The sequence below is a fragment of the Jaculus jaculus genome, chromosome 1, assembly GCF_020740685.1.
Source record: "Jaculus jaculus isolate mJacJac1 chromosome 1, mJacJac1.mat.Y.cur, whole genome shotgun sequence".
Classification (NCBI taxonomy): domain Eukaryota; kingdom Metazoa; phylum Chordata; class Mammalia; order Rodentia; family Dipodidae; genus Jaculus; species Jaculus jaculus.
The window spans coordinates 169,225,728-169,366,146 of record NC_059102.1 but is presented as its reverse complement, the minus strand read 5'-3'; the positions used below and the strand labels follow the sequence as shown (position 1 = coordinate 169,366,146).

The 140,419-nt window shown below is 42.6% G+C and overlaps 1 protein-coding gene, 9 non-coding genes and 2 pseudogenes across 10 annotated transcripts; 3 read left to right on the top strand and 9 right to left on the bottom strand.

Moving 5' to 3' along the window:
• Positions 1 to 42,972: 42,972 nt before the first annotated feature.
• On the bottom strand, positions 42,973 to 43,045 carry Trnav-uac. The gene has a single exon. It is a non-coding gene; the product is annotated as a tRNA-Val (tRNA).
• A 376-nt stretch (positions 43,046 to 43,421) lies between these two features.
• Positions 43,422 to 43,494, bottom strand: Trnav-uac. Its single transcript has one exon. It is a non-coding gene; the product is annotated as a tRNA-Val (tRNA).
• A 247-nt stretch (positions 43,495 to 43,741) lies between these two features.
• Trnar-ucu lies at positions 43,742 to 43,827 on the top strand. Its single transcript is given in 2 exon segments — positions 43,742 to 43,778; positions 43,792 to 43,827. It is a non-coding gene; the product is annotated as a tRNA-Arg (tRNA).
• A 363-nt stretch (positions 43,828 to 44,190) lies between these two features.
• Trnal-uaa lies at positions 44,191 to 44,273 on the top strand. Its single transcript has one exon. It is a non-coding gene; the product is annotated as a tRNA-Leu (tRNA).
• A 1,296-nt stretch (positions 44,274 to 45,569) lies between these two features.
• On the top strand, positions 45,570 to 45,642 carry Trnak-uuu. The gene has a single exon. It is a non-coding gene; the product is annotated as a tRNA-Lys (tRNA).
• A 725-nt stretch (positions 45,643 to 46,367) lies between these two features.
• On the bottom strand, positions 46,368 to 46,440 carry Trnaf-gaa. Its single transcript has one exon. It is a non-coding gene; the product is annotated as a tRNA-Phe (tRNA).
• Positions 46,441 to 48,979: 2,539 nt separating this feature from the next.
• Positions 48,980 to 49,052, bottom strand: Trnak-uuu. The gene has a single exon. It is a non-coding gene; the product is annotated as a tRNA-Lys (tRNA).
• A 3,733-nt stretch (positions 49,053 to 52,785) lies between these two features.
• Positions 52,786 to 52,858, bottom strand: Trnaf-gaa. The gene has a single exon. It is a non-coding gene; the product is annotated as a tRNA-Phe (tRNA).
• Positions 52,859 to 56,177: 3,319 nt separating this feature from the next.
• Positions 56,178 to 56,250, bottom strand: Trnaf-gaa. The gene has a single exon. It is a non-coding gene; the product is annotated as a tRNA-Phe (tRNA).
• Positions 56,251 to 68,551: 12,301 nt separating this feature from the next.
• LOC101616664 lies at positions 68,552 to 70,027 on the bottom strand (annotated as a pseudogene).
• A 3,464-nt stretch (positions 70,028 to 73,491) lies between these two features.
• Positions 73,492 to 117,886, bottom strand: LOC101615005 (oxysterol binding protein). Its single transcript, XM_004667697.2, has 14 exons — positions 117,515 to 117,886; positions 113,262 to 113,470; positions 109,209 to 109,459; positions 97,155 to 97,353; positions 96,816 to 96,918; positions 96,505 to 96,559; positions 96,019 to 96,150; positions 88,612 to 88,857; positions 88,058 to 88,178; positions 81,243 to 81,346; positions 80,042 to 80,137; positions 79,010 to 79,191; positions 75,983 to 76,203; positions 73,492 to 75,888 (listed from the first exon to the last, which is right to left on the bottom strand). Exons 1-14 carry the CDS (start codon positions 117,877 to 117,879, stop codon positions 75,746 to 75,748), a joined length of 2,427 nt encoding a protein of 808 aa, XP_004667754.2. The 5' UTR covers positions 117,880 to 117,886; the 3' UTR covers positions 73,492 to 75,745.
• Positions 117,887 to 137,522: 19,636 nt separating this feature from the next.
• LOC123457698 lies at positions 137,523 to 137,954 on the bottom strand (annotated as a pseudogene).
• Between the last annotated feature and the right edge of the window lie 2,465 nt (positions 137,955 to 140,419).

Below are 140,419 nucleotides of genomic sequence, written 5' to 3'. Positions count from 1 at the left end.
GTTAATGCTTGGATTTTCTAGCTAGCTGGGTGTTCTTAGCTGTATCAATTGATTTGATGTTATATATTTTCAGGGTAGGAGCTTAAGGTGTTAGGTGTGGCTCTTACCACTCTCAGAGTATCTACAAAGGTGTTCCTAGGGGTTGAGTTTCCCTGCTACGGGAGTATTCAAGCAGGCTGAGTGGAATAAAATACAGGTAGATTCTAAAAGTTAACTAAACATTGTACATATTCAATCAAAAACAGCCCCAAGTATGTATGCAAGAGTAGTTATTATAACAACCAGATCCTCTATCAACAAAGAGGTTAAGATTTCTGGTCTTTGAGGGATCCAAGTCAGCTTGTGACCAAGTGAGACCCTTCCCTTGTGCAATCCCAGTTACCTTGGGTGATTTTGGTCTCAGTCAAGTTGTTGCCTGGGTTGTTGGGCTGCTGTTCTGATTTCTGGAGTTGGGCACTGGCTTTTCCTGTGGGGCAAACCAAGCCCGGCAACTGTGGCCCTGCAGATCAGCACTTCTGCTGCTGGAACTGTTGTGCTAAAGCTGCCTCTGCTGGGTCTGTCACCGCTGCTGCTGAAGCTGCTGCTGCTGGGTCCACTGCTGCTGCTGCCTCTGCTGCTGCTGCTGAAGCTGCTGCTGGTGGGTCCACTGCTGCTGCTGCCTCTGCTGCTGCTGCTGAAGCTGCCACTGCTGGAGCCACCACTGCTGCTGCTGGGTCTACCACTGCTGCTGCCACTGAAGCTGCTTATGCTGGGTCTGCTGCTGCTGGGGCCGCTGTTACAGGTGCCGGAGCTGGTGATGTTGCTGCCAGACTCTGCTCCTGCTTGGGTCCTGCTGTCAGCTCAAGTTGGCGTGGCTGGATCCCAGGACCGCTGCTCTGTTCGCTGGAGCTGGATCCAGGTGGTGGGGGAGGGGAGGGAGCCGCTGCTGCTCTGGCTCTCTTGCTGTTCCACATGTTCTCCTACCTCGTGGTCTGCTCCTCCGCTGCTCACTGCTGCTCTCCTTTCACGTTTCCTGAGTTGCGGAGAGCACGATGTGAGGGGAAAATCCCTGCGCCTGGTTTTTCCTGTGGCTGGAGCCGAGTCTGGCGGCTTTCTGGTGCGCCGCCGCCACTGCGGTTGGCGGAGCTGCGGGGACCACTTTTGCCAGCTTGTGCAGGCCCTGGATGCTCTGGATCTCTTCTACTTCCCCGCTGCCGCTTCAATTTCCTATACACCTCACTTTTTAGTAAAAGTGTGTATTTTGCTGAGGTTTTTTGGTCTTTTCCCCCCCCAGGCTGCTTTGGTGTGGTACCTACACCTCCATGTTAACTGGAAGTCCTTTTTGTTGTTTTTTTTGAGGTGGGGTTTCACTATAGCTCAGGCTGACCTGGAATTTACTCTACAGTCTCAGTCTGGCCTCAAACTCATGACAATCTTCCTACCTCTACCTCCTGAGTGCTGGAATTAAATGTGTGTTTCACCACACCTGGCTAGGCTTTTTTAAAATAAAAATTATTTTATAATTATTATCAACAACATATTTTGTATGGATACATCATGTGTTGTTTCCCTCTTTTCCCTTGTTCCTGCCTCCATTCTTTTGGGAACCCTCCTCAGTGGGATTGCTTGTATTCCCTATGGTGTTGTGGGTTATGCGTTGCAGGAGCAGCAGTCAGTTATTTTTTTGTGGGTAGGAAATGCCTCTGGGTATGATATCTCAACCTGTGGCTCTTACAATCTTTCTGCCCCTCTTCCACAAAATTCCCTGTGCCATGGTGGGTGAGTTTTAAGTAAGTTTCAGTGTTGAGCTCTCAGGAGCCTCTGGATTCTGCTTTGGTAGGTGTTGACTATGCTCAGGGTCTGTCTCCTACACCTTGGCACTGATTATCAGGAACAGCATGGAAGCAGCGCTCTTGCTCATCTCCCCAGTTCCTTTGTAGATTCAGCTTGGCTTAGCTCTTTTTTTTTTTTTTTTTTTGGTATAAATAACTTATTTGATAATATGGCATGAAAGACCCAAACAGTAACATGAATTGCTTTTTTTAGAAAACATTTCTAATATTGCTCAGAAGTAGGCTCATTAATACACAAGTTAAGAAGCATGCTAACATCATTACCATGGGCTTTTGATTAGGTTTTCAGTGCCAGGCATGAAGTCCTGTCAGTGGAATGAGCCTCAAATCAAACCGGAGAGCAGTTTGTTTCCCCCTAATACACATGGCACTATTGTACCATTGACCTGGCTAGCCAGCTACAAACCTTGCAACGGACATTGCTGGTTAAGATTGTTGATGAGGGGCTGGAAAGATTCCCTAGTACTCATGTAAGCCAGAAGCACAAGGTGGTGTATGCATCTGGACTTCCTTTGCAGTGGCTAGAGGCCCATATTCTCTTTCTCTCTCTTTTTTTTTTTTTTTTTTTTTTTTTGAGGTAGGGTCTCACTTTAGTCCAGGCTGACCTGGAATTCACTATGTATTCTCAGGCTGGCCTTGAACTCACAGGGATCCTCCTACCTCTGCCTCCCGAGTGCTGGGATTAAAGGCGTGCGCCACCACACCTGCTGGCTTCATATTCTCTTTCTCTATTTGCCTCTTTCTCTCTTTCTCTTAAATAAAAAGATTGTTGATGACTTTTCTCCCGATATAGAAGTGAGCATACATGTGGAAGAGATTACTGGAGTTCTATCATTTTCCTTATCTTCTTCCTGGGAATCAGAGCTTGATTACATTCTCTAGGCTCCTTGAAGGTAGGTGAAGGTGTGCAATCAGTGACTGGCCAGTAGAATGTGGTCAAAAGTGGTCCAGAGCTGGGGCTGCAGCTGGTGGTGGTGTGCTTGTCTAGTGTGCCCCAGGCCTTGAGTGAACAACACTGTGCATTCTATAATGCTGAATCCTCTCTCTCTTTCTCTGAATGGACAAGATGTAGAAAAGATGGAATCATAGACATATTGTGGAAATATTGATTGCTACTAGTGTTCCTAGCCTGCATTAGTCTTAATGGAAAGTAATCAATATATCTGTATGAAATATACAATTGTGTTTAAGCCCTTCACTAAAGCAGCCTGAATATTGTACTTCTCTCTTCCGAAATTGTAGGAAAGGATCTTTTAAACAATTTTTTTCTTTTGGTCATGTCAATATGCTATCAGATAACAGAAACTCTGTGACAATATGGTTAAAGTTAAAAAGACAGGAACTGACTCACATACCTGACCCCTGCAATATATAACTACCTTATCTTTGGAAAACAGCAACTTGCAATCAGTCTTATTTGTCAGAAAGGAATGTCTTAACGGTACACTCCCAGATCGTAAATCTTTCCCCTCTGCAGCATGAGAAACCTTAATCAAAGAAGTTATAAAGGTATAAGACCTCAAGACAGATGCACATGGTGGCACATGTGTCTGGAGTTCATTTGCAGTGGCTAGAGGCCCTGACATGCCCATTCTTTCTCTATCTCTTAAATAAATAAATAAAATACTAAACAACAATAACAACAAACCTCAACACAGCCAGTGTTGGGGCCTCTGTCTGTTCTGGCACTAGCCAGCAGACGTCCAGGTGTTAAGAGCTTCGATAAAACTTTCTCCTTTCTGGAATGGATTTGCCTGATTATTCTCATTGACTACCTGATTTCTTATTTAGGTGAGAGTGAGAGCAAGTGAGAAAGAAAGAGGTTGAAGATGTTCTAGGGCCTTCGACCCTGCAAATGCCTCTAGACACATGCACCACTTTGTGCACCTGGCTTTACCTGGGTACTAGGGTATTGAACCAAGGCCTTCAATCTTTGTAAGCAAGTGCTTTTAACTGGTGAGCCATCTCTCCCACCCAGATTTACCTAATTTCCCATGATAGAAACCTGCATCCTATAGCATTACCGTCCAGTGCCCACTGTTTCAGTAGAACCCGGTTGGCCTATGATGCGGGCAGGCAGTAGGCTTTCTTTGTTGCCAACTGCTCAGATTTTGGCTGTTCTGATTAACATATTGTAAGGTTCAAGGACCATGGAGACCACTCTGAGGCAAAGATAAAAGTTGTTTTTTTTTTAAATTTTTTATTTATTTATTTATTTGAGAGCGACAGACACAGAGAGAAAGACAGATAGAGGGAGAGAGAGAGAAAGGCGCGCCAGGGCTTCCAGCCTCTGCAAACGAACTCCAGACGCGTGCGCCCCCTTATGCATCTGGCTAACGTGGGACCTGGGGAACCGAGCCTCAAACCGGGGTCCTTAGGTTTCATAGGCAAGCACTTAACTGCTAAGCCATCTCTCCAGCCCAATATAAAACTTTTTATGCAGGGGAAAAACAGGAGTTGCCAGGACTGACTCTCAAGAGCGGAGCAGTCAGGTTGGGGTTACAGATAGTGGGCTTACAGGCTCTTCAGTTGGGGAAAGGTGAGACAGGGAAGGAACTTTCTTGCCAGGGCAGTAAATCTCTGTTCTTTGCATTAGCCATATGGTGAGACCAGGAGGGACCCAGTGAGAGACAAGGGGACAGAAAATCTAGACCTGAGCCTCTGTAGGCAGGGGAGGGATAATGGCTGGACAACTTCTTGAGGAGTGTGGATGATTCACTTCGCCCTCCTGCTGTAACTCCATTTTGTCCTGACCTAACACACATGAATATCTGCCATTTTGACCTGGCTTTACCACAATGGCGAGGGGGAGTGAGGTAGCCAGTTTAACGTGGTTCCTGCCTGCTTCAGCAGAACCAGAGTTCAGTGTCTGATCCAGCCTATCCAAGCAGCTCTCTCGCCTCCTGCTCGGGAACCAGCCCCTAGCCCAGACCAATCAGCCCTCGCTCAGGCTCACCTGAGCTTGGAGGTACCCCTCCCGCCATAATAAGATTATAAGTAGGTCCTCACCAGGTGGGCAAGCTCTCTTGCTGGCTTTTTAGCTCTCCTAAATTCCAGATCCCTGCTCTGGTAATCTCCCTCATCTCAGCCTGGTTGAGATGCTGGGGGGGTCCCCCACCCGCACCCCTGCTCTCACATGGACTCCCTGTCCCCTTCTGCCTTCCACTTCCACATGGCAGGAGCTCTCTATATTTCTCCTCTTTCCTTCTCTTTTTAAAAATTTTATATTTATTTATTTGAGAGGAGGAGAGGGGAGGACAAAGAGCACACCAGGGCCTCTTGTCGCTGTAAATGAACTCCAGATATGTGGTCCATCTTGTGCATCTGACTTATGTGGGTACTAGGGAATCGAATCTGTGTCCTTGGGCATCACAGGCTAGTGTCTTAACCACTAAGCCACCTCTTTCCTTCTTTTAGTCATAAAGTCTGAGTCTTATCCTTTGGTCTATAGATGTAATTCATTCCTTCCTTCCTTCCTTCCTTCCTTCCTTCCTTCCTTCCTTCTTTCTTTCTTTCTTTCTTTCTTTCTTTCTTTCTTTCTTTCTTTCTTTCTTTCTTTTCGAGGTAGGGTCTCACTCTAGCCCAGGCTGATCTGGAATTCACTGTGTAGTCTCAGGGTGGCCTTGAACTCATGGCGATCCTCCTACCTCTGTCTTCCGGGTGCTGGGATTAAAGGTGTGCGCCACCACGCCCAGCCTTTTTCTTTTCTTTTCTGTTTGTTTTGTTGTTTTTTTTTTTAACTGTGGAGACAGGCTTTATTAGAGAAAGTCTGAGAAGGGCTCTGGCCAGGCAGGTCAGGAGCAACTTCCCTTACAGACTAGGGGATGCTTAGGGGAAGTGGGGTCGTTGGAATTCTTTGGTTGCAGGACATTCTGTCTTGCTTGGGTTGGGTTGGTGGTGCTGGGCTATTTCATGGACATAATTAAACAGGTGATTTGGGCCATTTCAGAGAAATGACAATTCATACACTGTTTTGCCCAGGCCGCTTCTGGGAACCAGAAACTCACACATTGTAAAATGGTGATCAGAGTTCAAACACAGAGACATTCTGGCTCTAACATTTTCAGCTCTGTCACTATGTAGAAAGTTGGGGTAGGTGAGAATTTCAGTGGCCTGGTTCCAGTAGTGAGGGTCCAGGTGGCTGTCCAAGAAAGAGAAAGACAAACTTATAGAAAAGTATGAGTGGGAATTTCAAGATATTCGGGACACTATGAAAAGATCAAATATAAGAATTCAGGGCATAGTAGAAGGAGAAGAATTCCACTCCAAAGGCATAGTAGGCATCTTCAACAAAATCATAGAAGAAAATTTCCCCCACATTGGGAAAGAGGTGCCAATTCATATACAGGAAGCCTTTAGAACCCCCACCAGACAAAACCTGGAAAGAACCTCTCCTTGCCATATTATAATCAAACTTCGAAACACACAAACCAACGAAAACATATTGAAAGCAGCTAGAGAGAAAAATCAAGTTACCTACAAAAGCAAGCCCATCAGGATACCAGGAGATTATTTAACACAAACTTTAAAAGCCAGAAGGACTTAGAGTGATATATTCCAAGTTCTGAAACATAACAACTGTCAACCAAGGTTACTTTATCCTGCAAAGCTATCCATTCAAATAGATGGATAAATAAGGACATTCCATGACAAAAGCAGGTTAAAGGAGTATTTGAAGACAAAACCAGCTCTACAGAAAATACTTGATAGAATCCTCCATGCTGAAGGAAAGGAAAAGCACACATATAAGGAACCTAGAAAAAACAAGCAATACTCAAATACTAGTTAACACAAGAGAGCACAGGTAGAACCAGAACCACAAAAAAAAAAAAAAATAGCAAACATAAATACACACCTTTCAATAATATCTCTTAATATCAACGGCCTCAATGCCCCAACGAAACGACATAGGTTTGCAGACTGGATTAAAAAGCAAGATAATACAATTTGTTGTCTACAAGAAACTCACCTTTCTACAAAGGATAGACATTATCTTGGGGTGAAAGGTTGGAAGATGGTGTTTCAAGCAAATGGGCCTAGAAAACAAGCAGGGGTTGCTATCCTAATATCTGACAAGGTAGACTTTAGTCCGACGTTAGTCAAGAAAGATAAGGAAGGTCACTTTATATTGATTAAGGGCACACTCCAACAGGAGGACATTACAATCCTAAACATATATGCACCTAACATGGGAGCTCCCAAATTCATCAAACAAACACTATTAGAACTAAGGTCACAGATAACACCAAACACAGTGGTGGTGGGTGACTTTAAAACCCCACTCTCATTAATTGACAGGTCATCCCGGGAAAAAATAAACAGAGAGGCATCTGGACTAAATGAGGTCATAGAAGGAATGGACCTAACAGATATATACAGGACATTTCATCCAAAGGCTGCAGAATATACATTCCTTTCAGCAGCACATGGAACATTCTCTAAAATAGACCATATATTAGGACACAAAACAAATCTTAACAAATTCAGGAAAACTGAAATAATTCCTTGTATTCATTCTGACCCCGATGGAATTAAACTACAAATCAGTAGCAAGAAAGGCTATAGAGCATACACAAAATCATGGAAACTAAATAATACACTACTAAATGATGAATGGATCAAGGAAGAAATCAAGAAGGAAATCAAAAAATTTATAGAGTCAAACGATAATGAGAACACAACATATCACAATCTCCTGGACACAATGAAGGCAGTTCTAAGAGGTAAATTTATAGCCTTACATGCCTATATTAAGAAATTAGGCCGGGCATGGTGGCACACGCCTTTAGTCCCAGCACTCGGGAGGCAGAGGTAGGAGGATCACCGAGAGTTCAAGGCCACCTGAGACTACATAGTAAATTCCAGGTCAGCCTGGGCCAGAGTGAGACCCTACCTCAAAAAACCAAAAAAAGAAAAAAGAAAAGAAATCAGAAAGGTTGCAAGTAAACAACCTAATGCTTCACCTTAAAGCCTTGGAAAAAGAAGAACAAGGCAAACCAAAAATCAGTAGATGGGAAGAAATAATAAAGATTAGGGCAGAAATTAATGAAATAGAAACAAAAAAAAAAAAAAACCAATCCAAAGAATTAATGAAACAAAGAGTTGGTTCTTTGAAAGGATAAACGCTTAGCAAATCTGACCAAAAGAAAGAGAGAAGAGACACAAATTAATAAAATCAGAGATGAAAAAGATAACATCACAACAGATTCCAGAGAAATTCAAAAAATCATAGGGACATACTATAAAAGCATATACTCCACAAAGTGTGAAAATCTAAAAGAAATGGATGATTTCCTTGATTCATATGACCTACCTAAATTAAGTCAAAATGAGATTAATCATTTAAATAGACCTATAACAAACATGGAGATCCGAACAGTTATCAATAATCTCCCAACTAAAAAAAGCCCAGGCCCAGAAGACTCACTGCTGAATTTTACCAGACCTTTATGGAAGAGCTTACACCATTGCTTCTTAAGCTTTTCCAGGAAAAGAAAAAGAAGGAATTCTACCAAACTCTTTCTATGAGGCCAGCATCACCCTGATACCAAAACCAGGCAAAGATAGGACAAAAAAAGAAAATTACAGACCAATCTCCCTCATGAACATAGTTGCAAAAATTCTCAACAACAATTTAGCAAACAGAATACAAGAGTACATCAAAAAGTTCATTCACCATGATCAAGTAGGCTTTATCCCAGAGATGCAGGGATGGTTCAATATACGCAAATCTATAAATGTAGTACATTATATAAACAGGTTGAAGGACAAAAATCACATGATCATCTCATTGGTCACAGAGAAAGCATTTGACAAAATCCAACATCCCTTCATGATAAAAGTCCTACAGAGACTGGGAATAGAAGGAACATAACTCAATATAATAATAGCTATTTATGGGCTGGAGAGATGGCTTAGTGGTTAAGCGCTTGCCTGTGAAGTCTAAGGACCCCGGTTCAAGGCTCGGTTCCCCAGGTCCCACGTTAGCCAGATGCACAAGGGGGCGCACGCGTCTGGAGTTCGTTTGCAGAGGCTGGAAGCCCTGGCACGCCCATTCTCTCTCTCCCTCTATCTGTCTTTCTCTCTGTGTCGCTCTCAAATAAATAAATAAATAAAAATTAAAAAAAAATAATAGCTATTTATGACAAGCCTACAGCCAACATATTACTAAATGAGGGAAACCTGGAAGCTTCTCCACTAAGATCAGGAACAGGACAAGGGTGGCCACTGTCCCCACTTTTATTTAATATAGTTTTGGAAGTCTTAGCCATAGCAATAAGGCAAGAGACACACATAAAAGGGATACAAATTGGAAAGGAAGAGACCAAGTTATCATTATTTGCAGATGACATGATTCTATATATAAAGGACCCTAAAGACTCTACTAGCAAACTGTTAGAGCTGATCAAAACTCACAGCCATGTAGCAGGATACAAAATAAATACACAGAAATCAGTAGCCTTCATATATGCTAACAACAAACACACAGAGGATGAAATCAGAGAATCACTCCCATTCACAATTGCATCAAAAAAATAATAAAGTACCTTGGAATAAATCTAACGAAGAAAGTAAAGAATCTCTACAATGAGAACTTTAAAACACTCAAGCGAGAAGTTGCAGAAGTCACTAGAAAGTGGAGAAACATCCCTTGTTCCTGGATTGGAAGAATCAATATTGTGAAAATGGCACTCTTACCAAAAGCAATCTACACATTTAATGGAATCCCTACAAAAATTCCAAAAGCATTCTTCACAGAAATAGAAAAAACAATCCAAACATTCATTTGGAATCACAAAAAAACTCGAATATCTAAAATTATACTGAGCAACAAAAATAAGGCTGGTGGTATCACCATACCTGATTTTAACCTATACTTCAGAGCCATAGTAATAAAAACAGTGTGGTGCTGGCACAAAAACAGACATGTAGATCAGTGGAACAGAATAGAGGACCCAGATGTAAGCCCAAGTAGCTATAGCCACCTTATATTTGATAAAAATGCCAAAAATACTCATTGGAGAAAAGACAGCCTCTCTCTCACTATGCACAAGAATTAAGTCCAAATGGATTAAAGACCTTAACATCAGATCTGAAACTCTGAAACTGCTAGAGGAAAAAGTAGGGGAAACCCTTCAACACATTGGTTTTGGCAAAGACTTTCTGAATACAACCCCAATTGCTCAGGCAATAAAACCACAGGTTAATCACTGGGACCTCATGAAATTACAAAGATTTTGCACTGCAAAGGACACAGTGAAAAAAGCTTAGAGGCAACCTACAGAATGGGAAAAAATCTTCGCCAGCTATATATCTGATAGAGGATTAATAACTAGGATATACAAAGAACTCAAAAAGTTAAATAATAAGGAATCAAACAAGCCAATCAAAAAATGGGCTATGAAGCTAAATAGAGCATTCTCAAAGGAAGAAATACGAATGGCATATAAGCATCTAAAAAAATGTTCTACATCACAAGTCATCAGGGAAATGCAGATTAAAACTACATTGAGATTCCATCTCACTCCTGTCAGATTGGCCACCATCATGAAAACAAATGATCATAAATGTTGGCAGGGATGTGGAAAAAGAGGAACCCTTCTACACTGCTGGTGGGAATGCAATCTGGTCCAGCCATTGTGGAAATCAGTGTGGAGGTTCCTAAAATAGCTAAAGATTGATCTACCATCTATATGACCCTGCTATAGCACTCCTAGGCATATATCAGAAGGAATCACCCCATTTCCTTAGAAGTACGTGCTCAACCATGTTTATTGCTGCTCAATTTATAATAGCTGGGAAATGGAACCAGACTAAATGTCCCTCAATTGATGAGTGGATAATGAAGATGTGGCACATTTATACAATGGAGTTCTACTCAGTGGTAAAGAAAAATGAAGTTATGAAATTTGCAGAAAAATGGATGGACCTGGAAAGGATTATACTAAGTGCAGTAACCCAGGCCCAGAAAGCCAAGCACCACATGTTCTCCCTCATATGCAGATCCTAGCAACAAATGATTGTGCTTCTGCGTGAGAAGGAAAATACTTAGTAGCAGAGGCCAGTAAGTTAAAAAGGAGACATAAAGGGAAGAGAAAGGAAGGGAGGAGGGTACTTAATAGGTTGATATTGTACATATGTAAGTACAATGATTGAGATGGGGATGTAATATGATGGAGAATGGAATTTTAAAGGGGAAAGTGTGGGGGGGGAAGGGAGGGAATTACCATGGGATTTTTTTTATAATTATGGAAAATGCTAATAAAAATTTAAAAAAATAAAATAAAATAAAAATGAAAAGAAATCAAAAAATTTTAAAAAACAACAAAAGAAGGGGAGGACTAGAGAGATGAGTTAGCAATTAAGGCACTTGCCTACAAAGCCAGAGGACCCAGGTTTAATTCCCCAGGACCCACAAAAGCCAGATGCACAAGGTGGTGCATGTGTCTGGAGTTCATTTGCAGCAGCTGGGGGCCCTAAGTGCATCCATTTTCTCTATCTTCCCAACCCCCTTTCTGTCTCCCAAATAAATAACAAAAGTTTTTTTTTAAGCCTATGGCTGAGCAAATAAAAATAAAATATTTTTTAAAGGGGGGAGCTGGAGAGATGGTTTAGCAGCTAAGGTGTTTGTCTGCAAAGCCAAAGGACCCAGGTTCGATTCCCCAGGACCCACGTTAGTCACATGCAGAAAGGGACGCATGGTCTGGAGTTCGTCTGCAGTGGCTGGAGGCCCTGGTGCACTTTCTCTCTCTCTCTCTCTCTCTTTCTCTCTCCCTGTTTCTCCTTCAAATAAATAATAATAAATTTTTTTTTAAACCCTATGGCTGGGGAGGTCATAAGCCCTAGGAAATTACTACTGTGGTTTGACTAAATGGATATATTATATACACCAAACTGTTCTGTAAATAGCTATGTTCATGCCCATATATTAATGCTACTCTCACTTTTTTTTTTTATTTAATTGAGAGCGACAGACACAGAGAGAAAGACAGATAGAGGAAGAGAGAATGGGCGCGCCAGGGCTTCCAGCCACTGCAAACGAAGTCCAGACGCGTGCGCCCCCTTGTGCATCTGGCTAACGTGGGACCTGGGGAACCGAACCTCAAACCGGGGTCCTTAGGCTTCACAGGCAAGCGCTTAACCGCTAAGCCATCTCTCCAGCCCTACTCTCACTTTTAATTAGAAAAATTTCTCTTTTCTCATTTGGGACGCAGAGGTAGGAGAATCGCCGTGAGTTCAAGGCCGCCCTGAGACTACAGAGTTAATTCCAGGTCAGCCTGGACCAGAGTGAGACCCTACCTCGAAAAACCAAAAAAAAAAAAAAGAAGAAAAATTTCTCTTTTCAGATGACGACAATCACTGGAGATACTCAAAACTAATCCAAGGAGCTAATGCAATTACTCAGTGGTTAAAGGTACTTGCTTGGAAGGCCAAATGGCCAGGGTTTGATTCCTTAGTGCCCATGTAAAGCCAGGCACAAAACATGGTGCATGCATCTGGAGTTCGGTGGAGGTGGAAAGAGGCCTTGGCATGCTCATACTCTCTTCTCTCATTCCCTCTCTCTCTCTCTCTCTCTCTCTCTCTCTCTCTCTCTCTCTCTCTCACACACACACGCACACACACACACACACACGCACACACACACACATTTGCTTACTCAGTCTCTCTCTCTCACAGGAAGGAATATCTGTTATGAAAACCTACACAACAGAGTAGTCATGAGCCCTAGGGGTGTAACATCTGCTGGTGTCTGGATAAATGTATATAGTATGCTCACAAAAGTACCTGGTAAGCACTTCTCTTAATGTTCACAATCAGATATTAATACTACTCTCACTTTTGGCTGGAGAAGCTTCCCTTTTCAGATGGTGGTGATCTTGGGATGACTCAGAAGGCAACTTGATGCTGAGAAGTGACAGAGGAGTGCTCATCACTGAACTATCTCTGTCACACCTTCTAAGGCTCAGGGTCCATTGCAGAAGAGGTAGTGGAAAGAATGTAAGAGCCAAAGGAAGGGTAGGACTCCTTACAATGTGCTTCTCCAGACACAAAATGGCCATGGATATCCATGACCTTACAGTGCCTGACACTACCTACACAAGACCATCATAATAGGAGGAAAAGATCATGACATCGAAATAAAAAAGAGACTTGTTGAGAGGGGGAAGGGTCATAATGGAGATTGGAGTTTCAAAGGGGAATGTCGGAGGGAGGAGGGAATTACCTTGGGTTATTGTCTATAATTATGTAAGTTGTCAATAAAAAAGTAAATTTAATTTTTAAAAAAAGGAATAATAGATTTCCAGGTAAGATGGCTGCATAGGAGCCGTGTCAAATCAGCCTAGGGAGGAATTTAAGCAAAACCCCAGCAAAATACACTCTTCTTCTGTAAAGTGAAGAAGTATAGGTTATTCTTGCACACTGCAGAGAAGCCAGAGAAACCAAGATCCACCAGAAAGAAAGAAAATGTCCCAATTTGTGCACTCGCACAACACTGGCCCACCAGGCATGCCAAGCAATGGCAGCAGCAAAGATAAACAAGGGGCTTTTTCAATTTCATCAGCACCCTAGCAAAGTTAAAAAAAAAAAAAAAAAAAAAAAAAACAGAAGTAGGGCTGGAGGGATGGATTAGTGTTTAACATGTTTGCCTGCAAAGCCAAAGGACCCAGGTTCAATTCCCCAGGACCCATGTTAGCCAGATGCACAAGGGGATTTGCATTTGGGAGTTTATCTGCAGGAGCTGGAGGCCCTGTCATGTCCACACTCTCTCTCTCCCTCTTTCTATGTTAAATAAATAAATTGATTGATTAAATATCATTAAAAAATAAAACAGAAGGAAAGACAGTTGAGATAAACCAAAAAGCTGCTGAAAGGGATACAAGTAGAACTGTGTGAGCAACAGCAGAAGTCTGAATTCTCCCATCCCCCACCAACAGAACAGGGAACCTCTGCATTCAGCCCCCAGTGGCAGCGCAGCCAGCAGAGCGGATCAGAGGTCCAGCTCCACAGCACAACACGTAGGGATTGAGGGGGGCACTCAGTATTGGCAAGATTGATTGGAAGCCACCCCGAAAGTCAATGAGGCTGACAAAATAAAATAAAATAAAAAAACACGTACATAGGCCTGCATTGGAAGAGCTAATCTCTCTTTCCTTGTCAGGGCAGGTTATGGATTTTATATTCTTTGTTGGCTTTACCATTTTCAAATAACCTGTATGGGGGGGTTGAATATTGTTGCCTTTGATGCTTTTATATTTATAAAGCCTTTGCCTTTTGCTTCTGTCATTAGTGGGGGCAGGGTTTGATCCAGGTCCTGAAACCCAATTCAGAACAGAAATCTCTACCTCCCAGCTGACAAGATTAAGGGTGTAGAACAATACACACCCTTAGGGAATTTGGCTTTATAAGGCTGTTTGTTTTAATCCCCACAATTGCATACTTTGTACTGGTTTTTAGTAATTGTGCATGTTGCTCAGTTGAAGTTTAGAATTTGCCAGTAAATTGTTCCACCCAGTCCATTGGAATACTTGCTTAGCAAGCAAACTCAACACCTAGGATTACTTCTGCAGCTGGATTGGGGTACAAGAACTACACCTGGCACCTTGAACTCATACCCTGAGGGTATATAGAGGTGGATTGCCACATCTGGGAACACTGCAGATGAGTAGAAAAACCAAGCATCAAATCAATTCAGGATGCAAAAGTTGCTACATTATAATACAAGAAACTCAAAGAATCAAGACAATACAGTCCCATCAAAAATTATGAATCCACCAGGCATTATGGTGCACACCTTTAATCCCAGCGCTGGGAGGCAGAAGTAAGAGGATCACTGTGAGTTCGAGGCCACCCTGACACTCATAGTGAATTCCAGGTCAGCCTGGGCTAGAGAGACACCCTACCTCGAAAAAAAAAAAATTGTAAATCACCAATGAGACTACTTTAGATTAGATGCCTAACAAAGATTTCAAGAAAATGATAGTGTCTGCACTCAAAGAAATCAGAAAAGAAATGAGGGGAATCAAAGAGAATACAAAGGAATTAAAGAAGAAAACAAACTTCTGAAAGAGAACACAGGAAACCAGCTTACTGAAATAAGGAGTTAATTACTAGACATGAGCAAGGAAATAGAAATACTGAAGAAAAACCATCAAATACTGAAGAAAATCCTGGCTCTGAAGAATACAGTCAGAAATAAAAAAACTGTGGAAAGTCTCACCAGTAGGATGGATGAAGGAGAGAACAGAATATCTAAACTAGAAGACCAGGTGGCAGAACTAATACAGTCCAACAAAGAGAAAGACAAGCTAATAGCAGACCTTCGTGGAGGAATTAACACCACTGCTTCTCAAACTTTTTCATAAAATAGAAAAGGAAGGAATTAGAAGCCGGGTGTGGTGGTGCACACCTTTAATCACAGCACTCGGGAGGCAGAGGTAGGAAGATCACCATGAGTTCGAGGCCACCCTGAGACTACATAGTGAATTCCAGGTCAGCCTAGACCAAAGTGAAACCCTACCTCGGAAAAAAAAAAAGAAAGAAAAGGAAGAAATTCTACCAAACTCCTTCTATGAAGCCAGCATCACCCTCATACCAACACCAGACAAAGACAGAACAAAATAAGAAAATTACAGACCAATCTCCCTCATGAACATAGATGCAAAAATTCTGAACAAAATATTGACAAACAGAATACAAGAATATATCAAAAACATTATTCACCCTGACCAAGTTGGCTTTATTCCAAGGATGCAGGTATAGTTCAACCTTCATAAATCAATAAATGTAATGCATAATATAAATGGTCTGGAGAACAATGATCACAGGATCATCTCAATAGATGCAGAAAAGGCATTCAACAGAATCCAACATCCTTTCATGGTAAAACTGTTACAGACACTGGGAACACAAGGAATATATTTATCTCAAAATAATAAGTTATTTATGGGTTGGAGGGATGACTTAGTGGTTAAGGAGTTTTCCTGCAAAGCTAAAGGACCCAGGTTTGATTCCCCAGGACCCACATTAGCCAGATACACAAGGAGGCACACACATATGGAGTTCCTTTGCAATGGCTGGAGGCCCTGGCATGTCCATTCTCTCTCTCTCCCTCTCTTTCTCTGTCTCCCTCTCTCTCTCTTACTTCCCTCCCTCTTCTCTATCAAATAAATAAATAAAAATAAAATACTTTTTAAAAAACTATTTATGACAAGCCTACAGCCAACATAAGACTAAATGGAGAAAAACTTGAAGCTTTTCCACTAAATTCAGGAACAAAACAAGGGTATCCACTGTCCCCACTTTTATTTAATATACTACTGGAAGTCTTAGCTATACCAATAAGGCAAAAGACACTTATAAAAGGGATACAAATTGGAAAGGAAAGATCAAACTATCATTATTTGCAGATGATATGATTCTATACATAAAAGACCCTAAAAACTCTACCAGCAAACTATTAGAGTTGATAACCACTTTTAGCAACATAGCAAGATGCAAAATAAATACACAGAAACTAGTAGCTTTCCTATATACTAACAACAAACATGCAGAAGATGAAATCAGTGAATCTCTCACATTAACAATTGCCTCAAAAAAAAAATAAATAAAGTACCTTGGAATAAACTTAAACAAGGAAGTGAAGGATCTTTACAATGAAAACTTCAAAACACTCAAGCAAGACATTGCAGAAGACATAAGGAAATGGAAATCCCATGTTCGTGGACTGGAAGAATCAATATTGTGAAAATGTCAATCTTCCCAAAAGCAATCTACACATTTAATGCAATCCCAATTTAATTTCCAATGGCATTCTTCACTGGAATATAAACAACAATCCTAAAATTCATTTGGAAGCACAAAAAGCCTAGAATAGCCAAAACAATTTTGGGCAACAAAAATAAGGCCGCTGGTATCACCATACCTGATTTTAAGCTATATTACAAAGCCATAGTAACAAAAGCAGCATATTATTGGCACAAAGATAGACATGTAGATCAATGGAACAGAATAAAGGACCCAGTTTTTAATCCAGTCAGTGACAGCCATCTGATTTTTGACAAAAAGTATTCATTGGAGAAAAGACAGTCTCTTCAACAAGTGGTGCTGGGAAAACTGGATATCTATATGTAGAAAGATGAAAATAGATCCTTCTCTTTCTCCATGAACAATAAGCAAATCCAAGTGGATCAGGGACCTTAAAATCAGACCTGAAACTCTGAAATTGTTCGAGGAAAAGGGAGGGGTAACCATTCAACATATTGGCATAGGTAATGACTTTCTGAATCTAACCCCAATTGCTCAGAAAATAAAACCACTAATCAACCACTGGGATCTCGTGAAATTACAAAGCTTTTGTACAGCAAAGGACACTGTGAATAGAGCAGAGACAACCTACAGAATGGGAGAAAGTCTGTGCCAGCTACACATCTGAAGGGGATTAATATCCAGGACATACAAAGCAGTCAAAAAAAAAAAAAAAAAAACCAGAACAATAAGAAATCAAAATCAAACAACCCAGCTGGGCATGGTGGTGCATGCCTTTAATCCCAACACTTGGGAGGCAGAGGTAGGAGGATCACCATTCAAGGCCAGCCTGAGACTACATAGTGAATTCCAGGTCAGCCTGGGCTAGAGTGAGTACCTACCTCAAAAAAAAGGGGGAGGCTATGGAACTAAATACAGTGTTATCATCAGAAGAAATACAGATGGCATATAAACATCTAAAAAAGTGCTCTACATCCTTAGCCATCAGAGAAATGCAAATTAAAAATACCTTGAAATTCCATCTCTCTCCTGTCAGAATGGCTAATATGAAGAAAACAAATGACAATAAATGTTGGCAAGGATGCAGTAAAAGGAGAAGCCTTCTTATGGGTGTTATAGCCAGCTTCCTCTTGCCAGTGTTTGGCACACTCTCCTGTTGCTGTTGTCTACCTAATGTTGTCCAAGAGGTGATATCTACCCTCTGCTCATGCCACTGATGGCCCCTGACATTGTGGAGCTTCTCCTCAAGTCTTTAAGCCAAAATAAACATCCCTCCTGCCCCCCCCCAAAAAAAGGAGAAGCCTTCTACACCGTTGTGGGAATGTAATCTGGTACAATCATTGTGGAAATCAGTGAGGAGATTCTTATGACAGCTAAAAATAGATTTACCATATGATCTAGCTATAGCACTCCTAGGCATATATCCTAATGACTCTTCTCACTACCTTAGAGATACTTGAAGAAACATGTTTATTGCTGCTCTATTCCAAATAGCTAGGAAATGGAACCAGCCTAGATGTCCATCCACAGGTGAATGAATAATAAAGATATGCGGTACATTTACACAATGGAGTTCTATTCAGCAGTAAAGAAAAATAAAATTATGAAATTCACAGGGAAATTGATGGATTTGGAAAGGATTATACTAAGTGAGGTAACCCAGGCCCAGAAAGCCAAATGTCACATGTTCTCTCTCATGCATGGATCCTAGCTACAAATGTATAGAATTGTGTGTGAGCTGGAACCAAAAATCAGTAGCAGAGGCCCATAAGCTAGAAAAAGGCAATAGGGGAGGGAAGAGAGGGAAGGAGTTTGGGGGATGATATTGTATATATGTAAGTAGAAGAACAGATTACAGGGAAGGGAAAGGTCTGAACTAGGTCAGAGGAAGAAATTGTATAAAAGAAGGGTGGGGGAGAGGGTCAATCAAACTTTAAGGTATTCTAAATAAGACAAAAGAAAATCTACTTTCTTGAATAACAGCACACTCAGAAGCCATAGGTTGTTACTAGAAATTTTTCAGTGCCAGGGATGGGATACCTTCCAGCAAGTTGTTGGCCAGGGAGTTCCCTGTTGCCTCCAAAACATTATAGGCTACTGTCAAGGCGCTGGGTTTCCCATGAGAAAGAGATGGTAAGACCCTATTGCTGAAGACTTCACATGCCTGAGTGGCAAAGTCACTGAGAAATCCAGTTAGTGCTGAGCAGAAAACCTTCTTCCTGTAGCCCAGCCAACTGAAAGCTGGAAAAAGCTGCACTGAATGCAGCCTTAAGGGAGACAGAAGTCATTAGCAGTGAAAACAGTGGACACTGGAAGCCTCAAGTTTGGCCAGACAGGCCAAATGACTGAACGAGTGCAACAGTGGCATGTCTGCTCTGGGGAAAACCAACTGCTCTCTAATTGGACAAAAGGCCTGCTCTAGGGGAGGGGATACATGCCTGGTACTGAAAACCTAATCACAAAGCCTATGGAAGGGGAGGTCGTGAGCCTTAGGGGTATAAAGCCTACTCTTGTCTGGATAAATGCATATATTACTCTCACCAAATTTCCCTGAAAGCACTACACTTAAAGTTTATTCTCATATATTAATGCTACTTTCACTTCTGGTTAGAGAAGCTTCTGTTTTCAGATGGTGATGACCACTGGGATGACCCAAAAGGCAAGATAGTGCTGAGAAGAAGGGACGGAGGAGTGTCTAGCACTGAAACATCTCACACCCTCCAGGCACAGGGTCCACTCCTTACATACAACTGTCCAGACAGAAATTGGCCTCGATATCCAAGACCTCACAGTACCTAGCAATACCTACATAAAATCCTCATAATAGGAGAAAAAGATGATGACATCAAATTAAAAGACACACTAATGGAGAGAGGGAGGGGATATGACTTTGAGCACAGTTATGAAGGGGAAAGTGGGGGAGGGGAGGGAAATGCCATGATTTGTTTTCTGTACATATAGAAGTTATCAATTAAAATATATATACATAAGCCGGGCATGGTGGCGCACGCCTTTAATCCCAGCACTTGGGAGGCAGAGGTAGGAGGATCACCATGAGTTCAAAGCCACCCTGAGACTCCATAGTGAATTCCAGGTCAGCCAGGGCTAGAGTGAGACCCAACCTCGAAAAACAAAAATAAATAAATAAATAAAATATATATGTGTGTGTATATATATAATATATAATATATAATATTATATATATATATATATATATATATATATATATATATATAAAATAATTTCTTTGCCAGGCATGGTGGCACATGCCTTTAATCTTAGCCCTCAGAATGAAGAGGTAGGAGGATCACTGTGAGTTGGAGGCCACCGGAGACTACACAGTTAACTCCAGGCCAGCCTGGACCAGAGTGAGACCCCACCTTGAATTAAAAAAAAAGGAATCTCTTAAAATAAAACAAAAAAAGAAGAGTTTCTTTACAGAGCCTCATTTTTAAAGATAAAAAGCAAAGACAAGATTATATTTAAATTGACTTCATAGTGCCCTCTCCTTTAGTTATCATTTAGCTACATACATTGACTTCATAGTGCTCTCTCCTTTAGTTATCATTTAGCTACACACATCCCACCATGCAAGTTTTATCTGCTTCCCAATTTACTGATCTTCCACAAGTAGAGCCCAAGTCACATCAAATGCTTCTTATATGCAATTTTTCCTAATCCAAAATAGAGGCCCTGGACTACTCCAACACTGAGCACAGAGACTGTAGAAAATCTGGAAGCCTTCATTGAGTTCTGCAGACCTCCCATTAGATTTAAATTGATGTCTCAGTCCACATAGCTGTTACTAGCTATATATCCTTGACCAAAAAAATCTCTCTTTTAAGCATTAATTTTCTCATCTGTAAAACAAAGGACTAACATTTGTTGTTCATATTAAATAAACTGAAAATAAATAATATGTCCAGCAAAGCTTTAATTCAGGTTATCTCCTCTTCCTTATTTGCATCTGGATGATCCTAAATGTGATCACATATGTATTCCTTGGCACTTCAATGTACCCTCGATGAGAATTTAGTGCTGGTCTTAGTACCACCTTTGTTCTACGACATTATATGACCATTTTTCCTCTGTATTGATCTCTTCAGTAACAGCTTATAAACCTGACCAGACCATGTGACGTATGAGAGACATAATAGGAAGAATAAAAGCAACCTGAGCTGTTTTTATCTCTTTTTTTCAAGAGTAAGTCTGTGCTGACTTGGATTCTGCATAATGAATATATTCCAGACAGAGGCTGGGAGCTGAACACAAAGGCAGAGCACATGCTTCCCATGCTGAGGACCTGTAATCACTCCCTGCAGGGTCTCCTGATTAATACATTCTAGTGTCAGGCTTAGTCCTGCATTAACACTTTCCAGTTGAAAGGATAAAAACAATGAAATTCACGCTTTTAATTTTTTTTTTACTATTTCTTTCTTTGATCACACATAATTATATGTATATATGTATATTATATGTATATCTTTTAAAGTTTTTTATCATTTCTTTCTTTGATCACACATAATTATATGTATATCATATTACTGTGTATAATTTTTAGACACTCCAACAATATTATGGTAATTCAATACTAATTTTACTTTTAAGAAACCTTTGATCACTAGCTTTGAGTTCTATTGTTTTTGTTTTTGTTTTTGTTTTTTTGGTCTTTTAAGGCAGGATCTCACTCTAGCCCAGAATGTCCTGGAATTCTCTATACAGTCTCAGGATGACCTCAAACTCATGGTGATCCTCCTACCTCTGCCTCCTGAGTGCTGAGATTAAAGGGAGAATTTTTATAATTAACCTTTTTCCCATAAATTCTATTATGCACAATTTTATGAGCCCTGTTTCTCCCATGAATAATCTCTCTACCATCAAACATAAAACAACCTGAATTTTTTTCAATAGTTTCATGATATGTTTGAATAGATCTACCAAAATGTATTCAACTAATACTCTATAACTGGGCATTTCCCATTGTGGTTATTATATACAATTAAATATCTTCGTAAATATAGTTTTGAAAACTTCACACTGATTTTTTTAATTTATTTTTTTATTGGCAACTTCCATAATTACAGAAAATAACCCATGGTAATTTCCTCCCTCCCCCCACTTTCCCTTTTGAAACTCCACTCTCCATCATATCTCCTCCCCCTCTCAATCAACCTCTCTTTTTATTTTGATGTCATCATCTTTTCCTCTGATTATGATGGCCTTGTGTAGGTAGTGTCAGGCACTATGAGGTCATGGTTATCCAGCCACTTTATGTCTGGAGGAGCACGTTGTAAGGAGTCCTACCCTTCCTTTGGCTCTTACATTCTTTCTGCCACCTCTTCTGCAATGGACCCTGAGCCTTGGAAGGTGTGATAGAGATATTTCAGTGCTGAGCACTCCTCTGTCACTTCTTTTTTTTTTTCTTTTTCCTCTGTCACTTCTCAGCACCATGGTGTCTCCTGAGTCATCCCAAGGTCACCACCATCTGAAAAGAGAAATTTCTCTAACCAAAAGTGAAAGTAGCATTAATATATGGGCATAAACATTAAGAGAAGTGCTTACTGGGCAGTTTGGTGAGCATAGCATATACATTTAGTCAGACAGCAGCAGACATTATACCCCTAGGGCTCATGATTACCCCTGTTGTATGTTTTCAGTATCAGAGATGTATTCCTTCCTGTGGAGCAGGCCTGCAGGCATTACAAGTGTCCCTTTAACTGCTAGGCCAACTCTCCAGCCCTACTCTTTCAATTCTTGTTCAATATAATGTTTGAAGTTGTAGCTATAGCAATAAGACAAGGGGGGGGGGGGAAGAGACACCAACATTTCCTTATGTGAAAATGATATGATTCTATATATAAAAGACCCTAAGAACTCTACCAGAAGACTCTTTGATATGATAAATACTTTCAGGAATGGGGCAGAATACAAAATGAAGATACATCAGCTGTCATACATACCAGTGACAAACATACTGAGAAAGAAAGAAAAGTAGTAAATAAGTCATTGAAAGAAACCAGAGAAATGAAAGACCTCTACAATGAAAACTTTAAATACTTCAAAGAAGATGCTAGAAGGTAACAAGACCTCCTATATTCACGAATTGGATAAATTAATATAAAAATGGATAGTCTACCAAAAACAGTCTACAGACTCAATGCAATCCCCATCAAAAGTCTAATGGGCCAGGCAGAGTGGTACATGTCTTTTATCCCTGCACTGGGGAGGCAGAGGTAGGAGGATCATGATGAGTTCAAGGCTGACCTGGAACTACATAGTGAATTCCAGGTCAGCCTGGGCTACAGCAAGATAACAACAAAAAATCAAAAAAAAAAAAAAAAAGCTAATGTCATTATTCACAGAAACAGAAATAAAAAGCAATCTTAACATTTATATGGAAGTGCAGAAGATTTTGGATAGTCAAAACAATCTGAAGGTATGGGGGGGCATGGAGTTGTGTTCACTGAGGAGAATTTCTGAGACTTGGAAACATTTCCCAGGCTAGATGGTTTGGACCCATTGATATCCTCCCATAGGAACTAATTTTCCAAAATCTGGGCGTGGTGGCACACGCCTTTAATCCCAGCACTTGGGAGGCAGAGGTAGGTGGATCACCGTGAGTTCGAGGTCACCCTGAGACTACATAGTGGGTTCCAGGTCAGCCTGGACTAGAGTGAAACCCTACCTCGGGGAAAAAAAAAGGGGGGAGCTGGAGAGATGGCTTAGCAGTTAAGCGCTTGCCTGTGAAGCCTAAGGAACCCAGTTCGAGGCTCGGTTCCCCAGGTCCCACGTTAGCCAGATGCACAAGGGGGCGCACGCGTCTGGAGTTCGTTTGCAGAGGCCGGAAGCCCTGGCACGCCCATTCTCATTCTCATTCTCTCTCTCTCTCTCTCTCTCTCTCTCTCTCTCTCTCTCTCTCTCTCAAATAAATAAATAAAAATGAACCAAAAAATATTTTAAAAATTGTTAAGGCTATTCTATAAAAAAAAAAGAACTAATTTTCCTATCAGTTACTAGGCTTCTGACTTTATATTTTCTGTTTTATGCCCTTGTTCTTTCTCCTCCCTCCCTCCCTCCCTCTTTCTCTCTCTCTCTCTCTCTCTCTCTCTCTTTCTCTTCCTGTCTTTCAAATAAATAAATAATACTTCTAAAAAAGAAAAAGCCTTTTCTACATCTATTGATATAATCATGTGACTTCGTTCCTGAGTCCATTTTTATGATGTATTGCATTTATTGATGGGCATATTGAGTCATCCCTACATCTCTGGAATAAAGCAAACTTGAACATGGTGAATGATCTTTTTTTTTTTTTTTTTTTTGGTTTTTTGAGGTAGGGTCTCACTGTAGCTCAGGCTGACCTGGAATCCACCAAGGAGTCTCAGGGTGGCCTTGAACTCATGGCAATCTTCCTACCTTTGCCTCCTGAGTGCTGGGATTAAAGGCATACGCCACCACGCCTGGCTTGTAAATGACTTTTTTGATGTGTTCTTGAATTATGTTTGCAAGTATTTATTGAATATTTTTGTATCTATGTTCTTCAGAGAGTTGGACCTATAGTTTTCTTTATTGATGTGTCTTCATCTGGTTTTAATATCTGAGTTAGATTGGCTTCATCAAAAGAGTATGGTAGTATCACTTCTCATTTTATTTTATGGAATACTTCGAAAAGCATTAGTATTTAAACATCTTGTAAATTCACCAGTGAATCCAAGTAGACCCAGATTTTTTTTTTAGTTGATAATTTTTTATTTTTTGCTGCTTTAATTTCATTGCTTGTATAGATCTATTTAAGTTGTTTATCTCATCTTGGATTAATCTAGGTAGGTCATCCAGTCTAAAAATTAATCCATTTATTTTGACTTTTCCAATTTGGTGGACTGTAAGTCTTTAAGCTATGCCCTACTGTAGTAGGAATCCTTTTTCCATGATGAGAGAAGCGAGAACTGAGACCATCATACCTTCCCATTTTCTAAGCCACCCTTCTAGCCAATCTGCAAATGGATCAATAATTCCTGAGCTTTCTGCTATTTCATTAGCCAGAGTACTCAATCCCTGATGGGCTGCGGTTATATGACTCCATCTGGTAGCTATCATTGGAAATGAAGTTACACACAGCCCGCTGTTGCTGTCTCTCAACACAGCTGGGACGAACATCCAACCACACACAGTTGATGGGAAGTAATGATTTATTTCAGACCTTCAGATCCAGGGGAGGCTCCATCAATGGCGGAAGAAGCTGGTTCCCTTTCATAGACCCAAGCAGAGAGAAACCACCCAACAGCCAGCACCACAGGCAAGCTTTTCTCTCCACACCTTTGGGCTGAAATTCTGATCAGCCCTCAAACACACCTTAGGGCTGGTCCCCAGAATTCAGCCCCCAGTGACAGTTACAAGTTTAATTTTAGTAAAACACCTGACTCTATATGGTGCCATACATTTACCCTGTCACATTCAAACTACCACACCAGCCCATCTCTTGATTCTTAAATTGTGGCTATACTACATCTTGCACAAGTAATAATAAAATGACCTCTAGGAACCAGGCGTAAAGCTTAAGAAAACCCAACCACTTGTCATGTGGAAATTAATTTACTATTGCTAATTTTGGGAGGTTTGGGCTCTGCTGTACTAAAAAAAAAAAGAGAGAGAAAAAATTAAATTTCCCCCGTCATCAAAGATTTCCTAGCGAATAAATTTAGAGTATGGGTACAGTCAAACCAGAAATAGCTGACCTTCACCTAAGTGTACATTTTACTACCCCTGCTGTCTCAGGCAGGAGGTGATGGAACAAGCTCTTCTAAAATCATTTCTGCTCTGGTGTAGTGTCATGAAAAGCAAGTCGCCCTCATCTAACCAAAGAGAACCAACCGCAAGGCTTCCAGTCCTTGTAAGAATTTTAACATCACTTTACAGCCATTCTTTTCTGTGCAACGCCTCAGGAAAAAAGGAATTCTATATTATCCACATCTCTACTGCATGCCTGATGTGCTTGGACACACAGCACAGCAAAAGCTTAAGAAAAGTCTTACCTTCCGCCAGGTGTGGTGGTGAATGCCTTTAATCCCAGCACTCAGGAGGCAGAGGTAGGAGGATTCTATCACTATGAGTTCAAGAACTACCCTGAGACTACATAGTGAATTCCAAATTAGTCTGTGCTAGACTAAGACCCTACCTCAAAAAAATAAAATAGAGCTGGGCATGCTGGCACATGCTTTTAATCCCAGCACTTGGGAGGCAGAGGTAGGAGGATTACCGTAAATTCGAGGCCACTCTGAGAATACAGAGTGAATTCCAGGTCAGCCTGGGCTAGAGTGAGACCCTACCTTGAAAAACCAAAAATAAATAAATAAGAAAACCTTACCTTCCAGGGACTGATTAGCTGGGAGATCCTAATCCAGCCTGTTCCGATGTAACCCTCACTTTTCTTTCTAGCATGCTTGGGGTGGTTTGATTCAGGTGTCCCCCATAAACTTACATGTTCTGAATGCTTGATCTCCAGCTGGTGGCAATTTGTGAACTGGAGCCTCAAGGAGGTCGGGGTGGGATGTTAAAGCCAACTTCCCCTTGCCAGTGTTTGGTACCGTCCTGCTGCTGTTGTCCACCTAATGTGGGCCAGGAGGTGATGCCCAACATCTGCTTGTGCCATGTTTTCCCCTGTCATCTCAGAGCTCCCCGTCGAGTCTGTAAGCCAAGATAAAACCTCTCCTCCAATAAACCACTTTTGGCCGGGTGCTTTCTACCAGCAACTCGAAGCTAACTGCAGCACTGCTGCTCTTCAACAGCTGCTCTTTAATGTAAGGAAATCATAAACAAGATTGAATTCTAGTTGGTCTCCTGGCAATCTACCGATTTGTCAAGCAGATAGCTGAATTTGGCAAAAATTTAAATTTGGACTGGATATGTTGATGATTGACTCATAGCAACCTGGTCTTGTTTTCTGTGCAGTCTGTGACACATAGATTGCTGGATGATAGACGGGGAACAAAGAGCCATTGGCATGGTGTGACTAGGATATAACAAGCAAGAGAACCCTGCTCCAAAACAAAACCATCCTAACTAGGATATCACTGCCTGTTGTTTCCCCCTTGGTGCTGGACTGAAATTTCTGGTCTAATTAGACACAGTTCATGGAGAATGTATGAGATACAGTCCCAGAAGGTCACAACAACCTGAGCCTAGATGATTATGGTGGTGGTCACAGAAAGGCTCCTTAACACCATTCTCAGTGGTACTTCGAAAGGAGTGGTTTCCAACAATCTGGGGGACTTGTAGAAGGCCTCCATTACCACTCTGGAGTGGAGTAGAACAGGAAAGCTTTGATGGATGGACCCCACAGGAATAAATCTAAGCCCACAGTATCAAAGGTAGCCTGAGGGATCCAAACACAGGTGAATGGAATGTTCAGCATGGTGGGAAAGGCAGAACAAGGGGGAGGGACACCACTTAAAATAATCACATTTGCTTGCACGTCATCCTGGACATCTAGGTGCCTTACTACAGTCAGAAGATTTCTTTGTCTGCACTTACTTCTTTTGAATGATGACTTCCTACCTAGAATTAAAATAATTCAACACACATCTGGCTACACTCTTAAGTTTATGTCTAATCACTTATGTAATAAAAACCTCAAGAAAGAGTAAAATTAATCTTTGTCAATGATAGTGGACATTTTGTTTCTTACAATTTTTTTTGAGATAGTGTTTCATGAAGCCCAGACTTTCCTCAAACTTGCTATGTAGCTGAGACTAACCTCAAACTACTGATCCTCTTGCCTCAGTTTTCCAAGTGCTAGCATTACAGATATGTACCACCAAGCCCGACCTTGCAAGTCATTTTTAAATGCATGCTTTTCATAGAAATTAAACTTCCAGCCAGGCGTGGTGGCACATGCCTTTAATCCCAGCACTCAGGAGGCAGAGGTAGGAGGATCACCATGAGTTCGAGGCCACCCTGAGACTCCATAGTGAATTCCAGGTCAGCCTGGGCTAAAGTGAGACTCTACCTCGAAAAACCAAAAAAAAGAAAAAAGAAATTAAACTTCCTTTCCTCCTACATTTTTTAAGTTTTTGTTGTGTATTTTTATTCATTTATTTATTTGAGAGTGACATAGAGAGAGAGAAAGAGAGAGAATGGACACACTGCAAATGAATTCCAGATACATGTGCCACCTTGTGCATCTGACTTACATGGCTCCTGGGGAAATTGAGCCTCAAACGTGGGTCCTTTGGCTTCATAGGCAAGCACTTAACCATTAAGCCATCTCTCCAGTCTTCCTCCTACATTTTTCTTACTGTATTCCAATACTTAGTCTTCACTGTCAAGAGGAAAATAGTGGATTGAGAATTCATGAAAGACCAATTTTATATGTAAAATTAATTTATATAGAGTCTGTGTTCTGCAAGTTCAATTCCCAGTACCCACTTACAGCCAGATGCACAAGGTGGTGCATGCATCTGGAGTTTGTTTTTAGTGGCTGGAGGCCATGGGGTGCCCATTCTTTATAGCTATCTGCCTCTCTCTCTCAATCTCTCTCACTCTCTCTCTCTCTCTCTCAAAGAAATAAGGAAACAAAGAGCCTTCAGAGGCCCGGACGCGAGGCCTAGTGGAATTTCCTGAACCTAGCTAAAGTCTGGCGACCTGTCTCTGGCCAGCTAGGACTCAGCAGAGCGCTAAATTGCCTCTGGCCTGCTACTTCTGCAAAAAGGTTAGAGTTCCCGCACGTGCTTAGAACCAATCATTTCAAAAGTCGCAATCTGCTATTGGCCCTTACACCTCATCCTTTCCTGAGGTCCTTGCCTTCGTTCTCAACATTATATAGGCAACTGCCTGTAACAATAAAGCAAGTTCCCGCTTCAACAAGACTCCCAACTCAGTGTGGTTTTTTTCTGGTGACTAGGAGAGGTTCTGAGCTGTCAACACTCATCCTCCTCCTCAACCCCTTGGGAGGAATGAGCAGGCCTGGTCCTTCCTCAGCACTACTTGCCAGGGGAGCCTGGCATCTGGTGCCTAACGTGGGGCTACAGGAACCCAGCAGACTAGTGCCCCGTGAGAGGCATTCGTTGAGGAGGTCAATCAGTGTGCGGGTGAGTGTACCCTCATAAGTTATGAGGCGGTCTTCATATTTAATGTGCTAAACTTTGCTTCTATAACAATATCTCTTTGTTCTCTTTCTCTTTCCTTTCACTTTTGGTTCACCGCACGCTGCATCTGCAGCCTTTGTACAGCATGTTTACCGATCTTTTGGATCCTTGTGTTTGTGTTGTACTCCTGTGTCTGTGGGTTGCTATTGCCCTAATTTTATGGAAATTTATCTCTCAACTTTATAATATGGGACAGTCTACCTCTAAATCCAATCCTGCCGTAGAGTCTCTCAGGGCACTCCTAAGGAGTAGAGGGCTTGACTTGATGGATAATCAGGCTCGACAGACCTGGGATTGCTTCCTAAGCTGGTGCCATGGCTGCCAGAAGGAAATCTCTTTGATTGGGACACATGGGATAGGGTAGAGGCCCTTGTTTGTCGGGCACATGTGGGTCAAATACTCCCCTCAGGGGTCCTCCCTATGATCTCGGCCCTCAAGGACTACTTCCCTCCAAGACTAACCAAACATAAACGAAAGACAGAAGGAAAAGATAACATACAGCCTGATCTGGCTACTCCTCCTGGAGATACAGCTTTAAAAACCCCAGAAAAGGTTACATCTTTATACTCCTTTCTCGATCCCTTTGAGAGTGCTCCCTGGCCTTCCGGGGGACCTCCCCCACCTCCTCCATCACTAACCCTTTCTGGACCCCCTCGGCCCCTCCTTCATATTCGGCCACCAAGCCGCCAGAAAATAGTTACTTTTTTATTCCCCATCAATCTAAATCCTGGGGGCAATCACCCTGCTGCCTGGTATCTGTGGGAAGCTCAGGACCTTAAGGAGCTTAAAAAGGCAGTCTCGGAGGATGGACCCAACTCTCCTTGGACTGAGACCCTGTTACAGGGACTTGCCCATCAACCTTGTACAACCCAACATTGGAAAAATCTAGTCAGGGCTGTCTTGTCGGGTCTCCCATACATTAAGTGGTGTGCCTTTTTTAAAGATGAGTGCCATACACAGGCAGAATGAAACCAAAGTCAACAGCCCCCTGTGCTGATAACTTTTGGGATGCTCTCTGGTACCTCTGACCAATATGCTACAGACGCTCAACAGGTGGCTATACCTGACCCATATAGGAACCAGGTCAGGACACTGGGCTTGGCGGCATGGAAAAGGCTTAATGAGGGACCCTCTGAACACCCCCCCCCCATGGGTATTACTCAAAAACCATCTGAGGACTTGGCTACATTTGTAGATAGGGTGGGAAAAGGTCTCCAAAGAAAATTCCCCCCAGGGGCATTATGGGATCAGTTTACTAAAATGTTGGTCTGGGAAGGGATGACGGCCGATCACCACCTAGTCTGTGTGGGTCTCAAGGACAACTCCATGAGTAGATGGATTGTAGCCACCAAGGACGCTGGCACTCTCCCATCAGGCAAGGGCCATGGCTGTCACCCTTCAGGAAAATAAACAGAGATTTGGCCACTACAATCTGCGCATTACAGTTAAATCCTAAAAAAATCAACATGTTCTGGGTGCAGGGACAAAGGCCACTTTAAAAAGGAGAGCCCCAACAAGACAAAGCCTCCCCCACCCTCTGGGGGGATGACAAATGCTCCTCACACCCGCTGCCCTAAATGCAATAAGGGGTTTCATTGGGCTAGGGAGTGTCAGTCAAAGTTTGACATACAGGGAAAGCCTTTAAACTCCTCCCTGGGGCTTCCCCCAGCCCCATTAAATAAGGGGAAAGAGACCATCAAAGCCCATTGGGCTGTCCCTCTGGTCCCCGGCCTTAGACCCAAAATTATTTTAAAGATTGGCAATAAAAGATTCAAACTTCTCGTCAACACTGGAGCAGACCGAATGGTCCTGAGAAAGGAGAAAGTGCCTCCCTCCTGGCAGCTTGTGCTCGGCCCTCCCCTACTGGGAGTTGGTGGGCAGTCCACCTCCTGGGAGACTGCCACATAGCTCCCTTGGACTGACCCAGGTGGGAACAGGGGGGAAGTCCACCCTCTCATGGTGACTGGGCTCACTGCTAACTTACTGGAGCAAGACATCCTTGGAGATGCCAAGGCTTTCATCACTACTGACCATAGAGCAGTGGCCTCTCCCTTCTTCTAAGTTACGCCAAATCCACATAGTTATTGATCAACATTTGGAGGCCATACATATCTGCCCCTCCACTAGTCCCTGGAACTCTCCTGTCTTTGTCATAAAAAGGCCTAATGGGTCCTAGAGATTTTTACATGATTTAAGGAAGATAAATGAATGCATGATCCCCTTCAGAACCCCTGAGAGGGGACTCCCATGGATCCCAGCTATTCCCAATATATACCATTTTACTATCATTGACATTAAAGTTTGCTTCTTCTCTATCCCTCTCCATCCTGGAGACATGGAAAAATTTGCATTTTCTGTACCCACTGCTAATTTTTGTGGCCCAGATAGGAGATTTGAGTGGACTGTCTTACCTCAGGGCATGGCTAATAGCCCACACATTTGTCACTATTACCTGTCATCCATTTTCTCTTCTCTTATCAATCTCCCCAATGCCCTGTTTTATATTTACATGGATGATATTATTCTTTGGTGCCACACTCCAGGACCTTACCCACCAATGTCTAACTGCTCCTGAGAAAGTTCAAACTGTACCTCCCTTTAAGATCTTGGGCTCAATCATTACCCTAGATACAGTTTCACCTGTTAAACCACAACTTTATATTCAGGATTCTTACACCTTGCCTCAACTCCAGAAGCTCTTGGGAGAAATTAATTGGATGAGGCCTTGGGTACCCATAGCTACTGAAGAGATATCCCTTTTGTTTGACCTCCTAAAGGATCTTAACTTCTCCTCTCAGGTAATTTTGTCCCCTTGTCATCAACAAATTTTTCATAAGGTACAACAGGCTATAAACGCTGTGGCCCTAAAGAGATTCAATCCTGATTTACCCATCTCTCTCTACATTTTTTCTGGGGAAACAGAGACCAGCTGACAGAAAGCTAGAAAAAGCCACACTACGTGCAGTTCAATGGGAGAGAGAGAAATCACTAGTAAAGATACTCAATAGTGGACACTGCAAGCCTTATATTTGGCCAGCCAGGTCAAATGAGGCAATGGGTGCAATAGTGGCACATCTGTTATGGGGGAAAACAATTGCCCTCTAATTTGGCTGGAGGCCCATTCCATGGGAGAGAATATGTCCCTCATACTGAAAACCTACAACAGGTATAGTCATGAGCCCTAGGGGTATAATGTCTGCTGCTGTCTGGCTAAATGGACGTACAATGCTCACCAAACTGCCCAGTAAGCACTTCTCTTAATGTTCATACCCATTTGTTAATGCCACTCTCACTTTTGGTTAGAGAACCTTCTCTTTTCAGATGGCAGTGACCTTGGGATGACTCAGAAGGCACCATGGTGCTAAGAAGAAATGACAGAGGAGTGCTCAGCACTGCAACATCTCTATCACACCTTCCAAGGCTCAGGGTCCATTGTGGAAGAGGTGATGGAAAGAATGTAAAAGCCAAAGGAAGGGTAAGACTCTTTACAACATGCTCCTCCAGATACAAAATGGCCTGGATATCCATGACCTCACAGTGCCTGACACTACCTACACATGGCCACCATAAGAGGAGGAAAAGATATGACATCAAAATAAAAGAGAGACTGATTGAGAGGGGGAGGGGATATGATAGACAGTGGAGTTTCAAAGGGGAAAGTGGTGGTAGAGAGGGAATAACCATGGGATATTGTTTACAATCATGGAAGTTGTCAATAAAAAAAAAAAATGCCAGGTGTGGTGGCACACACCTTTAATCCCAGTACTTGGGAGGCAGAGGTAGGAGGATCACTATGAGTTCGAGGCCACCCTGAGACTCAATAGTGAATTCCAGGAGAACATGAGCTACAGTAAAACCCTACCTCAAAAAACAAAACAAAAAACATTATGGGCTGGAAAGATGGTTTAGCAGTTATGGTGCTTCCCTGCAAAGCCAAAGGACACAGGTTCAATTCCCCAGTACCCATGTAAGCCATTTGCACAAGGGGCACTTGCATCTGGAGTTCCTTTGTAGTGGCTAGAAGCCCTAGAATACTCATTCTCTTTCTGTCTATCTACTGTCTCTCTACCTCTCCTTGCAAATAAATAATTTTTGTTTGTTTGTTTGTTTTTGTCTTTCAAGGTAGGGTCTCACTCTAGCCCAGGCTGACCTGGAATTCATTATGGAGTCTCAGGGTGGTCTCAAACTCATGGCAATCCTCCTACCTCTGTCTCCCAAGTGCTGGGATTAAAAGTGTGCATCACCACGCCCAGCTTTTGCAAATAAATTAATTCAATTTTTTAAAAATGTACTCCTTATCCAGGCATGGTGGCACACACCTCTAATTCCAGCATTTAGGAGGCAGAGGTAGGAGGTTTCCCATGAGTTCAAGGCCATCCTGAGACTCCTTAGTGAATTTCAGGTCAGTCTGAGCTAGAGTAAGACCCTACCTAGAGAAAAAAAGAAAAATTACTCGTTCCTTTGATTCTTTCTCTCCAACATTTTCTTTCAGGACTATCTTCCTACATTCCATCCATACACATTTGAGGTGCTTGAGAATGATTCCTCTCTCTTGGAGAGACTCTCACTGCCATATTTCCACACTCCATTCAGCCAGACAAGTTAAACCCTGACCAGTCATAGTCCTCTTTCCTCTAACAGCAGCTAGAGTGTCTTCTCAAGAGAAGGGGGAATGAAGGGGAGTTAGGTAGCTGTATTAGGCACTTAGGGTGACTGGGCCCCTGAAAGTAAAAAGCAGGAATGTCCTTGTCCCTGTCCTTGCAGTCTCCACTTTGCTAGAGAGCAAAGGATGATCTCACTTCTTATCTCTTCCCTAGATCTGTTTTTCCACAAACAATCTGGGCCCCTCCTGGGCAGGGGGTCTCTCCTAGGATCTAAATACCAATCAACTGTCCCTCAACTCACCTGAGCTAGAAGGTAGGGCCCACCGCCATAAGGTTATAAATACATTTGTGTGGGGAGAACAAGCTCTCTGGGATGCCTAACCACGACTAAACCTCCAGCTTCTGATGAATTTCTCCTGGGCTTGGCTAGCTAGGACTAGCTAAAGGGAGAGAATCTCCTAACCCCTACTTTCCACCCATGCTTGCAGCTTTACTATAAAGCTGTGAGCTCAAGGCCACCCTTAAACTACAGAGTGAATTCCAGGTAAGCCTGGGCTAGAGCGAAACCCTACTTCAAAAATAAATTGTGGTGTTGTTCAGTATCTCCCACCATTGAGAAGATGAATTTCTATAGAACTTTTCCCAATGGAATTAGAAGCAGCTCCTGAGTCTAACATCTGATGACACTTCCTGACCACTAGATGGAGCCAGTCAGTTTCCATTGTTCTCCCTTTGGTAAACATGAAGTCCAAGTAGAGAGGAGGCTATGGCTGGGGAGGAAAAGGCTTAAGGAGGGGGAACAGGAGAAAGTAATTGAATATATATGATGTGAAAACAGGAGGGACTGTTGTGGAAAGAAGGGGAAGACAAGAGGGGAAAGGGGCCAGGAAGACAATGGGAGAAAATCACAGGGATGAACATGTCACCAAGCTGGGAACATGATTCCTTATTTATTTATTTGGTTTTTATATTTTGATCATTGAGATGCAGCTTTTTGTTTGCTTGCTGAGGTACAATGTATACACAGTAAAATTTACCTTTCTAAATGTACATAGTTCTGTGAAATTTGACAAATATATAATTGAAATACAGAATGTTCCCATCTTCTGTGCCAAATTTTGGAGTGAATATTTGCTCCTTCCCTACCCTCTTCAAATGCAAAGTGCTCTCAGCTGCATGGGAAAATTTGTTCAAGCCTAGTGTGACAGGTGTAAAATTACTGCAGCACTGGGCTGAGGAGAAGGCTTAATTGGTAAAATTCTTACGCAAGCATGAGGACTATATGTAGTGTTTGGGAGGCAGAGACAGGGGGGTCCTAGAGCATTCTGGCTAGCTAGTATAGTTAAATCAGTGAGCCCGAAGTTCAGTAAGAGACTGTCTCAAAAAACAAGGTGGGAGGGAGGGCATTACCATGGGATAATATTTACAATCATGGAAGTTGTTAATAAATAAAATAAGGTGGGAGCCAGGCGTGGTGGCACATGCCTTTTATACCAGCTCTTGGGAGACAGAGGTAGAAGGATCACTGTGAGTTCGAGGCCACCCTGAGACTATTTCAAAGCCTGATGGCCTGGGTTCATTTCCCCAGTACCCATGTAAAGCCAGAGGCACAGAGTGGCACATGCAACTGGAGATAGTTTGCAGTGGCTGCAGGCTCTGGCATGTCTATATCTTTCTCTCTTTCTTTCATAAATTAATTAATTAAATATTTGGGGATAAAAAGGTAAAATGCTGCAATCTGAGGACACTAAGAAATCAAGCTGGAACTGAGCTAAAAACCACCGTCCTGGGCTGGAGAGATAGCTTAGCAGTTAAGCTCTTGCCTGTGAGGCCTAAGGAACCCTGGTTCGAGGCTCAATTCCCCAGGACCCACGTTAGCTAGATGCACAAGGGGACATATGTGTCTGGAGTTCATTTGCAGTGGCTGGAGGCCCTGACATGCCCATTCTCTCTCTCTATCTATCTATCTATCTACCTCTTTCTCTCTGTGTCTATCACTCTCAATTAAGTAACTAAAAATAAACAAAAAATTTTAAATTTAAAAAATTAAAAAAAAAAACATCTTCCTGCTGGCTAACTGAATTGTGCTGGAAAGTGCTATGCAGGCTGCTGGAGGGAGAAAAGCTATTGACAGGCTTAACCAGCAATGGATCCTACAAGCTACAAAAGAACCAACCAGACAAGACAAGCCCACATGTGCAACAGCGGCACATAAATTATGGGGATAACCATCTGCTCTGTGCTTAGATTTGAGGCCTACTCAGTGTGAAAGCATACACATCTGTACTGAGAACCAAGTCAAAAGCCAATGACCAGGCCAGGTGTGGTGGCACACGCCTTTAATCCCAGCACTCTGGAGACAGAGGTAGGAGGATCACTGTGAGTTTGAAGACAGCCTGGAACTACAGAGTGAGTAAAAGAAAGCCAGTGGTTTGGAAGATCATAAACCCTAGAGGGAAGCTATCTCTGTTCTTTGGCTAAATGGATATAAACCCATCAAACTGCCTCCTAAATTAAATGTGTTTGCCCATTGACTACTGCTGGTCTCACTCTTGGTTAGAGAAGCTTTTGCAGATGGTGGTGACAACTAGGGAGACCCAAGACTCGTCAAGGTGATGAGGGTGACTCTTGAGTACACAGTGCCAGCAAGATGTCTCTATCACACCTGCCAGGGCCCAGAGAACATTGCACAGGAGGTAGCTGAAAGAAGGTTGGTGCTGCTCTCCCCACTCACCAGAGAAGTTCCTTGTTAGAGATGGCTATGGATACTGGAGCCTCAAAACTCCAAAGTGCTGAAACACAAAAGGTCCTCGAGAGCTCAGCTCTATAAGTGACATCTATCATGCCCTCCAAGGCTCAGGGACCATTGCAGAAGAGGGGGAGGAAAAGGAATGTGAGATCCAGAGGGTGAGAACACAATCCTCTGAACATGAAGGGACTGGTGCACCATGACATCTCCGTGGAGTTGCTACCTCCATAAGACCTACACGGTATGGTCCCCATCAACATTCTGGCATGGATGATGAAGGAGTGGGGAGAATGAAATTTCAGACTAGAAGAGGAAGCCAGGCATGGTGGCACACGCCTTTAATCCCAGCACTTGGGAGGCAGAGGTTGGAGGATTGCTGTGAATTTGAAGCCAGACTGTATTACAGTGAGATCCTTCCTTGAAAAAAGAAATGCACTCTTCCAGGTCTGGACAAATGGCTCAGCAGTTAAGCAACTTGCCTGGAAAGCCTAACAACCAGAATTCAATTCCCCAGTACCCACATAAAGCCAGATGCAAAGTGGTGCATGCATCTGGAGTTCGTCCCCAGTACCAACGTAAAGCCAGATGCACAAAGTGGTGTACCAGCCCTGTTACATCCATGTTCTCTCTCTTTCTCTCTCTCTCCTTGAAAATAAATAAATAAGATGTTTTTAAAAATTCTCAAGAGTTGAGGCTGTGGCTCAGTAGTTAAAGGATCTTATTTACAAAGCCTTTCAGCCAGGATTCAATTCCCCAATGCCCAAATAAACCCAGACCTAAAATGTGCAAGCATCTGGTGAACATTTGCAAAAGCAAGAGACCATGGTGTGCCCAAACATGCACACACACAAATAAATAAATTATATATGTGCATATATATATATATAATTTTGTTATTTTTTTGAGGTAGGGTCTCGATCTAACACAGGTTGACCTGTAATTCACTATGTAGTCTCAGAGTGGTCTCAATTTCATAGTGGTCCTCCTACCTCTGCCTCCCAAGTGCTGAGACTAAAGGTGTGCACCACTATACCCAGCTTAAAATAGTTTTAATTAATAAAAATAGATAAACAATAAGGTGGAGAGCAATTGAGGAAGACACCCAACATCAACTTCTGGCTTCCACATGCATGTACACACATGTGAACTCTCCCTCCCCCCCCAAAAAAAACTGAAAACACGATTGTAGAAGGGAGACAGACTGGACTCAGCATAGTGAACACAGCTCATAGTGCAAATGCGCAGCTAAAACTGGGCTGTGTGCCGGCTGAGGATAGGCAGGAGGCTACCGTGCTGCGAAGGATCCAGGGGAAGTCCTGCCTCTTTCCAGCTCTGGACATCTGTGCACTCCTCAGCTTGTGATGTGTCCTTCCTCTCCCTCCTTTCCTTCTCTTCCTGAAGTAGTGTCATTTTTTAATATTGTTGTTTATTTTTATTTATTTATTTTAGAGTGACAGAGAGAGAAAGAGGCAAAGAGAGAGAGAGAGAGAGAGAGAGAGAGGAGAGTGGGCGTGCCAGGGCTTCCAGCCACTGCAAATGAACTCACGTGCGCCCCCTTGTGCATCTGGCTAATGTGGGTCCTGAAGGATCGAGCCTTGAACCGGGGTCCTTAGGCTTCACAGGCAAGCGCTTAACCACTAAGCCATCTCTCCAGCCCAATTTTTTAATATTTATTTATTAGAGAGAAGATGACCACACCAGGGCCTCTTGCTGCTGCAAATAAACCCCAGATGCATGCGCCACTCTGTAAGTCTGGCTTTACGTGGGTACTGGGGAATCAACCCTTGGTCAGTAGGCTTTGCTGCAAGCACCTTTAACCACTGAGCCATATCCTCATCCCAACAGTGTCTTTAGAGGAGGGGAAGTTTTTAATTTTGCTAGAGACAATTCTTAAAACTTTGTCAGGGCTGGAGAGATGGCTTAGTGGTTAAGCGCTTGCCTGTGAAGTCTAAGGACCCTGGCTCGAGGCTCGGTTCCCCAGGTCCCACGTTAGCCAGATGCACAAGGAGGCGCAAGCGTCTGGAGTTCGTTTGCAGAGGCTGGAAACCCTGGCGCGCCCATTCTCTCTCTCTCCCTCTATCTGTCTTTCTCTCTGTGTCTGTCGCTCTCAAATAAATAAAAAATTTAAAAAAATAAAATAAATAAAAAATAAAAAAAAAAAAAACTTTGTCAGTTCATGAATCATTTCTTATGTCCTCTTTAAGAATTTTTTTTTCAAGATAGGGTCTCACTCTAGACCAGGCTGACCTGAAATTTACTATGTAGTCCCCAGGGTGGCCTTGAACTCACCGTGATCTTCCTACCTCCGCCTCCTGGGTGCTAGGATTAAAGGTGTGTGACACCACACCTGGCCAATAATTTTTTTTAATATTTTATTTTTATTTATTTGAGAGAGAGAGAGAGAGAGAGAGAATGGCCTCTAGCCACTGCAAACGAACTCCAGATGCATGCACCACCTTATGCATCTGGTTTATGTGGGTCCTGGAGAATTGAATGTAGGCCCTTTGGCTTTGCAGGCAAGTGTGTTAGCCACAAAGCCATAACTCCAGCCCAAGAATTTTGTTTTGTTTTTTTGTTTTTTGTGGTAGGGTTTCAGGTGGCCTCAAACTCATGGTGTTCCTTCTACATCTACCTCCAGAGCGCTGGAATTAAAAGCATGCACCACCATACACAGCTCTTTTTTTTTTTTTTTTTTTTTTTTTTTTTTTTTTTTTTTGAGGTAGGTTCTCACTCTATGCCTGGCTGACCTGGAATTCACTATGTAGCCTCAGGGTGGACTTGAACTCTCAGTGATCCTTCTACCTCTGCCTGAGTACTGGGATTAAAAGCATGTTCCACCACATCCAGTGTCTTGAAGAAATTTTGCCTGACCAATGATTACAAAGTTCTCTTTTATCTTCTTCCCTTTATCTTCTAGAAGAAATACTGGATAGCTTCAGGTTTTACATCTTGTTCTATGATAAATCCTGCCTTTTGAAGTTTTAAATAAAGAGATTTCTGATAAGACGTTTTCCCACACGCTGGGTGTTCTGCTTGAAAATCTTCAAAGACAAACTCCAAAAAGGCTTTCTCTTTTTTATTTGATGAATAAAGGTCAATTACAAAAAAGCTTCAATTAAATTTTATTTCACAAGGATACCAAAGCTTTAAAATACCACTGTTAAAATGTCTTTTCTTCACCAATTCCCCAGGACCCATGTAAGCCAGATGCACAAGGTGAAATTTGCAGTTGCAAGAGGCCCTGGTGCACTCATTCTCTCTCTGTCTCTCTGTCTCAAAATAAAATGAATAAATATGTTTTTTAAAAAGCCTTTGCTTCAGAAAGACGTTCGACCTAACGTGTGAATTGGGGGTCTGTTACAGTGGGGGCTGGGTAAGGTGCTGTAACTTTAGTCAGGCTTCTCTGAGGCCTCTTCTCCACAAGGCCTAGACCTTGGCTCTTGGGCCCTCACATTTCAGAACTGAGAGCTGGGAGGAAGGACTAGCTAGATCTACTGGTGCCGAGATGGAAGTCCAGAAGGAATTACAGAGGAAGCTGAATCAACGTGTCATGAGCAAGAAAGCAGATAGTCTTTAGAGAAAATAGCAAGGTGGGATGGAACACCCAAGGACGGCAGCACCAGATGCCTTAGTCCATTTTATTCTGCTATAATGAAATTCCTTTCTTGGGGGTTAGGGCGATGGCCCAGTAGATAAAGCACTTACCAGGAAAGCTTGAGCACTGAGTAAAAGCCAGGCATCATAGCAGACATTTGTAACTCCAGGACACAGGCGGAGACAGGGGAATCTCCCAGAAGCTGGGAGGCTGGCAGCTAGCCTGGCAAACAGTGGGGAGTGTACAAGAAGAGAATCTTCTGCAAATGAGGTGGAAGGTGACAAAAAAAAATCACCTGAAAGTTCTCCTCCGACCTCCACATGCACGCCCTATACACATACACATACACATATACATACACATACACATACACATATACATACACATACACATACACATACACATACACATACACATACACATACACATTATACACACACACCGAAAAAGAAAGAGGAGGAGAAGTCAAAGAACACCATGCTGGCATCTGCTTGGCACCTGCTGAGGGCTTTCCTACTGCATTGTGATGTGGCTGAAAAGTATCACATAGACGCTGCAAGAGACTGAACTAGTAGCCTCAAGCCCTTTTATGACCAGTATTATTCCTTCCTGAAAGCTGATTGCTCATGGCCTAACCACCTCCCATTAGGCCCCACCCCCAACACTGTTGCCTTAGAAACTAAATTAGAAACACATTCAAACCCTAACCAGGGAAGAGAGGAAATGAGGCAGGCAATAAACTGGAGGTGGGGCGCCAGGTCTTAGAGGACTAGGGACTAGAATGGAATGCGTCATTCTGGGTGTTTGGGAGGAATTGACTGGAATGGAGCAAGCCCAGAGGTAGAGACACTGCTACATTCCCAAGGACAGAGGAGGCCAGCACTAAGCAGGGTGAGGGAGTCCAGTCACCTAACAGCAGAATCTACAGGCTCTCTCTGAAAGGCGGGAGAGGAGAATGAAGACAAGATGGCAGCTTCCTAGTGTCCATCTGGGTGTGGTGATACAATTTACCAAGAAGGGGGAAATGTACAAAAGGTTAGTTCAAGGTCAGTCTGTACTACAGAGTGAGTTCTAGGTCATCCTGGGCTAGGGTAAGATCCTGCCTAAAAAAAAAAAAAAAGAAGTGGGCGGGGGGGGGGGGTGCTGGAGAGATGGCTTAGCGGTTAAGCGCTTGCCTGTGAAGCCTAAGGACCCCAGTTCGAGGCTCGGTTCCCCAGGTCCCACGTTAGCCAGATGCACAAGGGGGCGCACGCGTCTGGAGTTCGTTTGCAGAGGTTGGAAGACCTGGCGTGCCCATTCTCTCTCTCTCTCTCCCTCTATCTGTCTTTCTGTGTCTGTTGCTCTTAAATAAATAAATAAATAAAGGTGACATTAACTTAGTGTCTACTACATAGAGATTATTAAAATACATATGTGTGTGTCTGTGTGTATATACACACACACTAACTCATCAAATCCTCCTGAGAATTATGTGACACGTTATCTCCACTTTGCAGAAGAGAACCTGGCACCCGGAAGTTAGGCAATTAGCCAAATAGCACAGCCCGCTTATGATGTGCCCCAAGTCACACAACCAAGAGAAAATGACTAGAAACTGGCTGCATCCTGGTTCTGGACTTTCCAAGCTGAACCTCCAGAGTTTGTATGGCACATAGCCCAAGACTATGCCCTCTGTGAGAAGGAAAGAGACCCAGTTTGTGGAAAAACCCTTAGTGCATTTTCTCCATCTTACGACACACTTAGTAGTAGAAATTTCACATGGACCAAAAATTTCAAATTAGAAAAGTGTAATTATATAATTTTCCAGTATAACTTTTAGAATAAAGTGTCAAGCTGAGGAAATATAAGCAGAAGTAGGAGGATCACCAGGATCATCATGAGTTTGAGGCCACCCTGAGACTACATAGTGAATTCCAGGTCAGCCTGAGCTAGAGAGAGACCCCACCTTGAAAAAATATATATATTAAAAAATATATATTAAGTGAGAAAATTTAAAAGGCCTAAACAATAAATAGATTTTTACTTTTTATTTAGTTATTTGCAAGCAGAACGAGAGAGAGAAAATGGGCATGCCAGGGCCTGTACCTACTGCAAATGAACTCCAGATGCATGCAGCACTTATATGTGGGTACTGGGAAATCAAACCTGGGTTGTTAGGCTTTGCAAGCAAGTGACAACCACTGATCCATCTCTCCAGTCCTGGATGTTTAATTTCACCATGTAAGAAAGTTTAGTTTCTTCATTGAGCAGAGTATCAAAATTACAATTAAGGTGGAGCCTGGAGTGGTTGCACATGCCTTTAATCCCAGAATTGGGAGGCAGAGGTAGGAGGATTGCCGTGAGTTCAAGGCCACCCTGAGACTACATAGTGAATTCCAGGTTATCCTAGACTAGAGTGAGACCCTACCTCCAAAAACCAAAAAAAAAAAAAAAAAAAAGTCTGGGAAATAAATAGGTTTACAAAACTAGTCGCAGGCTGGGGCAGGAGACATCTCAGTGGTGCAGTCGCTGGGCTGGGCTGGGCTCTGCTCAGGCCATTGCAGCCTGTGGAAAATGTGCTTGGTGGACACAAGGCTGATAAAGTGTGCATCTGGTTACCCTTCAGAAACCCTCCCAAGGTGGGAACTTTCTGTTTTACTTTCTTTTCTAAAATAAAACTTGATTAACTTGCAAAACTAAAGGTAAAGAAAGAGAAGAACATGTACATCTGTCTGTACTGTCCATAGGATATGTATAGGTTACATACGTCGCCGACACAGGGAGGATTTTGAACGCAGTGCGTTGTGTACATCATTACTTTCTCAAAAAGTATTTGCTTATTTTTTTATTGACAACTTCCATAATTACAGACAATAAACCATGGTAATCCCCCCAAAAAAAAGTATGTTTAAAAGTACGTGTTTTTTTTTTTTAAGTATGTTTAAAGGCAGTGGGCCTGAAGCTATCTAAATGTGGAGGGAAGACTTCGAGGTTCCACAATTCAGTAACAGCAGCAAGTTTGAAAGGACATACTCTAAGACCAGAGGAGGGAGGTGAGCAGTACCACACCAACTTATTAAACAGGTTCAGCCTAGCGCGCAGGAGCAGCGGAGCCTGGAGGAACCCCCTGCACTTCCCCGAGGATGCGAGGAGGGGCAGCAGCGGGGACCCAAAGAGCGGGGCGGGAAGAGGGGAACCTGCCAGGCAGAGAGGACACCGCAGGGACCCGGGAGCAATGCCTTGGCTCCTTAAATTCCGTGAGCAAAATCTGACTTTCAAAAGTTGTAGAAACATAAACAGGTGCACATGGTCCCACTGGGGCTCGAACCCAGGACCTTCTGCGTGTAAAGCAGACGTGATAACCGCTACACTATGGAACCACATACAAAAGGTTGCGTTTCCAAAGGTATGTATTTCAAGGTGATTTGGTAACAAAGGGGCATAAATTTCAAATTGGGCGTCCTAAAAAGGTATTTTTTTAAAGAAACATCTTCAGTTTACTGGCCTGGTGATGCACGCCCATAATCAGAGCACTAAGGATTATTATGCGTTCGAGGACAGCCTGAAACTACATAGTGAATTAAAAAAAAAAAACAAAAAACTTCAGCTTCAATAAATTTTTTTACTGAAAGTACAAGTACCGAGGTCACTTGCTGCAAACCATTAAATAGTAGTGTCTCTAGCTTCCAAACACAAAATCCAATGTACCAAACTGGTAAATAAATAAATCAATTACAGATAATAAAAAATCTGCTATGGTTCCACTGGGGCTCGAACCCAGGACCTTCTGCGTGTAAAGCAGACGTGATAACCGCTACACTATGGAACCGCACGGGCGTAAGCTGCGCAGGATTCACTAACTAGACATAAAGAGGCTGTGATGACGTGATCTGAGATTAAGGTGCGGCCATGATGCACAAAGAGAATTTGGGGAAAGGATTTTATGCTTCCTGCCGCAGCTCGCGCGCTCCCTGATCTCCGCCCCACGGCCCGGGATCACTGAAGGGAGAAGGCGCTCGGCTCCGGGCTCGCAGCTTGTGTCCTGATGTAGGCAGCGCGTGCAAAAATTAACACCTGGCTCTGTGGCGCAATGGATAGCGCATTGGACTTCTAGATAAATGGAGGCATTCAAAGGTTGTGGGTTCGAGTCCCACCAGAGTCGCTTTTCTTTTGATAAGGAGGCAAAAGAAACCAGAAGAGCGATCAAAAGTAAAAGCAAAAAATCTGAACTTCTGAAATGTTCGACCCTGAGCCCATTTGTAGAAAGAAGGAAACAAATACCCCCTTCGTGTGTCCTCTGTCTTGTGTTAGGAGCCCCGCTTTGCCCCGGGAGTGCCTTCAACCATGTCCCCTGAGATGAAGAAAATAGCAAGATATAACCAAAGCCACAAAAAGTTATTCCCCTCTCCACTGTCACTGTTTTACATAAACAACTTTTTAAAAATTATTTTTTTATTTTTCGGAAACTTTTGAGTCTCTCAGTAGTGTCGGAGTTGCTGAAAAATCAAGTGCTATTCACTCAGATACCAGAATGGCCGAGTGGTTAAGGCGTTGGACTTAAGATCCAATGGATTTATATCCGCGTGGGTTCGAACCCCACTTCTGGTAGAGACCTTTTTATTTTTTATTTTTTCGCCATTGCGATTTTAGGCGTCCAGGTAACAGCAGCCAACCCCATGTGAAAGAGGGAGTCAAGGTGAGACCCTTCTCCCAGGGGCACGCAAGGATAGACAGCTTCCAGATGGTTGTTTTGGAAAATGGGAAGCAAACGTGTGCGACCCTGACATTGCTAAAACTGTTGTAAAGACGTTCAACCTAGTCAAGGATTAACTATTCACACCCCGCTCTGAAGGCTGACAGTGTGCGGCTGCAGAGATTTAAAAAATAACAAACAAAAGCAAAATGAGAGAGAGAGATTGAGGTTCAGCCGTAAGGTTTCTGACAGCGGCCCTTCCACGACGGGGCGGCAGAGCAGCACACCCGGGGCTGAGATCGGCGCCCGGCAGGCGAGCGCGGCGCCCAGCGATCGGCTTTCTCCTCGGTGGCCCGGCCGCGACCCCCACCCAGGACCACTCTTCCTCCTCCACTGGAGCCCCCACCCACCCACCCACGGCCTCGGCAACTTTCCGTTCAAGGACAGCTTTGCGGCTCGGTGCTAGCACTAGGGACAGACAGACAGTCGCCAGCTCCCCCGGAGGACAGAGAGGCGTTAGGCAGCCGCTTTGGGGGACCGTGCGGCAGGGGCAGGGGTTCTCTTAGCCCGGGCCCTGTCTCCTAGGATCAAGGTCCCAAGCCGCGGCGGTACGAGCTGGGGAGAAAGCGGTACTCAGGACGGGCAGGGAGCGCGGAAGGGAAAGCAGCCCGATCCCGGCCGGGGTCACCATCCTCGGGGCCCGCGGCTGAGGGGTCCGCGTGCGGGTTGAGGAAAACTGCCCGGCTCCGGTGCGGTGTTCCGAAGCCGGCGTCGCCTCTCCACGGAGCCGGGGCCGGGTGGCTCCGCGGGGCGCTCACTACATGTGAGGGAGCTCGAAATCTGGGGACCAGCGCATTCGGCCCAGGGAGCGAGAAGTCCCAAACCCGGGATGTTCCTTTGGGAAATTCCTTACCTCCAGGGTGTCGCACATTGGGACGTGTAATATATATATATATATATATATATATATATATATATATATATATATATATATATATATATATATATATTATTACTATTATCTTTATAATTAACACACGATTGAAGAAAAAGACAACTCGATTTCGCCACACACATGCTCATCTCGATTTTGAACAGTGGCCTTTCAGAAAATCGACAAAAAGAATCAAGATTTGAATCCAATAGCAAAGAATGTTGCCTCGAGGCCTATTTTAGTGTGGATAGACAAAGGTCACACCACTTCTCCAGGAGCCCGGATAGCTCAGTCGGTAGAGCATCAGACTTTTAATCTGAGGGTCCAGGGTTCAAGTCCCTGTTCGGGCGGAGGTTGTTTTAGGTTCCTTATGGAAAAGACATGAAACACTTTAAGACGTTACAACCAGCAAAGCAAGACAACAAGCATAATAAACTGGCCTTCTTAGGTGGATAAAAAAGTTTCTTAAATTATCTATTTCCTCTAATCTTCAGGCATTTTCCTTAAAACGTACATGTGTTACAAATCAAATACAAGCAAAGCATCAAAAAACAATTAAGAGAATTGCATACTTGTTGTCAGAATCAATAGTAATATTCTTGGCGAGAAAATGAGTAAGGGAAATGAGGTTCCAAAAAATATTTCGGATAGGGAAAAAAAAAAAAGTTGGATGAAAAAAGACGTAATTTGTCTCCATGCAGGAACGGATAGATTCCTGGTGCTATCTCGTGTGCGATGACTTACAATACTTACCACAGAGGCAAATGTTTTGAGGTCAGCCTTCACCCTATCCTGGATGAGGAAACTTGCAGGGGAAGTGAGGTGAGATATTACAGGACAAACCCATGTAGCAGACATGTCAATTTCCACTCGGATGGTGAGCCACAGACCATTAAGACCCAACAGGATGCAGAGGAGGTTCCTATGTCTAAAGACCCTCTTGGTAGCCTCACAATGCTAAAAATACTGTCTAGTTGCCCTTCTAAGGGAAAAGGGGATTAGCTGTGAAATGTAATTAGGGGAGAAAGGCAAGAACCGAGAGAAGTCCGAAATGGACTTCAGAGCCAAAAGTCTCTGCCGAAACCCGGGATCGAACCAGGGACCTTTAGATCTTCAGTCTAACGCTCTCCCAACTGAGCTATTTCGGCAAGTGTAACAGAGGTTTCTCCTTGATCCAGAGGAAACTTTAAAAGAAAACTTTTCCTTCACTTCTAACCTTATACTTTCTGCTTTCACTTTCTAAAGTGTATTGTTTTCAGCTCTCTAGTTTTGAGAACAATAAGAAATTTAATTCCTGTCATGGAGAATACATGAATTCTGCTTTGTCCCAGCATATCTTTCATTACTTTCCAAATGCTTTTTCCACCTTTACCCAGGGCTCCAAGCATGCTCTCTCTTGCTCGCTCGCTCTCTCTCTCTCAAATAAATAAATATATAAATATTAAAAAAAAAAACAGCCACTGAGCACCCAATGCATGTTCCATGATGGAATCATGGTGGCATCCAATCTTAATTAATTTTCCCCCAGATGTGTCCAGCCTCTCCAGTGCCTGACTTTAGTTTTTGGTCTTCACTTTTGAGACAGGATTGGGTTGAATCACCTTGAACTTCTTATCCTCCTGCCTTTACCTCCCATGTGCACCACACACCAGTTTCTAGTCTACACTTCTTCAGTTCTTGTTTGCACACTTCACAAAGGGAGCAAAGCATGGCTGAGAGAGTGGAGATGGAGAGGAGGAAAGACCAGAAGGATCCAATGGTACCCCAACCTGACGGGAGGAGAGAGTGTCCTCCTGTGAAGTTTCCCAAGATGGACTTGCTGTGCTGTCCAAGAGACTCCCTAGGAAGAACAATGAGGTGTTTGCTATGGCGCCTGGCTTGTTGCTCTGCAATGCCCTCTGAGTCCCAGGCTTCACTTTCCACGATAGCGGTGGTTTTCAAAAAGACCACCTTGCCCCACCAGTCCACTCTTCTTTGAGTAGCCACTGCAGTTCCTTTAAACACATCACAAGATTTAAAAGCTTCTGCTGAGCCAGGCATAGTGGTGCACGCCTTTAATCCCAGCACTGGGGAGGCAGAGGTAGGCCTACCTCGAAAAAACAAAAAATCAAAAATAAACCAGGCATGGCAGCGCATGCCTTTAATCCCAGCTCTCGGGAGGCCGAGATAGAAGGATTGCTGTGAGTTCAAAGGCCACCCTGAAACTGAGACTACATAGTGAATTCCAGTGACACCCTACCTCAAAAGCCTCTGCTGCCCCAATTGGCTAAGTCGCTTGTCAGCAAAGTCAAAGGACCATGGTTTGGTTCCCCAGTGTCCAGAGGGAAGTCAGATGTGTAAGGCGGTGAGACTCACTCACTTAAGTTGCATCTGGTCAATTATTTTATCACAAGAAGAAAGGTAACTAGTACAAGTATATTGCGTGCATATTCCTGTGAAATAACCTGTTTCCATGTATGCCTTATTGATTGAAAGCTGCTTGATGATGGTAATTACCATGTACCAATGCTTGCTTTTAAGTTCTACTAAGCACTGAGGGTGCCTGCTGTTTATGTTGTTTTAGGTAGGGTCTCGCTCTAGCCCAGCCTGACCTGGAATTCACTAGGCAGTCACAGGCTGGCCCTGAACTCACAGCCATCTTCCTACCTCTGCCACCCCACTGCTGGGATTAAAGGCGTGTGGCACCACGCCCAGCTTCCAAATGCTTTTTCTGTTTTTGGAAAGATAATTCCCTGTGGCCTGTGGATGCTCAGCTTCAACGGGGAAGAGGAACTGTGAATTTGTGTGCACCTTGGGTGAAGCATCCCTGAGTGCAGGGGGAAGACCCTGCCTCACGCTTGAGTTCACCTCGACGTCGACCCTTCCTCCTTAATCGGGACTCACTGGAGACCGGGGTCCATGGCTTAGAGGGTACCTGATTCGTCCCGCCCACATCTTCTTCCAAAGAGAAGGCCTCGCTGAATTAAAGACTCCGTAACTATTAAGTGCAGGAAGCGCCTGGTCCTTTCATCTCGTGGAGCATTAGTCACCTTGGGGGCCGTGCACCTGAGCTTCGCGTGTTTCCACGTCCACCTTAAAGGCCAACAAGAGCGCGGAGCGGGTGGCTGTGTTAACTGAGGAGGGGGACGCTGCCTTTCCCTTCGGTGCTTTGCACGCTCTCGAATACGACGCCCCCTTCTCCTGCTAACAGACGCTGCTCTCCACAGCAACGTCTCCCGGTTTAATCAAGGGTACCTTGTGGGGCGGAGATCTGGCCTCATGTGGAGAGAATTGCTGTTATTTGGGGCTTCGGTTCCCAGAAAATCACCTTTTCCAGAGAGGGGGGACTGCGAAAGGTCAGGGACCCGCAGACACCTCGCAGCAGTAAGCCCGAGAGTCCCGGAGCTTCACTGTGGTTCCCTGGAAGACAAGTGGATCTGGAACCCAGCCCCGGCCAGACGCCTGCAGAATAAATCTGTCTCTGTTTGGACCGGGAACCAGTGACTACAAGTCTCCGGTTCGCCCGCAGGACGTTAGCCCCGTGAAAAGCTCTCCGGCTTGTTCCCATGAACCCGTTGGGTCCAGTGTGCACACGCTGAGATTTTAGCATTCCCTTCTTTGCAAACGACAAAGCTGAACTCACACAACACAACAAAACTTTCATTTAAAGGTGGAGGGGGGACTAATTTTGGGAGGGAAAAGGAAACCCGCCCGAACAGGGACTTGAACCCTGGACCCTCAGATTAAAAGTCTGATGCTCTACCGACTGAGCTATCCGGGCTCGCTGAGGAAACGCTCCGCCTCAACCCATGAAGACTGTCCCTCCTTGCCGTAACGGCCGCGCCGCGCAGGTCCTTCCCTATGTGGGCCGGAATGTCCCGCCGCAGGTCTCGCGAGAGCAGAGGAAAGCCGAGCGGGATCCCGGAGGGCACTGGCCCGCCTGGGCGTGGGCGTGTGGAGCGAGTTCTCGGGAAAGCCGCGCTCCCTCCCCGAAACGTAAACCGGAAGCTCTGCAGGGGCGCGCAGGGAGGGGAATCCTCGGGCTGCCTGTTCCCACCCCCCGCGCTGAACCCCGGGCGTGGGGGTGAGAAGCCGTGGCTCGGGAGTGCGTCCTATCTGGTGGCCCCTCCTTCCATTTCACATGACAAGTGTGACCCCGTTTCCCCAAAATAGATGATCTGGGGGGTCTGGCGTGGCAGCCAGCACGCCCGGGTTCCTCCCCGCAGGCCGCCCGCGCGCGCGCGCACCTCGGGCCGCCGGAGCCCAACCCCCTCCCCGCAGCGCCCCCCGCTGCCGGACCTGCTCTCTCCACCTTTCAGTCCTCGGCCTAGGCAGGTGCTCTCCCCTTGCCAGCTGGAATGTCACCTCCCTTTCCCCTCCTTCCTTCCTTCCTGCTCGCTGCCTCCAAGAACTGGTAAAGAAGGAAGAACGATTTTTCATCTGCCCCTCTGCGTTATTCTAATAGCAAAAGAAAAATCAGAAAACCAAATTTTGTCAATAGTGCATTTCACACATAAGATTAATGGTAATTGATAAATGATGAAGGTAGTTACAGAACTTTGTCACATTAAACTGCTCTGGTGCCATCTCCAAACTGATAAGGGTCTAAACATTGTCTTTGGTGATCAGCCATTGTCCTTCCTGGTAGAAAAAGGAGACACCTTTGTCAATGCATACCCTGCTTGTAGGAAATCAGAACTAGTAGGGAGCTTTTCTTTGTATCTTTATCGTGATTACCTTCAGCTCAAAATAGCCCATATGCCAAAGTGGTATATTTTGGGATGCCATAATTGTTACGTATCACACATCGAATGAGCAGGTTATCTGCAATTCTTTCACCCTGAGTCTCGCTGGCAGCGAATGCTTTGGCAGAATGGGTGGATAAATGCATTAGGAGTATGCTGTGAAAGGTGTACAGGATTGAGCGGGAAGATGATACGGCCAGAGACACCATCTTCTCTAAGTGCCTTTTGCTTAAATCCCAGGTGCTTTCTCACAGGTGTTTCCTCTCCTCTTCCGGCTGAAAACTTGGCAGGGCAAACCTAAGATTATGACCCCCCCCCCATCTTTAGTAACGAATCAGCCTTCCCCTCTTAACCTGTGTGTAAACTAACACTTGAAAGCTTTAAATGATTGTGTAAGGCACAATTATGCTAGCTCTTTACTCAAAGCCTCTTGGTTTAAATGGGATATCTTCAAAAAGCACACACAGCCCGGCATGGTGGTGTACGCCTTTAATCCCAGCCGTGAGTTTGAGGCCACCCTGAGATTACATAGTGAATTCCAGGTCAGCCTGAGCTAGAGCGAGACCCTACCTTGATAAAAACAAACCAAAACAAAGCACACACAAACTCCATAATAACTTCTAGACTAGTTGGACCAAACACCTGAACCCTACAGTCTAACCAAGGTAACACACAAAATTACTCATCACACCTGTGACATTCATAGTTCAAACTGCCCAATTTGGTGGATCACTGATTTGGACTCCCTCCTTTTAGTCATTTTGTTTTCATGAATTCCTAACTAAAATGCATCTTTCCACCCAAGAACCCAATAATTTTTGGTGCATGAAGCCCCTCATCAGATGACACCTTGGCAGAAAAGGGAGAAATGTAAAGTTAACCAAGTCACAATTTTGCCTTTTACCACAGAGTTTTTAGAATGTGAGAGCTGGATCTCATTCCTCTCACACCACAAATCTGCCAGCACCTGGCTACATAAAAGGTGCTACTTAAATGAGCCTTGTTCCATTACATTCCCACGTGGCTCATCATCTTGAAATGTTTGTTTGTTTTGTTAGGCTCCAGTCCAATGCCTTCAGAATCTTCTGTTCTCCACCACAGTCCTGGACAAGTGTGGACAGCACAGGCCAGGGCACAAGTGAATGTGGCGGGTCCCCAAGGCACTGCCTGGTGTAATTAACTGACAGATGGAAATACATTCATAAACCTGTGAGACACTGAGAATCAGAAAGAGCATTGTCCTCTCTGAAATTCAGTCTCTCTTGAGTACTGTAAGGGCATCTAGCAAGATTTTGCTGGGCGGGCAGGGAAGGGGAAAATCCATGTCAGAGGGGAGGAGGATAAGGTGTTGCAATAGCAGATTCCTCCTAAGTGAAATATTCCCTCCTAGTGCTATGAGTTCCAGGCCAGCCTGAGGCTAATCCCAGGTCAGCCTGTTCTAAATCAAGACCCTACTTTGGAAAAAGAAAGAAAGAAAGAGAGAAAGAGAGAGAGAAAGAGAAAGAAAGAAGGAGGCCGGGCGTGGTGGCACACATCTTTAATTCCAGCACTCAGGAGGCAGAGGGAGGAGGATCACCATGAGTTTGAGGCCAACCTAAGAATACATAGTAAATTCCAGGTCAGCCTGGGCCAGAGAGAGACCCTACCTTGAAAAACCAAAGGAAGGTAGGAATGGAGGAAGAAAAGAAAAGAAAGAAATATTCCCTCCTGAAAGGAAGAGGAGTCAAGAGGTTAACAAATCTGGAAAGAAAAATGAAGGGTTCTAGGAGCAGTAAACAGTTGATAAGCAGACCGGTGTGGTGCAGCAATTATCTCTGACTTGAAGCACTCCCTCCTGGTGGGAAGAGTAGAGAACGGAGACTCACAGGGTCTACAAGTCTGGGGAAAAGGGTTGCAAGATCCTTCCCTAAGGTTATATAAAGGATAACCAATTGTTTGGGGTCAGACTCTCCCACCTTACCAGCTCAGCTGCTTGTTAAGTCCTGTGCAGTGAGCTCCAGAGATGCACCTTCCTTTAGTCCTCACCTGTGTTGAATGGGCTTTTCCGTGATGCACTTGCCTTTGAGTCAGCTGTTGTAAGTAACCCCAGTAAACTCACTGGCTCACAAAAGTGTTTTTTGTACGATGCTTCACATGCTTCACCCTGCTCTATTGATCAGATGTGTGTGCAAGTCTCTCCAGGATAAGAGTTTTCCTGGGACAGGATGTAACAGTAATGTGTAACTTAGTAAAGAACATTATTGGGGACCCAGTTAAAGCCAAGTTCCACAGAACCAGCACATGTCCTTCCTATATTCCAGGCAATATTTGTAACAAGTCTTTACTGAAAAGTGTTTATTTCTCTAACAGCCACGTGTAATTGATCTGGTAACCCTAGAGAGGCTCCAGGGCTCAGTCCATGGTCTGGAGATGTAACCCAGCTCCGAATCCCTGGAGGAACTCCAGGACAGCCCCTTCTCAGACCCCTCTAGTGTCCCTGTGAAAAAGGATCTAATGTTCTCAGCTGACTGAAAGAAGAGCAAATTCAAGAAAGTGAGCTTCACTTAGTATGTTGGAAAAGCGCAGTTTTAGGAGGATCCACATCTCAAATCAGGGGACGCTAATTTTACACTAGACATTTAAAAATAATTTCTTTTAAAGACACAAGTCCTTTTCAGCGGTGAGCTTTTTTTGCCTCAAACCACCTATTGAGCGCTTCTTTAGAGAAAGTTGACAATGCACAAATTGTTTGCCAGGAAGTAACAGGGAACTGAGGTCATATAAAACCACTGCTGAAACCTGGGATTGAACCAAGGACCTTTAGATCTTCAGTCTAACGCTCTCCCAACTGAGCTATTTCAGCTGTGCTTGCTATCCCTTTTCAACCTCTGTAACTGTAAGGAAATAAGATGATTTTACAGCAACAGGAAGGTCATGTACTTCAAGTGTTAGATATTTCAGGAATGTTACACAGGTGATGATATAAGGAACTTTTTACAAAAGAGAGTGGAAGATTCTTTTTCTTTTGTGCTTTGGTTTGTTTGCCCTATAGTTTACTTCTCTTCTTTAAAAACACATACCTTTTTTGTTTGTTTTGTTTTGTTTTGTTTTTGAGGTAAGACCTCACTCTAGCCTCGGCTGACCTGGAATTCCCTATATAGTCTCAGACTGCCCTTAAACTCACAGTGATCCTTCTACCTCTGCCAACTAGCCTTCTGTACTTTTAAAATTATTTTTAGGCTTTATCATGGGATATTGTCTACAATTATGGAAGTTGTCAATAAAAAAAAAATAAAAATTAGTCTGGCATGGTGGTGCATGCCTTTAATCCCAGCACTTGGGAGGGCAGAAGTAGAAGGATTGCTGTGAGTTCAAGGCCACCCTGAGACTACCTAGTGAATTCCAGGTCATCCTGTGCTAGAGCAAGACCCTACCTCGAAGGAAAAAAAAAAGAATTATCAAGTAAACAGTTAAATCATACTTCATAAGTGGTAAAGAAAAGCTTAAAGAAAGAAAAAAAAATGATGGAGAACTGGAGGGATGGCTTAGAGGTTAAGGCACTTGTCTGCAAAGCCAAAGGACCCAGGTTCCACTCCCCAGAACCCACATAAGCCCAATGCACAAGGTACTGGAGTTCATTTGCAGTGGCTGGAGGCCCTAGCATGCCATTCTCTCTCTTTCCCTCTCTCTCTCAAATAAAAATATTTTTTAAGAATGACGGGAAAGGTCTAACTTGGCCCTGGCGCCTTCCTGGTCCTCTATTCTCTTCTTTCTGGCTACCATGTGGTAAGCAGCTTTGTTGCATCACATGCATGCATGAATGAATGAAAACATTCTTTTGTAGTAAACCTCTAAAATTACCTGGTGAAGACATGAGATACCTCCCAATGAATCAAGGACACCACACAGCCCCCTAAAACAATCTAAGATATTGCCACTGCTCTTGATTGCCCACCCAAACTAGATGGCAAGGCTCTATTGCTCAAGACACCACACATTTCATATGCAAGACATCTTGAAACTAAACTGGAAATGGTCTGGAAGCTTCCTCCCTGCTATGTCACAAGGTGCTGTCACCTGGGGAAGAAAAGCCATCAACAGTCCTCCCCAGGTATGTACCCTGTGTATACCATAACCCATCTGCCAGGCAAGAGTTCACCACTGGAGCAACAGTGGCCTGAATGGTATGGGAGTAACTAACCCCTTTTGATTGGATTTGAGGCGTGCTTCACCAGAGGGATTTCACAACTGGTACAATAAACTTGGCCAAAAGCCTATGTGTTGTATAGCAAATTTCTCTGGATTGAAATATTCCCTCCTGAACAAAGGAGGGAGCCAAGAGGTAAACAAATGAAATTTAATTGTTAGATGTGATGATACACACTTAATCCCAGCACTAAGGAAGCAGAGGTAGGAGTATTACTGTGAGTTCTAGGCCAGTTCGGGACTACAGACTGAGTGGTAGATGAGCCTGGACAACAAGAAGACCCTACCTTGAAAAAAAAAAAAAAAAGGTGAACAAATCTGGAAGAAGTGAAATTTCAAAGGTCACAGGGTTATAGGAGCAGTAAATACTGTTGAGGGGTGGATTCTGACTAGTGTGGTGCACCAATTTTCTCTGTTGAAACATTCCCTCTTGTGGGAAAGGAGACTTAGGAGATCTACAAGTCTGGGAAAAAGGGTTGCAAGATCCTTCCCTAAGGTTATATAAAGGGTAACCAATTGTTTGGGGTCAAACTCTCCCACCTTACCAGCTCAGCTGCTTGTCAAGTCCTGTGCAGTGAGCTCCAGAGATGCACCTTCCTTTAGTCCTCACCTGTGTTGAATGGGCTTTTCCGTGATGCACTTGCCTTTGAGTCAGCTGTTGTAAGTAACCCCAGTAAACTCACTGGCTCACAAAAGTGTTTTTTGTACGATGCTTCACATGCTTCACCCTGCTCTATTGATCAGATGTGTGTGCAAGTCTCTCCAGGATAAGAGTTTTCCTGGGACAGGATGTAACAGTGATTTGTAACTTAGTAAAGAAAATTATTGGGGACCCAGTTAAAGCCAAGTTCCACAGAACCAGCACATGTCCTTCCTATATTCCAGGCAATATTTGTAACAAGTCTTTACTGAAAAGTGTTTATTTCTCTAACAGCCACGTGTAATTGATCTGGTAACCCTAGAGAGGCTCCAGGGCTCAGTCCATGGTCTGGAGATGTAACCCAGCTCCGAATCCCTGGAGGAACTCCAGGACAGCCCCTTCTCAGACCCCTCTAGTGTCCCTGTGAAAAAGGATCCAATGTCCTCAGCTGACTAAAAGAAGAGCGAATTTAAGAAAGTGAGCTTCTAGTGAATTTTGCAGAAAAGGATGCTGAAAGACTGTAAGAGCCACAGGTTGGGAAGGTATACCCAGACGCCTTGCCCCACCCCCCGCCCCAATTACTGACAGCTGCTCTCACAGCACATATCCACAACCCCATGGGGAAATACCAGCAACCCCACAGAGGAGGGCAAAGAGGGGAAAAGATAGTATCAACATATGATGCATATATACAAAGTATGTTCTTAATAAAAAAGAAAAACTGAAAAGAAAACTAATAAATTAAATAAAAAGAAAAAGAAAGTGGCCTTCATGCAGCTGGGAAACGCAGTTTTAGGAGGATCTAAGGCCCAAGTCAGAGGACACTAACTTTACATTCGACAGTTGTTGTTTTTTGGTTTGTTTTCGAGGTAGGGTCTCACTCTAGTTCAGGCTGACCTGGAATTCACTATGTAGTCTCAGGATGTCCTTGAACTCACAGTGATCCTCCTACCTCTGCCTCCTGAGTGCTGGGACTAAAGGCGTACGCCACCACACCCGGCCTACAGTTTTTAGTTTAGTTCAGTTTTTTTGTTTGTTTTGTTTTTAAAAAAACACAAATAGTTTTCAGGAAGAAGCAGGTGAACTTTCTGCATGGAGCTGTGTTTTGTTAGAGAAAGTTGGCAGTGCAGATTGTTTTTCTTTTTCTTGGGGGAGGAGGGTGGTGGTTCAAGGTACTCTTTGTCTAGCCCAGGTTGACACGGAATTAGTCTTCAGCTGGCCTTGAACTCCTACTTCAGCCTCCTGAGTACTGAAATTAAACATGCGTATCACCAGGTCTGGTGAAAGTGGAAATTGATTGCTACAAATATAGAAAATTGAAGCCTCATAAAAAGACTGCCGAAACCCGGGATCGAACCAGGGACCTTTAGATCTTCAGTCTAACGCTCTCCCAACTGAGCTATTTCGGCTCTGCCCAAAAGACTATCTCACCTATGTAACTGTAAGGAAACAAGATGTTTTTACCAATAGGAAGGTCATGCATATCAGGAGATAGGCATTTCAGGAATGTTACAGAGGTGGTGATACAAGAAACCAGTTTACAAATAGAATAGGTAACTCCTTTCCTTGGTTTGCTTTATTTGTTTGTTGTATAGTTTGCTTCTCTCCTTTTAAAAATACATGAATTAGCCGGGTGTGGTGGCACACGCCTAGGAGGATGGCTGTGAGTTCGAGGCCACCCTGAGACTGCACAGTGAATCCCAGGTCAGCCTGGGCTAGAGTGAGACCCTACCTTAAAAAACAAAAAAAAGGGAGGAGGATACTTAATAGGTTGATATTGTATATATGTAAGTACAATGATTGTAATGGGGAGGTAATATGATGGAGAATGGAATTTCAAATGGGAAAGTGTGGGGGTGGGGAGGGAGGGAATTACCATGGGATATATTTTATAATCATGGAAAATGTTAATAAAAATTAAAAACAAAACAAAACAAAACAAAACATGAATTAGCTGGGCGTGGTGGCGCACGCCTTTAATCCCAGCACTCCAGAGGCAGAGGTAGGAGGATTGACATAAAGCCACCCTGAGATTACATAGTGAATTCCAGGTCAGCCTGAGCTACAGTGAGACCCTACCGTGAAAAACCAAGAAAAAGAAAGGAAGCTGTGGTTTCATAACATCCTAATAATTTGAGTCTCTTTCTCCTCTGCCTCCCATTTAATAGCTGCATTCCTTAAATTCATTCATTCACTTAAAAAGTGTCTAGACCAAAAAAAAAAAAAAAAAAAGTACAAAAAGCTGGGTGTGGTAGCACACACCTTTAATCCAGCACTCTGGAGCCAGAGGTAGGAGAATTACTGTGAGTTGGAGGCCACCCTAAAACTATAGTGAATTCGAGGTCAGCCTGGGCTAGAGTTAGTGCCTACCTCGAAACACCAAAAAAAAAAAAAAAAAAAAAAAAAAAGGGCTGGAGAGATGGTTTAGAGGTTAAGGCGCTTGCAGGTAAAGCCAAAGCACAAGGTGGTGCATGCATCTGGGTTCATTTGTAGTGGCAAGAGGCCTGGAGCGCCATGCTCTCTCTCACTCTCACTTTCTCTATCTGCCTCTTTCTCTCTCTCAAATAAAATGTTTTTTAAAAATATAAAAATAAATATTTTTTTTAAAAAAGCCGGGTGTGGTGGTGCACACCTGTAATCCCAGCACTGGGGAGGCAGAAGTAGGAGGATCCCCGTGAGTTTCAGGTCAGCCTGGACTAGAATGAGACCCTACCTCAGAAAACAAAAATAAATAAATAAATAGATAAATAAATAATACATGAATTGCTGGGCATAGTGGCGCATGCCTTTAGTCCCAGCCCTTGGGAGGCAAAGGTAGAAGGATCCCTGTAAATTCAAGGCTAGCCTGAGACTATGTGGTGAATTCCAGGTCAGCCTGAGCTAGAGTGAGACCCTTCCTTGAAAAACAACAACAAAAACATTTAAAGCCAAATATGATGACACACGCTTTAAAGCCCAGACATGGTAAGACTACATGGTGAATTCCAGGTCAGCATGAGCTAGAGTGAGACCCTACCTTGAAAACAACAACAACAAATTTAAAGCCAAGCATGGTGGCACACACTTTAAATCCCAGCCATGGTGAGACCACATAGTGAATTCCAGGTCTAGAGCAAGACCCTACCTCAAAAAAAAAAAAAAAAGAAAAAAAAAGTGGGCTTCAAGTTGTTCCCCCCCCTCACACACACTGTCTATCCATTGTCTAATGTAAACTTCACTGTTTTGCTCTCTTTGGGTAATTGTAGCAAGAAAAATTCCAAAACAATCCTGCAATACACCCTTTGAGCTGACCAAGTGACATAATCCCTGGGACTCTTTAACATGTTCCATTTATCTTTTGTGATTTGGTTATGTTATACAGTACATCTGACTCTGACATGGGTGATTATCTAGGTGGGCCTCAACTAGCCACAGGGAGCCCTTGAGAGAAAAGCAAGAAGGTTGTGCTCAATGTTCAACTGGACTGGATTGAAAGATTAGTGAGCATACCTCTGAGTATGTCTGTGAGGTTCAGAGATTGACCATGAGGATTTTGATCTAACAGGTTTAATCAACTGACAGGTTCAAACCTGAATAGATTATTAGGAGGTGGAGCAATTGTGAAAGGTGGGACATAATTGGAGGAATTACCTCCACCTGGAGGCACACCTTTGAAAGGTTTAGTAACCTGGCCTTAGCCCCTTCCTGCTCCTCTATCTACTTTCTAGCTACCATGTGGTAAATAGTTTTGTTCCATCACACACTTTAACCCTATGAAGTTCTACTGCAATCTGTTAGATAACAAGCTGGAGTAAATGTGGAGTGCATGATGAATTATGAGTGAATGAAAACATTCCTAGCCAAAGCTCAGGATGAAGTGGTTCTTTGTAGTAAACCTCTAAAATTACATGGTGAAGACATGAGATACCTCCCAAAGAGTCAAGGAGACCACACAGGCCACAGCTCTTGATTGCCCTCCCAAACTAGATGGCAAGGCCCTCTTGCTCAAGACATCACTTTTCTTTTTTTTTTTTTTTTCTGGGTTTGAGGTAGGGTCTCACCCTAGGCCAGGCTGACCTGGAATTCACTACATAGTCTCAGGGTGCCCTTGAACTCATGGCAATCCTCCAACCTCTGCCTCCTGAGTGCTGGGATTAAAGGCATGTGCCACCACGCCCACCTTTGACACCACGAATTTCGTTTGCAGGAAATAGAGAAACTAAGCTGGAACTGAGTTGGAAGCTTCCTCCCTGCAAAGGCCAGCTGTATGGGGGAGAAAAGCCACCAACAGTCCTACCCAAGTGTGTACCCTGTGTATTCCATAACCCATCAACCAGGCAAGATTTTGTCATTTTGTCATTGGAGCAACAGTGGCCTGAATGGTATGGGAGTAACTAACTTTCTGATTGGATTTGAGACACTGGGCCAAAAGCAAATTCTGCTGGATTGAAATATTGCCACCTGACAAAAGGAGGGTCGGGAGATGAACAAATCTGAGTGAAATGAAGCTTCAAGGTAACATGACCACTCCTCATGGTTATAGAAGCAGTAAATAACCAACAAGGGGAAGACTGACCAGTGTTAAGTAGCAATTTTCTATGAAGTGAAACATTCTCTCTTAGGGGAAAATGAGAGATTTAGGTCAACAAGTCTTGGGGAAAGGTTGCAAGACCCCTCTTTAGAACTTATAAAGGGTAAACAAGTGTTTGGAGATAAGACTTTCTGGGACCAACCCAGCCGCCTACAGGTTGTGCAGTGTGCCGGAGAGATGCAGCTTCCCTGAGTCACCAGCCATCTTGGAGTAGTCTTTTCAGGGATGCAGCTGCCTTTGAGTCATCCATTGCTCGGATAAACAACTCCTTACCCTTTGCTGTAAGAAACCCCAATAAACCCATTGGTTTGCCAAAACTGACTGTAGTGTGGTCATACTTTGGTTTGTTATCTGAGCCCTGTCTCGAGTGAATAGACATTATGGCTAGGGACATGGGCCTAGGCCTAGGGAGGAGCCTGCTACAGGGATTATGCTAAATGGGCAACATATCAAACGGCCTTCTAAACAATATTTGTTTCCATAGATTAGTATTGCTTGATGCTGTAAGGAAAGTATAAGAGAAAAGCAAAAGAGAACATCGGACTTGATCTCTACAGACAGACTGTTTATTGAGAGGAACAGCAGGGGCCAGTAGCCTTCCCACTGGATGAAGGCTGAAGCACTGAGCCAGGCTAGGAGGTACGTTTGTAAGGAGGATCTTAAGAAAAGCGGACTGTAACAGGTGCAGTAGATAAGGAACTTGTAGCTGTTTGTGTCCTTGTTCAGAATAGGTTTCTACAGCCAGGATTGTCTAAGGGAGGATATCCCACCAGACTGTTTCTGTGCCTTCAAGATTTTCTGAGCTAAGGGAAGTTTATCACTCAGGGGAGTACTCTGGCCTGTCTCAAATAAATAAATAAAATAAAATAAAGGCCAGTCAGTTGGGCTTGCCTCAAAAAAAAATTTAAAAAGGAAATTATACTTCATAGTGCTTAAGACTGCATGATCAAGCATCCTTTTTATTTTTTTAACCTTAACAGAAACTGAAATTTAACATCATAAATCCTGTAATGAGAATCAGGTAAGTGGCCTTTGCAAGAACCTGGCTGCAAAAGTAATTCCTGATTACATAGCCAATTTCATGGACAAGAGTCTTGAGAAATCCAGAAACTTGGAGGCTAAATTTTCCAAGTGTTACTTTCTTCAGGTGAAGTCTGAAAAGAAATAAATAGCCTCATGCATTTACACAGCATGTGACATAATCAGAGGAAATCATATTAGGAGGCGTGGTAGAGAATCCTCAGCTGCGTAGCTTTCTAGTGGTTTCTCCATGGCAAACTCGGCTTCGACACACTCAGCTTTGAGTCTCAACCCTCACTCATCAGCTTTATGACCCTGAGGAATTGAGTTTGAGTAATTTTCACTTCCAAAATATAATGAAGGCATATTATTTATGACAGAGAATGCTCCTTTCTCACTTCTTTATGGCAGTATATGTGCAGTTGCTGGCAGGCAGGAACCCTAAATTCTCTCATCTGAATGTTTTCTGTAGGCTACTGATTTACTCTGCCCCTCCCTTAAACCTGAAGTTAAGAAAAGTACAAATAAATGTTCCCTGCCAATTTTTTTTTTCTAGCCCAGGTTGACCTGGATTTAGTCTCAGGCTGGCCCTGAACTCACAGTGATCTTCCTACCTCAGGTGTACTAGGGATTCCAACCACTGCAAACAAACTCCAGCCACATCTAGCTTAGGTGGGTACTGGGGAACTGAACCTAGGCCCTTAGTCTTCACAGGCAAGTGCCTTAGCTGCTAAGCCATCTCTCCAGTCCCCTTTACTTCTCTTTTTTGAGACAGGGTCTACATAACTCAAGATAGTCTAAGGTTTTCCTGCTTTAGTCTAATGTTTTGGGTTTTTTTTGTTGTTGTTGTTTGTTTGTTTGTTTTCACTTTGAGGTAGGGTTTCACTCTAGCCCAGGCTGACATGGAAGTCACTATATAGTCTCAGGCTGGCCTCAAACTCATCTGCCTCCCAAGTACTGAAACTGAAGGTGTGCACCATCACTCCAGGCCACTATCATGAATCTTGAATGCTGGGATGACGTCTACCACGAAGCCTGGCTTCCTTCCTTTTTAAATTTCTTTCAGAGACAGGTTCTCCCTGTTTCCCCGGCTAGTCTTCAACCTCTGGGTTCTAGTGATCACTCTACTTCAGCCTTTGGAGTGAACAACAGGTGAAAGTCTTCAAAACAAGTTCAGTTGTTTATGTTACAAAAATCAGAATGAGGAGCTGGAGAAATGGCTCAGGGATTAAGGTGCTTGTCTGCAAAGCCTAACAGCCCAGGGTTAAATTCCCCAGTTCCAACATAAAGCCAGACATGCAATGTCATGCATATGTCTGGAGTTCACTGGAAGTGATTGGAGGCCATGGCACACCCATTCTCTCTACTTGCAAATACATATACATATATATGTGTGTGTTTGTGTATGTATGTATGTGTGTGTGTGTGTGTATGTATATATGACTTTTTTTTTCCTGAGGTAGGGTCTTACTTTAGCTCAGCCTGACCTGGAATTCACTCTGTAGTCTCAGGCTGGCCTTGAACTCTTGAGAATCCTCCTAAGTTTGCCTACTAAGTGCTGGGATTAAAGGTGTGTGCCACCATGCCTGGCCAAAATTTATTTATTTATTTATTCAAATTTTTATTAACAACTTCCATGATTATAAAAAATATCCCATGATAATACCCTGCCTCCCCCCACTTCCCTCTTTGAAACTCCATTCTCCATCACAACCCCCCCCCTCAATCAGTCTCTCTTTTATTTTGATGTCATGATCTTTTCTTCCTCTTATAATGGTCTTGTGTAGGTAGAGTCAGGCACTGTGAGATCATGGATATCCAGGCCATTTTCTGGGGGAAGCACGTTGTAAGGAGTCCTACCCTTCCTATGGATTTTACATTCTTTCCATCACCTCTTCTACATTAGACCCTGAGCCTTGGAAGGTGTGATAGAGATATTACAGTTCTGAGCACTGCAGTCACTTCTTTCCAGCACCATGATGCCTTCTGAGTCATCCCAAGGTCACTGCCATCTGAAAAGAGAAGATTCTATACCAAAAGTGAGAGTAACATTAATATAAGGGTATGAACATTAAGAGAAGTGCTTACTGAGCAGTTTGATAAGCATAGTACATACATTTAGCCAGACAGCAGCAGACGTTACACCCCTCATGATTACCCTTGTTTTAAGTTTTCAGTATCAGGGATGTATTCCCTCCCATGGAGGAGGCCTCCAGTCCAATTGAGGACAGTTGGTTTCCACCATGACAGACGTGCCACTATTGTAGCTGTTGGCTCATTTGGCCTGGCTGGCCAAATATAAGGCTTGCAGTGTCCACTGTTGAGTATCTTCACTGGTGATATCTCTTTCTCCCATTGAACTGCATGCAGAATGGCTTCTTCTAGCTTTCTGTCAGCTGGTCTACATGGAGGAGGTTATCAGCTCAGTCCCAGCAGGATTTCTCAATGGCCTTGCTGCCCAAGTATGTGGAGTCTTCAGCAATAGGGTTTTACCATCTATTCCTGGTGGGAAACCAAGAGCCTTGGCAATGGCCTATAATGTTTTGGGGGCATCAGGGAGCTCCCTAGCCAACCTCACCAGCATTTATGGTCATTTGTTTTCATGATGGTAGCCAATCTCAAAGGAGTGAGATGGAATCTCAACATAGCTTTAAAAAAATTTTTTTTTTGTTTTTATTTATTTATTTGAGAGTGACAGAGAGAGGAAGAGGCAGATAGAAACACAGAGAGAGAATGGGCACGCCAGGGCCTCCAGCCACTGCAAACGAACTGCAGATGCATGAGCCCCCTTGTGCATCTGGCTAACGTGGGTCCTAGGGAATTGAGCCTTGAACCAGGGTCCTTAGGCTTCACAGGCAAGCACTTAACCACTAAGCCATCTCTCCAGCCCTCAACATAGTTTTAATCTGCATTTCCCTGATGACTAGGGATGTAGAACTTTTTTTGAGATGCTTATATGCCATCTGTATTTCTTCTTCTTCCTCCTCCTGCTTCTTCTTCTTTTTGAGGTATGGTCTCACTGTAACTCAGGCTTACCTGGAATTCACTATGTAGTCTCAGGGTGGCCTTGAACTCATGGTGATCCTCCTACCTCTGCCTCCCAAGTGCTGGGATTAAAGGCATGCACCACTACGGCCAGCTCTGTATTTCTTCTTTTGAGAACTCTCTATTTAGTTCCATAGCCCATTTTTTAAGTGGCTTGTTTGATTTCTTATTATTTAATTTTTTGAGTTCTTTGTATATCCTAGATATTAATCCTCTATCAGATGTATAGCTGGCAAAGACTTTTTCCCATTCTGTAGGTTGCCTCTGTGCTTTATTCGCAGTGTCCTTTGCCATATAAAATCTTTGTAATTTCATGAGGTCCCAGCGGTTAATCTGTGGTTTTATTGCCTGAGCAATTGGGGTTATATTCAGAAAGTCTTTGCCAAGAACGATATGTTGAAGGGTTTCCCCTGCTTTTCCTCTAGCAGTTTCAGAGTTTCAGGTCTGATGTTAAGGTCTTTAATCCATTTGGACTTAATTCTTGTGCATGGAGAGAGAAAAGAATGTATTTTCATCCTTCTACAAATACATATCCAGTTTTCACAGCACCATTTGCTGAAGAGCCTGTCTTTTCTCCAATGAATATTTTTGGCATCTTTATAGAATATCAGGTGCGATAGCTACCCAGACTTACATCTGGGTCCTCTATTCTGTTCCATTGATCTAAATGTCTGCTTTTGTGTCAGTACCATGCTGTTTTTGTTACTATGACTCTGTATTATAAGTTAAACTCAGGTATGGTGATACCACCAGCCTTATTTTTGTTGCTCAGTATTGTTTTAGATATTAGAGATTTTTTGTGCTTCCAAATGAATTTTAGGATTGTTTTTTCTATTTCTGTGAAGAATGCCATGGAATTTTGGTGGGGATTTCATTAAGTGTGTAGATTGCTTTTAGTAAGATTGCCATTTTCATTATATTGATTCTTCTGATCCAGGAATAAGGAATGTTTTTCCATTGCCTAGTGTCTTCTGCAATTTCTCACTTGAGTGTTTTAAAGTTTTCATTGTAGAGATCCTTTACTTCCTTGGTTAGGTTTATTCCAAGGTACTTTATTTTCTTTGATGGAACTGTGAATGGGAGTGATTCCCTGATTTCATCCTGTGTGTGTGTGTTGTTAGCATATAGGAAGGCTACTGATTTCTGTGTGTTTATTTTGTATCGTGCTACATGGCTATAGGTGTTTATCATTTCTAACAGTTTGCTGGTACAGTCTTTAGGGTCCTTATGTATAGAATCATGTCATCTGCAAATTGATCTCTTCCTTTCCAAATTGTATCCCATTTATGTGTGTCTCTTGCCTTATTGCTATGGCTAAGACTTCCAAAACTATATTAAATAAAATTGGGGACAGTGGACACCCTTGTCTTGTTCCTGATTTTAGTGGACAAGCTTCCAGTTTTTCCCCATTTAGTAGTATGTTAGCTGTAGGCTTGTCATAAATAGCCTTTATTATGTTGAGATATGTTCCTTCTATTCCCAGTCCTTGTAGGACTTTTATCATAAAGGGATGTTGGATTTTGTCAAATGCTTTTTCAGCATCTAATGAGATGATCATGTGATTTTTGTCCTTCAGTCCATTTATATAATGCATCACATTTATCAATTTGTGTATGCTGAACTATCCATGCATCTCTGGGATGAAGCCTACTTGATCAGGATGAATGATCTTTTTGATATATTCTTGTATTCTGTTTGCCAATATTTTGTTGAGAATATTTGCATCTATGTCCATGATGGAGATTGGTCTGTAATTTTATTTTTTGTTCTCTCTTTGCCTGGCTTTGGTATCAGGGTGATGCTGGCCTCATAGAAGGAGTTTGGAAGGATTCTTTCTTTTTCTATTTTATGGAAAAGCTTAAGAAGTAATGGTGTTAGTTCTTCCCTGAAGGTCTGGTAAAATTCAGCAGTGAATCCATCTAGGCCTGGACTTTTTTCCGCTGGGAGGTTTTTGTTCTTTTCGAGATAGGGTCTCACTCTAGTCCAGGCTGACCTGGAATTCACTATGTAGTTTCAGGGTGGCCTCAAACTCATGGCGATCCTCCTACCTCTGCCTCCTGAGTTCTGGGATTAAAGGCACATGCCACCACGCCTGGCTTCATTGGGAGATTTTTGATAACTGCTTGGATTTCCATACTTGTAGCTTTATTTAAGTGATTAATCTCATCTTGATTTAATTTAGGTAGGTCATATAAATCAAGGAAATCATTTCTTTCAGATTTTCATACTTAGTGGAGTATATGTTTTTATAGCATATACCTATGGTTTTTTGAATTTCTCTGGTATCTGTTGTGATGTTGCCTTTTTCATCTCCAATTTTATTCATTTGTGTCTCTTCTCTCTTTCTTTTGGTCAGATTTGCTAAGCGTTTATCTATCTTGTTTATCCTTTCAAAGAATCAACTCTTTGTTTCATTGATTCTTTGGATTGGTTTTTTTTTTTGGGGGGGGGTTCTATTTGATTAATTTCTGCCCTAATCTTTATTATTTCTTCTCATCTGATTTTCGGTTTGTCTTGTTCTTCTTTTTCCAACACTTTAAGGTGAAGCATTATGCCTACTTGCGACCTTTCCAATTTCTTAATATAGACACTTAAAGCTATAAATTTCCCTGTTAGAACTGCCTTCATTGTGTCCCAGAGATTTTGGTATGTTGTGTTCTCATTATCGTTTGACTGTGAATATTTTGATTTCCTTCTTGATTGTTTCATTGACCCATTCATCTTTTAGTAATGTGTTGTTTAATTTCCATGATTTTGTGTATGCTCTATAGCCTTTCTTGCTACTTATTTGTAGTTTGATTCCATTGTGGTTAGAGAAATCAAGGAATTATTTCAATTTTCCTGTATTTGTTAAGATTTACTTTGTGTCCTAATAAATGGTCTATTTTAGAGAATGTTCCATGTGCTGCTGAAAAGAATGTATATTCTGCAGCATTTGGATGAAATGTCCTGTATATATCTGTTAGGTCCATTTCTTCCATGACCTCATTTAGTCCAGACGCCTCTCTGTTTTTTCCTTGGATTTCCTGTCAATTGATAAGAGTGGGGTGTTAAAGTCAGCCGCCAGTACTGTGTTTGGTGTTATCTGTGACCTTAGTTCTAATAGCATTTGTTTGATGAATTTGGGAGCCCCCATGTTAGGTGCATATATTTTTATGATTGTAATGTCCTCCTCTTGGAGGGTGCCTTTAATCAATAAAAAGTGACCTTCCTTATCGTTCCTAACTAATGTTGGACTGAGTCTACCTTGTCAGATATTAGGATATCAACCCCTGCTTGTTTTCTAGGCCCTTACTTGAAACACCATTTTCCAACCTTTCACCCTAAAATAGTGTCCATCCTTTGTAGAAAGATGAGTTTCTTGGAGGCAACAAATTGAAGGATCCTGCTTTTTAACCTAGTCTGCAAACCTATGTCTTTTGGTTGGGGCACTGAGGCCATTAATATTAAGAAATATTATTGAAAGGTATGTATTTATTTTTGCCATTTTTTTTGTAATTCTTCCAGTTTTACCTTTGCTCTCTTGTTTTAACTAGTATTTGAATATTTTTTGTTTTTTCCAGGTTCCTTTCTCTTTAGCATAGAGGATTCTTTCAAGTATCTTCTGTAGAGCTGGTTTTTTTGTCTTCAAATACTCCTTTAGCCTGCTTTTGTTGTGGAATGTTTTTACTTCTCCATCTATTTGAATGGATAGCTTTGCAGGATAAAGTAACCTTGGTTGACAGTTGTTATCTTTCAGAACTTGGAATACATCACTCCAAGCCCTTCTGTCTTTTAAAGTTTGTGTTGAGTAATCTGCTGTGATCCTGATGGGCTTGCTTTTGTAGGTGACTTGATTTTTCTCTCTAACTGCTTTCAATATATATATTTTGTGTGTGTGTGTGTGTGTGTTTGGTAGTTTGATTATAATATGGTGAGAAGAGGTTCTCTCCAGGTTTTGTCTGGTTGGTGTTCTAAAGGATTCCTGAATCTGCATTTGCACCTCTTTCCCAATTTGGGGGAAGTTTTCTTCTATGATTTTGTTGAAGACGCCTACTATGCCTTTGGAGTGAAATTCTCCTTCTACTATACCCTGAATTATTATTTTTTTAAGATTTTTTTATTGATACTTCAGTAACTTGAATCCACAGATATAAGCAGTATATAACCAGAAATTTACAAGCAAACACAGATTATACATGCAAATTTCTGTTTACAAAGGTCACATGTGCAAATACATGAATTAGAAGCATGCATGTAGAATTATGGCCAAACTGTTTTTAAAATGTTTTAAAATGCAGAAATGTAAAATTACATCTGGAAAATGAGAGGTATGTCTACACACTTCAAAAATTAAATGTTGCTTATCCCAGAGATGTATGATGACTATAGGATTCAAGTGACAAGCAATAAGTTCTCAAAAAATTAATACTAAGCCGGGCATGGTGGCACACACCTTTAGTCCCAGCACTCAGGAGGCAGAGGTAGGAGGATCACCGTGAGTTCGAGGCCACCCTGAGACTACACAGTGAATTCCAGGACAGCCTAAGCTAGAGTGAAACCCTACCTCAAAAAAAATGTTGACATTTCTTTGAAGCCTCAAACTACTAAATTTCATTTTACTGAATGGTTCTATTATCTTTCTCTTAGTGGTGCAAGTTGTCTTCCATAGATTACAGTCTCTACAACATAGTTATGTCTGTTATTCTGATGAAAGGAAAATTTCTCTTCATTAACTTAACCATTTGCATTTTTTTTTTTTTTTGCTATAACATTTAACACATGAACAGAAGACATCTATTATTTTTCCACTAAAACAAAAGAGTACAATAGCTTTCTTCTATCAGTACTGTATTTAAAAAAGGTTAACATTAGCCGGGCGTGGTGGCGCACACCTTTAATCCCAGCACTCATGAGGCAGAGGTAGATCACCATGAGTTCAAGGCCACCCTGAGACTACATAGTGAATTCCAGGTCGGCCAGGACTAGTGTGAGACCCTACCACGAAAAACCAAAAAAAAAAAAAAAAAAAAAAAAAAAGGTTAACATTAAAAACAAAGAACCATTGTGTTTTTTTGAAATGTTTCTTGCACGTCTTAAGTTTCCTTCTGCCTGCGTTCTGCCAATTTATTTAGAAATTTCTTTAATTTCTGATAGTGAGGAAGGCTGCTGTAATGAGTATTCTCTGAAACTTCTTCATTTGTATAAAATAGTGAACACAGCTTACAGTAAAAGCCCGTTTTAGGTATCACATAGTCTATACCAACAGGAACATTGGGCTGATATGGTCCAATTCTACACTCATCTGGGATTGTATAGTCCTCCTTGTCATCACTTTGGCCATCTGCATTTTCACTTGCATCTTTGTCCAGATCATCAGCATTCTCAGCAGATTCAGCACCTGTTTCTGCATTTTCCTCATTCTTAACTCCATTTTCCAGCACTGCATCATTGTCTTGATCAAGTTCCTCCATCTTGTCCACCTTCTTAAGTTTTTTCTTGGCTGCTGTTGAGGCATTTAACTCTCTTTTCACAGCTTTATCTGAATGCTTTGTCTTCCCATCAGAAGCCACATCACCCAAATTAGCAAGGTCAGTCTCAACTCCCACTGAACTGCCACTTTCTAGCAGAGCTGCTGCTTCCTCTTCATCAACAAGCAGCTCGTCTTCAGACTTGAGAAGTATATTGGGTTCTTGTTCTGCCTGGTCATCCTTTGTATCTTTCTCACCATCTTCACCTGACTTTTCTTTTGTTTTTTACCTTTGGCAGTACTTTCAGTCTTCTGAGATCCATCAGTTTTAGATTTCTTGTCACTTGGAGATTCTTTGCCATCTGGAGAGTAAGATCTTTTCTGGGATTTATCTTTTTTTCAGCAAGTCAATGCCTCTGTTGGGAAACCTCAGTACCAGTTTTTTATATTTCTCAGACAAATCAACCTTAACACATTTCCCCTGGGATCAAAGTGCTTTCTTCAAACAATGGTCAACCATGGCCATTGCATCTTCTCTGGTCTCCATCTCAATAAAGGCCTGACTTTTCATCCTCATCAACATACAATTTTTTATTTTCCCATAAGGTTCAGCAAGTTTGAGGACAGCACTGTCAGAATAACCAGAATGGGGTAAATTGCTGAGATGTATCACACATCCAAGCTCTTGCTTCTGATCAAACTTCTGATCAGGCTTTCCTTCAGGTTTCTTTATTCTTTTGTACTTCTGGGACAAATGGACCCTCACTGGCTAGCCAAATACTAATGGTGGTGTGGTTGTATAATATTCCCCTGAAGCCTGAGAATCTTCCGTGGTTGCCATTTCAATAAATGTTGTAGTAGTTGGAATCTCAAGTTTTTTCGTCACTGAAAATCCATAATGTGAACTCTGCTAGTTTCCACTCTGCCTTTCTGCATGTGCCTTGGTCCTTGCAGGTTTCCATTTCCAGCACCTAGATTTCCTCTTGGTCCAACTGCTGGTTCCCCCAATATGAAATGAGGGAAGTGGAGATCCCAGAATTCCTGGTGCTGGATTTGTAGACTGATGCAACATGAGTGAATCACCCATTGTTATGTCCCATATCATTGTCAGGATTCCACTCTGGGTAGATTTCAAGAAGCAGCTGGCATTGACCACTGTGACTTGTTGGCTCCACTCTTTGGTGGGAGAGGGAAAAGGAGAGCTACCTCTCTCCAAGAGGAGGACACAGCGGCTCCCACAATGCCCCTCAGCAATGGCGCTCTATACCCTGAATTCTTATGTTTGATCTTCTCATAGAGTCCCAAATATCTTGAAATTCCCGCTCATACTTTCCTATTGATTTGTCTTTCTCTTTGCTGGACTGTATTAGATCTGCCACCTGGTCTTTTAGTTTAGATATTCTGTCCTCTCCTTCATCCATTCTACTGGTGATATTTTCCAGTCTTTTATTTCATTAACTGTGTTCTTCATTGCTAGTAATTCTGACTGGTTTTTCTTTATTATTTCTATTTCCTTATTTAGGTCTTGTATTGATCTCTTTATGTCATTAAATTGGTGTCCTATGTCTTCTTTGATTCCCTCTTTCATTCCTTTGATTTATTTGAGCATATTTCTATTTATATTTTGAAATCCTAGGCATTTCCTCTAACTCATTTTCACTGGAGGTCATTTCTTTTTTTTTTTTTTTTTGAGGTAGGGTCTCACTCTAGCCCAGGCTGACCTGGAATTCACTATGTAGTCTCAAGGTGGCCTCGAACTCACGGCAATCCTCCTACCTCTGCCTCCCAAATGCTGGGATTAAAGGCATGCACCATCACGCCCGGCTCTTTTTTTTTTTAAATTTTTTTTTTTTTTTTTTATTTATTGATTTGAGAGCAACAGAGAAAGAGGCAGAGAGACAGAGAGAGAGAATGGGTGCACCAGGACCTCCAGACACTGCAAAGGAACTCCAGACGTGTGCACCCCCTTGCGTATCTGGCTAACGTGGGTCCTGGGGAATCAAGCCTCAAACTGGGGTCCTTAGGCTTCACAGGCAAGTGCTTAACTGCCAAGCCATCTCTCCAGTCCCACGGAGGTCATTTCTTATGCATTAATACTTTTTGGTGTTTCTTGTGTTATAATGTATATATTTTTGCATTGTGGATTAATTTAATGCTTGGATTTTACTTCGCTGCAGCATTATTAGATGTATCAATCAATCTCATGTTATGTATCTTCAGGGTAGGAGCTTAAGGTGCTAGGTGTGGCTCTCAAGACTCTCACAGTACCTACAAAAGTGACCCTTGGTGTTGGGTTTGCCTGCTGTGAGAGTATTCAAGTAGGCTGAGTGGAACAAAATATAGGTAGATTCTAAAATTTAAACAATGTACACTTTCAATGAAAAACAGCACAGAGTATTTATGCAAGAGTAAGAGCTATGACAACCAGATCCTCTACTTGTCCCTTAGGGTGTGTGGTGACCCACATCCTTAATCCTGACAACAAGGAGGTTAAGATTTCTGGTCTGTTGAGGGTTCCAAGACAGCTTGTCACCAAGTGAACCTTTCCCTAATGTATAACAGAAGAGGAAACAAAGCCACTATAAATCAAGAAGCAACAAATAACAAGCCCAAAATATAGCTTATTTAAGAATGGCCAATCTGACCATCCATCAGATTTAACATATAATTTATCCTGATATGGAAGGAGCAATAGCACTTCCAGTTCAGGCCTATATACCAGGCTTATTGGGTGGTACTGACCTGTTGTAATCCCAGTTACCTTTTGGTATGGATGGTTTTGGTCTCAGTTATGCTGTGCTCCTCAGTGTACTGTGGGTTCAAGTAGGCTGGCTGGGCCATTGGATCGCTGGGTGCTGTGAGCTCCTTTCTGCTGGTCTCTGGTGCTTGCTGGCGCTTGCACTGGCGGTGGGGTTGGTGAAGCTGTCAATGGTGGCTGTAGTTCTCTTGCTGGTCCACGTGATCCTCTACCCTGTGAAATGCTCCTCTGTTGTTCACTGCAGTTCTCCACTTTGAGTTTGGGAAGAGCTCCGGTGAGTGGAAAATCCTCTCACCTGGCTTTTCCTGCGGCTCGAGCCAAGCCTGGCAGCTGTGGCCCCATTGACTTGGTGCTGCCGCTGCCTCTTCTGCATGCCTGTGTGGGCTCTGGATCTCTCCTACTTCTCTGCTGCCGTTTTAATTTCTTATACACGTCACTTTTTAGTAGAAGAGTGTTGTTGCAGTCCGGTTCGCATTGCTGGTAGAAATCACCCAACAAGAGTAGCTTCTGGGAAAAAGAGGTTTATTTTGGCTTACAGGCTCGAGGGGAAGCTTCACGATAGCAGGGGAAAACGACGGCATGAGCAGAGGGTGGACATCACCACCTGCCCAACATAAGATGGACCACAGCAACAGGAGGGTGTGCCAAACACTGGCATGGGGAAACTGGCTATAAAGCCCATAAGCCCACCCCCAACAATACACTCCCTCCAGGAGGCATTAATTCCCAAATCTCCATCAGCTGGGAACCTAGCATTCAGAACACCTAAGTTTATGGGGGACACCTGAATCAAACCACAAGTGTATTTTGCTGTTTTTTTTTTTTTTTTTCTTTTTTGGATTTTTCTCCCCTAAGCTGCTTTGGCGTGGTTCTTACACTGCCATTTTAACCAGAAGTCCAAAACTTATTTTAATTAAAAAAATTTTTGAGGTAGAGTTTCACTGTAGCCCAGGCTGACCTGGAGTTCACTATGCAGTCTTAGGGTGGCCTTGAACTCAATGCGATCTTCCTCCATCTGCCTCCCGAGTGCTGGGATTAAAGGCATGTGCCACCATGGCAGGCCCCCAATTTTTTTTTTTTTTAATCAGAATGAGGGCTGAAGAAATGGTTTAGCAATTAAGGTGCTTGCCTGCAAAGCCTAATGACCCAGTACCCACATAAAGCTAGAATGCACAAAGTAGTACATGCCATGGTGGTGCATATGTCTGGAGTTCCTTTCCAGTGGCTAGTGGCCCTATGCACCCATTCTCTCTCCAATAAACAAATGAAAAAATAAACAAAATGGTACATGCATCCAGAGTGTTTGTAGTGAATGGATGCCTGGCGTGCCCATTCTCTGTTTCTCTTCCCTCTGCTTGCAAATAAATTAAGTATTAAAAAAAAAAAAAAAAAAAAAAAAACAATCCAGGAGTCCCTACATGAAACACCTAAGAATATGAGGATTTTGTTTTTTTCTTCCGGGATGGGGTTTGCTAGGTAAGCCCTCTACCACTAAGCTACAAGCCCAGCCCCTAATTTTTGCCTTCTGAAGGGAAGCAGGCCCAGAAGTAAACACACTCACAATGAAGTCAAGATAGGACCATGACAAATAATCCACTGGGAAGTGGATGGGAGGGGCTGTTCAAACTCTTCTGCTCATGTTAACCAGTGACGGTTAACAGCTGAAATACCAGGATGGATTTCCCTCTTTCAACTTCTTGCCAACACCAGAGCTCCACACTGCTAAGAACAGGGCACCACTGGGCCGATTCTCCTCCCTCAGCCCACCACTTCTTGCTTGCCTTGTGGAAGAAGCAAATCACACAATATAGCTTTTTAAAAATGATTTAATTTAGTAGATTTTTTTTTTTTTGGAAAAAAAGCAATAAGGCAAAAAAACTGAAAATATATATAGTTTTGTTTCATTTTCATGACTTTATTCCATCTTCAGGACTCGGCTTTTTCCACTAGCAGGAATCAGGGATCAAGCTAGAAATGGAGTATACTACAGAGGAAGAAAAGAGGATGAAAGCAGGGATGCTCAATCCAGCTGGGAATCTCCACTGCCCCAAGCTCCCAGAGGACCCTATTTGTATAGGTATCCCTGAAAGCCCTGCATAACCCCTGGCTTGCATTGGGAAAGGGTTCTTAGGAAAGTCCCAGCACTTGCTCCTCTCAAGTTTACCACAGCTAGAAGGGAGAGATGGAGGGAAAGAAATCAAAAGTATTATTTAACCCAGGAAAATCCCATTTCCCTGGAGGGGGCTAGCTTCCTCTGGAATGATATTTTTCCCCAGGACCCACACTGGCTGAGGCTCAACAGTTAAGGAACAAAAACAAAAACACTAACAAAAAGCATACAAGGAAGGCACCTCAATTTGTGATCCTCAACCAAGGGTGGGTTGCACAGGGGCTAGATTTCTCAAAAGGACAATGAAAACAAATACAAAACAAACAAAAATGGAAGCCAGGGAGCACAGGAGCAGTTCCCTGTATGACACATCAGTACTTTCAACCCCATATCCTAAAAAGAAAAGGCTGGGATTTAGCCTGTGTGCTGGCCAGAGCAGAAGCAAGCTGGACATTCTTCCTCCTGATTTTCTACTGACACTCTCCATAACCAAAACAGAAAGAAAAAGGCAAGAAAGAGATTAGGGTTTCATCTTTAAGAGTCAGGTAATTAGGAGAGTAGAGTTCAGATAGCAGTGGGCACCCCAAGATACAAACCCTGGATCAAGTCCCTGTGCAGTAAGTGCTAGATGTAATCCTCTTGGGTTTTAAATCTGCCCCTAAAGGATGGAAAGCAAATGGGTGCCAGTCCATATTAATGTGTCTGCAAGTCCCAGGGAGGCAAGTGATATCAAAACCAAGATTCTTAATGGGAAGGGGGAAAAAATTAGATTTTTCTCTACATATATATAATATACAGATTATTTAACACATTATTCCAGAAGTGGCTCCAGTCCATGGGGCTTCAGAGATGGTGAAAACTTTTGTTCCAGATAAATGTCTCTCAGATTCTGAACTGTATCAGAGTGGTACAGGCAATGTTTTGCTCCAGACTGGGGCACAAACCCACACTGGTATTGTGCCAAGAGGGAGAAGCTAGAAAGGCAATGAAAGGATGGAGTGAGAAGAAATGGGGAAGGTCAAAGTGGCTAACAGTCTTTTCCCACCCTGCCTGAGTTCTCAGAAGTTCTCCACTTGAGGCAGTCCATAATAACCCCTTCATGAAGATAGACCCTCTTACCAACCTCCAAAATGGCCTGCAGTTGTTATCAAACACCGAACAACGGAGGGGTATTTTACTCAAGTGAAGTTAAGCTTCCAAGAACGAAACTCTGAATATTCCAACCCTACAGAAAAAATCTCTCTTGCAGACGTTCCACTATCCTAGTTTTCTACACATGGATGTCCATTAAACAAACCCCATGTGTGAGCAGTTTCATGTTAGGCTTAAGCTCCACTGCACCCATACACACCTCTACTGGTTAAGTCTTAGGTGTTTCTTTTCTTTTTCTTTTTTTTTTTTTTTCTTCGAGGTAGGGTCCTCTCCAGCCCAGACTGGCCTGGAACTCACAGAGATACTCCTACCTCTGGCTCCTAAGTGCTAGGGATAAAGGCATGTGCCACCACACCTGGCTTGTTTCTTTTTAAAGGAACTTTAGAATCAGTTCTTACTCTGAGAAGCACCAAAATGCTCATGAATTACAATCTTATGCAGATCTTGGCTGAGCAGGATACTACAAGGGGTGGGTGAATGACATCATCTTAAATGGGGACAGAGGGAGAAGAGCCAAGAACACTTGACTTTGCAGATGTAGAATAACACTAACTTCCAGCCACTAAACCTCTTCCTTACAAACATAGGTATCTAGCACGTCGATTTCAGCATCAATCAGCTAAGGCAACCAGCCAATCACCACCATGGGTGTCTGCTTCTGGTGATTGATTTGGAAAAAGTGATTGGTTAAGACAGACAAACTTGAGGAAAGCACTTGGTAAGTGTCACAACTGTCAGCTTTCCTGCACATTCTCTGTCCTCTTCTCTGATCAGTCCTCTTCCTTTGAGTTTCTGCGGCTTCAGAAAATATCTGGGCATGAGGTCCAGTCCTGCTTTTCTTTACACTCCCAGTATTCGCCCCTATAAATATGGGTTAACTCCTTGGTAACAGGGTCCTTCTTCCGCTCAAACCACAGTGCCTTATAAGGGTCATGTGGTGTGCCTAAAGGGGAAAAGGGGAAAAAAAAAAAAAGGCAAAATCAGAGCTGGCCCTCTTAACACCTCCATAAATGAAGAAAAGCGGGAAGGCATGTTACCGTCTTCTGTGGCTTTCAGAGCTTCTGCCTCTCTCTTCTTCCTGGAAAGCCTCTGTTTTTCCTCCAGGCGCTGCTTCTCAGCATTTGCTTCATCCCAGCGCCCATTTTCCATCAGTCTCTGATCAGGCCGTAACCGGCTGTCTGTGGGTGCAGTGCCACCTTCCCAGGCATTCAGAGTAAGAGCAAGCTCTGAGAAGTAGTACATGTTCTCTGCATTTTTCCTAAAAGCAGAGTAAGAAAACAGAGGGTGATATCATGACCAAACTTTAGACTTGCAACATGACCTTGTCATCTACAAAGTTCACACTCAAAAATTGCATAATTGCTGGGTGTGGTGGTGCACACATTTAATCCCAGCACTGGGGAGGCAGAGGTAGGAGGATCACTGTGAGTTCGCGGCTACCCTGAGACTATATAGTGAATTCTAGGTCAGCCTGGGCTAGAGTGAGACCCTACCTTGAAAAACAAACAAACAAAATATTACATAATTGGGCTGGAAAGGTGGCTTAGCAGTTAAGGCACTTGCCTGTGAAGCCTAAGGACCCATGTTCGACTCTCCAGGTCCCACATAAGCCAGACACACAAGGTGACACAAGCATCCAAGGTGGCACATGTGTCACCAGGACTACAATACTCAGTCTGTTTCAGAAGTGGAAAAAACCTAGAGCCTTATCAGGAACCCCTGATTTAAGAGAACCAAACTGACTGGGCATGGTGGTGCATGCCTTTAATCCCTCAGTAGACTGAGGTAGGAAAATAGCTGTGAGCCTAGCCAGCCTGAGCGAACAGAGTGAATTCCAGGACAGTAGAGTGAGACCCTACCTCAAAAAAAAAAAAAAAAAAAAAAAAAAAAAAGAGCCAGGTGTGGTGGTGCACACCTTTAATCCCAGCACTTGGGAGGCAGAGGTAGGAGGATCACCATGAGTTCAAGGCCACCCTGAGACTACAGAGTTAATTCCAGGTCAGCCTGGACCAGAGTGAGACCCTACCTCAAAAAACCAAAAAAAAAAAAAAAAAAAAAAAAGAGCAAGGCATGTAAGAACACACTTTTAATCCTAGTATCCAAGAGACAGAGGTAGGAGGATTGCCCTGAGTTGGAGGCCAGCCTAAGCCTAAGACTGAGTTCCAGGTCAGCCTAGACTAGAGTGAGACCCTCCTTGAAAAATCCAAAAAAGGGCTGGAGGGGTGGCTTAGCAGTTAAGGCATTATCCTGCAAAGCCAAAGGACTCAGGTTCAATTCCCTAGGACCCACGTAAGCCAGATGCACAAGGTGACGCATGCATCTGGAGTTCGTCTGCAGTGGCTAGAGGCCCTGGCATGCCCACTCTCTCTCTCTACCTCTAATAAATGAATATAAGTAAATAAAATTTAAAAGATACTTTAAAAAAGGAACTAAACTGGATTACCCCCATTCTTCTGCAGAATCACTCCTTCCAATGGTTAGTAGAGGTTGTCTGTATTCAACAGAATTACCTCCATTCATTAGTAAGAATGAAGCACTCTACTTAATCAAAATTCCTCACTCTGAGCTGGAGAGATGGCTCAGTGCAAGACCTAAAGACCCGGGTTCAATTCCCCAGTACCCATGTAAAAGCCTGGTGCATAAGGTAGAACATGAATCTGGAGTTTGTCTGCATTGGCTAGAGGCCCTGGTGTGCGCATTCTCTATTTGCCTCCCTCAAATAAATATTTTTATTTATTTATTTATTTATTTTGGTTTATCGAGGTAGTTTCACTCTAGTCCAGGCTGAACCTGGAGTTCATTATGTAGTCTCAGGGTGGCCTTGAACTCAGTGATCCTCCTACTTCTGCTTCCTGAGTGCTGGAATTAAAATCACATGCCACCCCACCCAGCCTAATAAAAAAAATATTTAAAAAAATTTCTCATTCCTATTCCCTTTGCTTCCTTTTTCTTTAAATTTTTTTTTTTTTTTTTTTTTGTTAATTTATTTGAGAGACAGACAGAGAGAGAGAAAGAATGGGTGTGCCAGGGCCTCCAGCCTCTGTAAACAAACAACAGAGGCATGCGCTACCTTGTACATCTAGGGAGTTGAACCTGGGTCTTTTGGCTTTAAAGGCAAGTGCCTTAACCGTTAAGCCATTGTTCCAGATCCCCTTTTCTTTTTTGAGGTAAGGTCTCACTCTAGTCCATGCTGACCTGGAACTTACTCTGTAGTTCCAGGCTGGCTTCGAACTCACAGTGATCCTCCTACCTCTGTCACCCAAGGGCTAAAAGGCATGCATCACCATGGCTGGCTCCCTTTGCTTATTTCAAAACTTGTCTCTGGGATAATCTTGGCTATTACTGTTGACTGAATGTATTAGGTAGTGACAGCAGACCTCCATTTTATTTCCTAGTACTATATATTATCTCAGGAACTTGTATGCTGCTCCTGGGCCTGTAAGCTAACTTATTAACAAGTGATAAGCACCATTCTCTTCTGGATGCTTTGAAAAAGTTCTGCTCTAAATTATGGCAAGAATAAGAATGCTGCAGGCTGGAGAGATAGCTTAGTGGTTAAGGCACTTGCCTGCAAAGCCAAAGGACCCAGGTCCAATTTCTCCAGGACCCATGTAAGCCAAACGCACAGGTGGTACATGCACCTGGAGTTCATGTACAGTGGCTAAAGGCCCTGGCACACCCATTCTTGCTCTCTCTCTCTGCCTTTCACTCAAATAATTAAAAAGGAATTTTAAGAGAAAAAATAAGAAAGTATAGAGACTCTTCTAAGTCATAATCCAACCAACCTTTATTTATTTTATTTTATTTTTTAAAAATTTTTATTAGCATTTTCCATGATTATCCAACCAACCTTTAGAAAAGATAAATAATACTTTCACAATGTCATTTGGTTAGGCAGAACTTTCTTAGGACAATCATGTAGTGAAACTTTCTGGCAACCTCTAAAGTCCTGATTTCCCTGGTTCAGTTCCTTACACAATGAGATGGATGCAGGAATACCTACATACTGTTCTACAACTACAGCTAAAACAAAGTTTCCAGAAAGCTCATGCGCTGATACTCACGGTAGGGGGTTCCTCTTCCACAGCATGACCCTGCTTTCTTCTGTCTCATGGCCCCTCTGACGAGCATCACCTCCATTTTCCCCAGGGGCAGGCTGTACTTTGAAACAATCCATTTTCTCATCCCATGTTCCTAGAAGGGCAAAGTGAAGTTTTCCTGATGGATCTGTCACTTCCCCTGTCACCTGCAAGGTAGAGAGAATGGCTTTTGGAGCAGGGCATTCACTATGGGATAGCTTACCTGACCCAAAAATCAGAGTCCTAGAGTCAGTATCACTTAAATCCTGTTATAAACATTATGGGATTACCCAAATAATAGCTGCTGTTATTATTATTATTATCATCATCATTATCCTTTGACATGTCTTGAAATCATTTGAGCCATGATTTGGGGGTTTCATGATCCTTTTGCTCCACAGTCATTTTTGATGCAATGTTGTTAGTAGGAAAAGCATCTGTTTGATAATCAAATTGTCTGTAGTTATATCAAAGACCAACTCCAGATTTTAATCCTCAACTATTCTTTACTGTTCAACAAAAATCTGTAGCATGATATCACTGTGGTGGCAACATATAAAACTTCTTTGAATGCCACAAGGATCCTACTGTCTGTACCTTCTTCCTTCAATTCTTTAATTAATTTTCCCTATGTGTTCTCACTTTTAGTCTCTTTTTACTCTTAACTTTTACTACTTCACTTGTCTTCCAAGCAGAAACTGGTCCCTTTCTTGACAATTTTCTTTATCTCTATTTTTTAAAATCTTCATACTTAGGATATCTTTCTACCTATCTATGTGCATATATGTATGTAGATAGATACATATACACTCCAGCCCAAAAGGATCAGGCCTTCTAAGCATATTCACTAAATGAAAAAAATTCCATTCAAGCTGGGCGTGGTGGCCTGTCTTTAACCCCAACACTCAGGAGGGTGAGATAGGAGGATCACTGTGAATTTCTGGTCAGCCCCAGCTAGAGCAAGACCCTACTTCGAAAAACAAAACAAACAAAAAAATCCATTCAAACAATCCTTACCTTTCTTGCTACATCCCGAGAGAAATAGCTATAAGGAACAAATTTAAGATTGCACTTGTCTCCTGTCTTGTGATTTATAATATCAATTTCGCCAGACTGTAAAGTAAAAAGAATCATGGATTAGTTTTGTGAAAACTAAATATGAATAACTGCTCATTCTACACTTCATATTTTATTCTTACATTCTAGCACTCCTTTGCTTGAAGCTCCAGCCTTAGCCAGATTTAAGGGCACTGAGGAACTCCTTTGTAGCTTTGGTATTTCAGGGTGAGGTTATTACCAAAATGTTTTGTGGGTCACATTGATGTTAGTGGCATGATATGAGCTTTAGAACATACAATGAAATTCATATAATTTATCCTTCCAAACCTATCCCTCACTAGTACCTCTTATGAATTTCTCTACCTAAATCAAAGTACTCACAGTTTCAAGGTTATATATGGCAGGCCTTCCTATAGAGTTCATTCATTTCATTCTTCCCCTTCCTTCTATCTTCTAGATTCCAAAGATTCGAATTCAGTTCCCACATTTACAGTGAAGCCCTTCCTCAGAAAACAGTATTCCCTCTTCTGAAATTATTGTCTTAAGGGGAATCTTATAATTATATATTGTGTTAGCATATATCTTGAATTAGGGTATTCTTTTTTTTTTGAGGTAAGGTCTCATTGTAGCTCAGGCTGACCTGAAATTCACTATGTAGTCTCAGGGTAGCCTTGAACTCACAGAGATCCTTCTACCTCTGCCTCCCAAATGCTGGGATTAAAGGTGTGCACCACCACACCCAGCTAGTGTTTTCTTCTTAGACACCTTTTTATCTACACATTTGTCATATATCTTTTATGGTGCAGTAACTCTTGGAGGGACTTCTGTGATCTATAACCATAGAACCCAGTGCAATGCTTCACAATAACTGTTTCGTGCATAATGAAAAGATTAAGAGTAAGGACCATACTTATTATTTGTCTTATATCCTTCACATTGCCCCACAGAGTTCTAGTAGTTACTGATGTATGGCATTTGGTCACTCATAAATAATTTGTGAATAGAAACTTGGTGACTAGGCCTGAGAGAATTTCCTTGGGAGTAAATGATGACCCAGTAAAAACACTCTGGGATCAGTTCCTATGTCCTAAATACTGCCATGATTACCTGAGAAGGTGTTCTTCTGAACTTCAAAGGCACTTTGGGTACCATTGCTCACCTGATCTATCCACAACTTGCCCACGATAATGTTATGTACTGTTGTGGTAACTTTTTTCCAAGTGTAATGGTGCCCAGTTGCATGAAAAATACAGTGGATGGTACCTAGAAGCAGGCAGGCACACAAATTAAGCCAAAATGTCAGAAAAATATCACCATGCACACTAGAAATAAGAGATTTCCTTCTACTGACTTTACTTTTAAAAGAAAATAATATATCAAAACCGGACTTATATTCTTCCTAAATACAGAAGACATTAATCGATTAGTATTTTCAAAGAAGGGTCTCACTCTAGCACTGGTTGAACTGGCACTCATTCTTTATTCCAGCTGGCGTCAAACTCAACATGTCCAGCTTTTAATTTAATTTTTTAAATTTAATTTTGAGAGAGAAAGAGGCAGATAAAGATGGGCACACCAGGGCCTCTACCAACTGCAAATGAACTCTAGATGCATGTGCTACCTTGTGCATTTAGCTTACGTGGGTACTGGGGAATTTGAACCTGAGTCTTTAGGCTTCACAAACAAATGACTTAACCACTAAGCCATCTCTCCAGCCCTAATTTATTTATTTTTCTGAGGCAGGGTCTCACACTAACCCAGACTGAGCTGGAATTCACTATGGAGTGTCAGGGTGGCCTCAAACTCATGGCAATCCTCCTACTTCTGCCTCTTGTTTTTTTTTTTGTTTGTTTGTTTTTCAAGGTAGGGTCTCACTCTAGCTCAGGCTGACCTGGAATTCACTATGAAGTTTCAGGGTGGCCTTGAACTCACGGTGATCCTCCTACCTCTGCCTCCCAAGTGCTGGAATTAAAGGCGTGCACCACCACACCCGGCCCCTACTTCTGCCTCTTGAGTGCTGGGCTTGGTGATGCACACCTTTAATCCCAGCACTCGGGAGGCAGAGGTAGGAGAATTGCCATGAGTTTGAGGCCACCCTGAGACTCCATAGTGAATTCCAGGTCAGCCTGGGCTAGAGTGAGACCCTACCTTGAAAAACCAAAACAAACAAACAAACAAAAACAAAAGGAGTGGGCCACAACACCTGGCTTTCTTAATTTTTTTTAAAGTATTTATTTATTTGACAGAAAAGGAGGGGGAAGAGAGAGAAGGAATGTCAGGGTCTCCTGCCTCTGCAAACGAACTTCTGATGGAAGCACCGCTTTGTACATCTGGTTACTGGGGAATCAAACTCTGGCCATTAGGCTTTTTGCAGAATTAAGAACTTCAACCGATGAGTCATCTCTCCAATCCCCAATTTTTTTTTTTTTTTTTGATGTAGTGTCTCACTCTAGCCCAGGCTAACCTGGAACACACCTTGTAGTCCCAGGCTGCCCTCAAACTCATTGTAATCTTCCTACCTCTGCCTCCCATGAGCTAGGATTCCACCACACTGACTCTTAACTTGCAATACATTTTAGGTAGAGACATAAATTTTGCAATACCAATTGCATCTGAAACAAAGACAGCCTTGTTGGAGACCATACCCTTAACTTGGAGTCTGCACACACTCTGGGGTGGCTAGCTTATGATAGTATGGCTGGAATGTTTTCAACTTCCTTTGGACTTAGTTTATAGACTTGGGATAACTACCTCCGGGTGGGTAGCAAATATGCTTATTTGCTCAAAAAATACTTGAAATTTAACAGCTACTTTTGAGAGAGAGAGGGGGAGAGAGACAGAGAGACAGGGAGAGGAGGAATGGGTGCTCCAGGGCCTCTAGCCACCTAACAGGTAAATGAATTCCAAGTCAGCCTGGACCAGAGTGAGACCCTACCTCGAACCCCCACCCCCCAAAAAAAAGTGGTACTGGCATAAAAACTAACAGGCAGGGCTGGGGAAATGGCTCAGTGGATAAAGGTACAGCCTACTAGCCCAGGTTCGATTTCGCAGTACCCACATAGAGCCAGATGCACAAAGTGATACATGCGTCTGATGTTGATCTGCAGCAGCAAGAGGCCCTGGCATGCCCATTATCTCTCTCTCCTAGCAAATAAATAAAAAATTTTTTTGAGGCCAGCCCAACAAACTTGCTTTTTTTTAAAATTTATTTTTATTTTTTATATTTTTCGAGGTAGGGTCTTACTGTAGCCCAAGCTAACCTGGAATTCTCTATGTAGCCTCAGGGTGGCCTCAAGCTCACAGCCATTCTCCTACCTCTGCCTCCCCGAGTGCTGGGATTAAAGGCATGCGCCACCACACATGGCCTTGAATTTTTTTTTTTTTTGAGGTAGGTATCACTTTAACTCAGTCTAACCTAGAATTCACTATGTAGTCTCAGGATGGCCTGGCATGTGCTACCATGCCTGGCTTGCCTCTAGCCACAGTAATCAAACTCCAGACGCATGCACAACCTTGAGTGCATGTATGACCTTGCATGCTTGCATTACCTTGTGCATCTGGCTTACATGGTATATGGAGAACCAGACCTGGGTCCTTAGGCTTTGTAGGCATGCGCCTTAACCACTAAGCCATCTCTCCAGCCCAATAAGTATTTAAAAAAAAAAAAAAAAAACACAAGCCAGGAATAGTGCACGCCTTTAATCCCAGCACTCGGGAGGCAGAGGTAGGAGGATTACTGTGAGTTCGGGGTCACCCTGAAAATACAGAAAAACAAAAAACAAAACAAAAAAATTAGCTCAGCATGGTCAGCTGGGTGTGGTGACGCACACCTTTAATCCCAGCATTTGGGAGGCAGAAGTAGGAAGACTGTTGTGAGTTTGAGGCCAGTTTGGGAATGCAAGGTGAATTCCAGGTCAGCCCAGGCTAGAGCAAGACCCTATCTTGAAAAAGAAACAAACAAACAAAAGAGAGAGAGAGAGAATTGGTCAAAGACTCAAATGTTAGCTGGGCGTGGTGGTGCATGCCTTTAATCCCAGCACTCGGGAGGCAGAGGTAGGAGGATCACCATGAGTTCAAGGCCACCTTGAGACTTCATAGTGAATTCCAGGTCAGCCTGGGCTACAGTGAGACCCTACCACGAAACACCAATTAAAAAAAAAAAAAAAAAAGAATACTCAAATGTCAGCCTATAAACTACACTGTCAACTATAAAACTTAATATAGGAGAAAATATTTGGAAATTATATTTCTGACCATGAATAGCCAGAATACATAAAGAGCTTTTAAAACTCAACAAAACCAACTTAGTTTGCAAGTTGGTAAAAGACTTTCTCCAAAGATGCACACATTGTTAAAAAGCACATGAACTCACACTTCATATCAACATCAAAGCAAAACCACAATGAGATACCATCACACAAACATTACTATGGCCACCATCAATAATGAATGAATGAATGAATGAACACAAATTACAAGAATATGGGACAACCATTGCACAGGAATATAAAATAGTCACACTGTGGAAAACTGTATGGTGGGTTCTCATAAAAATTAAAAAATGAAGGCTGGAGAGATGGCTTAGCAGTTAAGGCGTTTGCCTGCAAAGCCAAAGGACCTCGGTTCAATTCCCCAGGACCCATGTAAGCCAGATAGATGCACAAAGTGGCACATGTGTCTGGAGCTCATTTGCAGTGGCTGGAGGCCCTGGGGCACCCATTCTCTCTCCCCCACCACCTCTCTCTCTCTCTCAAATAAATAAATAAAATTAAAAAAAATTAAAAATGAATTACCATGTGACCCAACAATTCCACTTCTGAGTATATACCCAAGTAAAAGTAAGCACCCATTGCAAGAAATATTTGTATACCCATGTTCATAGAAGCATTTACTTGTAATAACTAAACCATGGAAGTAACCCATGTCCAATGATAGGTGGACAAATAAATAAAATGTGAAAATACACACACAGTAGAATATTATTCAGCCTTTAAATAGGAAAACATGACATTTACAAGATGGATGAATTCTGTAAACATATGGTAAGTGAAATAAGCCAGTCCACAAAAAGAAAAATACTATGATTCCACTTGTATATAGTAGTTCTAGGCTCTAGGACAAGGGCAGAATGGATAATTACTATTTAAGGGGTATAGTGTTTGGTTGTACAAAATGAAGTGTGAAGGAGTAAGCTGAATACAATGGTCGCACTATGTCATCATGATGCATTAAGGGCACTGAATTAAAGGTAAAGTGGTTGAGATACTGCATTTTGTTAATGTACCACAATAAAGTATTTGAGGGAGAAAAATAATAGAAAGCAAGCTTAAAGGAAGCCAGAAGGCAAGGATTATGTATTCAAAATAGGGAAGACTATTAAAGGAAGAGTTCTATATCCAGTAAACTGTCACTGAAAGAAGTTAGAGCTAACAAATCTATTAAAAAGAAATCCACAAGTGGGGGGGGGGTCTTGGGAGATGGCACAGTCATTTGAAAGTGCTTGCTTGCAAAGCTGCACGGCCCAGGTTCAATTCTCCAGTACCCACATAAAGTCAGATGCACAAAGAGGGCATGTGTCTAGAGTTCATATACACTGGCAAGTGGCCCTGTCATGCCTGTAATTCTCTCTCACACATAAATAAATATATATATGAAAGGCTAGAAAGATGTGTCAACACTTAGGACGCTTGCCTGAAAAACCTAGTGACTAGGGTTTGACTCCCCGGTACCCATATAAAGCCAGATGCATAGGGTAGCACATTTACCTGGAGTTCATTTTCCCTGACTGGAAGCCCTGGTGCAGGTATGCCCATTCATTTTTTCTCTTTCTCTTCTATCTCTCTGCTTGCAAATAATTAAAAAAAAAAAAAAAAAGAGCTGGGCATGATGACACACTTGGGAAGCAGAGGTAGGAGGAATGTTGTGAGTTCAAGGCCAGCCTAGCCTATAGAGTGAGCTCCAGGTCATCTTGGGCTAGAGTGAGATCCTACCTGGAGGAGAGGGGAACAAAATCAAAACAATAATAAAAAATCAAGCCTGGCTTGGTGGCCCAGGCCTTTAATCTCAGCACTTAGGAGGCAGAGGTAGGAGGATCACTGTGAGTTTGAGGCCAGCCTGAGACTACACAGTGCCAGGTCAGCCGGGGCTAGAGTGGGATTCTATCTTGAAAAACAAAAACAAACAAACAAACAAAAAAAAACCAAAACAACAACAGCAACAAAAGAAATCATTAAGAGAAATTCCTAGGTTAAAATGAATGAAACAATACTAGTCAAATTAATCCACATTAAAAAATAGAAACCAAAGTCTGGAGAGATGGCTTAGTGGTTAAGCGCTTGCCTGTGAAGCCTAAGGACCCCGGTTTGAGACTTGATTCCCCAGGACCCAATGTTAGCCAGATAGCCAGATGCACAAGGGGGCGCATGTGTCTGGAGTTTGTTTGCAGTGACTGGAGGTCCTGGCATGCCCATTCTCTCTCTCTCTGCCTCTTTCTCTCTCTGTCTCTCTCAAATAAATAAATTAATTAAAAAAAAAAAGAAATAGAAACCAAGCCAGCCATGGTAGCACACACCTTTAATCCCAGCACTCAGGAGGATCACCGTGAGTTCAAGGCCACACTGAGACTACAGAGTGAATTGCAGGTCAGCCTGGGCTAGAATGACACCCAACATTGAAAAACAAAACAAAAACAAAACAATAGAAACCACTAAACATAACTTAGTTAGAAAAGATGGTCTTAGCAGTTGTTTTGCTTATAACTCTTTTTTCCCCTGTAAGAGTTATAAAGTATTGGCACAAAGTAACATTATAAAACTATGTTGATGAAAGCTAAAGCGCTTGCCTACAAAACCAAAAGACTCGGGATCAATTAATTCCCCAGTACCCACATAAAGCCAGATGTACAAGGTGGTACACTAGTCTGGAGTTTGTGTGCAGTGACTAGAGGCCCTAGCATGCTCATTCTCTCTCTCTGCCTCTTTCTCTCAAATAAATAAGTAAATAAATAAAATATTTTAAAAAATAAGTAAAATTATGTTGATGAGATCATCATATGGAAAAATATAATTTGCAAGAAAATAAAAGCATAGCTGGGCATGGTGGCACATGCCTTTAATCCCAGGACTTGAGAGGCTGTCAACCTCTCAAAAATGCAAAATAAATAAATAGATAAATAAAAGCACAAACTAGGGGAAATGTGCATAGTTTATATGTGCTATTCTAACACTGTTTGTTAGGATTCCTATTCTCAGGCCTGATCTTTTGACCTTTACAAAAAAACAAAAAAATAACCTGTAGTATAATAAAAATAAAGTTTTATCTTACCAAGGATTCAACCATTACATACATGATACCTAATCTATCAAGTAGGAGAAAGGAGGAGGAGAGAAGTAATGGACAGACTAACCAAGAAACCTAACATGCAGTTTTAAGTGTTCTGTTATACAGATGGAATAGGCTGCTAGAGTGAAGGGGGAAACAAAGCAAGTAATTTTTTTTTTGAGAAAACCAAGGCATACTATTCTAAAGTTGTTCTTGTAAATATAACTAAAGAGACCAGTAAAAAGCTGGGCATGGTGGTGCATACCTTTAATCCCAGCACTTGAGGGGCAGAGGTAGGAGGATCGCCAAGAGTTAGAGGCCACCCTGAGACTACATAGTTAATTTCATATCAGCCTGGACTAGAGTGAAACCCTACCTGGAAAAAAAAAAAAAAAAGAGAGAGAGAGAGAGAGAGGGAGAGAGAGAGAGAAAGAGAGAGAGACAGACAGACACCAGTAAGCTATGGCTAGATGAGACCTTAAGGAGTCCACTGGTCTTCTCACTCATTTGATAGCTGAGAAGTAGAATGACCTGCCCAAAGCTAGCTAATGAAGTTGCGCCTTAATCACAGCTCCATCTCTGGATGCCCGAGCCAGTGTCAGTATCCTCCATAATACCATGCCTTTCATTCCTGAACAAAGATGGTGGCCTTACCGAGGGGCATAATGGAGAGATATTTGCCTCGAAACTTGCTGGTGATTTTGATTTCCTGGCGCAATGTCCAGCCATTTTTGGATTCGGCATGGTGTGCAGCAGCAGGGGGATGATGGCTCACCTTGAAGAAATCAGGTTCAAATTAAGAAATGGTGTGGTGTGGTGCACACCTTTAATCCCAGCACTTGGAAGGCAGAAGTAGGATGATCACTGTGAGTTCAGGGCCACCCTGAATTCTACATAGTGAATTCCAGGTTAGCCTGAGCTAGTGTGAAACCCTACCTTGAAAAACCAAAAAGGAAAAAGAAAAAAAAGGGAGAAGGAAATGATACTGCCTCTTAATTGATGCTGATCACCCACATTTTCCCTTCAGATTTTTAATCCACAACAGTAGATGAATACAGGGCCTCTAGTGTCGTATTCTGAAGGAAAAGAAGGCAGGCTGAGATGAGCACAGACTGGCATTTCCTAAAACATTACACACAGGGCAATCAAAAACAGTAAGTGCCCTATCTTCAGAAAGGAAATGTGTTATGGTCCAGAGGTTCCTTTACCTGCTCACAGAGAGACCGGTACCCATTCTCCTCTAGTCGGTCCAGCTCAAACGTTTCCCCAAGGAGTGGGTTGAATGGCTTGCTGGTTCGGAAGACAGTAGTGGAGTAGGAGGACACGGTGAAAGCTGCAACATAACAGAGCTGTTCTAGAGAGTTCTCACATTTCGCAGCTCTGTCCAACAGCTCATGGTATTCCAGATCTTCAGTAAGACGCTGAAGCATGGACAAGGGCTCATTAAAGTTTACCTGTAAGGAAAAGAACACAAAGAAGCTTGCTCAGGAATCTGTAAGAGAGAGTTTATTTATTTTGCAGGTGGACAAAGAAACACAGAGACATCAAGGTGTTGACGCAAATCACTGGCAAGAGAGAAATAATAGTTCTCAGGTTTGACCTGTAAGACAGCTCACTCTCCTTGATCCATGTCAGTGGATGGCAATTTCACAAAACCGTAAGCTGTTTGAGACGGAGACCACTCTCTTTCTGAACAGCACCACATAGGATTCATATGACAAATGTTGATTGAATACTTATACATACATACATACATATATATATATATTGTTGTTGATGTTGTTTGTTTTTTGAGGTAGGGTCTCACTCTAGCCCAGGCTGACCTGGAATTCACTCTGCAGCCCCAGGCTAGCCTCGAACTCACAGTGATCCTCCTACCTTTGCTTCCGGTGTGCTGGGATTAAAGGCGTGCGCCACCATTATCCAAATTGGCTAAAAATAAAAAATTAAATCTGCCAGGGCACGGTGGTGCATAATCCTAGCACTCAGGAGGTAGAGACAGAGGATCATTGTGAGCTCAAGTCCAGCCTAGAACTATAGAATGAGTTCTAGATCAGCTTGGGCTAGAGTGAGACCCTGCCTCCAAAACAAAACAAAACTGCTAATCTGCTATAAACATATTAGCCTCCCAAGCTAGTACATAAAATTTACTTAGACAGCACGGGAATAGGCCAGGACATCCAGCCACTACAAATGAACTTCAGACACATGCACCTGACTTATGTGGGTTGTAGGGAATTGAACTGGGGTCCTTGGACTTTGCAGGCAAAGGCCTAACTGCTAAGTCATCTTTGCCAGCCCACCACCCACTTTCTGAGCCATGTGCTTATGTTGCTCAGACTGGTCTTGAATTTACAGGTTCAAGGGAAAACTCTTTCCTCTCAGCCTGCTGGACAGCTGGGAATTATAGACATGCCCGACTTCTCTGTTTTTTTTTTTTTTTTTTTTAAACAGTGGGACAATTTTTAAATTTTTTATTTATTTGTGAGCAGAGAGTGAGTACGGGCACGCCAGGGCCTCTTGCTGTTGCAAACCAACTCTAGATGCATGCACCACTGTTTATCTGGCTTTACCTGGGCATTGAATGGGGTTTTGAACCCAGCCATCAGCTTTGCAAGCAAGTGCCTTTAACTGCTGAGCCATTTCTCCAACCCCTTTGTACATTTTTCCAGCCTACTCACTAAACTGAGGTGCATACTATTCTAATATTTGCTATTCAGATTATAAAATCAGAATTGTACCTTTTAACATAAAAACTGTGTTCTAGCCAGGCATGGTGGTACATGCCTTTAATACCCGCACTTGAGAGGCAGAGGTAGGAGGATTGCTGTGAATTCAAGGCCTACCGGAGACTACATAGTGAATTCCATGTCAGCTTGAGCTAGAGTTTCGAAAAACCAAGTAAATAAATAAATAAAAAATAACTCTGTTCTACAGCCAGGCATGGTAGCACACCTTTAATCCTAGCACTTTGGAGACAGAGGTAGGAGGATCCAGGCCATCATGAACACTACATAGTGAGTTCCAGGTCAGTCTGGGCTAGACCTCGAAAAACAAAAACACGCAAAACAAAATATTCTCCAGGGCTAGCTTGGGACAGACAGCACAGCCCTTGTCTCCACACAAATCAAAGCAATGCTGTCCATTTGTTTTATGTGCTGATTTCTCAAATCTGCAGTAATATATCAGGTTAATGTTTTTACCTAAAAATAAATAAAACTTGCTTCACCAAAAAAAAACCCAAAAAACAATATTCCAGAGCCTGTGGCTTTCCTGAGAAATTGAACATGTTCTCCTGAACCAGTTACAGGACAAATTATGGAACATTCCTTGGGAAGTGGATCTACCAAAAAATTTACCGTAACTACCTGAGAGACAAGCTACGAAAGAGGTAAGTATTTTGCAGAATGACAGGCTGGCAAAGCCCTAATCCAGTCTTTTCAAATTACCTCAACCAAATCTCCTGGTAGCAAAATTTCAGGTAACATGAAATAACATTTCCATACATTCAGAAGTATACTGAGTTTAACAATGGTGGCTAGTAGATGCTTCAACATAGTCTGTACCAGAATCCAGAATTGATACATTCTTAATCTACTACTGCTTTTGAAGTACACAGACCTGCCCTCCAACTAATATTCCAGGTACCAGTTTCTCTTAAAGTGCTAAGCTTACACTAGTCATTTTTATCACTCAGAGGCCAAATAGAGAAACAAATGAGTCTGAGTATTTAAAGTGGAAAAAGGGGCTGGAGGGATGGTTTAGTGGTTAAGGCATTGTTTGCTTGCAAAGTCAAAGGACCTGGGTTCAACTCCCCAGGACCCACGTTAGCCAGATGCACAGGAGGGCGCACGCGTCTGGAGTTCCTTTGCAGTGGCTGGAGGCCCAGGCACACCTATTCTCTTAACTCACTCTCCCTCTTCTCTGTCAAATAAATAAAAATATTTAAAGTGGAAAAAAAGCAGAGACTTAGTTATAGCACTTATGGGGAACTGGGCAATAAAAAGCTGACCCAGAGATCAGCAACAGCAGGAAGCACAAGGGAGAAAGAGAACCTGTGCTATCTATGTCCATTCCTCAGAGGAAGAAGCTATAACACTGAGGAGTGTGGGAAGGTTTGTTTAGTAAAAACTAGAGCCACACAGATGCTGCCAGAAAACTCCCCAAGAAAAGAGAAAACCTTTCCCACCAGCTCCATTCTCCTACTGATGTCATACTGGTAGTGCCCAACTAACTCCAGCAGGCATAGAAGCCTAAACACAGCCAGAAGAATCATTTTCCTATGACACAGAACAGGGCCAGCCAATGGTAAGGACTGCACATTCCTGATGGAAAGAAATGCCAATAAAGAACTAATGGTAAAGGAGGACAGAGAGATCTAGACCCAGAAGCTATTTCTAAATAGGAACTACATTTTTGAGAGAGCAATGACCTGCCTTTCCAGTCCACTACTTCCTCTAAAGGTCCCAATGCTCCACAGCAGTCCTCTTTTCAGGTTTCCAAAGCTCCAACTGTTTTAGGTTTCTCCAAGGTGCTTATTCAAGGTCTCTTTTCTAGCTGGGCATAGTGGCTCACACCTTTAATCCCAGCACTCAGGAGGCAGAGGTGGGAGAATCACTGTGAGTTCAAGGCCACCCTGAGACTCCATAGTGAATCCCAGATCAGCCTGGGCTAGAGTGAGACCCTACCTCAAAAACCAAAACCAAAACCAAAAACAAAAAAACAAAAAAAAAAATCAAGGCCTCTTTTCTTATCTGTAGGTCAACCTTTATTTTTCTTTGCAGTGCTAGGGATCGAACCTAGGGCCTGAAACATGCAAGGCACTCTACCAATGAGTTATAACTCCACTTTTATTTTTGGAAATACCATTTGTGTTTTGTGGTGCTAATTTTCAAACCCAGGACTTTGTATATGCAGCTGCCAAGCATTTTTTTTTCTCTCTCCTTCTTTTTATTTTTTATTATTTTTTGTTTTTTAAGGTAGGTTTCTGCTGTAGCCCAGACTGACCTGGAATTTACTATGTAGTCTCAGACTGAACTCATAGGGATCCTTCTATCCCTGCCTCCTGAGTGCTGGGATTAATGGTGTACAATACCTACCACACCTGGCAGAGAGAGAGAAAGGGAGCACTAGGGCCTCTAGCTTCCGCAAATGAATTCTAGATGCACGCACCATTTTGTGCACCTGGCTTTACATGGGTAATGGGGAATCAAACTTGGGCAGTTAGGCTTTTCAGGCAAGTGTTTTAACCACTAAGCCACCTCTCCAGCCTGGTAAACATTTCTTTTCCTTTTTCTGGGGTTTTTCAAGGTAGTGTCTCCTACTATCCCAGGCTGACCTGGAATTCACTATGTAGTCTCAGATTAGTCTTGAACTCAAAATAATCTCCCTCCCTCTGCCTCCTGAGTGCTGGAATTAAAAGCATGTGTCACCATGCCCACCTTTTTTTTATTTTTATTTTTACTATTTTATTTTTATTTGTTTATTAGAGGTGTGTGTGGGGGAGAGAATGGGTGCACCAGGGCCTCAAGCCATTGCAAATAACTCCAGATGCATGTACCACCATGTGCATTTGGTTTATGTGGGTTCTGGAGAATCAAATCTGGGCCCTTAGCCTTTGCAGGCAAGTGCCTTAACCACTAAGCCATCTCTCTAGCCTATCACTTCTTTTCTTAAAAAACTTTTAAAATATTTATTCATTTATGAGCGAGAGAGAGAGAATATGGGCATGCCAGGGTCTCTAGCAATGGCACACAAACTCCAGATGCATGCGCTACCATGCACATCTGGCCTATGTGGGTTCTGGGGAGTCAAACCTGGGTCCTTAGGCTTTGTAGGCAAATACCTTAACCACTAAGTCATCTATCCAGCCCCAGCCCAACATTTCTTTAACAAACAAAATCTGAGTTGGGCATTGGTGGCACATGCATTTAACCCCAGCACTCGGGAGGCACAGATAGGAGGATCACGGAGAATTCAAGGCCACTCAGACTACATAGTGAATTCCAGGTCAGCCTGAGCTAGTGTGAGTTACTACCTTGGGGAAAAAAGAAAAAAAAAAATCTTCTGGGTGTGGTGGTGCATGCCTTTGATTCAGCACTCAGGAGGCAGAGGTAAGAGGATCACAGTGAGTTCAAGGTCAGCCTGAGACTGCATAGTGAATTCCAGGTCAGCCTGAGACTGCATAGTGAATTCCAGGTCAGCCTGAGCTAGAGTGAAACCCTATCTCTAAAAACAAAACAAAACCCAGCATCTTATGTACCTTATTCAGAAAAACCTACTTGTTTTTTAAGACTTAATCAATAACTTCACATGCCTAATAATCTAGCCATGTCAGACAGTGGGCTAAGCATCATGGATACACAGCAATAATATAAAATCCCTGTACATGAGAAACACAGTTTACAAAGAGGCGGCAACCATACATTGGTCCTTATGTGCCAAGATGGTGGGGAGGATACTTTCATAGTTTGCTCTATCAAGTACCTGGCTGTGGACAAAACATGCCATCACCCCATTCCTCAAGTCTTCATTTTCAGTCTCTCGAAACAGCTAACTATGGTCATACAACAGAGATTTAAGAAATTAATGAATTAAGCAATTTCCAAGAACTGTCTTTAAAAGGCACAGCCTGCTCATCTTCTATTTCTACCTTCCAGCTGCCTGCAAAGTGTTCCTGATGGCTCAAGCTGGAACTGCCACTACAAACCCAGCAACTAACGCCACAGGCAGCAGGACCACAGAACACAAGGAAGCCTGAGCCTGACACTGTAGTAAGACATCAACCCAGACTCCAACACAAAGAAGTTAAGCCAACATTTGTCTACAGCAAGGGTTGTCAGTGTTTGTTTTTGTTTTTGTAGAGAGCTAGATGGTATTTAGGTTGTCAGGGCTAAAATCACGTTGATGTTGTAATAAGACAGCAGCTACAGAGAAGATGCAGGTGAGCATTTCTGTTCTAATACAACTTTACTTACCATCATTAAACTCATGAACTATTATACTCCTTTAGATTTTTTTTTTCCTGAACTATTTAAAAAACACACATTCTTAGCTTGTGGGCTACACTGACAGACAGATTTGGCCAAAGGGACTTACTTTGCTGACACCTGGTTCATATTAATGCACCTTAGGCTTATTTGTTTTAACTGAGTATCTTATACCTGTGAAGTACACTGGCACCACAGTGGGCAAATAGGAAGCACCCAGTGAATAAATAACCAAGTAAAACACACTGTCCAGATACAAACAGTGGAGCACAAGGGAGAGAAATCTCACTGACTTTGTGGCCTGGAGAAGGTCCACCAAAAGAGACACTACACTATACCTGAATCACAAAGAGTTTTAGCTATATCACAAGAAAGTGCCCAGGGTTGGTGAACAACTGAAGAAAGTGCAAGAAAAAAGAGAAAGGATGGAGAGATGGCTCAGTGGTTAAGGTGCTTGCCTACAAAGCCCAAGGACCCAGGTTCTATTCCCAAGAACCCACATAAGCCAGATAGATACCCAAGGTGGTACATGTATATGAAGTTTGCAGTGGCTGGAGGTCCTGGTGTACCCAATCTTTCATTCTCACTCAAATATATAAATAAATAAATAAATAAATAAAACACAATAAAGAATAAAAAACAGTATGTGTAAATGTCCTGAGGGAGTACCTGAAAGTAATCCTACAGGGAGAAAGAACCAAGCCCACTAAGACTATGCTCAAAGCAATGACGATCTGGTAGATTTTAAGATAAGGAGTGACAGAATCACAAATGTTAAGATCACTCTGGCATTAGTGCGGACTGGAGAAAAGCATGGATGAAGGCAACCCCATCCTTTTTGCGTGTTTGCCTCATTTCCCAAGCAGCCCTCAAGCTTACTTGGCAGCCAACACTGAAGTCCTGATTCTCCAGCTTCCAGGATTACAGGCTCGCCTCACTACACTCAGCTCCAAACCCTATCTTTACCATAGCAATGGTCCTCTTCTTTATGACCATTTGGTTTTTGCTTCTGACACTTCCTAAACCTGTTAGCATTTCTCCTGACACTACAATAGAAAAAAAATATTATCTTTTCCCTAAACTCAAACTTAGCTCAGGTTGGCCTGGAACTCACTTTTAAAAAAAATGTTATTTTTATTTTTTTGAGGTAGGGTTTCATTCTAGTCCAGACTTACCTGGAATTCACTATGTAGTCTCAGAGTGGCCTTGAACTCAGTGATCCTCTTACCTCTGCCTCCCAAGTGCTGGGATTAAAGGTGTGCACCACCACACCCAGCTCTCGTACTCAGTTTTAGTTCAGAGGGCTCTCAACCTCCTGACATTGCTCCTGCCTTGTCCCGAGTGCTGGCATTAACAGGCATGAGCCACCACACCCAGCTACTACAGATACTTCTTCAAAACAGAACCCATACTGTGTTTACCTTTGCATACCTCAGCCCATCTAGCACAGGCATTTGCTCATAAATGTTATTAGATATAAGCAACTGATTCTAGATGATCTGGGAATAACCAGATCTAGAGTCCAAACCAAGCCAGCTGACTTAAAGGAATGGTTTTTGACTGTAAGGGTAACAAAGACCAAATCCAAAACTGCAACCCAAGTGGGTGAGGCTGAGTGGACCTCACCGGCATGGGAATCTTCGAGAGTTCTTTTCCAATGCAGTTCTTCATGATGCTCCACAAGTTGAGGCTATAGTTTGGCTTATATGGTATCCTGGTTCTCTTTTCCTTCTTGGTCTCCTCCAGCTGATGTTTATACTGACAGCAAAAAACAAGGACATTCAATCACCCACAAAGAATAGATAATCTACTATTTATACCCTTCCCTTTCCCATGTGAAAAAAGAAATCAGGTAGGGTGTGCTAGCATTTGTCATTAATCTCAGCAGAGTAGGAGGATCACTGTGAGTTCAAGGCCACCCTGAGACTACATAGTGAATTCCAGGTCAGTCTGGGCTAGAGCGAGATTCTACCTCAAAAAACCAAAACCCCAAAACAAACAAACAAACAAAAACAAAAACAAACAAACAACAGTTATTTTCTGTTTCTCTCACATATAGATCCTTGGGAATTCATACCCCTAGTTCCTTGACAATGTCCATGTAGAAATTACCTGTTCATCAAGGCTAATATCACTGCTGGCTCCACTGATGTTGCTGCCGGTGCGCCTGCATGGATGGGAAATATGGGAAGATTAGAACAAAGACCAGAAGCAAACTTTAGTCCTGCATAGTTCTTTACAAAGCACAGAGCAGGTAGGGACACTGATGGGATCAGAAGGTAACAATGGGAATAGCTATGAATTTTCCTTTTACTAACAAAAAGAGGCCACATTTTAGTAAACATATGATAGTCTCACTGAAAAGTTTCTAACTTCATCATAATAAATGTGTTCATTTTCCTCAGCAGTCAAGGATAACTTACTTGTGGCCCAAATTTTCAGGCATGGTGATGATCTCTGGTGCATCAAAAAACTCATTCTCATCATCTTCATCACTCATGTCCCCTTTGCTAGGGCAGCACTGATCTATAAGGAGAAAGCCTCATTTGTTTTCTTGGTTATCTTTACCAAACACCCAGGTCCAGTAGATTCTTTCAAATACTAACCTTAAGGTAGAGAGCAGAGGACAAGCCAAAAGAATCAATAGCTTCAACTACATTTCATATCAGTCATTTATTGTGGAGAATGTAGAATTCTTCTATCAACTGCAGAAAAGTACCTGGCTCATAATGGGACAAACCAGGTAAGAACTATGGTCTTACCTTTACCAGAACCAGCACTGCCTGGAGTGTTGGCCGGAAGCACCGTAGCTCCCCGGAAGGCCCTCTCCAGGTGATTGTGCTGCTTCGCCAGCTGTTCCAGGGTCTCTTCCAGTCGGATACGTTGGTCTCTTTCATACTGTAGTGACTTCTGCCACTTTTTACTATGGGTCTGGGCTAACATGAGGAAATCTCTGCAGGCCTGAAAGGGAATAGAAGATCATATGGGGTAGTTTGCTTCAGTTGTCTCCATAAACTTAGGTGTTCTGAATGCTAAGGTTCCCAGCTGATGGAGATTTGGGAATTAGTACCTCTAGGAGGCAGTGTATTGTTGGGGGTGGGCTTATGGGTATTATAGCCAGTGTCCCTTTGTCAGTGTTTGGCACACTCTCCTATTGCTATTATCCACCTGATGTTAGCAAGGGGGTGATGTCCACCCTCTGCTCATGTCATTTTCTCCTGCCATCATGGAGCTTCCCCTCGAGTCTATAAGCCAAAAGAAACCTTTTTTTCCACAAGCTGCTCTTGGTTGGGTGATTTCTGCCAGCAATGCGAACCTAACTGCAACAGTAAAGTTGGTACCACATGAGTGACGTCATTTGCTGTTAGACACCTGACTGTGTGGCTTTGCCCTTTTGATTTTCAAGAGGAATGTGGATGAATTTGAAACCTTGGCCTAAGAGACACCTTGCAGCTTGATGGATTATTCTGGTCAGTGTTTCAAGACCTGAATCCAGTAAGAACTGAATCCAGTATGGACTGTGAGGTGTGGCTTATGAGGGTGAAAAGGAGCTTCGTCTGGACTGAGCTAGAAGAGTTTGTGTGAGAGGCTTGCTATTATGCCCCTGTCCTGAGAACATGTGCAGAGTTGCAGTATGTAGAAATGGACTGGTGTGTGTAAAGGGATATGGCACAGAAAGAAATCTCTGGGCCAAAACTTCTGCCTGTTCAGCAGCAATTGTATGAGATTACAACCATTGAGATTTGGCCAGTTGAACTGCATTGACATAAAGAATGCAGTCTTTTGAAGGGGCTTGAATGCTGAAGGAGTGTCCTGTTCTTCAAAGTCTGCTTTATTCCCCCCTGGATTAACAAATTGGCACCCCCACCTGGTATTATGGAGTTTAAAAGATGCAGGAAAGAGAGGACCATTGAATTTGCAATGCGGTCTTGTGTTATGGAAATGGCCATGGGCAGAGTGAAGCAGGTTTGCTGGATGCATGCATGAAGACCCAATGGAGCCATGAGGATGAACCATGGGTTGTAGCAGAAACCCAGTGCAGATGCTGTGACCACAAGATGGCTGCTAAGGAGAGCTGACAGCCCCAGATGAAGTTTCCAGGACTGTAAGTAGCCTAGCTGGAGGGGCAAAATTGAAACTTTAGAGATATGTTGCTGGTTAGAATTATTGGACTTGGATATTTGTCACTGACTAGAGTTGTTGAACTTGGAACTATAGAGTTTGGTGTTTGCCCTGTTTAAATCTTATATTGATTGAATATTTCTTTGTTATGCCCAATGCTGTCTCTTGCAGTATGAATGTTTATTCTGTGCCATTATGGGTTTTCTGGGGATGTTTTTTGGTATTATTACTCAGTTACAAGACCTTGGATTATGGGGATATTTGATTGATAAAAACTATGGGATATATTTTTTTTAAAAAAGGGCTACAGAGATGGCTTAGCAGTTAAGGTGTGTGCCTGCGAAGCCTAAGGAAGGACCCAGGATCGATTCTCCAGGTCCCATGTAGTAAGCCAGATACACATGGTAGCACATGTATCTGGAATTCATTTGCAGTGGCTAGAAGCCCTGATGTGCCCAATTCTCTCTCTCTCTCATAAATAAATAAATAAATATAAATCTTATCAAAATATATTTTTAAAAAATTGGGGACTTTAAAGTTGGACTGACTACATTGTATTTTATATCATGTATGGATATCAGTTTATGGGGCCCAGGGGCAGAAGGTGGTGGTGTTTGATTCTGGTATTCCCCCATAAACTTAGGTGTTCTGAATGCTAGGTTCCCAGCTGATAGAGATTTGGGGAATTAACACCTCTAGGAGATGGTGTATTGTTGGGGACAGGCTTATGGGTATTATTGCCAGTTTCCCCTTACCAACGTTTGGCACACTCTCCTATTGCTATTATCTACCTGATGTTGGTGAGGGGGTGATGTCCACCCTCTGCTCATGTGTCGTTTTTCCCTGCCATCATGGAGCTTTCCCTCGCGTCTGTAAGCCAAAAGAAACCTTTTTCCCACAAGCTGCTCTTGGTCAGGTGATTTCTGCTAGCAATGTGAACCTACTGCAACATCATGTCACCTCCACTAGTCATATTCTTCTTGGGCCTCTGTAAGCCCATGGAGTAATCTTATTCTGGGAACTTTGCAGAGCAGATGACAATGAAGACTTCCTGTTATTTTGTAGCACCAGAACAGCTATCTCTGTGCTGCAGTCAAGGTCATACCCAAAAATGAGTGAGCATGGTTGTCATGGTTCTCCTGTATTTTTCTAGTCATGAAAACCAAACAAAGTACCGCGTGATCAGTAAACCTAGACAAGACATTTGTGACAAAATCACAAAAGGCTGGTATGTGAGCTGTACCAAAAGAGATCCACTTGCTGAAAGAGTAAGGAGAAAACATACATGATTACTGCATTCAATACACTGTTGACTAAACTCAAATAACCTGAAGCTGAGTAACTGACACTGAGAATGAATCAGACTGAAGATGAGCTCATTTAACTTTTATTTTGGTCATTAAGAAAAATGACCTCAAAAAGTGGAATTCAACTTGAAGAATCAAAGACAGAATGTAAAGAAAAAAAAAATCTTATCAATCCCTTTACTGAATTCCCTACAATTAGGATTAAATCCTAATTACTAGTTATGAACATGAAGGGTCCTTCACAGTATGACTATTAACTGCTCTGTGTCCTCCTCTCCAAGCAGGGGTACTCACCCTTTCACCTATGCCTCAGCCACACTGAAATACTCATCAGTTTTTGGACATACACATTTCTTCCAGGCCTAGGAACATATGCTATTCCCTATTCCCTTTCTCTAAAAGATAATTTAGGGAGGGGGAAAGAGAGAGATAGAAGAGGGAAAATGGGCACGCCAGGGCCTCTAGCCACTATAAACAAACTCCAGACGCATGCATCACCATGTGCATCTGGCTTAGGTGGGATCTGGAAAATTGAACCTGGGTCCTTCGTTTCTCCAGCCCAGAGAACTTAATTTTTGAAGACCTATGGCAGTAGCACTTGTTCTGTGACACCTGCCCTCTGAAGTACCCAGTCTCTTTCTTATATTTCCTTACCGGTTTCAACATACTTCTATTTTATACATGCACAGCAGAATCGTGACTGATTTTTTTCTCTCTCCAGATGGATCACAAGCAACTTGAAAACACATCTTACAGCTTATTACATATAGATCTCCAATTCCTACTATACAGTAGGAGCCTGATAAAGTTTGCTTAATAACTGAAGGAAGGAAGCAATGCAAGATTAAGAGTCTATTGGCTGTTACAGAGAAACTAAAAGGTTCTATTAGAATGTATGTTCCCACGGTTTCAACAATTGCCTACAGGTCAACGAATGAATATTACCAGCACTCAAGAGTTTCAGACCAGAATATATAACTGCCTATCCAATAGCTCAATGTATTCTCAAAACCAATGGTTCTCAAACTGAATTCACCACATTCTCTTTCTTTCAATTTTTTTTTTATTAATTTTTATTTATTTATTTATTTATTTATTTATTTTTGAGGTAGGGTTTCGTTCTAGTCCAGGCTGACCTGTAATTCACTATGTTGTCTCAGGGTAGTCTTGAACTCACAGAGAGATCCTCCATACCAGCTTACCACATGGCTCACCATATTCTCTCCCTCTCTCTCCTTTTTTTTTTTTTTTTTTTTGGTTTTTCGAGGTAGGGTCTCACTCTAACTCAGGCTGACCTGGAATTCACTATGTAGTCTCACAGTGGCCTTGAACTCTTGGCAATCCTCTTATCTCTGCCTTCCAACTGCTGGGATTAAAGGCGTGCGCCACCATGCCCGGCCTTCACCATATTCTTTTACTGCCTCTGATCCTCCTTTTGAGGTTCACCATCCCATGACCAATTCAAGAGCCCCCCAAGATACTTGGGCATTTTTTTTTCCTTTCTTACATTCAATTATGAAGTCCTACTGATTCTCCTTCAACATTTTTAGAATTTATACATTTCTTTCCATCCTTCACACTAGCAGCAGTGGAATACACATCTAGACCTAGGTTGATGAGGCTCAAATCACAGCTCCATGACATTACCTGAACATTTATAATTTTAGTAAGTATTCAATAAGGTATGTAAGAATGGGTCTCAGAAAAAAAAAAAAAAAGATTGGGTCATGGGCTGGAGAGATGGCTCAGCAGTTAAGGTGCTTGTCTGCAAAGCCTAGTGACCTAGGTTTAATTCTTCAGTACGCACATAAAAGCCAGATGCACTAAAAAAAGGCACATGTACCTGGAGTTCATTTGTAGTGGCTGGAAGCCCTGGAATGCATTATCTTTCTCTCTCTCTTTGGAATATGAATGTCTATATACATACACACACACACATACATATACATTTTTTTTTATTTATTTGAGAGTGACAGAGAAAGAGGCAGAGAGAGAGACAGAGAGAGAGAGAGAGAGAGAGAGAGAGAGAGAGAGAGAGAGAGAGAAAGAATGAACACCATCAGGGCCTCCAGCCACTGCAAGTGAACTTCAGATGTATGCGACACCTTGTGCATCTGGCTTACGTGGGTACTGGGGAATCAATTCTTGAACGGAGGTCCTTAGCCTTCACAGGCAAGCACTTAATGGCTAAGCCATCTTCCAGCCCATAAATAAAATATATTTTTTTAAAAGAATAGGTCTCATCCTCTTCTGATGTACCAAGCCCACTTAGCAGTATCTGTACCACCCCCTTACTTCCTCTCAAGCTTCACCTCTAGCTACTTCTGTGCTCTAACAGTCAGATATTAGGAGTTCCCAAACTAAGGAGAAGGAAGGGTTTCCATATGGCAAACCACAGTCACCAACTCTTCTCTATTATTCTTTGTTTCTTTTGATTTTAAGAGGTAGGGTATCATTCTCGATCAGGTTGACCTGGAATTCACTATGTAGTCTCAGGGTGGCCTCAAACTCACCGCAATCCTCCTACCTCTGCCTCCTGAGTGCTGGGATTAAAGGTGTGCACTACTATGCCTGGCCCTCTCATTCTCTTTTAATAATATTGATCATAATTAAAATTTAGCAAGAGATAGTTGTATGTCATGTATACTGCTGAGCATTTCACATCAATAACCTAACAAAAGCCTTTCAATAATACCATGGAAGATCTACTAATATCAAAACCATTTACAGATAAGAAACCTAGATCACAGAGGATGTAGGTTGCTCTGGGTTATGTGGAAGGTAAAGCAAGAAGTTGGAGTCCAGATCCTAAGTCTCTATTGCTTTTCTAAGACTTTTCTTAATTTTTAATTTTAATTTATTTGAGATGACAGATACAGAAGCAGATATAGAGAGATTGGGCATGCCAGGGCCTCCAGCCATGGCAAACAAACTCCAGATGTATGCAGCACCATCTTTTGCATCTGGCTTACATGGGTCCTGAGGAATCAAGCCTCGAAATGGGGTCCTTAGGTACACAGGCAAGTGCTTGACCACTAAGCCATCTCTCCAGCCCTAAGACAACTTTTATTGCTCCTTCAAAATTTAGTTGAGGTTGTGTGGTGGTTTGATTCAGGTGTCCCCTATAAACTTAGGTGTTCTGAATGTGAGGTTCCCAGCTGATGGGAGATTTGGGAATTAATACCTCTCAGAAGCAGAGGATTGTTGGCAGTGGGCTTATGGGTATTATAGCCAGTTTCCCCTTGCCAGTGTTTGGCACTCTCTCCTGTTTCTATTGTCTACCTTATGTTGGCCAGGGGGTGATGTCCACCCTCTGCTCATGCCATCATTTTCCCCTGCCATCATGGAGCTTCCCCATTGAGGTCGTAAGCCAAAATAAACCCTTTTTCCCCACAAGCTGCTCTTGGTCAGGTGATTTCTGCCAACAATGTGAACCTGACTGCAACAGTAATGTTGGTACTGCAGAGTGGGGTTCATTGCTGTTAGACACCTGACTGTGTGGCTTTGGCCTTTTGGAGCTGATTTTCAGGAGAAATGTGGAAGGATTTGAAACTTTGACCTAAGAGATACCTTGCAGAGCTCTAAGTACAGCTCCGTGGACTATTCTAGTTAGAGTTGGGGAACCTGAATGCAGAAAGAGCTGTGGACTGTGAGGTCTAGCAGATGAGGGTGAGAAACAGCTTTGACTGGACTGGGCTACAAGCAATTTGTGTGAGAGGCTTGCTGTTATGCTCATGTCCTGAGAACTTGTGCAGGGCTGCTTTGCATAGAAACAGACTGATGTGAGCAGAAGGATATGGCACAGAAAAAATGAAATCTATGGGCCAAATTTCCTGCCCGTTCAGCTGCAATTGTATGAGGTTACAACCATTGAGATTGGGCCAGCTGACATGCATTGGGATGACAGAAAAAATGCAATCTTTTGAAAGAGCCTGAATGCTGAAGAAGTGTCCTATACTACAAAGTCTGTATTATTTTCCCATGGTTTAACATGGCACTCCACCTGGTATTATGGAGTATAAGAAGTGAGGGAAAGAGAGGGTCATCGAATTTGCAGTCTTGTGCTTTGGAAATGGTCATGGGCAGTGTGAAGCAGGTTTGCTGGATGCCTGCATAGAGACCCCATGGGGCCATGAAGATGAACCATGGGTTGCAGTGGAGACCCAGTAGAGATGCCAGGACCATGAGATGGCTGCTAAGGAAAACTGTCAGCCCTGGATGAAGTTTTCCAGGACTGTGAGTAGCCTAGCTGGAGGGTCAGAACTGGAACTCTAGACTTTTTGCTGGTTAGAAATATTGGTCTTGGAGACTTATCACTGACTAGAGTTGTTGGACTTGGAGCTACAGAGTTTAATGTCTGCCTTGTTTAAAACTTGTATTGGTTGAGTATTTCTTAGCTATGCTCAATGCTGTCTTTTGCAGTATGGACTGTTTATTTATTCTGTGCCATTATGGTTTTGGGGGGATTTTTCGGTATTATGGCTCAGTTAAAAGACCTTGGATTATGGGGATGTTTGAACATCATTAGGAATGATAAAAACTATGGGGACTTTTAAAGAGACTGAATGCATTGGATCATGGGTGGTTATCAGTTTACAGGGGCCAGGGAAAGAATATGGTGATTTGATTCAGGTGTCCCCCATAAACTTAGGTGTTCTGAATACTAGGTTCCCAGCTGATGAAGATTTGGGAATTAATGCCTCCTACAGGCAGTGTATTGTTGGGGGTGGGCTTATGGGTATGATGGCCAGTTTCCCCTTGCCGGTGTCTGACAAACTCTCCTATTGCTATTATCCACCTTATGTTGGCCAGGGGGTGATGTTCACCTGCTGCTCATGCCATCATTTCCCTGCCATCGTGGAGTGTTCCTTCAAGTCTGTAAGCCAAAATGAACCCTTTTTCCCCAAAGCTGCTCTTGGTTGGGTGATTTCTGCCAGCAATGTAAACCTGACTGCAACAAGGTGTTAACTTTTCTAACTTTCCAAGTCCCAGCTAAACATCTCCAATGTGTTATGCCACAGCAGCCTGTGTCAATCCTATTATGGATTAGTTTCCCAGTCTGGTCTTGAACTCATGACCCTCTTGCCTCTGCCTCTTGAGTGCTGGGATAACAGACATGTGCTACCATATTCCACTCACTGTGTGTGTGTCCGTGTGCTTTTGTTTGAGACAGGGTCTCATGTAGCTCAAGCTGGCCTCTACTTGCTATGTACCTGAGGATGACCATGAATTTTGATCCTCCTGCCTCTATCTCCCAGTGCTGGAATTACAGAAGTATACTAACACTGTGGACTTGTGTGGTACTTAGAATCAAACTCAAGGCTTTGTGCATGCTAGGCCAGGCACTCTACTCTAATCCACATGGCCAGACTCCTCCTCCCCCAATTAATTTTGTTGTTGTTGTTAATTTTATTTATTTGAGAGAGAGAGAGAGAGAGAGAGAGAGAGAGAGAGAACGAAAAATGAGAGAATGGGCATGCCAGGAGCTTCAGTTGCTGTAAACGAACTCCAGACACATGCACCACTTTGTGTGTCTGGCTTACATGGGTCCTGGGGAATCAAACCTGGGTCTTTTGGCTTCGCAGGCAAGCACCTTAACTGCTAAGCCATCTCACTAGCCCACTAATTTTTTGTTTGTTTGTTGAGTTAGGGTCTCTCTTTATCCCAGGCTGACCTGGAATTCATTATGTAATCTTAGGCTAGCTTCAAATTCCCAGTGATCCTCCTACCTCTGCCTCCTGAGTGCTGTAAGTAAAGGCATATGCTACCACACCTGACCCCACTCATTTTCCTTTCCTTTCCCTTTCCCTTTCCCTTTCCCTTTTCCTTTCCCTTTCCCTTCCCTTCCCTTCCCTTCCCTTCCCTTCCCTTCCCTTCCCTTTCCCCTTCCCCTTCCCCTTCCCCTTTCCTTTCCTTCCTTCCTTCCTTCCTTTTTTGTTTACTTACAAGGGGAGGGGGAGAGAAAGAGAGAATGGGTGCACTAGGGCCTCTAGCCACTGCAAATAAACTCCAGGTGAATGTGCCACTTTGTGCATCTGGCTTCATGTCAGTACTAGGGAACTGAACATGGTTCATTTGGCTTTGCAGGCAAGTGCCTTAACTGCTGGGCCATCTCTCCAGGACCCCCACTCTTTTTTGTTTGTTTTTTGTTTTTCAAGGTTTGTTCTCCAGCTCAAGCTAACCTGGAATTCACTATGTAGTCTCAGGGTGACCTCAAACTCACAGCAATACACCTACCTCTGCCTCCCAAGTGCTGGGATTAAAGGTATGCACCACCATGCCCAGCTTGCCCTACTCATTTTCTTGCCCCCTGAGGCAGGGTATCACTCTAGCTCAGGCTGACCTGGAATTCTTGAACTCTCTCGGCAATCCTCCTGCCTCTGTCTGCCATGTGCCCACTCATTTTTAATATGCATATTACACTTAAGACTTAGCTATTATCACTCAGAAAGGATGAAGAAAATAACATAGAGACTAAAAAATTCAGGGCTGTAGAGATGGCTTAACAGTTAAGATGCTTGCCTGCGAAGCCTGACACCCCAGGTCTGATTCCCTAGAACCCACATAAGCCAGATGCATGAAGTGGCACATGCATAGGGGTTCACTTGCAGAGGCTGAAGGCCCTGATGCACCCATTCTCTCTGTCCATCTCTATTTATGCCAGGCATGGTGGTGCACTGCTTTAATCCCAGCATCAGGAGGCAGAAGTAGGAGGATTGCTAGGAGCTTAAGACCACCCTGAGACTCCACAGTGAACTCTATGTCAACCTGAGTTAGAGGGAAACTACCTCAAAACAACAACAGCAGCAGCAAAATTCATTTCAGCCAGTTGTAGCAGTGCATAACTTTAATCCAGCACTCAGGAGGCAGAGGTATGAGAATCACTGTGAGTCTGAGGGAAGTCTAGGACTATATAATGATTTCCAGGTCAGCCTGGGCTACAGCAAGACCTTATCTCACATAACAACAACAACCACAACAAAAAGTTCAAGTAATAACTGAATTAGTGGGGTGGAGAGACAGCACTTGCCTGCTTACAAATCACCACAAAGAACACAGAGTTTACCTATAGAGTGTAGGTATGGTTTGTATGAGTGGTGCAGGGTCTGAGCACATTTTGAAATACTCTACTACTAAGTCATGCCTAGCCTGAGAGCTAACCTCCAACTTCAAGGAATCACTCCCTACACAAACTCTAGACCCTTAGTACTTAGGGAAGAAAAAGTCCTAAGGAACAAAGATGAGTACATTTTTAAGAGAAACAGTCAAACTAAAGTTTCTGTTTTACGAAAGCGTGTTTTAAACAATTGTCTTATTTATCTATTTACTTTTATTTATAAGCAGAGAGAGACAGCCACAGAGAGAATGGGTGTACCAGGGCTTCTAGTCATTGCAAACAAACTCCAGGTGCATATACTGCTTTGTGCAACTGGCTTTACACAGGTACTGGAGAAATGAACTCCAGTATTAGGCTTTTCAGGCAAGTGCCTTAACCACTAAGCCATCTCTCTCCTGCCTTGAAGGGGTGTTTTATTTTACCAAATTTTCATATCAGATACCAGAGTAGAGAATAATCTGTCAAGGAATGTAGTGCTCATTTCATTCTCAGGTGACTATTGCATCTTGAGTTGTTTTGTATACTGGGCTGGAGAAATGGCCCAATGGTTAAGACGTTTGTCTGCAAAGCCTGACTGCCTAGGTTAGATTCCCCAGTAGCCACATAAAGCCAGATGCACAGAGAGTTCATTTACAGCAGCTAGACGCCCTAGCATGTCCATTCTCATTCTCTCTCTCTGCTTGTAAATAAATAAATTTTTATAATCTGGGTGTGATGACATACACCTTTAATCCCAGTACCTGGGAGGAGGCCACTCTGAGGCTATATAGTGAATTCCAGGTCAGTCTTGGCCAGACCCTACCACAAAAAAACAAAATAAATAACTGATTTGTTGACTTGTAGGATGTATTGGGCTTTTTTAACCAAAAGGACCAAAATAAACAGACCAGTAAGAAGTACCAGAATCTGGAACAGGTCTCCAGCTGGCCAGAAGCAGAAGCACCAGCACCAGCACCAGCCTGCTAAGCAGCCCTAGGAGAGACGGCTTGTCTTCCTGCAAGCCCTGCACGAAGAAGACACTTTGTCTTCTTTCCACCTTGAATAGATCAGAACGTTGACCAAAGTAGTGAATGCTTCAGAGTACAACGTTAATATTAAAACAAAGGTTATCACAACTTCCATCAAATAATAGAGGATCAAAATGAGAAAAAATAAATTTCCCCCTTGGCCACAGAAAAAGGGCTCTGATGTTTAGAAGCCATGTGAGCTACACTAGCTCTAAACAGACACCTTACTATCACTCCCTAATCAAGGGGAAATGTGGCACCAGTGAGGTAATTTCATCCTTCTTAACTAGGCAGGAGGAAAAAGCCTTGTAAAACCCTTCCTCATAGAATCCTTTCTCACTTATGAATTGTCTTCAAGTGTTTTTTGTGCAATGGGACTAAAACAACCTGCTGGGTGAGAATAAATTGCCAGGAGAGGAAAAACAGCATTGTTAAAACTATAGTCATTTCACATGTATCAATACATCAGTAATGTCAGCAATGCTTTGTATCTACCTATAGCCTTGTACTCAAGCAGCTAAAATACCCACAAATCAATGACAACCACCCAAGGTAAGAGGTATGCAGAGGCAGAAACATGCCCCTTCTTTTTAAACAAGAGGTGCTCAAAATTGAGCACTGTGGCTTATCAATACAACTGCTCCTGAACTCAAAGACTAAATTAGGACTAACTAGGTTTATACATTCTCTATAGTATTTTACCCAGTCCCTACTCACCATCCTGTATGACAGACGTGAAGGTAAAGAACCTGACGGCAGAAAGGAACCATAAACATCTTTTAATTCTAACAGATTAAATGGGATAAAAATAAGCATATAAACAACCAGTGAGGTACAGGGACTCAACTATTATCATCAGGCACCTGTCTAGTTACAGAAGCAGGCTAGAACCTCTTGGACTTTTTTCAAGGTAGGGTCTCGCTCTAAGCCTATGCTGACCTGGAATGTACTACGTAGTCTCAAGGTGGCCTTGAACTCAGCGATCCTCCTACTTCGGCCTTCTGAGTGCTGGGATCTCAATGGATTCTAACTGCCAGATTAATGCAATATCCTTCTAACCACTTAAGCAGAGCATGGAAGTCATACCATCTGTGTAACCTGTTCTAATTCATACAATCAACAATGTAACTGAAAGCCCCTGATTAGTAAGGAAGCACCTAATATTCAGTGCTTTCTCAATTACAATCATCAAAGCTCTGGGAAAGGCTTATGTTTCACAGAGGGAAAGAACCAGAAAGCAACTGTGATACCATCTGTACTCACGTTGATCATGGCATTGGATGTTATCCTAAAGAGTGTAGCTCTTTCGTTGACCTGTTTGATCTTTTCATTGCTCTCAGCTGGTAGTTTTAAGGACTCCAGTTCGCTGAGGGAACGCTGCAGGGCAGTGCCATGCTTAGCTATCAAGTCATTGCATGTGCTGAGGTCCTCCACTTTGCTGGAGAGAGTTCGGAGGGTATTCTGCAGCTCTGTCTTGTCAGTTTGAGAGACAGACTCTTCATCTCCTGATTCATCTGCAGAGATGCCAAAGACAATCACAATGCTAGGACCAGGACTGAGAGTTGGAAGCCTAACTACTCTGCCCACAAGCAAATTGACATGTCCTGTGCTATGCACTCTGAGTGACTGAGGGCTTGCCATTACCTGGCAATTATTTATTTATTTTTATTTATTTATTTGAGAGCGACAGACACATAGAGAAAGACAGAGGGAGAGAGAATGGGCATGCCAGGGCTTCCAGCTTCTGCAAACAAACTCCAGACGCGTGCGCGCCCTTGTGCATCCGTGGGACCTGGGGAACCGAGCCTCGAACTGGGGTCCTTAGGCTTCACAGGCAAGCGCTTAACCGCTAAGCCATCTCTCCACCTGACAATTTTTGACAGTGTGATTCTGCACCATAAACACCTGAGGCCCTTTGGAAAGGTACACAGTCTCTGGCACTACTCCCAGAGACTATTTCAGTTGGTGTGAGGCAAAGCCAGGGAATGTGCATTTCTAATAAACTACCCCATATACTTCTTCACATTTTAAAGTTTAACATCCACTGACAGTGGATATGATGGAGAACTGAATAGTTCTTGGAACTAGGAATACATTATTGAGCCTTTATACTTTAGCTTGAGTATTCCACTCTAGTCCAAACTAATTACTCCTGCAAATTCACCATTACCTGTTGGGTGACTGCAAAATAGGTTGTGAACTACAGTCTAGCTCCTTGAGACAAAGTCCATGTCATTGAAAGGTGTGTTAATTTATCTCGTTCTTTTAACTTTTTGATACTGGAGATTGAATCCAGATCCTCAAACATGCTAAGCAAGTATTCTACCATTGAGTTATAGCTCCAAAAATGTATGTTCTTTGAAGCCAGGCATGGTGGTGCACATCTTTAATCCTTGCACTTGGGAGGCAGAGGTGGGAGGATCGCTGTGAGTTTGAGGCCACCCTGAGGCTACATAGTGAAATCCAGGTCAGCCAGAGCTAGAGTGAGACGCTACCTCGAAAAAAAAAAAAAAAAATTATTTTATTTATTTGGGGGGGGAGGAGACAGAGAGAAAGAAAGAGAGAACGAGAATGGACGTGCCAGGGCCTCCAGACACTGCAAACAAACTCCATATGCATGCGCCCCGTTGTGGATTTGGCTTATGTGGGCCCTGGGGAATTGAACCTGGGTCCTTAGGCCTCACAGGCAAGCACCTTAACTGCTAAGTGATCTCCCTAACCATTCTCTTTCTCTTTCTCTCTCTCTCTCTCTCTCTCTCTCTCTCCCTGTCTCAAATAAAAATAAATTTTTTAAAACTCTAGAAAGAAGTTCTAAAATTGTATTTATTTATTTATTTATTTATTTGCAAGGAGAGAGACAGAAAGGGTGAAAGGGAAAGAAAGGAGAGAGAGAAAACAGGTGTGCCAGGGCTCTTGCCACTGCAAATAAACTCCAGACACATGTGCCTTTTTGTGCATCTGGCTTTATGTGGGTATTCCAAACCCAGGCAGTCATGCTTTGCAAGCAAGCACCTTAACCACTGACCCATCTCTTCAGCCCCCACAGCAAGGTTTTATATTAAGTAGCTCTTACTTCACAAGTCAAGTATGGAAGCTGTGTTGTACCTCTCAATATCAGTTTATACTTAATACTTTGTCCAGACAAAGTTTTTCCCTTGCAGTATCTCTCCTTAGGAGGGAGCTAACATTTACATCAAAATTAAACAGAAGAATTAAGAAAAAATCTGACCTGTTCACCAGACAGAGAGGCAGGGCCAAGGTCAAAACATCACCTGCTGCCAAAAAACTTACAAAGCAGTGAAATGTCCTATCACCGCTTAATAGATATTCAACACAGTGTGAGAAATGACAGAGGATAAGCTACAATAAGTGACAAACAAGTTAGCAGGTGAGCATACAGGTCACTCTCAGTGAACAAGCTCAATGTGATTAAACTATCAACATCCTGGAGCAAATCCTATCATTTTCTTTGGAGAAAAACAAGTCATTAAACTTTGTTTTGGTCTAATAAAGATTACTGCACTTTAACAAACAAGAGGCTACCAAGAGGGCTGGAGAGATGGCTCAGCAGGTAAGGGAGCTTGCTACATAAGTATAAAGACCTGAGTTCAAACTCTGACACCCATGTAAAAAGCTAGGTGTGCTGGGCGTGGTGGTGCTCCCTTTAATCCCAGCACTTAGGAGGCAGAGGCAGGAGGATTGCTGTGAGTTTGAGGCCATCCTGAGACTGCATAGTGAATTCCAGGTTAGCATGTGGTAGAGCAAGACCCTACCTCGGGGGAAAAAAAAGCTAGGTGTGATCTTGCATGCATGTGACCCAGTGCTGAGGGGATAGAGACTGGAGAATTGTTGGGGCTTCCTCGTCAGTCAGTACAACACAAAACCAGACAGCACCAGGTTCAGTAAGAGACTATCTCAAGCAAATAAAGTAGAAAAACAAAAGATGACAATGGATAATCTCCTCTGGCATGCACACAAGATGCACATATTTGTACACAAACACCCATACATCATACATACACACATACAAAAAGAAAAAAGAAGCTATCAGGAGAAAAGCATGAAGAAGTTCAGCTTATGAGTTGTAAGAATCCTAACACTGACCTAGTAATAAAGTAATTACATCTCAAAATTAAAAAAAAATTTTTTGAAGTAGGGTTTTGCCTAGCCCAGGACCTGGATTCACTATGTAGTTGCACAGTGGCCTTGAACTCATGTGATGCTCCTACCTCTGCCTCTCAAGCATTGGGACTAAAGGCATGTGCCATCACATCCTGCTCAGATTTTTAAGACAGTCAACTAGATTAAAAACAAAAGCACAATTTAGGAGCACTCAGGAGGCTAAGATAGAAGGACCTTGGTAAATTCAAGGCCAGCATGGACTCAGAGTCAGTTCCAAGTTTGAGTGAGACCCTGCCTTGAAAAAACAAAAACGAGCAACAGCACAACTGTTGGGGGCTGGAGAGATAGCTCAGCGGTTTAGGCGCTTGCCTGCAAAACTAAGGATCCAAGTTTGATTCTCCAGTACACACATAAGTCAGATACATAACATGGAACATGCATCTGGAGTTCATTTGTAGTAGCTAGAAGCCCTGCTGTGTCCATTCTCTTTCTCTTCTCTCTCAGTGTGCAAATAAATAAATACAATTTTTTTTTGCTTTTAGAAATTTTTTTGTTTATTTTTATTTATTTGAGAGCAACAGAGAGAGGCAGATAAGGAGAGAAAGAAAGAGAGAGAGAGGGGTCGTGCCAGGGCCTCCAGCCACTGCAAACGAACTCCAGATGTGTGCACCCCCTTCTGCATCTGGCTAACATGGGTCCTGGGGAATTGAGCCTCGAACCAGGGTACTTAGGCTTCACAGGCAAGTGCTTAACCGCTAAGCCATCTCTCCAGCCCAATAAATAAAAAAAAATTTTTAAAAGCACAACTGTTATGGCTCTAGGAATGTTTTTCAGCTTCGGCCAGGTAACTCTGTTGCTATTCTGCACCTTGCAGGAATCTGAGCAGTATTGTTGGCCTCTGTTCTCCAGATGCCAGTTAGTAACAACCCCATCTTTCCATTATGACAACCAAAAGTGTCTCCAGAAATTACCAAATGACCCCCACCCCAACTGTGTGTGTAGGAGTGTGCATGTGCTTACAGGACTGAACCCAGCTGAGAACCACCACTTAAAGAGAAATACTGTACAGTAAGCAGCAGCTTGGGACATCTAAGAGATAAGTGATAATCAAATGACATGGCACAGAAAGGGAGAAAAGATTTGTTTATAAGAAAGGCAAGCAAAGTTCCACAGGCAGTGTTCTTTGCTCCCTACCTGATTCTGCCAGCATCTTCACAGCCTTGGCCTTGGCCAGTTCCAGGGCTGTCACCCAGCGCTGCCGCTCTACTTCCGAGCTAGCCTTCAGATGATAGGTCTGAGCGCCACCGTTGGAAATAATGAAGTTGCAGGAATCCTCCACTGTGATGTTGGCTGTGGCAAGGTTGATGGTACCACGGCAGGTGTGTCTCATTTCTGCCTTTGACCTGCAATAACGAGACAAAGATAAGCTCAACAAAAAAGTGACAGATGGTTTATCCCTTATTGCATTCTATTTCTTTTCATAATTCTTAGCACTTTGAAATTTTAGTTTTAGGAATCAACAAATTCTAGTTCTATTTCCTTCACATAATCCTTGAAAGCTGGGTGTGGAGGTACGTGCCTTTAATCCCAGCATTAAGGGGGCAGAAGTAGGAGGGTCGCCATGAGTTTGAGGCCAGCCTGGGACTAGTACTACAGAGTGAGTTCCAGGTCAGCCTGAGCTAGATTGAGACCCTACCTCAAAAACACAAAACAACAACAACAACAAAAACAGTAATACAAGTATCAACAGGCATCTTCATCTTTCTGGAACATGTCCTTTCCTAAGCTCTACAGTCTTCTATTGGTAGGAACTCCTAAGCCACCCTAATAATAGCTGGGAAAGATTCAGCAGATCTGCCCTCACAGGACCGGGTGTAAAAATTTTCCCCATCTCTACTGACTGACAGTTCTATTAATAGACTAGCTTTTGAACTTTACAACACTGCTTGGTGACAACAAGCTGCAAGGCGCTTTACATAAAATATCAAGCTTCCGGCATAATTGAGCACACAGTAAAAACTTCATTTCTTCACCACCCACTGGTTATGCCCAGGGACCTGCATGTTGAGACTGTAGCTTTCCCTGTCCAACTTGGAACATAAAGAGGTCAAAGTCCTTTGCCAATTGCCACAGTACAAAGCACTGGAGAGAAAAAGTACACCTGGTACATCCTGAATTCTTGTATGACAGAAATGACACACACCCCATCTCAAGAAACCAAGATTTACTGTTTGAAAAAGTCTGTGTGCTGTACTTAGAAGACAGATTTGCTTTTCTCCAGTTTGTTACAAGAAACTGTTTTTTCTCCCTTAAATGTACAAATGGAATATGGGATCAGCAGTGGGTTTCAAAGGACTGGCCATTTTCCATATCCTGCACCTGCCATACTGTAACGTGTATCTCTGCCTTTTCTATTCTTACCTCCCCACCCCAAGCTTCGGTTACATTATGAATAATGCAGACCCACAGCTGACAGGCCAGCTCCCCCTTGCTACTCTGACCATCTACCACACAGTCCCGTACTGGTACTCTTCACCAAGCACTTCCTAGGAATCTCTCTGCTTACACCATCTTCATCATCTTTGTGTACTTAAGTTTCTCAAATAATACAGTTTGCAGAGTTTTAACAGATCTAACTCAGAGTAAAACAGACTTGACCTCAAGGCTCTTGGGTTTGGGTAAATACATTTACTATTACAAACAATTAGTATAGATGGAAAGACATAATTCTTAGGGTATAAGAAAAGGTACTAGAGAATTACATGGTTACTTTTTGGCTAAAGTTATTGCCTGAGAAGCAGAAGAAATGGTAATTTAATCTCTAGAAGGTATCCAGGCAAGCTAACACTATAGTGGGTCATGCTGTTTCTCAGGGAGCTGGGATTCTTAAGATTTTAAGTAATGGGATATCTATACAAGGAAACAAATAGTGTAAACTGCCAACATAGTGGAAGTTCTTGACTGAAATTTTGAGGGTAATGCATAGATCTGATAAACTGTAACATCCTGTGGCTGGTTAGTTTGTGGGTGGAACCATTCTAGTTGGCAAGGTCAGGTTAAAGGTAAAAATTTCCCAGTGTGTTGGTATGTTGTGGAAGGAGTTTTATTCAGAGTTAGACAGGTATCACTAGCTTTTGTGAAACAGGAGTTAAGAGAAATCTGTCAGTCATTAATGTCCAAGGTCAATACTGATTAAGACTGAAACAACAAAGAATCAACTGGGCTGGAACATGGATAGCATAAGAATTTGGATATCTTAAAAAGATAACACAGGGCTGAAGAGATGGCTCAACAGTTAAGGTCCTTGCTTGAAATGCCTGATGGCCCAGGTTCAATTCCCTAGAGCCCACATAAAGCCAGATGCACAACATGGCACATGCATCTGAGTTCACTGGCAGGGGCAGGAGGCCCTGTCTCTCTGCCTCTCTCCTTGTCATTCTGTGTTTGCAAATAAATATATATATAAACAACAACAACAAAAAAAAACAAACAAACAGAGAGCACAGGGCAGGGGAGATGGCTTAGCAGCTTAGACGTTTGCTGCAAACCCCAAAGGCCTAGGTTTGATTCCCCAGGACCCATGTAAAGCCATATGCACAGAGTGGTGCACGCATCTGAAGTGTGCAGTGACAGGAGGCCCTGGTGTGTTCCTTCTCTCTTTCCGTATGCCTGCAAATAAATAAATTTAAAAAAAAGACAACATATTAAGGCTCTCAGCTGATAAATAATTTTTGGAAACGAGGAATCAGTGCTAATAGTGATTTATGAGCCAAGTCAGGATATGAATCAACTGAACACTGGAATGATAGTTAATGAAGACAACATGAACTTAAGTAGGAGGGAAAACTGGAGCAAACTAAGAATTTCAAATGTGTGATTCAAACCTAAACTAAGAGTCTTTGATGAGTACTTAGAAAGGGATATGTTAAAATCAATTCAGAATATAATCATGTGAGTGGCATGCACATTGCTCACAATTAATGTTATTTAAGCAGTAAGGATGAGCTATCTAAGACATCTTCTACTGTTCAGGGGACATATAAGGCTTTTCCCACCAACAACTTCCAACTGCCTCCTTCAATTTCTCCTCAAAATTTTCTAAGAACCAATAGCATGGAATTGATGGAAAAGAGATGTATTCACCCTAACCCTCCTGGTAGTAATGACTACTGGTGAAAGAAAAGAAATATAGACTCAGCTACTCTTTCACATCAGTGTTTGAGTCCCAAATAGGATGGTCTGTAAGGAAAAATATTCAATTAGAAATGACATTATATTAAGCAAAGTCACCTTTAAACTTTTTGAATAAAATATACACTGTACCATGATAATAAATTTACATGCTTTAGATAAATAACTATCTCTGTATCTAAATGGTTCATATAACACTGACCTGATTTTTAGGTTATGTTGGTGTGAACAGTAGTTTCAAATCCTGACTTCTCCAAGACCTTGGGAAAATTGCCCATGCTAAGTCTGTTTGTCAGAAAGATAGGCATATCTCCTAACTCTGAGAGAGAGAGGAGATCCATGAACATTGAATGAAATACTAAGAACAAAACCAACCTACCAACCAACAAAACCACCATCCAGTCACAATGCTCAGCTTTCAGGAAATGTTTATGTCCTATCCCAAGTCACCTATCTCAACACCTCTACAAAGTGTGATATGACCAGGTTGTGAGTAACTGTAAGTATATATTAACCATTCTAAATCAAACATTATTGAGCATAAGCAATCACACCAAAGAAAGAATTCTTCCTTTAATAAAAACTTAATCCTATGTTACTAAAAAAGAGCATGGAACTGTTGGATAAAGTAATTGATTTCCATGGGAGGAGGTGGGGCAAGTAAAAACTAAAACGGTCCCAGAGTGCTCATCTCCATTCCGGGCTACCCAGAAGCCCAGTGTATATGCAAGTCTTGGAGGGGTATGACAGAATGCCCAAACCACCCTGTGTGTGGTGTCCTGATGCCCGCATGTGGATCGGGCAAGGGTAAGGTATAACAAGGGTCACGTCTCAGCCCTGAATTTTGGAGACTAATGAACAGACAGGATTGGGACTTTCACTAGAAGTTGTTGAGCAGCGCCCAGGCTTTTGCTGGTCCTATACGTGCCCTTTGGGACCTTACACAGTGCCTGCTTGCAGAACCAGTAAATGCACCCATGTGGCGGTGGAAACACAATGGAGCAGATGCTCTCCCAACAACTGCTGACAGGAGAGGCCAGGGAATGAAGAGAAGTGGCACAAGGGGGTGAAGGTGTTACATCCCGAGGCTTGTACTTCGTGACGGTGGGTTCCTGTCGCCAGCTGTCAGTGTGCTCAGGTGACAGAAAAGGGGGTCTGAGGCGACCTTGGCTGCGGTGCAGGCGGGCGAGTGACAGCGCGGGGCCGTGCGGCCGCGGGGGAGGCAAGGTGAGCGCGGCGCCCCGGAAGCAGTTTACCTGTAGTAGCTCAGGAGCCCGTTGCTCAGCACGAACCACCGCCGCTGGTAGCCTTTGATGTAATTGGTCCATTTGAAAAGCCAGCCTTCCCGAGCCGAGCCCGAGCCCGAGCCCGAGCCCCCGGCGCCCGAGCCCCCCGCCGGCGGGGCGGGAGCAGGGCCTGTGCTCGCCACTCCTCCGGCCCCGGGGCTCGGGCCGCCCGTAGTCGTCGCCGTCACCGTCCCGGACGCGACCCCGGAGCCAGACCCCGCGTCTCCGCGGCCGCCGCCTCCTCCCACCACGGGGGGACCGGTGCCACCGCCACCCGGAGCTGCAATGGCTGCCGGGCCCGGCCCCACCACTCCTCTCAGCTCGGTCGCCGCCATGAGCCGCCGCCGCCGCCCGGAGATACAGGACCGGAACCGCCTACGAGAGCCGCCTCCGCCGCCGCCGCCGCCGCCGCCGCCAACGCCGCCCCGAGCGCCCCACACGGCTAGCGCCTCAGCCGCGGCCGCGCAGCGTCCCCGCCCCGCCAGGCCCGCCGAGGGAAGGCGGGCTCGGCCGCCGGGAAGGAGGACGTTGATTGGTGCGACCGAGTGTCACTTGCTGAAGACCCTGTGGACATTGGCATTTCTCTCGGGCCTATCTTTGTACCCCCGCCCAGTGAGGGTCTGGGGGTGGAACGCGTCCGGCAACCCCGTCACTGACTGGTTACAGCGAAGGCCAATCAGACGCGTGTGCAAGTTCATTGGTGCTTTACCGAAGCCCTTCGCGCTACCCGGAGGACGGGCGAATGCAGAGTACCCGGCCGATCCGACCGCCGATTGGCTAGTGTTTAGGCCACTCATTTCAGTTTATGCTTCTGTCACTGCCACGTCACCCCCTCCCATCGAGCTTCTCCATATCCCTCTTCCGCCCTTACGGATTGGTGGTTGATATCAGCTGCTCAACCTTGTCTACCATTTACTGAAAGGGATGAGGCCAAAGGGGAGGAGCCTAGCTCCACAGCCTCACTTTCATTTCTTATTGGTCGACACCTATGTAGCTCACACGTCTAAGGAGAGGCGGGACTACAATTGGAGATGATTGGCTCCAGGAATTGTCAGTGAATCCTAGATTGGCAATTCTGGCCAATGAGAAAGATCTAATGAGAAAGGGGGCGGGCAGGTACAGCCAATAAATTGCTGGACGTGTCCATCTCTTTGCTGGTTTAGGAAGTTGGTTGGGTTTTCTGAGCCTTGTGATTCATGTCGGTGTCATGCAGAATTCCCTCTTTATGAGTTAATGCGTCCGGTGTTTTGTTAGGAAGGGCTGGGCGGACAGACTGACAGATTCTTGGCCCTCAGATCCCTCCTGAGTCCTCCCTAGGACTCCCCTCTGAACCCCAGGTTCAGCTTTCTGGGAGACCCAGAAATAGCTTCCCTAGCCGGCTTCTGGACCCATGAACCCTTCCCCTACGCCTTATCTTTACGGGTTTGCTCGTCATCGCGTTGCCGTCTTTATCTCTTGTTTCTGGATCCTACTATGCTCCTTAGCTCCTAAATTGTAAATTTTGATCTGTTTGTTTACATGTTGTGGAAATCACAAACACAGTAACTAGTGTGACCTTGAGATGTAAACTATTACAAGTATAACCAAAATCTGTACTTTAAGGAATTCAGTATCCTTTACATCTTAGCAGGTCTTTAAAAAAGTAATTAATTAATTTATTTTTTCTTTGTTTTTTCGAGGTAAGGTCTCACTAGCTCAGGCTGACCTGGATTTCATTCTGTAGTCTCAGGGTGGCCTGGAACTCATGGTGATCCTCCTGCCTCAGCTTTCTGAGCGCTGGGATTAAAGGTGTGCGCCACTACACCCGGCTATTTTAGCAGTTTAAACAGACTGTAAAAATTATTTTCCTAGCCTGGCGTGATGGCACACGCCTTTAATCCCATCGCCCTGGGAGGCAGAGGTAGGAGGATAGCTATGAGTTCAATGCCACCCTGAGAATACAGAGTGAATTACAGGTCAGCCTAGGCTAGAGTGAAACCCTACCTCAGGGGAAAATATATATCTAAATATCAAGATGTCAAGAAAATACAGAAATTATTTGGGAAAATAGTGTTCAACAGTTTTGTCCACTGAATTCTGGGGGAAAGAATGCAGTAAATATAATTACTGATGTGAGATATATATTTTATTTTATTTTTTTGTTTTTCGAGGTAGGGTCTCACTCTGGTCCAGACTGACCTGGAATTCACTCTGTACTCTCAGGGTGGCCTTGAACTCACGGCGATCCTCCTAAGATATGTATTTTAATGACTCATACCTGTTTATGCTTAAGTCCCACTTTTTATGTTTACTGGTTCTGTGATTCTAGGAAGGTATTTAAGTACCCCAAGCCACATTTTCATCTCGGTTAAAACCTTACAGTGATTCAGTTGTGATTAAATGCATTTGAATGTTTTGATAAACTGCAAACAGACATAAAAATGTGAGCTATGGGGGCTGGAGTGATGGCTTAGCAGTTAAGGCTTGCTTGTGAAGCCTAAGGACCCTGGTTCGAGGCTCAGTTCCCCAGGACCCATGTAAGCCAGATGCACAAGGTGGTGCACACATCTGGAGTTCATTTGCAGTGGCTGGGCCTTGGTGTGTGCATTTTCTCTCTCTCTCTGCCTGTCCCTCTCAAACACAAAAATAAAAATTACAAAAAAAAATTTTTAAATGTGAGCTATGTTGCCAAACATCCTTCAGTTCACTCACCAAATCATAAAAATTTACAACTGGGAGATCTGCTCGACCCATCTCAACCCTGTTATCCAGTTTAGCATCAGTAAGCCCAAGACAACAAACTGAGAGCCTGATGTTCTGCAACATAGCACAGAGTACACCCATCATCAGCTAATGAAATTTTCTTGCCAAAATATGTGAATGTGAATCAAATCAAGCCTTTAGATCTAACCTCTAGTTTAATAGGGGCTGGAGAAACCAATTAAATGATGCCCCAAGAAGATAGTCAAACCAAGAATGTGAAGCAATTTCTAAGACTTTTTTTGTTTGTTTTTCAAGGTAGGGTCTCACTCTAGCCCAGGCTGACCTGGAATTCACTATGTAGTCTCAGGGTGGCCTTGATCTCACAGTGATCCTCCTACCTCTGCCTCCTAAGTTATGGGATCAAAGGTGTGTGCCACAATGTCCAGCCCAAGACAGTTTTTAAGTAGAAGACTAGGAGAAAATTAAGTGGTTAAAGATGCTTGCTTGCAAACATCTTTGCTGGCTACCCATGTAAAACTGCCCATATAAAGCTGATGTGCATTTGTTTGAAGCAGCAGAAGACCCTGGAGAATACATATATACACATACAAATAACTTTTAAAATCATTCTGGAAAATGTCATTTTAAAGAATTGATCATTCTAATAAAAGTATCAGTGGGGCTGGAGAGGTGGGTCAGAGGGTAAAAGCACTTGCCATGCCAGTGGACCAACTAAGTTCAGATCCCCAGAACCCATTTAGGGTCAAACATAGTAGCACACGTCTGTAATTCCAACACACCTATGGTGAGATTGGAGGTGTATATAGGCTAGCCTGGTGCATGCAGCAGACAACAGCAAGAGAACCTGCCTCAAGATGGAAGATGAGTACTAACCTCCAAGGTCATCTCTTACCTTCACACATATACCAAGGCATGAACACAACCTAGCAGGATCTGGGTATGATGGCACACACCTTTAATCCCAGCACTTGGGAGGCTGAGATAGGAGGAACACTGTGAGTTTGAAGCCAGCCTGAGACTACATAGTGAATTCCAGGTCATCCTGGGCTAGAGCCACACCCTACCTAAAAAGAAAAAAGAACTTGGAAAAATGTGCTGAACTATTTAGGCATAAACAGTCATCTGGTGGGCTATTTCCTCTGAAATGATTCAGTTAAAAGGAAGAAAAAGGGCTGGAGAGATGGCTTAGCAGTTAAGCACTTGCCTGTGAAGCCTAAGGACCCTGGTTCAAGGCTCAATTCCCCAGGATCCAGATTAGCCAGATGCACAAGGGGGCACAAGCATCTGGAGTTCATTTGCAGTGGCTGGAGGCCCTGGCGTGCTCATTCTCTCTCTATCTGCCTCTTCCTCTCTCTGTCACTTTCAAATAAATAAAAATAAAAAAGTTTTTTAAAAAGGAAGAAAAAAAGAAAATCAACCAAAATTAATGACTATGTTCTTCAGTTTAAAATGTTGCGACAAAATATTTGAGCAAGCATTTTTGTTGTTGTTGTTGTTTGTTTGCTTTGCTTTGTTTTGTTTTTCAAGGTAGGGTCTCACTCTAGCTCAGGCTGACCTAGAATTCACTATGTACTCTCAGGGTGGCCTTGAACTCCTGGAGATCCTCCTACTTCTTCCTCCCAAGTACTGGGATTAAAGGTGTGTGCCACCATGCCCAGCCTGAGCAAACACTTTAAATGAGGAAGTACTAAGTATTAATTTCCTCTTCTGGTTTCAGTTATTTCAGTGCAAGGTCTGCTGTTTGTGGTCTTGTCTCTTGGCTCTTATCTATAGTCCCAGCACTCCAGAGGCTGAGGTAGAAGAATCACTATGAGTTGGAAACCAGCCTGGTGCACAGAGTAATTTCTAGATGAGCCTGGGCTAGAGTGACGCCCTGCCTCAAAAAAAAAAAAAAAAAAAAATTATGCCAGGTGTAGCCGAGCATGCCTTTAGTCCCAGCACTCGGGAGGCAGAGGTAAGAGGATCGCTGTAAGTTCGAGGCTAGCCTGAGACTACATAGTGAATTCTATGTCAACCTGGGCTAGAGCAAGACCCTACTTCAAAAAGCAACAAAAAATATTATGTTTCAAACATATCTCTCTTTGCAGAGGGTGAATTCCTCCAAGACATGATCTATGTCTCATCTTTGGCCTCCCCCAAAGTAGCACAGAGCCTACATTGTTCACCCACTTAACATTAATAGTGCATCTATTATTGGTCTTCAAGACTGAGCCATGTGTTGGGAATACCATAGTGAATGTTCAGGTAGGCTTTGGCTCCTCATGAAACATAAGGAACTTTTTGAAAAGATGGGTATTAAACATGAAGCACATATGTAAAATGTCAGTAATTATATGCACATATGCAGTAATATAGGGGGCTATGGGGTGTTGTAAACGATAACAGGTTTCAAAGAATTAACTCTTGGGTCCAGGCATGGTGGTGAATGCCTTTAATCCCAAAATTTGGGAGGCAGAGGTAAGAGGATCGCCATGAGTTTGAGGCCACCCTGGGACTACATAGTGAATTCTAAGTCAGCCTGAGCTAGAGCGAGAGCCTACCTTGAAAAAAAAAAAAAAGAATAAACTCTTTATGAGGGTTGAAGAAGACATAGGAAATAATAGAGACATGGATTCCTGTCAGAAAGTCTGAAGAGAAAAAGAGAATGTGACTCAGGTGGAGACGAGGCATGGGGCTTGCCAGTAAGGTCCACAGTAAGGCCTCCCAAGGAGTTGATTTTATTATTAGTCCAACAGGAAGCAATGAGAGGGATGGAAGCACATCACCTCAGTACTTATTTAAAATGACCACTGGCCATTTCAGAAGAGAAATACTTAACTTGACTGAGTGAATGTGGTGGCTCAGGGATAGAGCCTCCAGATAGATTTTGGAGATAGGCTTGGAAGAACTGGGTCCATGTTAGTAATGGTAAACAATGTTTGTGGAATACTTACAACATTTTGTAATTGGTGTTTGGTTTTCTCACAGAGTTTTGGTTTTATCCCTATACCTAGTCAGTCACCAAACCCTAGCTGTTAAGTTGTGTTTTTTTTTTTTTTTTTTTTTTTTTTTTTGGTCCAGGTAGGGTCTTGCCCAGGCTGACCTGGAATTCACTATATAGTCTCAGGTTGATCTCAAAATCATGGGGAACCTTCTACCTCTGCCTCTTGAGTGCTGGGATTAAAAGTGTGTATTACCACGCCAGCTGGTCTTTTTTGTAGCCTTTTGTTTTTTGCTTTTTCAAGGTAGGGTCTCACTGTAACTCAGGCTGACCTGGGATTCACTTTGTAGTCTTAGGGTGGCCTTGAACTCACAGTAATCTTTCTACGTCTGCCTCAGTGCTGGGATTAAAGGTGTACACTACCACACCCAGCTTGCTTTGGACATTTTTGTTTACTTTTATTTTGTTTTTTTAAGACAGAGTCTGGAGTAACTCAGGGTGGCTGCAAGCTCACTATTTAGACAAGGCTGGCCTTGAACTCATGATCCTTCTGCTTCCATCCTCTAGTGCTGGGATTACAGGTTTGTGCCACCATGTATCAGCTTTATCAGCAGTTGAGATTCACAGAAAAATGGAGCTGAAATGATAGAAATTTTCCACATGCTCCCATCAGTACACACATGGCCTCCCCAACTATCAGCATCCAGAGCAGTGCATGTGTTGACACTGAAAAATCTACAGCAGCATGTCATTATGTGAATCAGCCCATAGTCTATGGTGTTTGTCAATGTATTATGGTATGTATACACAAATATAACATCTTACTGAATATTACAGGATATTTTCTTTTGGGCATGTGTGTGTTTATGTATATTGCATGCAACACGTGTGTGTGTGTGTGTGTGTGTGTGTGTATGCACGTGCAGATGCACTGCCCTGTGCACATGTGCACAAAGGCTACAGGAGAATGTCTGGTGCTCTTCTCTGTTGCTCTTCCATGAGTCTCTGGGCCTAGAGCTATTGTTTTCAGTCAACTGACCAGTGAGCTCCAGCAATCTGCTATCTCCCACAGCAGTGGTTTACAGGCACGCATGGCCATGCAACTCAGGCCCTCCAGGTCCTAATGTGAGCATGGCTGAGCCTCCTCCCCAGTCCTGCTTTTTCTTTCTTTCAGTTTGTCATGCAGAATAGTTTTCTTGCCCTAAAAAAAAAAAAGAAACAACAATAACAACAACAACAAAAATCCCTCTCTGTTTATTCATCCCACCCTCACCTTAACCCCAGGCAATCACTGATTTATTTTTCTTTCTTTCTTTTTTTTTTTTTTTTTAGGTAGTGGTTTTCTCTAGCCCAGGCTGACCTGACATCTACTATGTGGTCTCAGGCTGGCCTCAAACTCACAGAGATCCTCCTACCTTGGCCTCCTGGGTGCTGGAATTAGAGTCATGTTCCCAGCTTCATTATAGCATTTTCTGTTTCTCCCACTGCCCCCTCTTTTCTCCCCTCTTCTTGCTGATCCCTTCCTCTTTTCTACTTTCATATCACATGAATACTAATGCTGTCCTTTTCCTTCCGTCCCCTGTGTAGAAGGTTTGTATGGGCACATTTCCCAATTTATCTGGGTAAACGTTTAAACTTTTTTTTTTTTTTTTTTTTTTTTTAAGCCCAGACTGAACTGGAACTCACTCTGTAGTCCCAGACTGGCCTTGAACTAATGGCGATCGTTCCACATACCTCTTCCTCCTGAGTTCTGGGACTAAAGACATGTGCCACCATGCCCAGCTGTTAAAATTATTTTTCATTCTTCATATTTGCACTGGCTGTTTGGTTTAGCTTTTGCCAAGTAAGTGATGTCTTGTTAATGGTGCAAGGTTTCTTCTTATTTATTTACTTGTGGGTTTGTTTTTTTTTTTTGATTTTTTAAAAAAATTTTTTTTGGTTTATTTTTATTTATTTATTTCACAGCAATAGACAGAGAAAGAGTCAGAGAGAGAGAGAGAGAATGGGAATGCCAGGGCATCCAGCCACTGTAGATGAATTCCAGATGTGTGCGCCCCCTTGTGCATCTGGCTAACATGGGTCCTGGGGAATCAAGCCTTGAACCAGGGTCCGTAGGCTTCACAGGCAAGTGCTTAACCACTAAGCCATCTCTCCAGCCCTTTTTTTTTTTTTGATTTTTGAGGTAGGGTCTCACTCTAGCTCTGGCTGACCTGGAATTCACTCTGTAATCTCAGTGTGGTCTTGAAAGCACAGTGATCAATCAACCTACCTCTGCCTCCCAAGTGCTGGGATTAAAGGCGTGCACCACCATGCCTGGCTATTTACTTACTTTTTTTTTTTATTATTGACAACTTCCATGATTGTAAACAATATCCCATAATAATTCCCTCTCTCCCCCCACTTTCCCCTTTGAAACTCCACTCTCCATCATATCCCCTCCATCTCTCAATCAGTCTCTCTTTTATTTTGATGTCATGATCTTTTCCTCCTATTGTGATGGTCTTGTGTAGGTAGTGTCAGGCACTGTGAGGTCATGGATATGCAGGCCACTTTGTGTCTGGAGGAGCACGTTGTAAGGAGTCCTGCCCTTCCTTTGGCTCTTACATTCTTTCCTCCACCTCTTCCACAATGGACCCTGAGCCTTAGAAGGTGTAATAGAGATATTTCAGTGCTGAGCACTCCTTTGTCACTTCCTCTTAGCACCATGGTGCCTTCTGAGTTGTCCCAAGGTGACTAACATCTGAAAAGAGAAGGTTCTCTAATCAAAAGTGAGAGTAGCATTAACATATGGGTATGAACATTAAGAGAAGTGCTTAGTGGGCAGTTTGGTGAACATAGCATATACATTTAGCCAGACATCAGCAGACATTACACCCCTAGGGCTCATGACTACCCCTGTTGTAAATTTTGAGTATCAGGGATGTATTCCCTCCCATGGAGTGGACCTCTAGTCAAATTAGAGGGTGGTTGGTTTCCTCCATAATAGACATGCCAGTATTGCACCCGTTGGCTCATTTGGCCTGGTTGGCCAAATTTAAAGCTTGCAGTGCCTACTGTTGAGTACCTTCACTGGTGATTTCTCTCTCTCCCATTGAATTGCATGCAGCATGGCTTTTTCCAGCTTTCTGTGTCAGCTGGTCTACATGAAGGATGTTTTCAGCTCAGCTCCAGCAGGATTTCTCAATGGCCTTGCAGCCCAAGTATGTGGAGTCTTCAGCAGTAAGGTCTTCCCATCTACTCCTTCTGGGAAACCAAGGGCCTCAGCAATGGCCTGTAATGCTTTGGGAGTATCAGGGACCTCCCTGGCCATAACTCACTGGAAGGTGTTCCATCCCTGGCACTGAAAAATTTCTAGTAATAATCTATGCCTTCTGAGTGTTCCATTGTCCAAAAAGTAGGTTTCCATATGACTTATTTATATCCTCTTAGATTTTTTTTCTTTTCAATAAAATTTTTTTATTAACAACTTCCATGATTATATAAAAAAAAATGCCTGGGGCTGGGGAAATGGCTTAGCATTTAAACACTTTCCTGTGAAGTCTAAAGACCCCGGTTCGAAGCTCGATTCCCCAGGACCCATGTTAGCCAGATACACAAGGGGGTGCATGCGTCTGGAGTTTGTTTGCAGTGGCTGGAGGCCCTGGCGCACTCGTTCTCTCTCTCTCTGCCTCTTTCTCTCTCTGTCTGTCACTCTCAAATAAATAAATATAAAACAAAAAAAATCCAATGGTAATACCCTCCCTCCCCACACTTTCCCCTTTGAAACTTCATTCTCCCCATCTCAATCAGTCTCTCTTTTATTTTGATGTCATGATCTTTTCCTCCTATTATGATGGTCTTATGTAGGTAGTGTCAAACACTGTGAAATCATGGTATATCCTCTTAGATTTTGATTAGCCCTTCCTCCACCTTTCCTTTACTCAATCTCTTCCCCTGACTTCACTAAGCCTTTTCAACCCCATTAATCTGTTATACTTAATATATACAATACCATCCTATTAAGTTCTCTCCTCCCTCCCTTTCTATTCCCTTTTTATCTCCTTTCTAGCTTACTGGCCTCTGCTACTGAGTTTTCTTCCTACTCAGATACAAGTCCAATAATTTGTAGCTAGGATCCACATATGAGAGAGAACATGTGATGTTTGGCTTTCTGGGCCTGGGTTACCTCACTAAGTATAATCCTATCTAGATCCATCCATTTTCTGGAAAATTTCATAATTTCATTTTTCTTTACCGCTGAGTAGAACTTCATTAGTTGAGAGAATTCTAGGTGGGTTCCATTTCCTAGCTATTATGAATAGAGTGGCAATCAACATGGTTGAGCAAGTATCTCTAAGGTAGTGAGGTGAATTCTATGACTAGGAATGCTATAGCTGGGTCATATGGTAGATCTATTTTTAGCTGTCTCAAAATCTCCACACTGATTTCCACATGGCTGGACAAGATTGCATTCCCACTAAGAGTGTAGAAGGGTTCCTCTTTCTCCACATCCTTGCCAGCATTTATGGTCATTTGTTTTCATGATGGTAGCCAATCTGACAGGAGTGAGATGGAATCTCAACATAGTTTTAATCTGCATTTCACTGATGACTAGGGATGTAGAATTTTTTTTTTTAGATGTTTATATGTCATCTGTATTTCTTCTTTTGAAAACTCTCTGTTTAGTTCCTTAGCCCATTTTTCCCCTTATCTTTTTCTTTGTTCTTTTTTTTCAAATTTTTATTAACCATTTCCATGATTATAAAAAATATCCCATGGTAATAACTTCCCTCCTCCTACTTTCCCCTTTGAAACTCCATTGTCCATCATATCTCCTCCCCATCTCACTCAGTCTCTCTTAATTTTTATGTCATGATATTTTCCTCCTCTTATGATGGTCTTGTGCAGGTATTGTCAGGCACTGTGAGGTCATGGATATCCAGGTCATTTTGTGTCTGGAGGGAGCACATTGTATGGAGTCCTACCCTTCCTTTGGCTTTTACATTCTTTCTGCCACCTCTTCTGCATTAGACCCTGAGCCTTGGAAGGTGTGATAGAGACACTGCAGTATTGAGCACTGCAGTCACTTCTTTCTAGCACCATGATACCCTTCTGAGTCGTTCCAAGGTCACTGCCATCTGAAAAGAGAAGATTCTCTACCAAAAGTGAGGGTAGCATTAATATAAGGGTATGAACATTAAGAGAAGTGTTTACTAGGCAGTTTGATAAGCATAGTATATACATTTAGCCAGACAACAGCAGATGTTACACCCCTAGGGCTTGTGACTACCCCTGTTTTAAGTTTTCAGTATCAAGGATGTATTCCCTCCCATGGAGTAGGCCTCCAGTCCAATTAGAGGACAGTTGGTTTCCACCATGATAGATGTGCCACTCTTGTACCCTTTGGCTCATTTGGCCTGGCTGGCCAATTATAAGTCTTGCAGTGTCCACTGTTGAGTAAATTCACTGGTGATTATTCTTTCTCCCATTGAACTGCATGCAGAATGGCTTCTTCCAGCTTTCTGTCAGCTCCTTAGCCCCTTTTTAAATTGGGTTGTTTGATTTCTTATTATTTAATTTTTTCAGTTCTTTGTATAACTTAGATATTAATCCTCTGTCAGATGTCTAGCAGGCAAAGATTTTCTCCCATTCTATAGGTTGACTCTTTGCTCTATTCAGCAAGCTTTGTGGTACAAAAGCTTTGTAATGTCATGAGGTTCTAGCAGTTGATCTATGGTTTTATTTCTTGAGCAATTGGCAATACCAATATGTTAAAAGGTTTCCTGTCTTTTTCCTCTAGCAGTTTAAGAGTTTCAGGCCTGATATATATATTTTTTCCAAAGATGCAAAACTTTCTTTTAATTAAAAAAAAACCCAAACAGTAAAGTCTTCTAAAAAAAAGAACAAGCAGGCAGTCCAAATGCCCACTGTCTCCCTTATTTACAGTAATATGTACAATATTATAAAAGGTCAGAGACAGTACACATAAGGGTGATTTCTCACAAGGCATTGAGCCGATCCTCTGGAAGGAGGACACAATTATTGCACCATTTTGAAAACAAAACTCGTCAAAGAGGATCAAGATTGTGTCTTCTCCCGCTGGAGACTTCAGTCACCACAAGGACCTGGTGGTGGTGGTGTTGTCATTGTCATGTTGAGGAAAAGCCCTTCTGTGGTCACACACTTCCCAGCCTGGTCCTCAGGGTCCAATAAATACCAGTCAGTTTGGAAAGGGGCCCGTGCCTGGCGCGTGGGACCCACCACGGCAGTGCACGGGTGGGTGATAGGTCCTGGCTACATGTCAGGCCTGATATTAATATCAGGTCTTTGATCCATTTGGACTTAATTCTTGTGCACAGAGAGAGATAAGGATCTATTTTCATCCTTCTACAGATACATATCCAGTTTTCCCAGCAGGATTTTCTGAAGAGGTTGTCTTTTCTCTACTGAGTATTTTTGGCATTTTTGTCAAAGATCAGGTATCTATAGCTACCCAGACTTACATCTAGGTCCACCATTCTGTTCCATTGATCTACATGTCTGTTTTTGTACCAGTACCACACTGTTTTTGTTTCTATGGCTGTGTCTGATATGTTAAAATCAGGTATAGTGATACCACCAGCCTTATTTTTGTTACTGAAAATTCTTTTAGACATTCAAGGTTTTTTTGTGCTTCCAACTTAATTTTTGGATTGTTTTTTCTATTTCTGTGAAGAATGCCATTGGAATTTTGGTGGGGATTGCATTAAATGTGTAGGTTGCTTTTGGTAACTTTGCCATTTTTACAATATTTATCCTTCCGATCCAACAACAAGGGATGTCTTTCCATTTCCTAGTGTCTTCTGCAATTTCTGGCTTGAGTGTTTTAGAGTTTTCATTGTAGATCTCCTTCATTCCCTTGGTTAGGTTTATTCCAAGGTACCTTATTTATTTATTTATTTACTTGATGCATTTGTGAATGGGAGTGATTCTTTTCTTTCATCCTCTGTGTGTTTGTTGTTAGGAAGGCTACTGTTTTCTGTGTGTTTATTTTGTATCCTGCTACACTGCTATAGGTGTTTATCAGCTCTAACAGTTTGCTGGTAGAGTCTTTAGGGTCCTTATGTATAGAATCATGTCATCTGCAAATAATGATAACTTGATCTCTTCCTTTCCAATTTGTGTCCCTTTTATGTGTGTCTCTTGCCTTATTACTATGGCCAAGATTTCCAGTACTATATTAAATAAAAGTGGGCACAGTGGACACCATTTTCTTGTTCCTGATTTTAGTGGAAAAACTTCAAGTTTTTCTCCAATTACTATTTTGTTGGCTGGAGGTTTGTCATAAATAGCCTTTATTATGTTGAGATATGTTCCTTCTATTCCCAGCTTCTGTAGGACTTTTATCATGAAGGGATGTTGGATTTTGTCAAATGCTTTTTCAGGATCTAATGAGATGATCATGTGATTTTTCTTCTTCCATCTATTTATATAATGAGTTACATTTATCAGTTTGCATATGTTGAACTGTCCCTGCATCTCTGAGATAAAGCATACTTAGCCAGGGTGAATGATCTTTTTGATATATTCTTGTGTTCTGTTTGCCAATATTTTTTGAGAATTTTTGCATCTATGTTCATGATGGAGATTGGTCTGTAATTTTCTTTCTTTGTTCTGACTTTGGTTTTGGTATGAGGCTGATTTGGGCATTGTAGAAGGAGTTTGGTAGGATTCCTTCTTTTTCTATTTTATGGAAAAGTTTAAGAAGCATTGGTGTTAGTTCTTCCTTGAAGGTCTGGTAAAATTCACCAGTACATCCATCTGGGCCTGGACTTTTTTAGTTGGGGATTTTTGGTAACTGTTTGGATTTCCATATTTGTTATAGGTCTATTTATGTGGCTAACTTCATCTTGATTTAATTTAGGTAGGTTATTTAAATCAAGGATATCATCCATTTCTTTCAAATTTTCAAACTTAGTGGAGTATATATTCTTACAGCATGTTCCTATGATTTTTTTGAATTTCTCTGATATCTGTGATGGTGCCTTTTTCATCTCTAATTTTATTAACTTGTCTCTTCTCTCATTCATTTTTTAAAATTTTTTTGTTTATTTTTATTTATTTATTTGAGAGCGACAGACATAGAGAGAAAGAGGCAGATAGAGAGAGAGAAGAGAGTGGGTGTGCCAGGGCCTCCAGCCACTGCAAACGAACTCCAGATGCGTGCACTCCCTTGTGCATCTGGCTAATGTGGGTCCTGGGAAATTGAGCCTCGAACTGGGGTCCTTAGGCTTTACAGGCAAGCGCTTAACCACTAAGCTGTTTCTCCAGCCCTCTTCTCTCATTCTTTTCCTCAGAATTGCTAAGGGTTTATCAATGTTGGTTATCATTTCAAAGAACCAACTCTGTTTCATTGGTTCTTTGGATTGTTTTTTGGTTTCTATTTCATAAGTTCTGCCCTAAGCTTTATTATTTCTTCCTATCTACTGATTTTCAGTGTGCCTTGTTCTTCTTTTTCCAAGGATTTAAGGTGAAGCATTAAGTTGTTTACTTTTGACCTTTCTAATTTCATCTTTCTTCTTTCTTTCTTTTTCTTTTACAAGGTAGGGTCTCACTCTGGCCCAGGAAGACCTGGAATTAACTATGTCGTCTCAGGGTGACCTTGAACTCACAGTGATCCACCTACTTCTGCCTCCTGAGTGCTGGTATTAAAGGCATGTACCACCATGCCCAGCCTAATTTCCTAGTATAAGGACTTAATGCTACAAATTTCCCGCTTAGGACCACCTTCATTGTGTCCCAAAGGCTTTGGTATATTGTGTTCTCATTATCATTTGACTATGAATTTTTTGATTTTCTTGATTTCTTTATTGAACCATTCATCATTTAGTAGTGTATTGTTTAGTTTCCATGATTTTGTGTATGCTCTGTCGCTTTTCTTGCTATTGATTTGTAGTTTGATTCCATTGTGATCAGATAGAGTGCAAGGAATTATTTCAGTTTTTCTGTATTTGGTAAGATTTGCTTTGTGTCCTAATTCCACGTGCTGCTGAAAAGAATGTGTATTCTGCAGCATTTGGATGAAATGTCCTATATATATAAATTTTATGTCCATTTGTTCTATGACCTCATTTAATCCAGATGCATTTCTGTTTATTTTTTGCCTGAGTGACCTATCAATAGATGAGAGTGGGGTGTTACACCCACTACAACTGTGTTTGGTGTTATCTGTAACCTTAGTTCTAGTAGCATTTGTTTGATTGGGAGCCCCCATGTTAGGTACATATATGATTAAGATTGTAAAGTCCTACTGTTGAAGTGTTCCTTTAATCAATATAAAGTGACTTTCCTTATCTTTCCTAACTAATGTTGGTCTGAAGTCTACCTTGTCAGATATTAGGATATTGACCCCTGCTTGTTTTCCAGGCCCATTTGCTTGAAACACCGTTTTCCAACCTTTCACCCTAAGATATGTAGAAAGATGTTTCTTAACCCAGTCTGTGCGGGGCTTCTCCCTGGTCAGGTAGGTAGTGCCGAGGGAAGGACCAGGCCTGCTGGTTCCTCCCTAGGGATTGAGAAGGATGATGAGCACTGGACGGCCCAAACCTCTTCTGGCCACCGGAGAAAAACCACACTGAATCGGGAGTCTTTTCGAAGCAGGAACTCACAGAAAAAACTCACTTTATTACTCTGAGCAGTTGCCTATATCATGTTGGGGATGAAGGCAGGGATTTTAGGATGGGGGAAGAGGTAAGGGCCAATAGGAAACTGTAACTATTGAAATGGTAATTACAATTACCACACAGAAGTGGCAGGCCAGAAGCCATTAGGCGTCTTGCTGAGTCCTAGCTGGCCAGAGACAGGTCGCCAAACTTTAGCTAGGTTCAGGAAGTTCCACTAGGCCTCATGCCTGGGCCTTTCAGGGCCCAACATCTCCCCCTTTTGTTTTTGTAAGAGCATTAGTCACCGTGGCCCCTGTCTTAGGTTGTCCCTCTCTGGGGATCTTACCCGTCATTGGACACCAGGTGTTTAGCTCACTGAGAAGCCACTCCATGGCCTATCTTAGGTTGTCCCCATCAGGGGATCTTACCCATCATTGATCACATGGAGGGCAGGGGAGGTGGTAGTGGGTCATCTGAGGAACTTAATTCCTGAGTTGCCAGCCTGTGATATCTCAACCTGATGAAGTTTTATTGCCTCTAGCCTCTAGTGAATAAATTGTGTTATTTTGTTAATTACACAAGGCCTGACAGTGAGGATAAGGAGGAGGGGAAAGAGAAGGAGGGGGAGGGGTCCAGGTAGAGGGAGGAGGTAGGGTAAGGAGTCATGTAGGCCCGTCCACAGCAGGTTGTCCTGGGGGTCCCGTCACCTCCTCTCCAAGTCTTCCTGGAGCCTCTTAATCTTGTCCTGGATGATTTCTGATTTATTGGCGTAAAAGCGGCATTTTTCCTGTAAAAACAAACATACACCTCCCTTTTTGGCCGTTAGTAGGTCTAGTCCCCTCCTGTTTTGTAGGACTACCTCAGCCAGGGAATCTAGCTTCCAGGAATGATATCTACATCTAGGATTAAGGTGGCTGGGGCACAAAGGCCTGTCCAATTGCTGGGCAGAAAGTCATGGGCCATCTCACCTCCGCAAACATAAGCCATTCCAGAAGGCGGGCAGTGTTCAGCACTGGGCTCAGTTGTGTTAAAAGTACAGAAGGAGGGCTGGAGAGATGGCATAGCGGTTAAGTGCTTGCCTGTGAAGCCTAAGGACCCCGGTTCGAGGCTCGGTTCCCCAGGTCCCACGTTAGCCAGATGCACAAGGGGGCGCACGCATCTGGAGTTCGTTTGCAGAGGCTGGAAGCCCTGGCGCGCCCATTCTCTCTCTCTCCCTCTGTCTTTCTGTCTGTGTCTGTCACTCTCAAATTAAAAATAAATAAATAAATAATTTTTTTAAAAAAAAGTACAGAAGGAAGGATGAATGTATCTCACATCTATACTGGAATTATTAGGGGAAGGCGGGCCCAAGTGCCCAGAGGAAGCATTGGGAAAAGCTGGATAGGGAAGGTGGCTGAGCAGCTTTTTAAGGTTGTTAGGGACAACTGTACTGTAATTAGCTGGAGAGGCCCAGACTGGAGGCAAAGCCAGCAATCCTCCGCAAGGGAGGGAGTTATTTAGTTTAGCAGGGTGAAGGACCATTTTAGGAACAGTCCTCAGGGGCGGGGCACTCCCTAGAGAAGTGATTGTCAGTGTCCCCTTGTTGGGACAAATATTTTAGGTCTCTTGTTGGTACCCAATGGTTCTTTTTCTTTTTACAAAGTTTTCCCACGGACAAAAATTTTATGAGCTTCACAAGTTTCTATCAAAAAATTCCTTTCTGTTACAGAGTTTTTGTATTTTAATTACTTCTTAGTACAAAGGTTGGGAAACAAACAAATCCTTTGATCTTAGCAATATAAACATAAATATTAGGGAATGGCCAGCTCTTATCAGTAACACTGAATGTGTATAATCTTGCTTATATGTAGGTGCTAAAGTGTTGCTGTCAAATGGCCAGAGCAATGGATACAAGTCCAGCCAAATGGCTCCTGACAATTTCCCCTTTTTTATTAGTTTTTATGATCTGGGCCCCTCCAGGCCTCAGTGCAGAAAGACTGTGTCTGTCTTAGGTTGTTCTCTATGATATTTAGGCCTTACCCATCATCGGTACATGAATTCCATCATTCATACCCTGTCTTGGGTTGACCTAACTTGAGAGAATCTTACCCATCTTTGACTACCAGCCCCTGCAGGGGCTTTAAGATAATGTCTCAGGAAGCTGGGGTCGGGTCCATAGCTGTATCCCATGTCTTTCTGTACAGATATCCATAAAGGATCTTAAAAGGCATTTAACGAGTATGGGCAGCAGACACAGAATGAGTAAAAGACAAACACCTGTAGCAGCAAAGCTTCCTATCCAAGAAGTGAGAGAATTCCATCCAGGCAAGGCAGACTTAAAAGTAGATATTAAGTCATCAGCAGCTTTAGCTGTATCAAAAATAATCTGATTATTTTGTAAAGACAGAATCTCTGAATGTAACTGAATTAGATCTAAGGAAATATTATCATTATGTCAAATATTTCTTAAATGCATTTTCCCAATGCTGTTGACTATTATTATATTTTTTAGAAGTAACACAAATCCATTGAAAATCTACATGACACTCCAAACGAGTTCTAACTTTTAACCCTAGTATATAGAGCGTCTAACAGGTGAAACTATCTATGGTAAGGATCAAGCCCAAGATCTTAAAGGGAAGTACAGTTTGAATTATTTATTTATTTATTTATTTATTTATTTATTTATTTAAGAGTGACAGACACAGAGAGAAAGACAGATAGAGGGAGAGAGAGAGAGAATGGGCGCGCCAGGGCTTCCAGCCTCTGCAAACGAACTCCAGACGCGTGCGCCCCCTGGTGCATCTGGCTAACGTGGGACCTGGGGAACGGAGCCTCGAACCGGGGTCCTTAGGCTTCACAGGCAAGCGCTTAACCGCTAAGCCATCTCTCCAGCCTAGTTTGAATTTTTTTAGGAGCTACTTTAAAGCTGTGAGTATGAAGGATAGTTAGACATTAAAAGTACAAGCCTAAAGCCACAGCATACTTTAGGAACTCTTGTTAGACACACTTTGTATATCTTTAGATTGAAATCTGAAACCCACCATCACACCTTAAGATAAACAATTGAATATATTGGGGGCCATTTATTTAAATTATTACATTCCACCCCTGGAGCCCAATAGATTTATAACCATCACACATTATAAATTGTTAGAAAAAAATAAAATATTTAAGGTAAATAAGGCCTTTTGTAGTTGGTCGTGTGGGGGTAAGGATTCCCCCTTTTGTTTTGTAATTCAGATTTGAGAGTTTGATTATATCTTTTAATGATAGCCTGGCCCCAGGGGTTGTATGGAATGCCTGTGGAATGTGAGATTTTCTAGGTCTGGAGGAAATCTACAAAGGCCTTGCTTAGGAAGAAGGGGCCATTATCTGTTTTAATTTGATTAGGCAGCCCAAGAGTGGCGAAACATTGAAGCATATAACTAATGGCATGTTTACATTTTTTCTCGGCATGTGCTGATGCCCAGTAGGTGCGTGAAAAGGTCAGTAAGCCCAGTCACCATGAGAGGGTGGACGTCTCCCCTGTCCCCACCTGGGCCAGTCCAAGGGGGCCACGTGGCAGTCTCCCAGGAGGTGGACTGCCCGCCATTTTCCAGTAGGGGAGGGTTGGGCACAAGCTGCCAGGAGGGGGGCCATCTATTTAAATTACCAAATTTCGCCCCTGGCTCCCAATAGATTTATAACTATTATATATTATAAATTGTATTCAGCTTAATTTTAAAGGTCTCCACAGTCTTGACCAATTTAAGATATTAAGATCTGTAAAATTAAACAAGTTAAACACTTTTTTTTTGGCGCAGTTACAAAAAATGTTCTATTTAGAAGACATGGCATTTTAAGGAACAAATATTTAGAATCATCATTCTACAATTGTTCAATTTTGCTTTTTTTTTTTTAATTTATTTGAGAGCGACAGACACAGAGAGAAAGACAGATAGAGGGAGAGAGAGAGAATGGGCGCGCCAGGGCTTCCAGCCTCTGCAAACGAACTCCAGACGCGTGCGCCCCCTTGTGCATCTGGCTAACGTGGGACCTGGGGAACCGAGCCTCGAACCAGGGTCCTAAGGCTTCACAGGCAAGCGCTTAACCACTAAGCTATCTCTCCAGCCCTGCTTTTTCTTTTTAACAACATTGTCTTTTTCAAAGAATGACAGGTAGCTGGTCACACGTGAATCATGTGTCCACACCTGACCGGAGGCCTCACACTTATGTTAAATTTGAACATTTTCTCACCTCTGCTTGTAAGTTACCCCATTTATATTAGTGTTTAAGCACTACACAGGCTTGTTTTAAACCTTTTTTGGGTTTTTTGAGATAGGGTCTCACTCTAGCCAAGGATGACCTGGAACTCATTCTGTAGATCTAAGCTGGCCTTAAATTCATGCTGATCCTATGACCTTGACCTCCTAAGTACTGGGATTAAAGGCATATGCCACCATGCCTGGTTTGTTTTAAATATTTTTAAAAACCTGAAATAAACTGCAGAATTTCCTAAGAGTAGAGGTATTCTGGTTAAGGATAAAAGTATGGTCAGGTGAAAAGCAAAATGAGTAATACAAATACAATCCACAACAGGAAAAATAAATTTTCTCCAAGCCATTCTGTAGAGATGTGTCATTTCCAAGTCCCAGTGGAAGGAATGGAGTCACTTCCCAATTCTGTTGCTACAATGTGCCTGTAAGTTGCCTTACTTCAAAACAGAAGCACATTTGCAGAATGTTGTACTGAGTAACAGCGCTGAAGGTAATTGTTACAGGCTCTCAAACTCTGTATTAAATGGTTGCATCTTAACTATTTATACAGATCATTGGTCCAATAACATGAAAATAGAGAATAGCATCTGGAAAGTTATCTCATCCCATGTGCAGAGATAAAAGGGTTAACCATTCTTCCCAGTATTTCTGAAGGCAAGTCCTTGTTTATAGTGAAATATGATGGAAATTCAAGTGTTACTTTTTCCAGGTTACTGCATGAAAAGGATGCTGAAGGCCATCACTACACAGCACACTGCGACATATGGACTTTTTCATTCACCAATTCTGGCACATTTCCAAAATATCCCCCACAATCCAGTCTTATTTCTGTCCAAGACGCTGGGTGTCAAGGACCAGATGTAAGCACAGGTACATATAAGCTGCAAGATGATGGTCAGCAGACTCTGGAAATTGAAAATGGCAGACATAGTGACGCCTGCCGGGCCCCAGCCACATCACCCTTCTGGCCCGCAGCGGAAGCAAGTTAAACACTTTTAGCATATAAAGGCACAGAGTAAACATTTTTAACTGGTATAAGGAAAGGCAAGGAGAGACTAAAACAATGTAAGCTGAACCATCATAACCTACAATTAGTCTCAGTGTTTGTAATTTTAACTTGCTTGAGGTTTTTTAGCTTAAAATCTTAAGTCTCAGCCAGGCATGGTGGTGTACACCTTTAATCCCAGCACTCGGAAGGTAGGTAGGAGGATTACCATGAGTTTTAGGCCATCCTGAGGCTCCATAGGGAATTCCAGGTCAGCCCGGGCTAGAGTGAAATCCTACCTCAAAAAACCAAAACAAAGAAAAAACAAATCTTAAATTTTTTAATCCAATATCTCTAGCTAAGCATATCAGTCTATTACAAAGTTAACCTTGATTAAACTCTCTGGGCCTGGGCAGCAGGACGCAGCCAGCCCTTATGCCAGTAGCCCAGTTCCAACGAAGTTCCCTGTAGTCTTGCGTTCCTCTTAGAAAGCTTATAAGCCAAGCCTCAAAGTTTAATGTTGTCTGTACTTAGTATTTTTAAATTTTTATCTGAATAGTCCATAAAATTTGGCTTACCACTCCAGAAGACACATTTAACACAACACATTTAACAACATCTAACAACAAGTCTGAAAACCTATGTCTTTTGCTTGGGGCATTGAGGCTGTTGATATTAAGAGTTATTATTGAAAGATGTGTATTTGTTTTTACCATTTTTCTTGTTTTGTAGTTCTGGTTTTATCTTTGCTCTCTTGTATTAACTAGTATTTGAGTGTGGTTTGGTTTTTTTTCCAGGTTCCTTATATGTGTGCTTTTCTTTCTTTTCAACATGGAGGATTCTTTCAAGTATTTTCTGTAGAGTTGACTTTGTCTTCAAGTTTTCCTTTAATTCTTATTTCTCCATCCATTTGAATGGATAGCTTTGAAGGATAAAGTATCCTTGGTTGACAGTTGTTAACTTTCAGAACTGGAATATATCATTCTAAGCCCTTCTGGCTTTTAAAATTTGTGTTGAGTAATCTGCTATGATCCTGATAGGATTGCCTTTGTATGGGATTTGATTTTTCTAACTACTTTCAATATATTTTCTTTGGTTTGTATGTTAGATAATTTAATTATAATATGGCGAGGAGAGGTTCTTCCCAAGTTTTGGTCTGGTTGGTGTTCTAAAGGCTTCCTATGTCTGCACTGGCATCTCTTCCCCAGTTTTGGGGAAGTTCTATGATTTTGTTGAAAAGGTCTATTATGCCTTTGGAGTGAAATTCTTCTTCTACTATACTCTGAATTTTTATGTGTGATCTTTTCATAGTGTCCTGAATATCTTGAAATTCCCATTCCTGCTTTTTTATTAGTTTGTCTTTCTTTTAGTTGGACTGTATTATATCTGCCACCTGGTCTTCTAGTTTAGATATTCTGTTCTCTCTTTCATCCATACTGGTGAGATTTTCTACAGTTTTTTTTTTTTTTTTTAATTTCACTGACTATATTCTTCATTGCTAGTATTTCTGACTGGTTTTTCTTTATTATTTCTGTTTCCTTATTTACGTCTTGTATTGACCTCCTTATTTCAACAAATTGGTTTCTTGCATCTTCTTTGATTCCTTTGATTTCCTCTTCGATTTCTTTGAACATATTTATAATCATTCTTTTGAAATCTTTCTCAGGCATTTTTTCTAAATCATTTTCACTGCAGGTCATTTCTGATGCATTAATAGTTTTTGTTGGATTTATATTGTCTTGAATTTTTGCATTTCTTGTATTATAATGTAGAGATTTTTGCATCTTAGATTAATTTAATGCTTGGATTTTCTAATTGTCTGCAGTATTATTAGATGTATCAATCCATCTGATGTTATATATCTTCAGGGTAGGAGCTTAAGGTGCTAGATGTGGCTCTTTTTTAAAATTTATTTATTTGAGAGCGACAGTCAGAGAGAGAAAGAGGCAGATAAATAGAGAATGGGTGCGCTAGGGCCTCTAACCACTGCAAAGGACCTCCAGATGGGTGTGCCCCTTGTGCATCTGGCTAATGTGGGTCCTGGGGAATGGAGTCTTGAACCAGGGTCCTTTGGCTTGACAGGCAAGCACTTAACCACCAAGCCATCTCTCCAGTACTAGGTGGGTCTCTTAAGGGTCTCAGAGTAACCACAAAAGTGACCCTTAGTGTTGAGTTTGCCTGCTGTGAGAGTATTCAAGTACACTGAATGGAACAAAATACAGGCAAATTCTAAAACTTAACTAAACAATGTACACATTCAATGAAAACCAGCCCAGAGTATTTATGCAAGTGTAGGTATTATGACAAACAGATCCTATAACAAATTCACAGTCCCTCAGGATGTGTGATGCCCCACACCCTTAATCCTGTCATCTGGGAGGCTAAGATTGCTGGTCTGTAGAGGGTTGG

Bases quoted from the DNA above. Each gene is read 5' to 3' on its own strand.
- LOC101615005 (XM_004667697.2), bottom strand. From the start codon at position 117,879: ATGGCGGCGACCGAGCTGAGAGGAGTGGTGGGGCCGGGCCCGGCAGCC. The intron at 88,179-88,611 runs GTAAAGGAACCT...GATTTCTTCAAG, and splicing joins ACCGGTCTCTCTGTGAGCAG to GTGAGCCATCATCCCCCTGC. The intron at 81,347-88,057 runs GTAAGGCCACCA...GCCTGCTTCTAG, and splicing joins TCTCTCCATTATGCCCCTCG to GTACCATCCACTGTATTTTT.